This window comes from Anser brachyrhynchus (assembly GCF_964034855.1).
Source record: "Anser brachyrhynchus genome assembly, chromosome: Z".
Classification (NCBI taxonomy): domain Eukaryota; kingdom Metazoa; phylum Chordata; class Aves; order Anseriformes; family Anatidae; genus Anser; species Anser brachyrhynchus.
In genome coordinates this window covers 11,207,653-11,351,831 of record NC_137697.1, presented here as the reverse complement: position 1 = coordinate 11,351,831, position 144,179 = coordinate 11,207,653, and the positions used below count along the sequence as shown (strand labels likewise).

Genomic DNA, 144,179 nt, shown 5'->3' with positions numbered 1-144,179 from the left:
AATGACTGTCTTTAAAACCTTTTTCTGGGTCAAAAGAATAATTCCTTCCAGATCATTTTAACAGCAAGAGAAATATACCATTTTAAAACTCAAGTCTTTACATTCACAAAAGTGAAATGTTATGGGCATCATAAATTTTATGACATTACTACATATAAACCTGTTTTCATATTGAGGGCAGACTGTGCCCAAGTGTCAAGTATATATTTTAATGAATATTTTTATAAAATCAGTTATGTCATCAGATATGACTTATCAACATTTGAGAGCTGTGAGTTAATTTTTATTTGTATGCCTACATTCAGTAAAATTCACAGAAATAAGATGTGTTTTACTGCAGGCTGTAGACTGACAGTTTTAAACAACTGCTTTCGTTGCAGAAGTTCCATAAAGAAACTAATCAACAGTTATCTGAAACTTCAAAACCACACATAATTAATTTTAAACTTTTTACAGAAAAGTTGAATTATACATAAAGCAAATAATATATTTAAATTAAAACACTATCTTCAAAACTTCTCAGAACAGACTTCCATTGATTGTTTTTGAAATTAAGTTATCAGGATATTCAGATTAGTATTTATTAATTGTCAAGTGTCTCAACCACCCATTTGACATTATGCAAGTCCATCCAGAATATGTAAGAGTGGCCTTCCAACTTGTCACATGTATAGTGTTTCTCAGTAACTACTTCTGAGTTCAAATCATCTTTGACTTTTAATAAAAATACCAAGAGCTGTGTAAGTGTAATTTTCATGGATTATGGGGAGATCTGTAGGTTCACTACAACAAAAAATAAATTGAATGGCTGTTTGCCATATGGACATGGTCATGGGCAACCAGTTCTAGATGGCCCTGCCTGAGCAGGGGTTTGGACCAGATGACCTCCAGAGGTCTCTTTCAACTTCAGCCATTCTGTGATTCCGTTTATATAAAATAAAAACTTGAAAAAAAAAAACACTCTTTGAAGAGACTTCAGTCAATATTTTGGGTATTCTTATGTTACGTGGATTTTTCCAGGATACTAGATCATCCAAGCAGAAGGCAGCAAATAGCAGTGCTTTACTGATACAATGCATGCAAAATGTTGACTTACCTCCAGAGGATGGACTTCATTTAGGGTTTATAACCACTGAGAGGCAATTGTATGAATTTAAAACTTTCTAACTTGAGCTTTCTGATTTCTAGCAGGATTTTCACTGGAGGCATGAGCACACAACTCAGTTCTACATGCATCCTAAACCTGTACAGTTTATCATCCTAGGACAGCTAAGGCAATCTATAGCTAATAGCACAGATGGGAGCATTGTATTTGCCTGCCTTTGCTTCCAGCATCATCTCTGGCCACTTGCACACCGATGCCTGGCTGTTCACGCCTGTATCTTGAAAAAAAACTGACTTTGGCCATTAAAACTCTGGCTTTCTACCTGAAGAATAAATTAACTGTTGTTCAAAAGAGATTCAATTAAATACTCTTAACATTAGTGTAGGTTCTCATCTAGTCCACTGGAGTAATATGCCAGCTGGCTACTGGAAAGTGATGAGTATCCAGACTGCAACTGCTAGCTGTCTCAACCACTACCAAGGCTTTAGAGAAAACTATTTTTGAAGACAGTCCCAAGAAAGTGGTTTGTTTCATTTAAAAGTTAGTACAGCTTAAACCTTATGACCAAATTAATGTAAACAATTGGTTCCTGTGTCCACATATACACTTAAGATGATACTGTTTTTAACTCATGACAGTAGTTCTGCTGAGGAAGACAGCAATTTTGTACAGAAATCTAATAGCAACATTTTCCTGAACTTAATAAATATGTAATTTAAGTTGTTATTCCAAATTTCTCTATGCCAAAAATACTATAGATAATACAAGAAAAATCCTCAGCTTTTCAGAACCCATGGTTATTTACATTTTTATATACTGCATATGTTTACGTATCTACTTTTTTGGTCTTTTTTCCATTCAATTTCCTTTACTATTCTCTTTCCATTCTCATTTCCCATTCCTTCTCCTTTCTTCTCAGTTTAAATAATCATAGACTATGTCAAGTTAGAAGGGACCCACAAGGATCCAACTCCTGACTCCACACAGAGCAACCTAAGAATTAAACCATGTATCAAAGAGCATTTTCCAGATTCTTCTTGAATACTGGCAGAGTTGGGACCATGACCCAAGCACCCTGGGAGCTTGTTCCAGTGCTTGACTACTCTCCCAGTGAAGAACCTTTTCCTAATATCCAATCTGAATTTCCTCTGATTAAGCCATTCCTTCACCTCCTAGTGAAGACCTTCTTCTCTGCTCCTCCTCATGAGGAAGTTGTAGACAGCAATGAGGTCACTCCTCAGCCTTCTCTAAGCTGAACAAGAGACCTCAGCCACTCCACATAAGTCATGCCCTCAATACCCTTCAACACCTTTGTTGCCCTCTTTTTGACACATTCTAATATTTTCATATCCTCACTGTACAGTCCAACCACTCCTTTACATACAGCACAACCCTTCCACCTAGCCTGCCCTGCCTATCTCTCCTGAAGGTCCTATAACCATCCACAACACCCCAGTCACAGGACTCTTCCCACCAGGGTTTACTTAGGCCAATGGTGCCGTAGCTCTGAGACTGAACCAAAGCTTCTCACTCCTCTTGTTTTCTCCATATCCTGCATGCATTGCTGTACAAACATTTCAAATGTGCTCCAGTGTACCCAGTACATTGTTGAGCAGAGTGAAAGCTCTCATAAGAACACTGTCCCAAAAAAACATCATGTTGTCCTATAGCTTATTACTAGCATGCCTGATTTTATCCCCTTTCCCCCTTCAAACCTAGTTTAAAACCTTTTCAAATCAGCCCTGCTATCTCATGAGCAAAAATACTTTTTCACTTTTTCCCCTTTGAGAAAGGTGGATTTCATCAGACCCCAGTGGGCATGGTGTCACATAGACCATCCTGTGATTAAAAACCCACAAATTTTACTGGTGATACCATCCTTGGAGCCAGGTATTGATAAGTTGGGTCCACGTGTTTCTTTCAATACCATTCCCTACAACGGGAAGAATAGAGGAGAATAGTACCTGTGCTCCTGATTCCTCCACGAGTCCCCCAAAGGCCTTGATGTCTCCTGCGATTTCCCTTGAACTTATCATGACTACGTCACTACTCACACAAACAAGCAAGAGTGGATAATCACCTGAGGGCAGTATCAAGCTAGGAAGTTTCCTGGACATGTCCTTAACCCAGGCCCCTGGGAATTAGCAAACTTCTCTAAAAGGCAGGTCTGGTTGGCCCTCTGCTCCCCTCAGGAAGTCACCTACAGCAATAAACAGCCTTTTTTTTCCTCATGGTGATGGTCATGATGCAGGGGATTGGCTGACCTGACCTTGGTGACTACTCTAGCACAGATGGATCATCAACCACCTCATCATGTCCCTGTCCTTCCAGTTCCAGAGCCTCACAGATGTTTTGTGAGGGCACCTGGGAAGCCCTCACAAGGAGGAAGCTCCGAGGAGGAGCTTCCCATGCTGCCCTGAGCACAGACTCGTCTCCAGTCACCTCTGTTCCTGAAGTCACTTCCTTCTGCCTGGTGGGGAGGGGGTACCGGATCCCCCTTGTCACCTGCTATACACTTAGCTGACATTTCTGCTCCACTGCAGGCAGTGTGGTTCCAGCACTGTCCTTGGGCTCCCAGATGCTCCTCTACCTGTCCACTTCCCCCGAAGCTCAGCAGCCCTTCTGCCTGGGTGCAGCTCCCACAGGCATTCTCACTACTGCCCTCGGACACCAGCAGAAACTGTAGGCCTGGGTGGCTGCACATTCCCTGGGAGTTTTGTCAGGTCCCACGAGTTGCTGACACCAAAGGGGGCACGGAGAACACAGTTTTCTGTCTTGTGATCACCACTGCTTCAGCTCACTGGGGGACAGTTTATGACCAGAACTGAGGGTGGCAGGGCCCAGCACCCCTTCAGACACTCCTGGTCCCTCACAAGCCTCAGGCTCCCCTCACAGGCCCCTCAGTGGGTGGAGCTGTCACTGGTGCCGGTTTCTGGTGGCTGGAACCGGCAGCGGGGCTGCTGGCACTGCCCATTGCCAGACCATCTCTCCCCACACCACCGGGGCTGTTGGCAACCCTTGCAGATGTCTCCAGCGCCTCGCCAGCCTGGTGCTGCTCTCCACACGTGGCAGCCGCTGCTTCTGCAAGGGCAGAGCTGTTTTTTGTGCTGCGCTGCTGTGAGTAAGTGTGTAAGCAGCCTCCTGGTTGTACTTTAAATGAACGTGGTTAACCACTCTCTAAATAGCCAGCATTCAAAACACAAATGAGCTCACTTAATTTAATACCTGTGAGCTAAAGACTTTAGTTCCAACCTCTTGCCATTGTATCACATTCAGCCTCCACAGAGACTTAAGCTTTTGCCTAAGTTGCAAGATGACTCTTGCTGGTTGTTGCATTTCAGTACATATATATATACATATGTAGTATGTATATGTGTATTGCATTCTTCTGAACTGCCTTGAAGAGAGAAATGCCATAAGGATCTGTGATGATCCTGGTAGGGCTTTCTTTGCAGAAATCTCTTCCAAACCTCCTATGTCAATACTTCAGACTTCAGCAATTGTCATCATCCCTGATCATAACCGCGTATACGGGGCTCTCAGCAGGCTGCACAATGTTCCATAAGAGAAGACACAGCTCCATGGCCCCCTTACCCCAGCCAGCCAGTCCTGCTTTCTATCTACCTGACATCCTTTATTTGCATGCACTCTCCTTAATACATTGTTTAAATATACAGTAAGGTTGCTGCTTTTGCAGCAATGTAAATATATAACACTAGAGCAGGTAATCTCAGCCTCGGCTCTTTATTCAGCTGCATATACTGGAATACTGTAGGATTTCAGTTCAGCATCTGAGGAGGCAGGCAGCATTTTACAATGAACTTTTTAGTCTTGCTTTTATGACAATTCATAAATGAAAGAAGAAAATTAATGTCTTTCTTAGGGCTTCATTTTAAGGAGTGTTTTGAGATTGAGTGAATACATAGTTCATTCAAAATGGTAAAATTTTACTCAAAGTGTACTTTTATTTCTAATGTTCCAGTTAAGTTTTAAGGGGTTTTTGGCTTTCTTCCCCTGTCAGGAAGTATTGTTTCCAAATCATCATTTATTAGAGCAGTAAGTCTTTAAAACATACAAAGAGAGGCAAAGAGGTAAGCTCCATATTATTTTTAAAAGTCTTCTACGGAATAAATGAAAGGCAATCCAGTCTCTATCATCATGCCCGGGTCTGCATCCCTTCCATACAAACAGCTTTATTGATCTCCGTGTCATTACTCCCAGGAGAACTACTTGCATGCGTGGGAAGCCCTCCTGTTATGTAACACACTGTGACACACAACACGTAGGGCAATGACAAGCTGCATCGTTATGCAATGTACAGTACTGTCTATGAATCAGGGCTCCCTTACAATGGTCAGTGCTTCACGGCAGTTTGTTTTAGTGTCTGCTGTAGTATCTCTCTGCTGGTAACTAAATATTTTAGAACAGTTTATATTGACTCCAGGGACAGCTGTTGAGGAGAAAATTCCTTTTTTCAAGCCAAATATGGAGTTCATGGCTTAGCTCAGGCATTGGACAGTACCCAAGAATTTGTTAGGTTTTCTTCCCCCATGCTCTGAATTGTCCAACCTCCTCCTGCCGCCCCCTTCACATACACACACACACTCACACACTCACACACACACAAAAAAAAACCCTCTAGAATAATAAAATTTAAAGCATATCCAGAGCACTTACTATATGCTGACATTTTCTTAAAGGGATAGTGTCTGGATAATTTAGGTCTAAATTCTGGACTTAATAAAACCTTTTTAAACAAAATGTAAAGTTAATACAAATTTTAAGATGATTTTAAACTGTCTCAGTGAGATGTTCATATTTTAAGGGGCCCCTAATGTCATTGTATTTCTAAGAAATGTCTCACTCTATAAAAGCTAATAAGTGGAATCAAACAGACATTTAAAAAGACTGATACACTGGTCTGCTCTTACTGCCTAAGCAAAGAAAAATGCAGGGAACTATATATATATATATATATATGTATATATTTGTCATTTTTAATGTTTTGTCTTTATATTATTCACATACCATAGAGATATTAGTTTTCATTACAGCACTTACAAACTGGTAACCAATATCTCTTTAAAGGAAAATACAACAAGTGTTGTCCTAACACTTAAGCTACAATTGGTAATGAAAACAACAATGTATCTTCCATTTCCGCTAGCCAAGTATCTACCTACTTTTCCTATCACCAATCATAACAAATACGTCAAGAGTATTACAAAATATGAAATATTAATCAAACTCTTCTCCAGTAAAAAAAAAAAAAGTCTATAAAATGACACATTTGTTACAGAAAACATCTCAGTTTGAACTTATTTTATAAATCCTGTGTTATACATTTAATTTATGTCTAGTTTTAGCTTGCTTCTAAAATATAGGCCAACATAAGAAAGATAAAAATTCTACATGGTGTTTAGAAAATACTGTTTAGCATACTCTCCCCACATCTAACACTTATAAAAGCCTTTTGGGAATGACATCTCACATCAATAAATAATGTCACAAGTCTTTTGTGAATGATACGTTACATCATTTCCAATAGAAGAGGAATTCACTTGCAAGAAAAAGATAGTTTTTCAATAAAAATGATACTGTCAAGAGGAAGAGCAAATCTGTATCTGATAACCTCTAAGGCATGGGTGAGTCAAAGCAAATAATGCTTAATCCTAGGGATATGTAAAGTATTTTAAAGATTTGGAACTGGGAGTATCTGTGCAGTTATGAGTTTAAGAAATGCTCTTGTTCTTTATTGAGAATTCTTGGTGGAGACGATGCACCTGTGTGATGTTAGTCCAGCAATAACAGCTTTATTGTGACCACTTGTCATGGGCCAGGGAGCTCTGCCTGCTGAAAGGATGGGTAACAGGAGGCCTGAGGTGCTTTCCTTGGTCATGTGCTGCAGCCCCAGAAAGTGCCTTCAGCACCTACTGCAACCATCCTAATTGGCAGGAGGGCTCTGTTCCTCTGGCAGGAAATGAACACTGGCCCTCTAGGCAGGCAGCAGTGATAAACAGATCTTCTGCCTGGAGCTCTGCACAGCAAGGTATTAAAAGAAGGGCAGTTGCAGAGATATAGAGTCCTAGTGCGAGACACCCATGGAGGATACATCCTGTGGAAGCCCTCTTCACTGCTGCACCATACGCTGAGTTACATTGGGTAAATGGCTAAAGCTTAGATCTCCAAGGCACTAAATACATCTTACATCTGGATGGATTTATATTTACAGGTACCTGAGTAGATAGAAAGTACTTAAAAAGTTAGATTCCCAGTTCTAGATTGGTGTTTCTCTAGCCAAGACCCTTAAGAGGCTTTACCTTTCTCAGGGTTAGCCTTATATTTGCTTATTGGGTAGAATCAATTAAGGACATCTCCAGATGCGGTCAGCAGAAGCAATAAATGTGATTACAGCACCACACTCACTAGAGGAGAAGATGCAATTCCTTCCTCTAAATTCCAAGTTCTCCGCCCCTTTTCTAGAAGTTTGTGCCTGTTAAATATTCAGGACTAATTAAAAACAAAACAAAGCAAACAAACAAAAAATGTATGTTATAGAAGACCATGGTTTAGGGAACTCTTTGGAGACATATTTTAGTTCTCTGAGGCAGGTGTCTCCTCACGTCTTACAAGCTTTACTTCCAGAAACTGTGCTCTGGGCACAGAGTAGGCTATTTTATACAGGCTATTTGCTGACATTGTTGTGCTGATTCTGTTTTAAAACAAAGCATCTATACAACTGCATTTCTGTAAGAATCCAGTGCTTTCACTGGGCCCCTAGTGTTAAGCATCCTGGAAGAATTCCCAGTGGACTGGTATCCCAGGGGAGTGAAACTTCACTCAGGCCATGCTGAAGGCCCTCATAAGAAGATAGGTATTGATTTTCACATTAATAAAGAGAATAAAGTCTCACTTTTATATCAAAAAGGCAGTCTTATGAGATAAAATGCTTATAGTACTAGGTAGAAGTCAAGTGAGGTTACTACAGATTTGGCTTTTGATTTTGGTTCCCTGTTGCTAGATCTACATCTCTGAACAAGGGAAAACAGAGGAAAGGCTCCATATCAGATGTTGTAAGAGACTTAGCAATGCTTTTGGCTGTAATGGCAGAGGAAGTTCCATAATTCCGAATGCACCCTTACCTCCAGATCTTCCTGGTAACTGCTGGGTATGCCACCAAGCCAAAAGACTTATAGAACTGTTATAAGCCCCGTTTAGAAGGAGCTGTGGGTTTTTTTATTATTTTTTATTATTATTATTTATTTCCATTGGAGGGGTTTAAAGATTATGTTTAAAGAATTCAGTGGCAGGTTGTAAAAGAATTCTTGATACAACAAATATTAGAAGATTTGCTTTTAGTGTAATATGCTTCTGAACATTGTTAGATGGCTATCCAAAAGAGGAGAAATACAGTTAAGGCTAGACGTGTTTCACAGATCAGATAGTGCTACACTCACTTCAAGCCTGAGCTCCTAATTCCTGTTCTTGTCTGCCCTTCTAACACTGATGTGGTAAAACTTTCTTTTCTCTGACAAAACTTGCACTGCTCCTGTTTAGCTGAGTACTTTTCATAACACCTACGGGTTATCACCTAATAGTGCTTTGGCTTGTGTAAGCAGGGGGCCATGATAAAAAGGTCACATCTTGCACATGAGGGAAAAGAAAAACATGCAAGTGTTACTGCAGTTTTTCTAAAGTGAACTCCTGGAAAAATTCATGTAAACTGTGCAGAGCTGTAATGTGAAAGGGGACATTTGTTTCTTCAGAAGGAATTATTATGGTGCAAGAATTGTCTTGGCAGATACGCAGAACATATTTGCCCAGTATGTAAATAACTTTTTCTTCTGTAAAACTTCAAGTGAATAAGTAACTTTTTGAAAGGAAAAAAAAAAAAAAATCCATCTCTTTACCTTCTATACAGACACACATACCTGTTCCTTAAAAAAATAAATAAAATAAATAAATTAACAAAAAGATAGATTTAGATTTTTAATTCTACCTTTTGACCTCAGTGGTTTTGTTTGGTTTACTGATCAGCACAAGTTTCAAATGTCAAACCAAAGAGTACTGCACATGAAAAGAAATCTGTTGGCAAAGGTAACTCTCCTATTGAGGTCACATTCTAGAATTCTCAGTGTGGGAAAATTGATAGTTTTTTCCCCATTTTCTTAAGAGATTAGTCATATAAATATTTTCTAATTGCAAAAAACACTACACATGACTTTGCCTATTGAAATGTATTCGTTTGAGTGTCTATTACGCAGATTCGCTAGATGGAATGCCTGCCTTTCGCAAATTGCGTGCAAATGGGTCCTTCCCTATTGGCTGACCTAGGGAGGAATGAAACCTCTCCAGATCATTGCAGCTATCCTGACAGAAATTCCTCTTGAGCTCAAACCATGGGAGGTCTGTGCTTTTGGAGATGCTGCATGCAAATCCAGTGTTACATGCCGTTGAGCCATGAACTCTTCATCTATATGCAGTAGCATGTTGGCCATGTTAACATCCTAAATTAATGCCAAGCTGAAGCTCTGAGCTGGACCAGCTCTGTAGAGTCTAGAGTCAATGTTTTCTGCTGGAAAAGGATCATTAAGGCAAACTGCACGTAGCTGATGCTAAAACCTGCCTCACTGGACAGCTGGGGAGAACTGCCCAAATCAAGCAGGAAGACGCCCTTTTACCCTAAGCTACGGTCATCTCACCAACTTTGATATTAGGACTCTAACCGCAAATGCTCTGACTACAGATGCAGATTTTTTCCAATTTAATCACAAATGTGTCAGAACAAAGAACCCAGAGTTTTATCATGGGACACACGTATTCACTGTTACACCACAAGTCATTCAGCTGCTTGCCTGAACTCAGTGAAAAAGTCAAATCTTCTTGCCTATTTTCTTCGGAAAAAAAATTACTTCTATCTACACTATTTCACCTAGTTTTTTTCTCTGTACTTACTTGTGAGTTGTCAGTGGCAAGAGTGTTACATTATTTGATGTACAAGAAAGGAAAAAAGATTTGCATTTTTATCCTCTCAGCAGCTTAAAGTATACAGGCACATAAGTTTTCAAAGGAATTAACAAAACAAAACCTAAATGAATTTCTCTTATTTGTCATTTCTTATCAAAATCCATTTTTTAATGGATTTTGACACTCAACAAGTTGGAACTACTTGTATTTTTTCATGATTCCCAAATAGGTCCATCATATACTTTTAAAGAATTAATGAATATATTGCCCTGCAGAACACTAATGCATGCATTATTCATTTTACCTCAGCTTGTTTGAAATGTTTGCATGAAGAGAAACTCTAGTAGGTACTGTTTCATTTCATCACTTACAGTGCATGCAACCAGAATGCCGTAAAATTTACAACACTGGGCTCTTGTATGATTAATATACTTCTGCCATAAGAATATGCTATAATTTCAGTACCATTACACACATGGGTCTCTGTAGGATACCACTCTTTGTGACTTTACATATCATGAATTTAAAGCTAGCAAATGTTTCTTTAAAGTATGTTTTTAATAGCATATATCAAACATGGGAGACATTCTATGAGATTTGTTAGAAGAGCTCCTTTGGTAGAAGCTGGTAGAATTCTAGGTAAGAAAGCAGCCTAAGACTAACGTGTTCATGTCTACTTATCTGCAATTTAGAGATAGATAGGCTGCTAACACAAAAAGACCCATAGGAATTCTTTGTCTCAGTCTTACCAGCAAGACTGGCCTTCAGGAATCCCAGGACAAACAAAATGGCTGGAGCAAGGAAGATGTGTCATTGGTGGAAGAGGATCAGGTCAGGGAATACTTGAGCAAACTGGAAGTATGTAAGTCCACAGGCCCTGATGGGATGCATCCCTGAGTCCTGAGGAAGCTGGCAGATGCAACTGAGAGGCCTCTATAATCTTTGCTTGACAGTGGCAGCTGGGAGAAGTGCCTGAAGACTGGAGGATACCAAGTGTCATTCCTATCTTCAAAAAAGGCGAGAAGGAGAACACAGGGAACTAAAGGACTCTTAGCCTCACCTCAGTGACTGGGTAGGTAAACCATTTCCAGGCTTCTATATAATGAAACGATCAGCCTGATGAATGAAGGAGAGAGCAGTGGGTATTGTCTTTCTGGACTTCAATAAAGCCTTTGACACTGTCTCCCCTAAGATCCTCACAGAGAAACTGTTGAAGTATGGGCTGGATGAGCAGACAGTGAAGTGGATCAAAAATGGGGTGAATGGCTGGGCCCAGAGGATAGTGGTCAGTGGGGCAAAGTCGAGCTGGACGACAGCAAAGAGGAGTACCCAAGGGTTCAGTAATGGGTACAGTCCTGTTTAACATCTTCATTAATAATCTGGACAACAAGGTAGAGTGTACCCTTTGTAAATCTGCGGATGACACCGAACTGGGGGCGGGGGGGGGGGGGAGTGTCTGACTCACCAGAGGGCTGCACAACCATCCAGAGAGACTTTGACAGGTTGGAGAGGTGGGCTGACAAGAATCTCATGGAGTTCAACAAGAAGTGAACGGTCTTACACCTGGGGAGGAACAGCCCCAGGCACCAGGACATGCTGTGAGCCACCCATCTGTAAAGCAGCTCTTCAGAAACAGGCCTGGGGGTCCTGGCGGACACCAAGTTGAGCATGAGTCAGCAACATGCCCTTGCTGCTAAGAAGGCTAATGGTATTCTTGGCTGCATAAGGCAAAGTATTGCCAACAGATAAAGAGAGGCAACCCTTTCAATCCACTGAGCATTGTTGAGGCCATACCTGGAGTTCTGTGTTCAGTTCTGGGCTCCCCAGTACAAGAGAGATGGGCATACTGGAAAGAGTCCAATGTAGGGCCACAAAGATGGTCAAGGGGTTGGAGCACCTTTCCTGTGAGGAGAGGCTGAGAGAGATGGAACTGTTCAGCCTGGAGAAGAGAAGGCTCGGGGGGGGGGGGGGGGGGGGGTGGAATTTTATTAATAAACATTGATAAATACGTGAAGGAAGGGTGCAAAAGAACCTGCAGCCAGGCTCTTTTCAGCAGTGCTCTGTGCCAGGACAAGAGGCAGTGGGCACAAGCTGGAACACAAGAGGTTCCTTCTGAACACCAGGAAGCACTTCTTTACTGTGTGGGTGATGGAGCACCAGAACAGGTTGCCCAGAGAGGTTGTGCGCCCTCCTTCACAATCTTCACAAGCTGCCTGGACACAGTCCTGAGCAACCTGCAGTAGGTATCCCTGCTTGAGCAGAGTGCTTGAACTCCAGAGGTCCCTTCCATTCTGTGATTCTGAGACTCCTAGACAACTAAATGAGTAAAACACCCAGTTAGATCTCCCTCATTTAGTTATCAGGCATAGAAACTGAGAGGTGGAAACTCCACAGCACACTACCCCTGACACTTTCCCTTTGTTCTTCCTCTTGGAATTCCTCACCATTGGACCATGGGAGTAGAAATTGGCACCACAGACCCAAAAGCAAAAAAAAAAAACCAAAAAACAAAAACAAAAAAAAAAAAAAAAACCTGCTTGGAATGGCTTTCTTGTGGTGGAATCTAAAGTGCTCAGAGTAAAGAAAGTAAATGAGAGAACTGAATGTCTCTGTCTACCTGAAGCAACCCTCTGCCCTTTTCCTCAAATATAAAACACACCAGCCTAATACTTATGGAATAATAATAGAAAGTGATGAACTGTGAATATGGTTTCCTCTGAAAACTGTGATGGAGATCTAGCACATGCACACTCATCTCCATGGAGAGTCAAGGTGAAAACCGCAGTCTCCTTCCTTCTTTAAATTCTGTTGTGAACATTTGAAATGGTATATCTCTTACACAAAGGAAATTTCGCCAAAGGGCCTAACAATAATGATGAATTTTTATTTCTTTGCATTTTTCCATTCGTCTTGTGTGTGATTACAAAAGCTGCATTCATATTTTTAAGTAAAATATTCAAAGCCAGAAAACAGCTACAGTTCCCGAGACAAACTGCTTTAGCTCTTATAACCTGTAGAACAGTCCTTTAGGGCATCATTTACCAAATTTGACCAGTATGTTTAACTAATAAAACAAAATTAGCAAAGGTTTGTCCTATACACTCTTTGAATTGTATGTAATCAAGACTAAGCAAGCTCAGTTGTCTCCATTGGCATCTTATGTTGTTTTACAATAACCAGACAGAGGCAGCCTTTCCTGTTTGGAAATTAATGCTATATACCATAGTGAAAACTGGGACTGAAAACTTTACTGTAGAGTTTTAAGATATAACAGAACTGAAAAACAAACCAACAAACAAAAAAATTACCCCCACAGCATATCGTAAATATAATAATTATATTAAGCTCGTTAACTAGGGGATATTTGATATATATATAGAGAGAGAGATTGTACTGTTCATTTATACAGTTATTTTACATACTTTTATGTATTATTAATATATTTGGAATATTATTTGTATGTTGTTATTTTACTTATTTACTAGAATGATTAAAATTTAGCCAGGAACAGAAAAGAAGCAATGGGACAGTGTGCTCTGGCAGAAAGTTACCTGCAGATATACATTGAGTCATAAATGAGAAAGACTTAATACAGTTCTCTGTGCCTTAGTTGAGAGGAGACTCTTGTTCCTTCATTCTAGGTTTTTGATAATATTATCAGATGCTGTAATTAGGACAGACATAACAGAAGGACTATACAGTTAGGCACAATGTACATGCATAATACATAACTAGAAAAAGCGTAACTATGTATGTTGATCTACAGAAGGACAATTGGAATTTAACCAGTGTAGGTGTTGCCCATACATTTTTTCAAGATTTGACATTCCTTAACCGGATATTCTGCAGTGAATTGTCATTAATTCAAGAAAATAATACTTTCGGGGACAAAGCCCTTTTGAGGTTTGCTCCTTTCTTTGAGTTTTTCCTTTTTTTGTGGGGGTGAGGGGGGCATCTTTCCTTCTTCGGCCTTTGATATGTCTTTATCAATTCCCACGTTTTCATCTCTAAGACATGTCTGCAAATGCACAGACGATCAAAAGTGCTGCTGTGAAAGCAACCATACTTCTGTTGTTTCAAACTCATGGTGCAAGTCAATCCTAACACTACAGTGGGGATGGAGATCAGCATGGTAGTGGCAGAATTAGGACCTTCCTGGTGCCTGTCTCATGGTTATACACTACAAGAAAAGCCAACCTCTAAACCCCACTTAAGCATTATAGGATAACATAAGCAAAAGTCAACTACAGGCTTCTTTCACTCCAAGATAACAAGGTGTCACTACAAAATAGTCCCTCCTAATTTGCAGATGAAAAAGCACAAAGCAGAGAAAGAAAAATTCCTCATCCTGTGCTCACCTAGGCAGCATTTCTGTATACACCAGTTTTTGACACCAGATCAACTTCTTATATATATGTATGTGGAACAAGTGACATCTAGTGGCCGGTGCAGTCAATTACTATTCAACTCTCAAGACTAATTTTTGAGTCAAGTGTTCCAGCATCTGAATTTTTCTCGCTTCCTTCTTCTGCTTACTCCAAGCGTTAAAAGCAAGTCAACCAGCTGATTTAAATTAAAATTCAAAATGCTACACAGATTTATCTCCTTAATACTTTTTTACAGAACACTTCTCAAAATAACACCACATGGTCAAAATTTATCCATCAGGCGAGACCGGACCGGAAGCCCAGCATTCCAACCTGGAAACACTGGAATAATCCCAAGAAAATGGGAGATCTATGACAGTCTCAAGAATAAGGCCCAGAAACAGCAACTGGGCTTGAACATGCCTTGCTGTTCTTAAAATTGATATCAGAACACAAAGGAAAAGAACACAGCACAGAAAAGAAGTGAACGTCCCATCAAAAGGCAGCCACTGACCATCTGTGTCATATGATAACTGTTAGAATCAATATATTACATTATTATCAAACAGCTTTGGGATAGCAAGCATTTATTTTATTTTATACTGTTTTATTACAAGTGAGAAAGACACAAACTGGAAACCAGTTAAGTAATAAGAGAAAAACTATGCTAAGCTATAAACTATGTAATTCTGTAAAAGACTGAAATATTTTAGTTAATTTAAAAGAAATCAGTGATAAAATAGTCAAACCAAGGACTCTGGTCTCAAAGACATCAAAAAACACAAAATAGTATTTGTTTTTAAAATACAAAAAATACTTTGCCTTTCTTTTCTGTCTTGAAATACTGTCTGCACCTGTTCACCACATATGCACAACTTCTATATTTGCTGTAGCCGGCACTTAAATGTAAGATGTTTCAGTTTTGGCTGTGCTAATAGTAACATATCTTTTATCTTAAATTCTTATCTAATGATTTTTCAATATTTTAGGATTTAAAGTGAGAAAGTAACAAACACTGCTGACAGAGAAAAAGAAAAATACGGGACCATATAAGAATAAACTCCAGAGGGGGGCAAAAAAATCATAAAGCTCTAATGCTACATTAATATTTAATAATCTTAGATTCTCTACCATTAAGAAATGTTACAAGGTACATACATAAGGCCTGACATAGCATGGAAAACAAGTTTTGTAAGAAGAAATAAAGTAAGATGAAACAAAATAGCTGGGAAAAGAATCAGACAAGCTTGCAGGCTGAGACACCATTCAAAGCTGAGGACAAGGCCATTTCCGACTAGAAGAAGAAAATGAGGTCTGAAAAACGTGTCTATTCTTTTCTCAGCTACATCAATTGCCTAATAAAAGATGTCAACTCTCCCTTTCATTTTTAGTCTGTTTTGACAGCAACAAGCCACCAAACAATAGCAACAACCAAATCCCCAAGAAGGAAAGATCCTTTTCTATGACTGTGTCATAGCAATTCCATTACACAGTCTACTTAAGGATTATTTCCCAGGGGTAATGAGAACACATGCTAAGCCAGAGATCTAACTGTGACACATCTGGAACAACCTCTCCAAAAAAATCTCTAAATGTGCAGCAAAGCAAGAGTGTACATATACATTGTAGATGTTTGAGCAAAATGTGTTTGTAGAGATAACTATCAGCTGAAACCCATTTTTTGTTAACTCATATTTATACACACAAACGCACATACAAATAGAGCCTTAGCAGCACTGCTTGGTCCTCAACAGCATTTATTGCTACAGGATTTTAATAAATGATGCCAAAATATTAGCTTAAAAAATGGGGGAGTGGAAGGGGGTGGCAACTCATATTACACATCCTCGACACTCATGTGGTGCTTGGGATGGCAAAGATCTTAACTCCTCTTGCAAAATGGAGGTGTTAACTTCACCTGGCAGTCATGAGGCAAACTAGGACTCTCCCTCTCAAAGTATCAAACCACCCCTGGAGTATAAAGCTCTGAATCATGTGGTTCTTCAAGAGGCTTGCTTTTAAACTATCCCCTATTTTAAGCCAAATCTAAATTTATCTTCGCAAGAAACACAATCCAGTAAGAGGATAATGGTTTATTTGTCTATAATCAGAAAATGTGATTTTATTTTTATTTTAAAAAAAATGTGTTATTCATTCCTGTAAATACGTCCACATTTTGACAGCTTGTGAATTCTGACATAAATTATTAATAGTTCTTATTAAGAACATTGAAATTGGTGTATATAACATCAGACACAGGCTGCATAAAATGTCTTGTGTCTTTATTTTGATGGCCCTTTAATATATATATTAAAAAAAAAAATCAGATAAACAACCAAAAAGCTTTTAAATGACCAGCTCCTATTTGTGTCCCATTCCTATTATCTTTGTATTCAAAAAAATTTAATGCCTGCAAACCACAGTAATTTTTTTTTTTTCACGTTTCCATTCCTGTTAATCTTGGCCAACTCCTGCAACACAAAATGCAGACAATTAAGAAAATAAATAAAATTAATTTAGGATAATTCATCCACAAAATGAACTTGATAAAAGTTACTTACACTGCAAGTTTATCAGAGTAATTCCCAAACCAACTGCAGCTATTCTTAAAAGCAAAAGCTGTGTGGGAAGTAATTTTTGGAGCTAAGTAGACAAAAGAGAGCTGATTCTATCTCTGCTTGGAAATGGAAAAATATTAATGAATTTACACTCTGGCAAAATGCTTTGGTATTTCCTGCAAAGAACATAAGTCTTCAGGTATGGTAAACTTAGTGTCAAACTGATCAAAACCTGAGCTACTTCCCTGTCCTAACCTAATATATTATTAGGTGAGTCTGGCTGAAAGTCGAATCAGTACATTTTGAAGATTTAAAAAATAAAGAAATAAAAATAGTGTTTGAAAAATAAGGCTCAAATACTGACTTCTGCACCTCACCAAAACGTTTTTTGTTTTTTGTTTTTTTAATAGAAGCATTGCATGTGGGAACAATTGTAACAAAACATCTCAAAGACACATCTTACAAATACTTGAGCTTCTGAATTAAAAAGAACAGGAGGCTAACATTCTTTTACAGTTATTTTCAGTGAAAACTCATTCATGGAAGGATTTGATGTAAGTTTATTGAAAACTAATTGTAGGATACAGCCTAGCAGAATACAAAACAAACATGGAAGAAGTCTAGAGACTACGTGTTCCAGGTTCTGCTTGGTAAAAGAAACAGCTTTTTTCTTTTTAAGAGCTGACAGTTTTAAAAGCAATTATTTTGAAAAGAATGCACTCATAGGAACAATGCGTTGCTAAGACTACCACTTTAACTTAAAAGATGGTTGCTATCTGTAAGCTATTGTACACTTTCTGAAATGGAACGATATCACACCCATTCAAACACAGAAATTTAACTGTTCAGTCCAAAGCCACAGGGCTGGCCCCTGAATAAGATGCCAGAGAAGTGATCATTAAAAAAGCCAAGCTCACTCCTCTTGAAAATATCCTCACTGCTCCTGTCATCAGCTGAGAATATAAAACTTCAGATGCCTTCTTCTTATCCAGAGGGGTACACTGCAGTTCATCAGGGAGACCAACTCAGCACATCTTCAGGACTACCAGTGCGAGTCTTCTTACCTCAAACATTGCATTATTTCTTACACTGAGCTCTTTGAACCGTGTTCTGGTCTTCACCATTACCTCAGCTTCATCCAAGTGATATTTTCTTCAACCATTTAATAAAATCAATTTTAATAATTCTGGCTTAATCTGAGGAATTACAATGTGTCTAAAACGAGGATGACAGTAATCCAAAAGTAAATATGGGTGTGTTTTCAAACTAAAACTGCAGTTTCTCACTCATATCATCTCCATTCAGCCATGTTCACTGAGATCTGAACATGATCATAAATGAACAATAATGAACATAAAGGACTTACACCTATAAAGGCTCAGGTGAGCAGTTTTATGTTTGAAAAGATATGTTGGATAGAGCAACAGAGTTTAGGAGCAACTGCAATAGTCAGTCTACAGTTGAGATGGAAAGCTGCTTCTCTTTTACAGCTTAAAAGTAGTAAAAGAGGACAGTAAGATGGGTCTACTCTGTGGTTCCCTATAGGACCATCTCCACCAAAACTGCAAAGGTAACCACCTCCTTCAGAGGATAAGAGAAATTAGATCCCTTTAAATGTTAACTCTTGCAAATATCAGATGCCATAATGATTCCACACAAAAAGGAACAAGCAGGTAAAAAAAGTAACTGATCCTCACACTTGCTCCATTGCCCTGCAGAAAAAATGAGGTCTACATATAGAATTCAGCAGCTTCATGGGTAACTTTAACATACTGGTCATGAATCTAACTAACCAAGTAGAAGGAGTGGCTTATGATACCTCTGAAAGTCTAAAAAATAAAAAACTCAATGTTACATTAAGAATTCGCCTCCTGCCAGGTTCACAAAGACCTTTCCCCCAAACCCTCTTCTCACACCAAGACTGAGTTCCATTCTGCAATCACAGAATCAGAAAATGTTAAGCAATGAGGTCAGAGAGGCAGGAAATAACCTGTCTGGGTAACTGTGCCATCTGATCACTTTAATGTAGGTGTTTACAAATCACAGCCTCAATGTTCACTCACTGCTGCAGCTGTAGCTCTATGTCCTGTGCCATCCTCTGAATAGTAAACAGGACCAGCAGAGAAGTCCCACTAACTGCAATTAAAGGCATACATCACTTCTTCAAAAGAAAGATAAGTTCTGAATTCATGTAAGATTAGTTGTAAGCCTAAGAAAGTGCCAGAAACAAAGAAAAAATCCCATCTATGATGAAGCAAACTTCACAGTGCAACATAAAAATTATAGGAATACTTTTAGTTTGCATTATGTGGATTACAGTCCTCTGGTTTTAAAATTCAGGTATAATTAGATCACCTTGTACCTTATCCTTCACTAAGTTAGCATTGAGTGGGTACCTTTGGGGACAGAATGTTGATGACAAATAAGGATTGCAGATGTGTCTGTAAATTAGAGAAGGATCAACTTCCTGTGTTGTGTCCACACATTAACAAATCTACCATAAAACACTTAAAAACTTAAATTCATTGGACTATGGCCTATGACAACAATGAGCTTCTGCAAATGTACAATCAGAAAACCAAATGGTTCTTCCTACTCACATCTGTAATATTTTAATAGGGAGAATGGGCAACTGCTAGTTATTACTGCACAAGACAGTTTTAACATCTGCTTGAGCTTTTTATGTTCACTAGCTGTTAGTTTCCATTCTGCTAGGAATTTTTTTAATTATGGGTTAGACTGACCATTTAACAGAATAACTTAATTTCGTGCTGTGCTAAAGTTCAACCACAATCTTCTTTCAGAAGACAATTCTTACTGGGTGTGAAGCCCCCTTCTATCCTCCAGTTCTTTTACTGATTCCTTCCTTTAACAGGGAAAGGTCTGGATAATAACCAGTTTCATGGGTTTTGTCAGCAAGAGACGGGAAAAGAAGGTCAAGAGACACACACGGGCTTTTCCTGGTCTGATGCCTAATTGTAAAATGTCACTGTTAGTAAATATCATATTCAGCACATCTAACAGAAGTGTTATCATGTATGATTTTATTTTCAAGCTTGTGTTCACATATGAAGAAAAGGTCTGATCTTTGCAGTATGACTACTTCTCTGACATAGAATTTGTCAAAACTTTCCCTACCTTGTCTTGTCAACTTTGACCCCATTTTCAAAACATATAACAGATATATATTTTTTACCCCCTGTTCATGTTACTTTCCAAACCATCTGTAGCTGGCAAACAAGGTTTAATAATTATTTTCTCTATTCTTGACCATCTAAAACTGCTTTGCAGAAATACAACCTAGAGAGTTCTAAAACGTGTCAAGAGGTATGAATTTAAAAACTAGCAATGTAGAATTCAGAGAGCCATTTCCTTAGCAGGTAAGTAAAGTTGTGCAGAAAATTGGGTTGCAGCATGCCAGGTTTCAAAGGGAAGTACAAGTGCTACATGCAGTCTTACAGTGAATGGAGAAAAAATAAAATTTACCAATTATCATTACAGGAAGCACACTTGATATGTCTGCCTATGTTCAGCTGAAGGGTACGATCCCCCTCTTTCCCAGGGTAATCTATCTCCAGGGAAAAGGAAACTAGAGAAAGCAAAATAGTTATGTTTCCTCTAACACTTTTTATCCTTCACTCTCTTCTCATCAGCTTGACTCTGGGGAGTTTGCACCTTGAATACTGTGTTCAGCTAACATTTCTTATTATCTTTACAGAACTGGAGAAAAGGCTCTTACTTTAGAAGTCATAATGATGGTTGGAATAAGGGCTACAAGTTAATGTGTTAATTTGTTAATTTTGTAAATAATACTTTAATATTTTAGGTCTGTTTTTGCTACTTCAAACATCATCTTTGGGGAATTTGGAGTGTGAAGTATTACTAACCCCACTTATGAAAGTGTGCTGCTTGCTTTTAGAAAGAACCACGTATTGTGTTAGTCTAGTGTAGTTGGTGTAATATTATATCCACTAGGTAGCTACACAGCAGCTGGATTATGCAAATCATTATTTTTTTTTAATTAATTTAGTTTTTTTTAAACAGATTTTTTAAACCACCCCACACTAGTGATATTGTTGGAAAAATAATAATTGCAAGTCTCACTAAATGAGTATTTGAGCTGCACTTCTTAGGTACAGAACAGAGTGGCCGGATTCCAGATTTCCCAGTATTCAGATTCCTTCCTGTAAAGTTTTCCTGGGTTTCTTAACAGTTCCTAAACTTCCTAAAGTTTTCTAGGGTTAATTAAACCCTAGAAAAGAAGGAAGTGAATTACACTGTTTAATCTCTCTCATGCCCTAGACATTTTGCAGTCTACCTTAAAAATTATTTTGGTGCAATATAAACACACCTAGCAAACAAAGCACTTGGTGGTGAGGATAAGAAATCCACACCTGTATATCTGAGGGTGTTTCATTGTGGACTACCTCTAATCTGATCTTGCAGACTGGATATTTATTTGTGGCTCTAATGTATTTTCTGGTTTAGTTTCAAAAGAATCCAAGTTTGTGTGTTCCAAGACCACTCTGCAACAGAAACCAAAGCACATCAAGTGAATAAAACTGCAACTCACTCCAAAAGCCAATTTCTGATTCAATCAAAATTAAAAAGTAGGTTCAGATCCCAATCTCCCTTTTTGAATGGACCATAATCACACACTTTCTTTAAGGAACTGACACAATAGGATACGTATTACTCATTACTGTAGGCAGGCTGCTCAGGAGGACTACAAAGATGTCATGAGGCTATGCAGGGAGAATATTAGAAGGGATAAAGCCCAGCTGGACCAATGGCATCCACCCAAGCGTATTGAGGGAGCTGGTGGAAGTTCTCACCAAGCCGCTTTCCATCATTTATCAGCAGTCCTGGCTATCTGGGGAGGTCCCAGTCAACTGGTGACTAGCAAATGTGACACCCATCTCTACAAGAAGGGCAGAAGGAGGACCCAGGAAACTACAGGCCTGTCAGTCTGACCTCAATGCCAGGGAAGCTCATAGAGCAGATCATCTTGAGTGCCATCACACATCACTTACAGGACAACCAGGTGATCAGGCCCAGTCAGCATGGGCTTTTTGAGCAGGTCCTGCTCAACTGACCTGATCCCCTTCTGCAACAAGGTGACCCTCTTACTGGATCAGGGAAAGGCTGTGAATGTCTACCTAGACTTTAGTAAGGCTTTTTATACTGCTTCCTACAGCATATCGTGGAGATATCATATAATTTCCATAGGTGGAATATTGACCAAGTGGAAAATTGGCTGGTCCACCAGACTTAAATGGCTTAGACTGCAGAGCAAAGTCCAGCAACGGGTGAGGTATGAGTATCTCACAAAGGGGTCAGTGCTGAAGTCAATACTCTTTAATGCTTTTATTACCGACCTGAACACTGGGAAGGAAAGCACTCTCAGCAAGCTCACGGATTTTAGCAAACTGCAGGAACAAATGATATACTGGAGCACACAACTGCCATAGGGACTTCAGCAAGATGAAGAAACAAACTGCACGGAAGCTCATTATGTTCAAAGGCAAATGCAAAGTGCGTTATTCAGGACAGAACAGCCCCATACAACAGTGTGGGCTGGGGTCTGCCTAGCTCGAAAACAGCTCTGCAAAAAAGGATGAGATTGTCCCACTGAACAAGTCAAACATGAACCAGCAGCACAACCTTGGAACATAGGCCAGCTGCATATTGGGCTGCAGACTGATAAGCATATAGCCAGGAGATAAAAGAAATGATTGTTTCCCTGTACTTCGTCCTTGTGAAACTGCATCTGGATTAGCATAGCCAGTACAAGAAACTACTGACAAACTGGAGTGAGTCAAACCAGGAACCATCATGCACATGACATACAAGGAGAAACACACAAAAAAAAACATTTTGTCAGTCTTAGAAGGATGAGGGGAGAATGTTTGAGTTGTTTTCAAGAGGAGGGTGGGGAAAGACTGTTCTCAGAGGGGAACAGTAAAAGGATTAGGCTAAGTAATAAACACGATAAAGAAGAAAATACTGGAACAGGGAAACAGGCTGTGGAATCTCCAGAGACCCGTGTGATCTTCAGATCAAAGCCTGGAGCAATCTTATCTAAAACTGGATCTGTTTTGAGAAGAGGGTTGGACCAAATAATCGCTAGAGGATCCTTCCAATCTAAATTCCTCTGAAACTTCAATAATGCAACGATTTCTATTAAAAACAAACATCCAAGGTGTCTCACAGCCATGCACAGACACTATAAACTGGAAAAGTTCTGCCAGGTGAACAGAAATTAGTGCCCTCCATGATCTTCTTTTGTTTTTTTCTCAGTGCTTTGCCATGATCTGATCAGAACAGGTTTTCATATTCTGTTTGATACAGGCTACATACATCTTAGGTGATAATAAGGAGCTGCAGACAGAGGGTAGAATAAAATCTTCAAACTAGCAGTCAGATCAGTGAAAGGACATAGGTCATGGCTTTACTATTTGTCGGACTGCAAAATCTACAGTGTGGGTATGTGCTCCCTAGGTGGGCTACTCAATCAGGGGGAGAGATTACCTCATGAATCAACACTAGACCGCAGCCTCAAAGGCCTCAAGTCTCAGCTTGACCAAAGCTTGAAGAAAGCATCAGAGTTAATGTCAGACCTATGCAACTATACAACTGAACAGACTATCAGCTGGCTAACATTATCCATTTATCACTCACTTTGAAGGTAGATACTTAAATCGCCACAACAACCAGCTTGACCATCTTGTAGAAGTAAGAACTGAATTGTATTAGAGAGATTCATCTTGCACTTTGGCCAATGGAAAATGAGGCACTCAGCCAAGCTAGTTTTTCAGGTTTTCTTTAAGGCAATACAGCAGTTGATGTCAACATCTTGCCTTAAGTTGTCTAAGCCTCTTTGTTTACTAGAATAGGTTACAGACAAGTGTCTAAGGTCAGGTGATGTCATTCATACCTCAGATGTATATTTCAAGAAAAATCCAAATTAAAAAAAAGGCAAAAGCATGTTTCACTATGATTCCTTTCACTATACTTTTCAATCTCAACATCCTTGGGTGGATATTCTAACTCTCAGAAGAACCTCAGATTACATATCTAATCAGGAAATGCAACAGGTGAGAAAAGAGACAGTTATCAATAAAGAAAAATAACTGACTTTTTATTAGCACTTCAACAATTACCTGGTGTTCCATGGTAAAGCACACTTTTAAAGATAACACTGGTACCTCTGATCCAACTGTACATTTTGTTGTCAAATACAAAGAAAAAAAATAGTCTCCCCACCTTTTTTTTGTTTTTTAAAGAAAATCTAAGTCTGATATTAAGTACTTACAAGCAAAGACATGCTGCATACTACAGTTAGATACCTGAAGTTTGACAAAAAAGTTAATGCTTTAGGATGTTAAATCCCTTCAAATCCCTTTTTTACCTAGTTGTGAGGGAGAGAGAGGGGATCATTTCTTAACTCTTCCCCTTTCTCACATTTCACCTCTTTTTTTTTTTTCCAGACCTAAAAGAAAAGTTGAATACAATGAAATCAAAGTGGTCATACATGCTACCTTTACACATAGCTGCCACGATGTTTTAAATTACAATTTAATTTCAAGTATTTTCCTGCAGTGTACAACACGTTAATGCTTATGTGGTAATTTTTGTTTTCAAATTATATACAAGAGATTTGCAAAAAGGGTAGCTTTCATATCCTGTTACATTTCTAATGCATTACCTGTTCAAAGTCTGCATTTTAAGTGATCTTCACATAAAAACAGAGGTAGCTACGTGGAAATACTATATTTTATACGAAGTCTCAATACATGGTGTAATAAAAAAAATAACATTTGTTCTGTCAGTCAAGATGGATTAATTTCAAGACTTACTTGATAGCAGTTTGACTTCCCCAGATATTAATGCTTTTTAACACAAGTACAACTATTTGTTTAGCCTTTGTCACCACGGACAGTTGCTACATCATTATGCAAACATGATAAATTTGTTTTATTAGGCAAATATTTGAGTTCCACTCAAGTACACTTAACATAATAAAAATAAAACAGCAATCTATGTCAGAATTTAATTCTTTGCTGAACTTATTGTGGGAATTTAAACAGTGCTTTCAATTGGATTAGGGAGAAGTCAAATAATCAAAACATTGGATTTTAAGTTTGGTATATTTCTGTGCTGTCCAAACAATAGCTTATTTTAAAAAATTCTAATAAACTCCAGCATCTTAAATATGTTCAAAAGTGCCTTTTCCAGCATCACAAAAATGTTGATTAAGGAAGCATCACTAAATTTTAAAATAGCAAATACATTGAAAAGTCTAAGTGAATAAAAACTGAAACACTGTGGTCCAGATTCTGTGAACAGAACATCTATGCAACATGTTCTGTGCAGAACTGGACCTTTTTTATATAAAATTTAAAAATGCAACAACTGGAAAGATGGATAATCTAGCAGCTGCTGAAAATGGTTAAGCAGTACAGGTGTACATTTCCTTGTCAGGCTTGAAGATCACTTGGTAGGTCCCTGAAATCCCATGTTTCATTTTACATAAGTGGACACTACGAAAATGCGGAACTGTATTTTAAAGGAAAGTAATTTTCCTAAAAGTTCCTCATTCACAGCATCCATATATCCCCAAAAGGAAGAGTTCCATTTTTTATAGAGATTTAATATAGTATTATGTTTAGAGTCTCAAATCATGCAAGCGCTCATTTGCGTCTGTTCACAGCTGTTTGTAATTTTGCTTTATATTTTGAAGAAATAAATAGTTATTTTTGTTCATACTGGCCAAAGAATAGCTTTGATGATAAGACAGAATACAATTTTGGCACAGTACTTTTTAGTGAATTTCCATGACAGAAGTATAGACAGTTGGCAAGAGGAAGCCAATAACCATTTAAAGATGACAAAGAGTAATTACTTCCTGCTTCCAACAACTCAATGTTAACCTTAAAAAGCACACTTCCATATTCTAATGCATTGTCTCATAGGAGGTTTAGTTTGAAGAGCTAATGTGCCCATGCTTTCATAACAACCTAAATCCCTGACTCAACTACATCTCCTAAGAGTCAATGCTGCATTCTGCAAATGCTGACTGAATTTTGACAGTAAGAAATTCTTCTAACTCTTGTTTTCCATGACCTCTGTGACAAAACTGTAGTCGCAATTATGAGTTGAACATAAATCAGTATTTAGCTTTGATATGATTCCCTGACTTTGGCCTGCAGGGCATCACAAGTCTTCTTAGCATCTCCCAACAACATGGCAGTATTGGGTTTGTAGAAGATCGGATTGTCCACAGCTGCATAACCGACGCCCAAAGATCTCTTCATTACAATGACCTGCATATAAAGAGCTCATGTTTGATACAGGAAAAGACAGACATCACCCCCTCTCAAACACAGAAGACAAAACCATTTTACTTTACTCACACTTGTGAGTAAAGTATGTTCGTTAGTTTTTTTTTTGACTGCAGACATCAGTAGTCTCACTAAAGCACTCATCAGGGATTATAAAATTATGAGCACTGCATCATATTTGCAGAGTACTGACTGTTTTGTTGAACATCTTTTAGAAAAGATTCTCATGGAAAATGGAATATTAAGAAAATCTTGTCAGCTTCTCCTATAAACCGTATTTTTAAAAGCACACTCTCTATAGGTAGGTAGATGCCGACACGATCCAGTTAATCTCACCTGTTTGGACTTCCAGACCTCAAGAACTGGCATTCCAGCTATGATCGAGTTTGGATCTTCCTGAGCTGCTGAATTAACTGTATCATTTGCACCAATTACAAGAACCAAGTCAGTATCTGCAGCAAGAGAAAGAAAACAAAAGTGAGAAAAAAATTATGTGAAACCTGAGCACTGAGGCACTGGTGTACGTTTGTGACAAATCTGATCTTTAGAGGCAGAAGAACCCACTGTGGTAAGTACTCTACAAACATTTATGAGGACTTCATTCACAATTATTTTACAAACTTAATCAGGCAAGTTATATGTGAGAGCCCAAGTATGCTACCAACTACCCCCAGCAAGCTTATAAGAATCCAGAAACCCACTCCAACAAGATCATTAGATGATTCTGCCACGGAAAGTTAAATCCTTCAATGTGACTTCATACATACATAGTACCAGCACTTTCAGATTTCTTTGTGCCTGGTTTTTCCTTTAAATGTTCTCCTGAAAAAGCTTTTACCAACAACTTCCTGATTTTTAAATAAAGCTTTAATACATCAAGAAGTTGTCTATACAACACTATTCTGGCTTGCAAGATATGACAGGGTCAAATCATCCGCAGCATCTGACCTAAAAAAGTAGCAGTAGTTTTCCTGTATGGAGCAGTAACACAGGGGGGGCGGGGGGGGGGACAACATTTGTCATTTATCCCACATCTGCAAGCAAGAAAATTAAAATAAAACTATTCTCTTAGTTCTGGATGATACAAGTTCCACAGGCCTATTTATCCCTTCCCCTTCAATGCCTACTCTTTTTCTGTACTCCTCCATTCAATACTTATCTTTGCTTTACCTGTCTGTACTAAGTTTTCTGCTTTTGAGTCAGGCTATTTCTTGTATTCCTCTACACTCACTTGCCATCAGCTGCGAAACCAGACAGGTTGCAAAAAAAAAAAAGACCTCTGCTCACTGACTGACTTTTTTCTATTTTGAAAATCTTTGTGCAACGTAAAAACAATCAAATGAAAATTGGCAAGAACAAATGAAATCTAATAGAAGCTTATAGCTTGCATGGTAACCTGGGAAGTCTTCATTGATCTCGTCCATTTCCAGAACAATATCGTAGGGAACACCAGCTTCTGCTAGGAGAACATTCAGCTGGCCCGGCATACGGCCAGCCACAGGGTGAATACCAAACCTAAAAGAAAAGTCCAGTTCTATTAGTAAGTAGCGACCACTCTTTCTACACAATAAAACTGCCACCTTTGACTTCAAAAGCCAAGAAGTTCTTCAAGTGTAAGTGCGTGTGAATTAAAAAAGGAAATGGTTAAACCTTAAAAATACTAGTTTTCAAGTGTAGCAGGGAACTAAATGGGTGGGAGAGGGAAGAAGGCCCACAGATTTGACTCTTCACCTAGACAACTGTTGTTCCTTTTCAGGAAAATTAGAAGTATAACTTACACAACAGCTATGCAAAAGTATATGCTGAGTTTCAGTAAACCTAAAGAGGCTAGGAGAACATTTTCAACCCTTCCGTCATTAGATTTTAAGAAATTCATTGCACCTGCAAGAACAGTGGCTTTGGAGAGCATGCTGCACTAACAGTGCCACACACACTTCTAGCAACAATGCAGAAGCAACTAGTGGCCACAAATGCTGGCAAACACATCACTGCAGGATGGAACAAGAATGTTAAGTTTTCCACCCAGCAGCAGCTTATAAAAACAAACTTGGTGGTTGTTCTTCAATTACTTTTGAAAATAATAGGTCTATTTTACCTTTTACTAGCTACAGCCACCAGCCTGAGCCACAGCTCACACAACAAGCATTCACATCCACCTTCCAAGCTGTACCATATTTAAAAACTTGTGACTGACCTCTTTGATTCTTTATGAACAACCCTGCTTCGTGTGAAAACAACCCTTAATATGCTTTGCGTGTCCCTTACATTACTGAAAAGTGAAAGCACCACAAAGTGAACAAGCCATGTCTGAAAAGTCATGAAAAGTCTGAAAGACTTTGTAGATTTCCTGAAAAAAAAAAGCACTCCTACACCTAGAAATGTCCTTGGCAAATAACTTAGTGAATCAGGTATCTCTAGAGCATGCACGATTATCAGTAGCCTAACACTGCAGTCCAACAGGAAACTTAGCAGGGACTCCATGCACAAGACAATGCTTTGCTGAATTTGGGTAACATGCCACTTTCTTCTCATGATTCATCTTGGGAAGGGAAAAAAAAAAAGAAGGGGGAACAAGAAGTTAAGCAGCTCTACCAGCTTAAGCATAATGATTTGAGAAATGTTTTCTGAACAGCTTAAAACCAATATATAGGAAATACATTGCTTGTGAGTTACTAAATATTCAGACATGCACAAAGCAGCAGGGGGGACATTAAAGCATGTAAGACTATTAAACTGACAAAACTCAGAACAGAGGTGTTACACTGGTTAAGTTGCAACTCCCACAGACGTTTTTGTTAGTAGCAAATCTATTTCTTGTGGGCAGAGTGCATTCTTCTACTCATCTACTGTCCCTGAATAAACTAGGCAGATCATGTCTACTGTCGCACGCATTTTTTATCTTTCCAGTTCCAGAGCAATCAAGCATAATGCTGACTCAAGCACAGCAGAAATGTCTGGGATGAACGTTGTATATGGATGAAGCTAAATGTTTAATACAGAAGCATACATGTATTCTGGAATAGACAGAAAACACCCAGGAGAAAACTGTAAATTCTTGGATTTCTAAAGAAAAATTTCAGAACAGAAATCCAAGTGAGTCAGGAATGCAATAAAAGGACTGCAGACAGAATTCCTCAGAAAGAAATGAAAGACTGATAAATCAGCTTGCCACGTCTGAGGGATTGCCACATATTTCTATTTTCAACTCCACAGAGATGGAAGTGGATACCACATGACTGAGGGTCCACAAGTCACAGTACAAATACATCCTTAAAAGGGCAACCGAATGCTCCATCAGCAACAGAGCATTAACACAATGCAAAGATGAGACAATTGAAAATCCTGAAACAAAATTAAGGACATATGATTAATCCACATAATGCTAGATACACTGCAGCTTTAAGCTCCAGGTCAAAGAGCAGGATAAAAGTCAGCTTTAAAAGGAACGTTTCAAATAAATTAAAAGAATAGACTGTATTCAGCTAGAAAACATTTGGGATCCTGATGCAAAGGATAATACCTAGAATCAGAGAAAGGATTGCAAATACACAGGACAAAACATTAACAGCTTATGTTTCACACCAATCTGTCAGTAATATAAACCATGCATTAGACATGCAGCTAGTCCTAAACTGTACCAAATTCAAACGCTTACACTACACTAGGAGAACTTTTATTCTGAAGTATACCCTAGAAAAACCATCACTCCTCTGGCAATGAAAATAGATTTTCCAACAAAATTCTCTTTTGTTTCTAATAAAATGATTTGAGCTTCTTTGTGACCAAAGCTGCTTTGGCAAGACACAAAACAAAATACTCGTGAGGTTTCTATTAAGTATTATATACATATACAATCTTATTTCAAGAGCTGGAAAGCCAAAATTTAAGCTGCCAAGAGAATGAATTTCACCTTTGACTTCACCATTCCTGGCAAGAGGCAGAGAAAAACAAGAAAAGAAAGGGACAAATGATCTTCATTCAGGAAGAGTTATGGCATGAACAATCAGCAGTTAAAATCTTCTGACAGACTGTTTGAAACCACACACTGTGTACTCAGAAAGTTTGAGAAAGCTGCTCATACAAAAGCTTTTTGGACAAATATTGAAATTACTCCCAGAAATCTGTTTCTGAGAGCCTGTTAACCAAATATGACAGTAGCAGCCAGTACCTCTTGAAATTCGACATGCAAGCGTGTCAAAAAGAATCATTAAAAATATACGTTTATCTAAAGGCTTCCATAATTTCCCAAGATATACACACATCTGGAGTAAAATAAGCCAGTCCAACTGAAAGTAGACTTCAGGTAAGCATGGAAAAGAGACAGCTAAAATCCTTGATGGCTCACAGCATGCCCAGCAAAAGCCACGTATCTTGCCCCTGACTCAAAACAGCAGCAGTTCTTCAAAGCTATGTGCTCTACAGCAGAAACCATTTGTCACATATGCTCTCCCAGATGTTCAAAATATGAATCACATTCATATTTAAAAATTTAAAACATGAATGACATTAAAAAAAGAGGTATGTTGTAAGGAAAATGTTTTGAGGTGGAAAAATAGCTAAGTTTCTCTGATATGCTTTTAATATAAGTGACATAAAAACTCCGTTAGCTATTTTTTCTTTTAATGAGAGTAGAATCTTACACTCTTGATTTTCTGTTTACCTGGCATTAAGTTTTCCATCTACACGTACTTTACCCAAAACAAAGATGCAAAATCATGTTGTGGCTGACTTGAAACCTTGTTATGGTACTTCATGGAAACACAGATCTTCCAAGAATTTTCTATCTCAACCCTGACTCAGATTGTATAACATGGGGCCTGCTTATCATGCCAGTTGTCAGATACACTGAAGTTAGCACACACATCTATGCTACTGACAGACTTCACACCTAAAAGTATGGGTACTAGGCAAGAATATACAGCTTTTTTTTTTAGCCTCTTTCAGGCAGATTTTTAGCTGCAGGAAAACAACACACCACACTGAAAAAATCAGGACGTACTTTGAAGCTTTTCTTGTAACAGAATGCAACATTTTCTTTTAAATTTAGACTAAATATCTAAAACCTCTCACAAACATATGGCATATCTGGGACAGCTCTTTCTAGCACAGAAAGCATTTAAATTCAGAACTACTGCACTGAAATTACTGAAAAACTCAAGATGGAAATCCCATTTTCTAAGTTAATAAAGTCAGCATCTTTCTGTATTACCAATGGCTAGATAATATTCTTGTCATTAATACTGAAAGAGCTAACACGTACCTAACCCAGTGCAAAAGTATTTCACGATCACTTCATCATGTAAGGAAAGGATTCCTGCCATTATGCCAAGGCTGAAGAGAGTGATTAAAGTATGTAACATCTGGCTGGTGCCTGATTTAGCTTGGTCAACATTTTAGAAGCTGTATACACAGAGAATAATTTGCCCAAGAGTTATGCCTCATCCCCTCTCACCACCCACGAGCTGCCATTCACTTTACTTATCCTTTGACACAGGATTCCTTTATTTCTAGTACAGACAACAATCTGTTATTCAAGGTAACAGGAGACGACAAACAAAAACTAGACGGACAGAGGACTGCACCATTCAGACAGCACCATTCAGAGAGCATGCAGCTTAAATCCTGACGTATTATCATCTGCAGTTCAGCACGGCTTCTAAGTATCACAATATAGTGCTCCAATCACACATTATGGATGACTATGCAGAGCACAGCTAAGCAGCAAAGCAGCACATAGCTAGCTCAGGTCTGATTACATGCCTTGTACAAACAGATGACCCCAGAAACAGTACTTGAAAGAGACAAAGCTCAATGGCTCTGCTGGAGTCAGGTTAGCTAAACTGAAACTGAATTAAATCACTTAAATTAAGCATACTTAAATGAAGGCTGGTACTGGCTCTGTATTTCCAACTACTCCGGTGAGAGGGTTTATCAGAGCAGAGGCAAGATCCAAGTACATGCCATGGACCTGGCTCACTGCAATAGACCTCCCAAGAACCCAGCAGTAGGAAAGTCTCTGAAAAGCATCACCAACTGACATAAGAAGGCCACATGGAGGTGAGCTGATGTATAAGGAACCATTGACATACCAACAATACACCCCGAGAATCGTGCAGCCACACTTGCACATCTTTGCAGAAGCAGATCAGGTACTGTAAGGTTTGATCATTCTTTCTAGCTACACTGATACAGCACTTGAGCTAACAGATCTGTTAGACATCATTTGTCCCTCCATCTGCAGCACTAATGATTCAGAGCCCAACCAGTTAATTTGACTACAAGAAACAGAGAACTGACATACACATACCCACTTAATTTCTTCCTAGTGAGTGTACTTCAGTTTCCTAGAAACTTGCATTAACACGCACAGTGCTGCCATTCAGCATTTTGACAGTAATCTTCCTCTTGTGTACACCTGAGTTACACAATGTCTGAAGGTTGATTAGGACAGCATCTTAACTGTTCATGCTTTACAATTCTAGCAGATTTTCTTGTATTACAAAAAACAATGTTTTTAAATTGAAATAAGTAATTTTAGTAAGTTGATTTTATTCATTAAGTTACAAAGACACATGTAAGTGGTACCCATCCATGTGTTCTATCACAAACATTTAGCACCACTGAGTTAAAAAACTGAACCTTAAATACATTTGATTAGAGCTCAGCCAGAGGTAAAAAGAAGAATTCAAAAATGCAGATCCAACACTAAATCCATCCTGTCACATTTTCAAATATGTAAGAAACCCATAAGTGTTTCCATGTGTTTAAAAATAATCAGGTTCTCCAGCACCAGAAGACAGAAATGAAAGTCCCGGAAGACACCTACCTATACAAATTAGGTTTTAAAAAAATACAGCATTTTAACATCTAATCTAAAAGGCTGTTAAAGAAGTGATCTGTATTTCCCTCAACTATGAGAGGGAAAAGAAAACCATCATACCTTAATTATTAATTAGTTTTTAAAAGTCCATATAAAGCATAATTTTAGAAGCCCTTTCAACCTGGAATTAAATTTTCTTCTCAAGAGTGCTATGCAGGAAATTAAAACGCATTGACTGAAAAGGTCTTAGGAAAGCGATGCTATGGCAAAAGCTCAGCATTTTGGTGTGGACATGAAACTTGTCAATTACCCATCTACATATGAGAATGTATACAATTTTTAACTGTATTATAATACTACAGAAGAATTATATACTTTACATATGGAATTATTATATAATTAAATAAAAGAAATCAGAATTTCACAACTAGGGGCCTACAAGCAACACAGCATGTAGTTGAAGTTTGTTAACATGAGAACTTTTCCACAATTTACTCAGTTGTAACTTTGCAGAAACGCAAAACTAGTTGTAAAGCAAGCACCTTCCCTCCAAGTCCCCCAAGTCCAATGAATTCTGGAGACTGTGGGATTTAGACAATAAAAAGTTTTGTTGTTTTGGCCATCCATAACTAGGTAACGTTATAATTGAGACTCAGCAATATCCAGTTTTGTATGTGATCCTACTAATGCATTAAAGATGTAATTTACTTGCAATACCATCTCAAGTAAGTGATGATGTGATGTTAGCTATATTAGCAATTTAATAACTAAAGAAGTCTAAAGTTTCTAAACTCTGCTGCAATTGTGAATTTAAGCCCTAGTCATAAAAGGTTACGCATCATTTTATACAATCTGTGCTTTTCACTGAGAATGTTAGGGCTATAAGCATAGTTATTTAAAACAACAGTGTCTCTGGATCAGTCATGAGCCATGAAGGGAAAAAAGACCATATGACAGATGCAATTTTTCTTGGCACAGTATGGGCATTACAAATTGATGACAATCGTATGTCCATGCTGGCACTCTTCCACAGTGGATGTGTGAGAGTGTCACTACATCTGGATGGTGAGTGTACTTAGGGTCCCGAGGCGCTCCAGCCCTACTGAAACCAGAGGGACAGCAGCTGTACTCAATGAACACCGTGGGAGCTCCGCAAAGTGAAGAAAGGCCTAAATTACCACAAACTGTAAATACAGATTTATTTCATTAAAATGCTAGGTAACCACTGCAGTGATCCCTTCCTGAAATTAACTCATGTCAAGTATAAGCCCAGTTATTTCAAGGATTCATTCATGTTTCTCCCCTGCAAAGCCACCATAAAAAGGCAAAACCAACAATCTTTTATTAAAAAAAGAGCTCCCCCACACAGAAGCTCTAAAAGGAAAGCTAAAAGCTTATGAAACTGTCATCACTTCAGCCAAGAAGGTTCATCTAGGTTCTTTTGTTGCACAATTAACAGGTCTTCAAAAATTTTAATGCAATTTGGATACACATTCAGCTTTTTGCTAAACATGGAAAAATAAGAAGTGAAGAGAACTGCTCCAGGAAGTAGATACATGAGCACACATCTCACTTCTCACATATCCAAGCAAAAATACCTTGATAAAGCAATTTAATATGCAAAATTGCAACTCTGGATAAACACTAACAAATAGTTGTTGCTAAACCCTACAACAGCACTGCTGTTATCCACCACAGTGCATGCTGTAAAACACTGCAAAGACCTATATGCATCTTTCCAATGAGTTTGAAAAAATAGTGAAAGAAAAAAAGAAAAACAAAATAAAAAAATCCCACTAATTGCTGGAGTATATATTTCAAAGGAGAGTCACCATCTAAATGAAATAAACACATGGAATGCACAGAATGAGTATAGCTAACCAGCATCTGTCCAGATATCTTGTTTCAAACGAAAGCTGACCCTTGACTAATTTTAAGATATTATGTTACCATAATTAGAAAATACTTTCCCAAACAATTAACAAGGGAGGAATGATGCTAGCTTTCCGGTATTTTCAATACCTCTAAGGTCTACAAAAAAAAATGAGGGAGAAAAGGATATGAGGCCAGTACTAGCACCTAAGAATTCTCTCTCAGCACTGCAGCAAAATAAAGTAAAACAAATAAAATCTGACAGTGGCCACATGCTTCTCCAATAATCCTTCCATGCAATACTCAATGGACTCTAATTACGGTGTTACTTGCAATTGCAAAAACTTAACAGGAATCAAAAAAAAATAGGTCTAAGATGCTTAAGGGATTAGAGTATCTGTCATGGGAGAAGGGCTGAGAGAGCTGGAATCTTTAACCTGGAGAAGAAAAGGCTCAGGGTGACGTCACTGTGTAAGCACCTAATAGAGAAGAACAAAGACACCACTGAGAAGAATCTGGTTTTGTTATCCAGTGAAAGGACAAGAGGCAATGGTCAAGAACTGAAATACAAGGAATTCCACTTAAACCTCAGAAAAACAAACTGTTTTACTCTTTCCCAGACAGGCTGTTAAGTCTCCAGCCCTGGAGACTGAACACTCAAACCCAACTGGACAAGACCCTAAGCAACCTGCATCGTAAGCTGACTCTGCCTTGAACAAGTGTACTGGTTGAACTAGATAATCTCCAGAGGTCTATGACTCAATCCTGCTATTCTGTGAAGGTTCAGGTTACATTAAAATATTGATAGAAGTTTATACACCTTCCTGGTTTCATTGACTACCTTCTGAACAAGTGAGACTGTAGAAGCCTTAGAACTGTGGTGTGAGAAAAGATACCACAGCCCTAAGGCTTGAAGGAGGCAAAGGGAAAAAATCAGGCAGCATATCTTACGGAAGTCCTGCTGTAAATTTAAGATCACATGGATTGACCTATGAAGATTTTGGAGGAATCTGGATATCTATGTGTAACTGAGGGACTGTCTGCAGCACATTTTAGTCCAAACACGGGGCTTTGAGCATCTGCAAGACACTTCTTAACAGTACACACTGACCATCTTTAGCTATCCCAGAGCACAGAAAGTATTAGCAGAAGAGCACAGAAGGCAGACTTTCTTTTTTTTTTAAATCTAAGAAGGGCATCTATCTAAACATGCCCATCAGAACTGGATTTTACTGTCGCTATTATTTACTACTGCCGCTGAGTAATTGTAAGCATTGCTACCATTAATGCAAGTCAGTTATCCAATGAAAGAAATACGTCCTGTGTTCTTGGTGCATAGGCCACTCTACCCGATCTATTCTTCCACTTCACATAAGACTAACACAAGCAAAAGCACTTTCTCCATACTGCAGAAGGCCCACATTTCCTTCTGAGGATTCTCCACTATTCCCACTGCAGACCTTCAGCTATTCCCCAACAGTTTCACAAGCAGAGGGATGAATTCCATTAGGAAATCATTTCTTAGAGAGCCCAGCATTAAGAACGATTGCTGAAAGAAAAATTAACCAAAGCATACACTTGCTGCAGATTTTAATGGAATGAAAAGAACTATAATACTTTTCATCAAGAAAAGTCCTTACCTTACATTTTTCCCTTGTTCTCTCAACATCTTCACAAGATCAGCTATAGGGTACTGAGCTTTTGCTGCACACAAACCATAACCTGAAAGAAGAATTCCAATGCTTTAAGCTGTTTTCCTATTTCAGTGTAGATAGAATAGTTACAGGGAGTAAGCATACCTTCCACACAAACAGCAGCTGTCTGCTCATATTATATATTATAAAAAATAATATATATTTTAGTTAATATATAATTAAAATTGTATATTTATACACAAACATATATGTGAATGCATGTATCTCAGATACTCATATAGTGGTCAAGCTGCAACTCCCTAGGAATGTAATTCATCTCATCTCTTTGGTCTCCTGACCACTAATAGCATAGTAGTTTGACCAGCCAAACTACAAAGTAACTTGTTTCACTTTCACTGAAACATGTGTTGCCTGCTCTATCAGAAAAGGACAACTTTGTTTCCTGCATTCTTCCCATTCCATTGCAAATATATGATTTACATGATTTAACACAACAGTGCCATTCAGTTGAAGAGAACATCTTCAGCCACTCCTTGTCTGATCTCTCCTAACAGGAAATATACTGTTGAACCATATGAGCCTATGGCTTGACCCAGAACTCAGGGTTTTGGTTTTCGGGTTTTTTCCTACTTGAATTCCAGTATTTGTTGGATACTAACTTAGATTCAAATGTTTTCCTGCAGGTTTTCCAAAAAAAAAAAAATATGCAGAATTAAGCAAGCATAGAATAAGCACAAATACCCTCAGTAATGTAAGTGACAAATTATTATTAATTTTCTTACTGGTATCAGTGGTACCTTGGAAACTTGCACAACACCTGTACACAAAATTAAATGTAAACATGATTTACAAAAGACAGCCTCTGTCCTTATGAATTTAAAAACTACATAAGTAGGAAAAAGTGGGAAGAGATGCCCACACAGAAAAGTGAAGTGACATACACATGTTTACGCAGAGGAATGACGACTAACCTGGGAACAAAAGCATATCCCACAACTCCAGACAACACTTCAGTTTTTTGTTTTGGGGTGTGTGTTTGTTTTAATAACACATCCTCTGAACATCTTGCTCTGTAAGTCAAGAGTGTCTTACCTGGAGTAATAATGATGCTATTAGCTTCCTTTATCATTTCAATTGCATTGTCCACATTGATTTCTGTGTGGGTTCCAGTAATTTCCATGGGCTTCCCACCAGCTGTTGATGTGGTGCCATAGCCCCCTAGAATCACATTTGCAAGGGAACGGTTCATAGCCTGAAAGACAAGACGTTTTTGATCAGATAAGATGAAATGGAAAAATAAAGCAGAGGAGACGTCCACAAAGGAAACGTCTGGAAATATTAAAACCTTCCTGACAATAGTCTTTATCTGTTGGTTTTGCCTGCTGACTACTCAAAGTTCTTAAAACAGAGACGCAGATTACAATGATAATAGCCAAACAATAGCTTCTAACACGTAATACCACACAGATAATGACAGATAAGCAGCGTTTTCCCAAGGCAAAGAACAAAACAAAACACACAAAAGAAAGCTTCATCAAATATTGGTCTCTTTCTGTCATTAAAGTGAAGATATAAAAGAATACAAATTTGATGACAAATTTTATATACATACATATAATTTTTGTAAGGTATTTTTCTAATTCTTGAGCAATTCAAGATGTAAGCACAGAACTACTGCATGGAAACCACATGGCTCTTACAGGTAGTACAGAAGCAAAGCTCCTACAGGATCACAACAGAAAAGAACAGGACAAAGCTAAGCAGCCACACAAAACTAACCAAATGCTAATTGAAAACAAATTTGAATGTACTAAAGGGGGCCATTAACTTACTGGCAGAGTACCAAGAGAGAACAAGAGATCTTAAACTAGGAGCTTTAAGAGAAGAACACATCCTGAAAATTCGGCTCTGTAGATGCACAGCCAGGAAAAGCCACTGGCTAAATGCTTTCACTGGCATGTCTCCTTGTGAGCATGGTCCCAAAGCAATATCTGGAAGTAGGCAAAACTTGTAATTGCAATAAACAAAACTTCAGAAGCAGGGAAGGAACAGGCATAAATTTCTTTTTTAATTAAACATGTGTGTCATTCACCTGCTGTGCTAGCTCATAAATCACAGCAGATTTTAAGAATGGATCTGGAGAGACACACATACAAGTGAAAGGAAACACCCACACAAAAGTATGCTTCCAAGTCCATTTTCCACTGATACTTAATCTCATGCAACTCCACAGGTTTTTCCTATAGCCTGAGAAGATGTGCCACTCTGTGAAATTCAGTATCTAGCAAATAAGCACAGCAAAGATGTTAGAAGAACTTTTGTTTATTCTGATACAGATACTGTAAGGATGGTGCATAGTAGGGCCCAAATGCAGGTTTTGTGAAATCCGCATTTTTGTACAGACTGCAGTAGTTTTATCCTTTAAGAACACACTGCCTTTGATGTGTATCAAAATACTAAACTTTCAAACGGGAGAAGAGACTAGTAAGTTATAGCAGTTTTATCTGGCAAAAACAGTCTAGGCAGAAGAATACATTTTTTAGATGTTGCACACTGTAAGACTACAAGAAGCTAAGCACTTTCAAGTCTTATTTAAACCAAAAGACAACAGTAAGACCAGGACAAAGTAAAAAAAGGTTCAAGTATTAGAAATCTGAGAAAACACACAAGGCATGCATGAGATTGTAGCACCCTTTCCTGGCTATGAACCAAAGAAGGCTTCAAAATGAGTCAAGACCTCATTAAATAAAATTAACCAAAGCAGCTAAGACCTACCCAGCACAGGGACAGTATGATAAGTCTTCCATAGCCTTCACCTTCTTTACCACCACAAACATATACAAATAAAGAGCAGGCTTCACCACTGCTGTTATTCAAAGATAACCCAATTACCAGAAGAAAACCCTTTCTGCTGCATATATATATATATATATACACACACAAGTGACACTGCCTGAGGCTTCCAGCCCAGGTAAAACCAAGCCCTTGATCCCTGAGAACGCCAAGCTCTTCCACACTCACTGTACCCACATAACCAGCACAGTTAATACACGCGGAGGCAGCATACAATTTGTAAGACTAACACAATCTGTGCCTCCTCTTGCTCTGTTTCATCACTTCAGCTTATGGTTCCTCTCCTACCTGAAGCATCTTCCCCATCCCTAAGCATACTGATTCTAATACTACAATTGCAATCATCAAGTATTCACTCTGAAAAAGACACGGAGAAGGAAATGTTAATACAATCAAATGTTCTGTAAAAAGGCATGTTGCATTAGTGCTTTAAAAGAACCAAAATCCACAAGACAAGTGACCAGTACAGGCCTTTGCTTTTTTGTTTGAAAGTTAAGTTCTTTGTCCTTAACTCACCCTAATCATAGGCACAAAACAGGAATGGTTGGAAAAAATCAGTCAATAAGATATGAGTGCAAAATTTTAAGGGATTACCTGAATACGTGTTGGCCAGTTTTATTAACTTGTGTAAAAGCTGTAAGGGATCACATGGATGCAGTGTTATCACAAAAAGGCAATTGGAAATGTAAAAAGCTTGCAGCCATTATGTTTCCACAAATACCTGAAGGTCTGCACTAGACGAGTTTCAATACATATCCTGTTTTGCATGGAAGTCATATTGGAGGTTAAAAAAAAAAAAAAGGATGTAGGGAGAAACTGCGCTGCTTCATTAGCACAGGTTACAACAGCCTAAAGCAGAGACCTTTATTGGAACCACTGGAACTCAGAAGCATTTTTTCTTCCTGAAACACAGCTTGAAGAAGGCAATGATAATGAATCCCTTGATTATAACAAGGCTTTAGAAGTAATGTTTTCCATTAAAGGAAGCAAAGCACAAAAGAAAAATGCTGGGAGAGACATAAGTTATTCTGTGTATTGTACAGAAATTATACAAACTGATTTTAATTTCACTGGCTGATCAACTTTAATTGTCTAAGCTTAAGTGAAGCAGCACAAGACTTTTAGAATATTATCTGAAAAACTAAGCTTCCTGAATGTTAAGAAATACATAGAGAAAAACCCCTCTGTCACTGCATAACTATTTTGTTAATTAAATCCCTAAGCTTCTTATTTACCTGCATTACCCCAAAAAACACCAGCAAGTATCTCAAAACTCCAAGTACTGAAAGGACAGAAAAAGGGTCAGTAAAAGACAGAAAAGGGTCAGTAAAAGAAAAATTAAGCTGTAGAGTGACTATGCCTGTGGGGAAATATATATCCAATAGATTGTATTTTCACCAAGACTTACAAGAATCTGATATTTACTTTAAAGAACATACTTTGCACAACTATGTTGCCCCATAAGCATCATCTTTCTACTGATACAGCCTAAATTGCTGATTGTATGTATATCAGCAATTTAGGTGAACAGCTTTTTTTTGTTTGTTTGTTTTTTTAAGTCTCTGTCATGGAAAGTACAAAGGAGAGAGATACAGGAAAACAAGAAGAACTTCTGAGTAAATGATCCCCAAAAAAAGGAAGTCAATTACTAATAATACAGTAGGATTACACAAAGAGTTAAAGCTCAAGTTTGCTCTGACACACACATTAGTATCAGCAATAAACTTATGCAAGTTTGCTGCCACCATGTGGTACTTCACAGTAACTATTTTCTGAAGAAACTTCAAGCACACTGTCCCACACAAAAAAATTACTCTAAACAAATCAATTTTTTTTAAAAAAAAGGAAGTCACTATGTAAAGTATCTCCTCCTGCTGATAAACTTAAAATTTAGTTTAAGTTAACAACACTGCAGAGTGACATAACTAAAAAGACAGTTGAGCATGAGCAATCATACCTATTAAGAGCTTAAATTCAAACCCCAATTGCACAAGTCCAATGCAAAGGCTTTCCTTAGTTCTGAAGTGGGTGTCTCTCCAAATTAAGAGGTATGACTTACATCTAGTCCAGGACTTTCAATTAAAAATTCTAGCTTCTAACACCTAGCAGTCTGGTCTTCTGATTGCTAATCTTTCTAGCAAACATTCTGAATAAGGTTTTCCAGCACTTGGAAAACAAGCACAATTTCTGTTCACTTACCACACACATGATGTAAGAGAGGATGGCCCCAGAGGAGCCAATGAGTGCACCAACAATAGTCAGCAAGTTGTTGTTCAGTAGAAAGCCCTCAGCACACAAGGCCCATCCAGAGTAACTGTTCAGGACAGTAATAACTACAGGCATGTCAGCACCTCCAATGGCTGCTGTTAAAGTGACACCCTGAAAAAGGAAAGACAATGCATACTTCCAGTATAAGCTACAACGAAAAAGAACATGCACAAATGACAGTCTGCCTGAAGCATTAAAAAAATAAATATGAAGTTACTTAATAAAGAATCCAAGTATTTTTAATATAGGAGACATCGAGGAGGAGGAGAGGAAGGCACTCCATTGTCCTGATCTGTGTTTATTTACATATCTCTACACATAAAATCAACTGACCAGTTCCATGGATTTTTTTTAGGAACGAACTTTCCAAAAGTCTTTTAAATGTATATGAAAGGCTCCATTAAGTCATAGCTACAAAAAGTAATTAGATATATCAATGCCAGTTCTTCAGAACATTTCTATTTTGCAGCTAAATTTAGGAAAGTCAGTTCAACTTACTACTGAAAAGTCAACATATAGGCACTGTGTATGATGAATGATAGTGACTCAGGATGGTAAAATATAATTGTTAAGAGTAGACTTGAGAAGATGAAAAGCAAACTGGTTATTTGTTTTGCCTTCTGTAATTCCCCAACTTACCATTATGGCTGAGAGAGCTGACACAGAACCTAGGCAAGTAATTCCTGTAGTATAACTAGGATCAATCATGTATGGAACCATTCCACCAATGCTAGCAGCCAGCAACCCTGCATTCAATGCATGTCGACCAGGCAAAAGCAGTGGTGCAGAATTCAGGATACCTGCAATCAAATGCATGTTCAGAAATTGAAACATACATGTAGGACAGTCTGTCTCTAGCCCCAGACAAGACTGAATACCTCAACAAAAGAGAAAAAGAAGGAGGGAGGGGGATTGGGAGAAGAGACAAAAGTTAGTAGAAACTAAGACCTTGTACTGACTCAGTATTGCAATGCATTCAGGTGTATTCTAGATTCTCAAATATTCCTGTTTAAACTCATTTTATTTCCCAATCTTTCTTCAGTGCTTCAGAATAACTTACCTAATCTAAATATCTTTTTCTCTCAAAAAAGCCTTCATTATGTGGTTCGTTTGGTTTTGTTTTTGATTTTTCAACTTACATTCTGGCCCCAAGAGTTCACATGCTGTATGTGAAGTTCTGTAATAGGAAGGCCCTAGCTAGAACTTCTTAGTACAGGTATTATCAGACTCTCAAAAGGTGTGTGCTTACAAAAACATGACTACACAGATAAACCCCAAACATACAATACTCCTGCTTGAAATGCTTTAATTTCACCAGTACTCTCAGTCGCACAGAATTCCCACAGCTTCCTATGTTGGCAGAGACTTCACTGGAAAAAAGGTTCTGTGATTCAGCTGTGTGATTCACAGGTTCTGTGATTCAGGATGTTTGTTCAGACAAACATCCTTATTTTCACCTTAGGGGGTTGGTGATTTTTTGTTTTCTTTTTTCTTTTTTAAAATAACACAGCAAAGAGTGAAAATAATGCAAGCTTATCCATTATGATCCATTAATTTTGATTTACATAATTAGATGCCACGTGTCTCAAATTTATGAGAATTCGGGGGAAAGAATGAACTGATAGTCTCAGGACTTGAAGACAAAGGGTGTGACCTACTACCTCTAGTTCAATAGGATGGTGTAGAAAGGCTTATTATTATGATGCTGATCTGAAAATGGAAGGGGAAAAAAACACAAGTGGGCTGAAATAGGCAGTGAAGCTCACCAAGGACGTGCACACGTATCACTGGGGAGCGTGGAAGTGAGGCCAAAGATGAAGAAGTGGAAGAAAATCGAGAACAAATGACTAACTACTTAGCAGAAATACATACTACTGACAAATCCTTCAAAAGATTATTAGAGAAGACAGCTTTCCATCAATGTCATGCTTCCTCCTTCAATGGTGGTCTGAAACACTGAAGAAAGCAAACAGATGTTTCCCAAAGGAACTACTGCAAGGCTGTAACAGGATTAGTAATAGGAAGTTCTTCTCTTCTCTGGAAGTTCTTAGAATAGATACTATCTGCCTCCCAAAAGCTGTGTGCTTACATAATCAAAAATACGTGTAATAAGGAAACCTTCAGGTGCCTAAGAATCAGGAGTTAGTGTGTGTTTACGCACATTTACTAAAACATCAAGAGGCATGGAGTATGGAATTTGCATGGTAGGTAAATAGTAAATCAGATTGTTTAAAGTAAGACAGTCTTAACTGATACTGCAAAACTGTCTACCTAATGAAGCCTGAATGATGCTAAGAACAAAATTTCACAAATATTTCTGGTGCTCATAAAGTCCAGCAACACAAGGGTTTCAATTAATATATCTGTGCAGGAAGATGAAGTTGCAATCACAAGACTTCAATAAAATAAATGTCAGGTACAGTGTCTTAATAACTCTATGGCAACACTTATTTCTAGACAAGATGAATTGAGAGAAGCTTATTACCACTACTAATTACCAAGTCAGATATCTCCAAGCACTGAAGACAAACCTTTCATAAATAAAGCTGTACACAAGCAGGAACAGAATTAAATAGAAAACAGTACAGCCACAAGAATTAAACATATAAAACTTCACCTGATGCAAAACACAAGGTTTATTTCCAATTACATAGCAGTCTACAGGCAGAGCTAAATCCTGGAGGGGGAGAGGTAGGCAAGCCTTTAATACTTAGTTCTGAACAAAAAGATCTCACCTTGCAGCTTTCCATAAGCAATAAGAGAGCCACTGAAAGTCACTCCTCCAATGTATGTGCCAAGGTATGCCACAACCTTGGTGAGGTTTGCAGCTGGATCAGTAGCAAAGTGAGGATACTCGATCATGTATTCTGCTACACAGGTGAGCACAGCAGCCAAACCAACCAAACTATGGAAAGCAGCCACTAGCTGAGGCAGATCTGTAATCTGGATGCGTTTAGCAATCGTCAAACCTATTAAAGAGTTGAAGACAGAAGGGAAGTCATACAAAAACATAACCAATCTATGCAGCTAGAAATTGATATACCATGGTTTACCGTACAATGAATACATGCAAATACACACCTGCTCTAATGGAAAAATACATTCTGTATTACAAATTGCTGAGTAGCAGAAAGCTGCAAATGTGCAATAAGGATATGATACAAATTAGGGAGATGATTAAAGTACATTTTGTTCTGATAAGCCTAATTAAACATTGAGAAATTCAACATTTTATGTGAAGAAAGCACAGTTTGAAAAAGGGAATTTGGTAGCATTCATTAAGCAACTCAGCTTGGGCAAGTAAGTATGAACTTGGGCAGGTTCACCTGCTTCTTTATACCCAGATTCCACAACATAGATGATATATTCCTGCTTTTCCACCAGTCTCCCCATTCTTTATCATATCTCGATGCATTAATAATAAATGCCCTGGCACTTGTAATTTTTCATTTACATACTTGCAAAATAATATAAGAAAGCCATAAATTAGTCTGTTGACCAGGTTTTAGTAGCAGGGGGACTGCGCAGATGGCCTCTGTGAGCAGAGCCCAGCAGCTGCCCCTTGTTAGATAGGAGGCAGCTCCAGGCAGCTCCAAAAAGGACCCGGCTACTGTCCAGAGCTGAGCCAGCGAGCGATGCTGGTTGCATCTCTGGGAGAGCAGATTTGAGAAAGGAAAATAGGAAAAAATGCAGCCAGGAGAGAGGAGTATGAAAATGTAGGGAGAAACAATCCTGCAGACACCCCCGCCCAGGGGGGGCCTGTGCTGGAGCAGTTTGCTCCTGACAGATGGACCCCGTGGTACGGAGCCATGTGTGAGCAGTTCTTGAAGAGCTGCTGCCTGTGGGCAGCCCCCGCAGGCTCAGTTCGGGAAGGACGGCATCCCGTGGGAGGGACCCCACGGGGAGCAGGGGCAGGGAGTGAGCGTGAAGGAGCAGCAGAAACGAAGTGTTAAGGAACAACCGCAGCCCCCATTTCCCTGCACCACTCGGAGGGAGGAGGTAGAAAAGGGTGAAGAGGGGGGCAAAGGTGTTTCTAGCTTGCTTTTAGTTTATCAGTGCTCTAGTCTGTTAGTAATAAGCAATAAATTACATAAGTCTCCCTATATTGAGTCTATTCTGCCTGCAACAATAACTGGTGAGTGATCTCCTTCTGCTTATCTCAACCTTTGAGCCCTTTTTCATCATATTTCTTCCCCCTGTTCTTTTGTGGAAGGGAAGCGAGAGATCAGAGTGGTGGAATTTATCTAGCCATCAGTGTGAAACCACCACAGTAAGTCAATTCATCTGTGACCTGTACAATATTTTTTATCTACAGCTTGCAAAAATGCACATACGAAGCATATATTCATTAGTTTATAGTAGAATACACATACCTATGGTACCACCGAGTGCCATCGCACCTGACATCTGAGCCAACAATTCAGGTGAGGGTTTAAGGCCTCCAAGGGTTGCTGCTAAACCTCCTGCAACACCAATCATACCCAAAGCATTTCCAAGACGTGCTGTTCCTTGTGTGGACAGACCAGCCAGGGCACCAACACAGCATAAGCCTGAGCCCAGATACATCATCTTTAAAAGAAAAGCATGGATAAGAATATATGAAGTAGAGGTACGTAGTGCACAGCTGATGTCAAAAGCTTTCTGATTACTACACAATACAGTTTTCTCCAGAATGTGTGTAAGTCACAAGGTGACTTGCTCTTAATTGAAGTAAAAATCAAACTCTTGACTGTGAGAAATTGTTTTAAGAGATGTGATTTTGACCAATTAAAATGTGATCTTTATTGAAACTTTTTCCCCATTTTATGAGCTTAGTTTATCTTCACCACGAATATTAAACTCAAGTCAATACAACTTTCCTCATCAATTTAGAAGCAAGTTTTTCTTCAGTACTACTCCATAGCTGAACTGTCCCGTTCATTATAGGAATACTTTCAGACTTTGCTCACAGTGCCCCTGAACTCCTGCTTTCATAAAGAATAAGCAAACTTAAATGAACTGAGCTACACATAACATGTCTAGATAAGTAAAAAATTGTTATGTATTACAAGCACCTGGAATAAAGCTATGCTTGAATTGACTTTTTTCTTCCAAGCATAAAAGGCAATATACATTTATTTTTTTTATTATTGAAACAAACGCAAACAAAAGCCTACCATAAAAGATTCTATAGGTACAATCTCTGCATATCCCTCTGCACTGAAATTTCATTCCTTACAGACATCACACCTCCTTTAATTGTCATTCCAAGTTGAACTTTTAGAAACATTTAAACCAAAGCCTGGTTTCCTACAGTCACTTTAACATTTAAGGTGTAGCTTAGGAAAACTATCCAATAAATAACAAAGTATCTGTGGGCTCTTGAGTAAAAAAAAATAAGCTTTTAGAACTATAGATTCAGTATTTGGGGTATGATTGCAAGCTTAAAGTCAATCAACTCTAGCTTGGCCTTGTGGGAATACAAACCTGATGAAAACACAGTAGCTGATTTGCTATTTACACCTCAACAGACTAAGCAGTAAAGAAGCACACTACATTGTGAATAGTGGGCTGAATGCCACAAGGTTTATCTTCTTACCTGTTCAATGCTATAGCCACCATTGAGAGCGGCTGCATAACCTCCTACAAATACACCACCAGGAAGCAGGTACAAGTAGTTGTACTCAGGAGGATCAGTGGGACGTTTGAACATATCCAGCATTCTCTGTGTAACTAGAAACCCACCTAGCCAAAAAAGAAAGCAACAACTTTACAAAAATAAAGTCTGAAATTAAGCATGTGAGCTTATATAGCTTATTAAGCTATAAGAGATATTTAGCTAAACCATATTACCACACAAAGCTAGTAACTGACACCAACAAACCTTCTGGAAAGCTAGTAAGCTGGAAGACCACCTGGAAACAAAGGTGGAATCAGGGTGAGATCCTGCTGTTTTTGTTTTTGTTTTAACCTTTGAAGTGAATTCATAAAAAGAGGAGTTTGAAAGCCTGGAGGACTTGCTTTTACTCCATACTCTCTGCTGGCTATAAGGTGCAGTCTGGTTTATGATTCTGCTCTTTTCCCTGTCTATTCTAGCAAAAAAAAAATATATATTTATAAGTCACACGCCTTATTTTCACATCTTTTTATTTTGAAGCTGGGACTTCTGAAGATCAAGCAAACAGAATTTCATTCTATTCCAGGGGTATATTTTTCAAGTGGAAAAAGGAATTCAAGTTTAAATGCAATACCATCTGGAGGCATACAGGAAAATATATTTCATACAGCCATCACCCAAAGAATACTGTAAAATGCACATTTAAATACTTAAAAAAAAAAAAGAGAGGTTACTCCACAGGGCATACAAGCCAGATACACTAGCTACCATGAAATTTTGTGTTTTGTTTTGTTTTTCCCTTTATGGATGTTCTTAGACACTATTTCCAGAATAACATTTCTCAAGTCTATCCACTTAAAGATCTAAAAGAAATAAAAGAATTACAAAAGTACTTTAAGTTATCCTTGAAAAAAGGCTAACATTCATACCAGCAATATTGACTGAAGAGATGAAGGCTGAAAGCACTGCTAGACTTTGAGGAGCATTTTCAGGGAGATAGTTTCCTCCCATCAATACCAGCCCACCGACTGCTGTTAGTCCTATTTAAAAAAGAAAAAAAAGTTACTGAACCTTAGAAGGTCCTATATCTATAGAAAGCTTTCTTCCAGCTGTCAAACAGAGTGAAATTTTGACCCCTAATCTAGTCTCTATTAGTATTTAAAAAATTGCCATGATCTTTTTCACTAATACAAACATGTTTCAAATGAAAACAGTTAGTACACAAATGTAGTTTTAACATACGGTGCTTCAAGCACAGAGTCAGCCTTTGAATACTGGTTCAATAAAGAAACTGCTTTTAGTGTCAAAAAAATCAAGCTTGTAGCCTGTCACAAAGGCACAGACAGCCTCTTTCCCTATCTGAAATTTTTATGTTATCAATCTTACAGATCACTGTCAGAATTTTCCCCCCACCTCCAAAGAACATATTTTGAGGAGAGGAAAATAAAAGCAGAAAACATGAAAGACATGTTATATTCAGGTCAATACTTCAGACACAAGGGAGAAAAGGTGTGTTGTATGAAAGAGACTGCAGCACTCCTGAGTGAAACAAACTTTAAAGCAAGGAGTTTAAGAATGGAAAGTTTGTTAAAAATAAAAAATACGCAACACCACATTTGCCTTTCTTTTGGAAAAAAAAAAGGCTCTTGGAAACAGTGTTTTAGTTATCCTTGTAACTGATGAAAGTAGAGATGCTCTTTGCCATTTTAAAAGACAAATCAGACATTTGTCTAAAGCTCACATAAAAGGAGTTGCGCCTCCTTCAAGTAGAAAATAAGCAGCTGTATGACTATTACTTACCTGAGATAGCATTAGTCACTGACATAAGTGGAGAGTGAAGAGCAGGAGTCACACCCCATACTGTATGGTACCCCACTATTCCAGCTAGGCCAAATGTCGTCACCATTTGCGTGAAAGCAGTATTAGGAGCTACAATGCCCAGTCCTAACATGCTAGCTAAGCCTAGAAGAAAAGCACAGGAAAATTATTTTACAACTTTTGAATGGTTTCCTGCATTTAAACTTATGGGTATTTAAGTCTCACATAATACATTAAAGATTGAAGATTAAGTTGGTTCTGCTGCAAAGTATGGACAATTCCTAGCAAGAGTTCTTCAACAATTGAAATGTTTTACAGATAGTTAGAAACAAAAAACAAACACACACACATGCTCACTGTGTGAGTCAGCACTGTTTGAAATGTTAGTATTTTTGGTTAAATTTCTAAAACTTTATTCTCCTCTCAAAAGCAATTATTACACAGCACTGATTTTGTGCTAGGATACACCAGCCAATCAACTGGTCTCTGAGCTAGTTATTAAATTCAATAAGTAAGATGAGGAGTCACTTAGAAGTATTAATTAAATGAGGAGCAGTCTACACTGATTCTCCAACTCTGGAAATTGCTTACCTGCTGTGTATACAGAAGCACTAGTCATAGTTTTTCTAAAAGGTGTAATAGTAGCTGCTTTTTCCGCTTCCAGCTCTGCTACCGTCTTCTGTTTCACAGGAGCTCCTTGAGGAATGTTATTTGGTGGTGGTGCTGGGAAAATCACCTTGCCATCCTGACAAGAGATATTTACAGTTATGCCTAACACAGCAGATGCTTTATAACTAGAAGAGTGTACTATTCTTAATCTTGTAACTCAGTGAAGTCTTAACATCCTAGAGCATCTTCCTTTTTACGCATCAGAAGTTTACAAGGCTGAAGGAACAGTACAGCCTGACTAAATTAACCACACTGGTTCACACATTTATCAGACACAATTTAATGTTGGGGTCCAAGTGTACCAGGTAAAAGCACAGCATGTGGCTTGAAAGCTGGACCCAAAACAAGGAGGGAAGTTTTCTTAGATAGAAAACACTTATCCAAAATAAAATGGGGGCTTGGAAATAGCAAGTTCTACTACAGATCAGAACTCTAATCAGTCTGCCAGACCTCAGAAAGGGTCCAGACATGTGTCTCAGATTTTTGTGTGTTCCCAGGTCTCTGAAGGAGAAACCCCTGGAGCTTTCAGACCTGAAAATTGTACACACCTCCTCAGTGGTCTAGAGATCTGAAGTCAACATAAGCCTCTTCCAAAATAGGTATTTATAAGCATTAAAACATCTTGGTAACATTATCCAACAAAACTCAACAAAAATTAATACCTCTTCTTTCCTACCTAATAGAACTAAAAGTGTTCTGCATACTGTCATTGCACAAGACCATACTAGCCCATGTCCAAAGTTTCTATATTATTTCTCAGTAAAACTTAAACTATCCTGCATATTCTAAATCCACTATTTTTTTCTGAAGTTACTCTTCTATAAACAAAAAATTGTATTTATATATTAAAAAATAGTAGTAATAAAGGAGGAATGTTTTTATGGGCCTGTAATAGTATTTCTAAACTGTTTTAAATAACTACTTTTTATCACATGAGAACAACATGAAAGTTTAATATTTTCCTCTTTTTCAACAGTAGACATAGGTATTTGTTTAACCATGGTAAGAAGACAGAACCAAAGAGGTTTTCCTTCACAAAAAGGGATAGAGGAATATTCAACTGAATACAAACATGATTGCCCACAATGTCCACCAAAACACCTCTGAAGTCTGTCAGCATGCAGTTATCTTTGAATATGTTTTAAGGAGACAGCACTAATAAACATGAAAATATGTACCCGCAAGTCAGAAAGGGAATATTTTACTGACCTACCTTCATTACTACAGTTCCTCTAATTACATGATCCAGAGTGCCATAATCAAACTCATCTTTTGGATCAAAGTAGAAGTTCTCTTTGTCAGGACTAATAGCCTTTAGTAGTTTGATAATGTTATTAGAATATAGAGTACTGGCCTGAGTAGCCATTCTGCTAGGCAGGTCTGTGTAGCCAATGTGTGTAACACCCTGAAAAAGATTCAAGTAAAATATAAGGACTAGTCTTTCAGTGTTCTGAAAAAGCAGCATCTCTTCCAATACATCCTTCTGGAAATATGTATCCAAACAGTCTCATTTTTTTCCTGTTACCTGCATCTCTAACAGAATCAGCTGAGAGAGGGTTATTTACAACAGTTAGAAAATTCAACATGATCAAAGCCAACACATTAAATGCTATTAGCAACTAGCCTACACAGAGACAAGGTCATACTGGTACAAGAGATTGACTTCTCCAAACGCTACTGTTCTCTCAGAACTTAGATTCTCTTAAAGCAACCAGATAAGAGATTATCCTGCTCAGTGCTTGGCACCTTCTCAATCCTTCCAGAGGGCATACACTGGAGGCAATTTTCTATACCACAGATGAGTGAAAGGAGCTTCCTCAGAGCTAGCTAGCTGTCCAAGAAGTATGCTCAGGTTCACACTTATGTAGAAATATAACACAATATCCACACTGCTCACAGAACAAATGTGAGTATACCTGGCTGTCAGGCTCTTGAGCTTTTGGAAGACACTGGAAACCAAGGCTAGCATACACCCCCTCATGCTCAAGCAGATTCACATTAAAACACTGCTCCTGCAGCTTACAGCTAAGACCTGTGCATACTTCTAGGAACTCCAACTTCTTGATACAATGCTGTAGAACACTGCTAATAGTTCCGCACTGCTGCTCAGTTCCACAGCTCAGTTCCAGTACACTATACTCAGGGGTAATATGCCTCTGACTAAAAGCACTCCACATAACTTATTCAAACAAGTATTTGTTTACTTCTGTTCTACACACTCTAAGTTCAGTTTTTAAACAAAGACACCAGAAGTCTTGAAAACCACAAATACAACGTATGACACGCAATATATGTGTACAGCCCTGTTTATATTAACGACAACCATGGTAGCAATATGTTCTAGAGGCTTCCCTAGAGTACAGCACTACTGGCATTATGCCCTTACATTCACAGAATCAGAGGATGGTCTGGGTTGGAAAGGACCTTAAAGATCACCTAATTCCAACCCCCCTGCCATGGGCAGGGACACCTCCCACCAGACCAGGTTGCCCAAAGCCCCATTCCGCCTGGCCTTGAGCACTTCCAGAGATGGGTCATCCACAGCTTCTCTGGGCAACCTGTGCCAGTGCCTCACCACTCTAAGTAAGAATTTCTTCCTAACATCCAATCTAAATCCACACTTTTTTTAGTTTAAAACCATCACTCCTTGTCCTTCCACTCCACTCCCTGACAAAGAGTCCCTCTCCAGCTTTCCTGTAGGCCCCCTTTAGGTACTAGAAGGCCACTATAAGGTCTCCCCGGAGCCTCCTCTTCTCCAGGCTGAACAACCACAGCTCCCTCAGCCTGTCTTCACAAGAGAGGTGCTCCAGCCCTCTGATCATCCTCATGGCCCTCATCTGGACTCATTCTAATAGGTCCATGTCCTTCTTGTGCTGGAGACCACAGAGCTGGACACAGGACTCCACGTGTATGTTACCAAATAACAACATGGGAAATCTGCTACTTTGAACATATTTCAGTAATCACTAATAGATTTCTCACATGTACCAAAAATAAAACCTATGAACTGAAAACAAGCACTCAACTTGAGTCAATGAACACTGGAGCAAACACAAAGTAGTTAGTCCAGCGCAGGTCAAAATTTCTTAATTTAATGCTACTTCTAGTTTGGTTAACAAGTGGTTTGGATACTCTAGGGGAGATACAGTCCTGTTGGCGAGGCTGATGACATATCAAGATGACACCCTTTCGAAGCTTAAATTGCATTGAGCTAAGCCAGAGGTTGCACTAAAATACACACTGATACAGTCTGAACCTATTTAGTTGTACCAGTGACATGGATTATAACCTCCAGTTGTGAGAGGTGATGAGCAAGTCAAAGAATCTCTTGCTACTGATGTCTCCTTAGGTAGACCAAGAAGCTCAGACCACACCCAGCTCAGCAGAGACAAACCACTGAACTGGAAGCCTAAGAAAAAACGCTTCCTTACTTACCAGCCTAACTAATACTACAAAAAGGTATTTGTTTCTTTAAAAATCTTCAAATTATTATACAAAGAGATGACTTTCAACCAAATGCAAATCTAAAGGACTACTTTAGTCCAAACAGACAAAATGGCTACTCGTTTTCAGCATACAATTTATAAAATCCTATCTTCAGATTAAGTATGAATGTGAATTCATGCAAACTGAGAACAACGTGCAGACCAAAATGTTTACCTTATGAACATACAATTCTCCAGGCTTTGTAGTCTCAATGTTTCCTCCTGCTTCTGCAGCTAAATCCACAACAACTGAACCTTCCTTCATCGATTCAATCATATCTTTCTTAAACAAGACTGGAGCTCTTTTACCTGTCAAGACAGGACAAAGCAAGTTAAAAAATACAGCTTTTTTCTGCAGATAGTTTGTGGTGAAAAAAGGTCACTTTAAAGACAGATGTTTATGAGGGATGAGGTACATACACAGAAAGCATCTAACACTTTTGTTTTAACAGAAGACACAGCTCCAAAACATGCAAACTTACACAAGCTAAAAGACAAATTAGCGTATTTCATGTAAAACATACCTGGAATAAGTGCTGTAGTGATGATAATATCAACATCTTGGCACTGTTTGGCAAAGAGCTTCATTTCAGCTTCAATAAATTCTTTGGACATCTCTTTAGCATAACCACCTTGGCCCTCTCCAGCTTCCTTTATGTCTACTTCCAAAGGCTCTGCACCAAGAGACTTGAACTGTTCCAGAGCTGCAGCTCTAGAGAAAGAAAATTGTGGGGGGAAGGAAAATACTGCATTTTCAGAAGTAGCTCAATCCACCATGAATTTTATGATCTTTTTAGTAGCAGTCTTCAGGCACGAAATCTAAAGCTTATCCTAGTACTAAGGAGACTGTAACTGAAGTCCTCAATTTTCTGTGTTTAGTGAAAGAAGTGTTTGCATCAGTAATTTTAGGTCCCTAATGATGACCCTTGGATAAGGAATGTAGGCAGCCTTACAGGCAGGTTTCCTGTACAGTCAGTGGAGTTGCTCCAAGAAGCAGAGCTGGGAACTTAGCTGTTTTGACTACACCTGCTCACCCAATTCTGTTGCCTTGACTAGGTAAGTCTAGAGCCCTAACTTAGATGACTAAGGTAGGTGACAAATAGACACCATAGCTTGTGGCCCTGTCTTTAGCCTGTGAAATGGGAAATACCAGTGAGTCTGACTTTCACAGCGAGAAATGTTTTTAACAATTATTTGTACAGTATTATGTTTTTAACAGTAAAACTGTAATTTATGTTGCATCACATTATATCACAGTAAATAACGTAATTCCAGTGAGGTGAAGATTCACAACGTGCAGAGGATTTACCACATACATTCTCATACAATGAGAAAAATATACGGGATGCTTAAAATTGGAATTAGAAGAAAAAATTGAAATGCTTTAAACAGATTTTGTTCTTTTTATGACATACAGTTTTTCTAACAAACTAGAGTGAAAGTTTTTTTTAATAATGCACATCATAAATCTGGAGCATATTCATTTTTATTCTTCCACGTCAGATACAGCTAAGTAGCACTAGATGCCACTTCTGCATAAAAACAAACAAGTAATTCAATGTAGATACAGTATTAACCACAGACAAATATAAGAAGTCCACTTAAATGAAAAAAATTTAATCACATTTGCATTTCCTGTATCAATAAGAATGTTTGTCTGTAATTTTCCCAGTCTATTACTCTAAAAATGGCCATTGGACAAAATAATACTTCTGAACATAAAAGAGATCCCCCAAGAAATCAGCATCTAAAGCAGCTTCAGATGCAGTTCCTGCTCCTTCACCTTGAGTTTCATAAATAAAATAACTTGATCTCTTTCTTTCCTTCAGCAGACTGAAAGAAGTTTGCCTCAAAAAAGTTCCTAGAGAAGTTCTCTTTGGGATCAGGAGAGTAGACATGAATGACAATACGCAGCTATAAACCTGGATCAAAGCAAGCTATAAACGAGAGCATAGAGATTCTTTCTTTACTCTTCTTCCCTGCAACCCAAAAAACAGACACACACAACTCTGGACAAAGGCCCTGTCTTTATCATTTTCATAAAGTGATTTTTTTTTATATACATATAGTTATGAATGATTTCATGAAAGTTTCAATTTTGGGCAGAATAAAAAATGAAGCTATAATGCAGGAAAAAAACGGTAAGAAGGGAATTGTGATTCAGTGCAGAAAGAGTGCTTTCACTGGACTACTGCTGCAAACAACCTTAGCTGAAAGCCATTTCAGATTGCTATTTCTTTTTTCACACACCCACCTTGTATCAAATCCACGAACCACTGCACCCATCGATTTCGCTGCTCCTGCAGAAGCCAGGCCAGCAACTCCTCCTCCAATTATCAAGACCTAGAACAATACCATTATCCTGCTTTGAGCATAAGCTAAAAGTAGAGCTGATTAGATAAACAGCAACATTGTACCACTTTCACAACAGCAGATAAACCTCATTGTAAACAGTCATTTAAAGGAGTTAACATAGGACACAGAACCCAGAATGACTGAAATTGCCCTATAAAAGTAACAGTTTAAAAGCTCTTAATTTCATTTATCTGAGAGCCAACTCACCTGTAGCTAATAGTTTATGGAAGCAGATATGGGTTTTCCCCTTAATTTCTCTCACTGTTTTTTTTAATCTTTACTTTCATTTTTCTTCATCCTAATCCAACTGCATGCAATTCCTTCAAGCAAAGCAACCCCTTCAAGCACAGCCTTCAACACATCCGAAATCCCTGCATCTCTGACTTTTCCTAACTGCTTCCTCACCTTCCACCCCAGAAAAAAAAAAACATCTATATATATATATATATATATAAATAAACATCCATGTATATCTAGTCTGAAGTTTAAAACTAAGCAAACTTAAAACTCCAATTACTTTATTCTTCCCCCCCCCAAGAAAACACTATAGGTAGTCAACAAAAATCCATATGGGAATACTAATACATATTTCTGAAGTCTATAGAACTAGCCCCAAAGAAGGGAAAAAAGCCTTGAACAGTTTTCAGCAGTGGTTAACTGTGATCAGGAATTCACATATTCCCCTGGCACAGTATCTGCTTAATTGCACTTACCTTGGCTGGAGGAACTTTACCAGCAGCTGTGATCTGACCCGTGAAAAACCGACCAAAGTGATTTGCTGCCAGTACAACAGCCTTGTAGCTGTCAAGCAAGGAAGAAAACATTCAGTATTTTCCCTGGCTCAGCACAATTCCATTCATGACAGCCATCAAAAAGATGCACATTTGACTATAGCATACACAAGATGAAACAAGTTTACTATCTTATTCTTGGGCCCAACAGTCTCTCCATCTTTGCTCATATTTATTGCCCTTTTTAAAAAAAAAAAAAAAGAAAAACAATCATGCATTGCATTTTCAGAGAGGACTTTTGGACTGCAGAATACTGGATGTCGACAACTATTCACTCTCTCAAATAAAATTTTCAATGAATAATAAATACGTAACTTGCCAAAAGTTAAGTGTTGTCTTCGAAGCTACTTTCAAAGGCTACAACCCAAGGTTCATTAGGGAAGGAACCATGTACACACATTTGCAAAACCCAGAGTAATTTTGTAGTAAGCTCACTTAGACAAGCAAGCACACATTCAGGAAAAAAAAATAAAAAAAGATAGCTAACTCTTCAGATTTATATACCTTAGGGCAAGGTGCTCAACTTTATTTCTTTTACCCATCTGCTTTCATAGCCTTCCTGGAACGGATGACTGGACACCATGTTAACATCACAGCAGCTATCTGAAAATGCAGATTACTATGCAATTATGTCTCTTATTAATAAAAAAATAAGTTTCATACCCAGCAATGTTGGCCATAGAGCTAAGTGCATCATATCCCTGAGCAATGGTGACCCGTGGAACCTGATCCATAGCCAGGACAGTAGTTTTTTTTTCTGCAAGTTTTTTCAGAAGGTCTGGATTTTGTGCTGGGTAGATAAAACTAATCAGGGTAGCCGATGTCTTGAAAAGGTCTGCTTCATGTACACCTAGAGCCGGGTTATGTATTGGAGCCCTCACCTGAAGAAAGGAAGAAGTAAGAAAGAAGTTTCCAAACTAATCAGTGGAAATAAATCAGTGCACACTGTTTCCTTTCTACAGCTTGCAGTCTGTTCATTTCCACCCACAAAATACACAAGGAAGGAAGTATATCAAAGGCTGTTTACACAACTAAACTGAGTAAATGCATTTATTAGATGCTGTCCATGTATTAGAATTAGCTCCATGTAGATGGGTGACAGAGCAATAATAGTCAAACTTTCAGAAAGATCTCACAGCTTCTAATCAGCAGTTACTGGCTTTCATGACAGACAGCTGTCTCAAAACCAGCCGTTTGCAAACAAAATGAGTACTGAACATAGGTGCCAGTTAAACTCTACAGGCTAAGAATCGCTAACCAGTTTTGCAATGCACTACCACAAACAAGAAATTACAAGAATGAACCCCAGCAAATACCCATCTTGATCTATACTCAATTTTTCTTTTATTTATAAAAAAACAAAAATGGTTGTTCGCAAACTAACTCACAGAAACTCTGTATTCAATCCTTACAGAATAATTTCAAAAAAAAAAAAAACATTTAAAGGAAGCCTCGACATCAAGATGAAGGCCCATTTTGTCCCTTCAGGACACAGCATAACCTAATAGCTGTCAAGTAACTTCACTTTTAGCAGTCTTCACTGATCAATTACAATTCCTCTAGTTACAAGTACTTTTGAAACACACCGTTGCTGCACAATTTTTGTATGTCTGATTGAGAAAACTTAGAAACTCGCACCTTCAAAATTCCAAGCAACTCTCCCTGAAGAGTAACTTGGAGTTGTGCGTTGCTAATCTTAGAGTAGAAGTTTCTTAGAGCATGGATCTTGTCTGATTAGTGTCCTGAACTAGCCTACCTTTCTTTAGAAAACAAATCCTCCAAGGTAGTTAAAAACTTGACAAGAAATTATCCTCAAATTTTTCAATGCTGTTGTTTGCTAGTTAAGTACTATAGCTGCACACATGAGCTATAAATAAAAAGACTAAATTAAATCAGAACTTAGAATGAAACAAAAAAAATTGAAGGAACTTCTTTACTGAACTTTCAGCAGACTACTGGAAAAATTTGACCTATGTGTTTCTCCAAAAAGACAAATATATAAATAAAGCAATTACTTTGACAACCAAATCAGAAGCCAGGACTTCCTTGGTCCCCTGGATCTTTGCTCCAACTTCTCTGTAATGGTCATCAGAAAATTTGGAGGCTTCTCCAGCACCAGATTCCACCACAACATTGAAGCCTTGCTTAACCAAGGCTTGAACTCCAGCCGGTGATAGAGCCACTCTCTTCTCATTCTCAAATATCTCCTTGGGGACACCTACAGTCAGCTGTTTATAAGGAATTCCTGTAGGAGGGGATAAGGTAAGATAGCATTAGTTGCACTGAAGATTATTGAATTTATATTAATGATACTCCTCAGTGTTGTACAGAGACATGCACATGTCACATTTAATGATTCTCTTCAGGGAAAGGGAAGAATTACTGTTTCTAGCAGTGCAGTTTACATTTCTTCAAATTATGCCATCTTTCTAAATGTCCCTGTTCTCTCAGGTATCAGCAGAGAAGCACAATCATCCATGCAAGCACTAACAAGGGTTTACTGCAGTTCATACACATCTGATTTCATACAACTCTGGTTGTATAAATCAGAATAACAAATATACAATATAAGGTATTCTGGTGATAACACATTCAGTCTGGTATAAGATGAATTTAAATCCCTCTCTTTACTTTAACTTTACTACGAAGAAACTTTACTATGAAGAAATACACAAATGAGTTTTAGTAGCAGAACTGTGTTTTAAATAAACATCAGTTCTAAATGTCTATCAAAACCATATTACAGTTGTCCTAGGTCACTACTAATGAATGTAAAAACCATACCACAAAAGCACACTGAGGGGCACAATTACATTAATGTACATCTCTAAAGGTTGCTACAGAAAATGAAAAAATGACAGTTTTTTGAAGTAGTTGAAGAATAATGAAGTATCGGGCTACTGGTTTATCTAATTACACTTCTCTTTAATTTTATCTCCTTACCTGAAGTTCTTCCAGGTTCTATAAAATAACACCAGGAAACCGCAGAAGCTTCAATTTGCCAGTTTTAGCTTTGAACCATAGAATGGTTTGGGTTAGAAGGGACCTTAAAGATCACCCAGTTCCAACATCCCACACCTTACACTAGCCCAGGCTGCTCACAGCCCCATCCAGCCTGGCCTTGAGCACTTCCAGGGATGGGGCATCCACAGCTTTTCCAGGCAGCCTGTGCCAGAGCCTCACCACTCTCTGAGGAAAGAACTTTTTTCCTAACGCCTAATCTAAATCTATCCTTTTTTAGTTTAAAGCCATTCCCCCGTCCCATCACTCCACTCCCTGACAAAGAGTTCCTCCCAGCTTTCCTGTAGGCCCCCTTTAGGTACTAGAACACCTCTGTAATGACTCCCCAGAGCCTTCTCTTCTCCAGGCTGAACAACCCCAGCTCCCTCAGCCTGTCTACACAGGAGAGGTGCTCCAGCCCTCTGACCATCTTCATGACTCTCTTCTTGACCCGCTCTAACAGCCCCACATCCTTCTTGTGCTGGGGGCCCAGACCAGGACGCAGCACTGCAGGTGGGGCCTCACAAGGGCAGAGCAGAGGGGCACCATCCCCTCCCTCCACCTGCTGCCCACCCCTCTGTTGGTGCAGCCCAGGATGCAGTTGGCCTTCTGGGCTGCAAGAGCACATGGGCTCACATTAAGCTTCTCATCAGCCAACATCCCCAAGTCCTTCTCAGCAGGGCTTCTCTCAAACTTAATGTTTCAAGTTACAAACGTCTAACTTTGTTCTTTGTAGTCCTCCAGTCTGACAGTTAAACTCTGATCCAATCAAGTGTTTAAATACATTTATAAATACAGTCTCAGGCAGAACAATCATAAATCACGCTGCCACGTTGCTAGACAGCATGCACACAGGCCCAGTTCTGCAACACCTTTCACTGATGTGTATGCAGAATTTAAATCTCGATTCTGACATTTATATGAAAGGCCTACACTGCATATGTGATCTTGAAAAATAGCTTGAGCCACCTAAGCAGTTACTCATATTAAAGGTCAAGCAAACAAACAACAACAAAAAGCAAACAAAAGAGGGTGATAGCCTTATTTTAAATCGTAAATCTGATTTTTAATTGGCCACCAATACTCTGCATTTTGCTGTAAAAACTGTGCCAGACTAGGAAAGTGTTGCACATTTTAGGAAGGCCTCCTTTTCACTTTTTGTTTGACTGTGATAGAAACAAGTAAAACAAAACCAAAGTCATATCATACTATGAGAACTTTAAGGAAATTAATTATTTTGATATTTTTAAATCTAAACCTATCTATGAAATAAAACTGGGACTGCACTGTGCTTAAAGCTGAACATCTGAAATTTTTAGATTAACAACTCTCAAGATACTATCAATTTGATAGTAATTTGATTGAAAATACAGTAGAAAGAGTTGCTAAGAGCTGGTACTTAGATATCTACCTGTACTTGTCTCATCCATTAGAAAAAAAACTAAATTAAACACAACCAATAAGAAGGCAGCAAGAAAGATAATCAAAGAACTACTTATTATTATTACTTTTTATTTTAGCTTTCTCTTTAATTTAAACTAATAAAACTGTAAGACAAGTGTTGTGATATTTATTATGTTGGAGAACATCTAAAAAATTTTTAAGGCAAAACTCAATTTAAAAAAATGCTATAAAGGACAAGTAGTAACAAGTACGAGAATGCACATCTAAAACAACAGACTCACAGAGACGACAATGCCTGGCAAAGATTTGCTTCACCAGCGCACGCATCTGAACAGCACTGTGCAACTAAGTGCATCCTTATCACTTATGCTTATGACTTTCATGAAATCAACTCAATGGAAACGAACTCTGTTGTCTTTTAAAAGCATAAATGAAACCAAAATGACTGAAATTTGTTAGAGTGAGAGATGAGCCATAATTTCAGGAAAGAAGTATCTCCAGGACTGGAGGCAAAAAGCTTTTCAAGAAGCAATGAGAAAATAAAAACTAGGGTGCTACACATTTGCATTCTCCTTTTGGAAGTTTTTTGCAGTAGACAAATACAGAGAGAGGAAGGAATGAATTAGAGCACATACAGGGAATAGAACAATGGCTGCAAATTTAAAGGTGCACAGGCGCTCAATGAAAGCTTACACACTTCTCAGAATATATTTCTATCTGCTAAGGCCCAAGTTCTTATGAAAAATGATACTGACTTATTTTTATTCAATTGCTTTTGTGTGGAATGCCAGAGCAGAAGAGCTAAAAGCTACAAAGGACAGGACATGAATATGTACTATGTGCCGAACGTGTTTTCTCATTTCCATCTTTCACATTATTGCATGGCATGCAATAAAAACATGTAAAGTTTTTGTTTGTTTGTTTTAATACAGAAAGGATTTGTACCTCCTCTACTAAGCACAATGACTGGAGACCAACACTGAGGACTATGTCCTCCTCCAATGCTTTGGGAAATCAAATCCAAGAAGAACATTCAGCAAGTCTCGCTGATCTATCCCCTTTTCTCCTCTGTCCCACTGCCAAATATCTCGCAACCAGAATTCAAGTGAAAAGTGAAGCTAACAGGTGTCAGCTTGCCAGCCTTTAACCAGACCAGTTAAAAGACACTTTTTAAGGACAGTACCCTGAGCTATCATATCACTGAACACAAAAACGGAGCAAATGTCTACAACTGCAAAGTAAAGATCTATGTTGAAACTTCAAGAGAGGATATGATGAATACTGGGTTTGAAGGAAGCTAAACTATTAACACAGATTTGGTTTGTTGAATCCAGCAGTTTCAGTTATAAAACTGGAACCCTGATTTAGTTTTTTAACTTGAGAAAGCACATCTGCTAACTTTGTCTTGGGTTTAAAACTGCATGAATGAAGCTTCCAAGTTGCATTTTTAGGCCTCCATGCAAGATAATCTCTTTATGAAGTGCCTGGGCTATGTTTTAGTAACTTACTGCTTTACGACATCAAGAACATTTCTCAAACACAGACCAATTTACACATACCTTGACCACTATGAGTCACGTGAAGACTTCAAATGTGCTGTTCATCCAGTAAGAGATGCACAGTACTTTTTCTGATATAAAGAATCAACACAAAAAGGATTTTGCCACTATCAAAAGTAGAATCATTAAATTTCACAGGCCTTAGAATCTTAGCATTAAACATATGTAAATTCAAATTTAGAAAAAATAATGAGAATACTGTAATTTTAAGTAAGACACTTACTATTATGCTTTCTCACCCCCCTTAATATAAACTGCACGGTGTAAGAAGAAAAGTGGAAAGCACAGTCTTGAACTTCAGGTAAACACAATACATGCAGGTAATCTAGATCTCCAAGCTTCAGAAATCAAACAATTAAGAAGTATTATAAAAGCAATCTTTTCCACTTAACTTCCATTCACAAATTGGGTATTTAAAGAAGATCCGAAATTAAAGCTATCAAGAAAACCCAGAATATTTTATGCAGAAAAAAATGAGAAAAATACATTTATCTGCTTAACCTGATCTCATGAAGTACCCTGTAGCAAAGTAGGATCAGCAAATATCACTGACTGACTGAGACAAAACAGAAGGGAGAAATAAGCTACATTTTCTGGAATGGGAAAACAGGATATGAAACCTGCCTAACTGCTAAATTACTCTAACAATAGCTTTAAACAAACCATCTCACCTGTTCTGAAGATGAGGACAAATTCAGCAGAACAGCAATATGATGTAGGCAAAAAAAAAGAATGATAAAGAAGATTAAACAAACACCTGAGCCTTGCCCTTACATGAGAAGAGAAGAGAGAAGAGGTATACAGTTTATGAATAATGTACAGATTAGCTATAAAATTAATCGTCAATGAACTGTTATAGGCTTAAAGTCTTGCAAGATTTAGAAAAAAATAGGAAAGAACAAAAACAGAAAGAACATTACAAATCCCAAGGTAGAGGGGGGTTGAAAGTCATATATTTGTGGGCAAGCCAATCTGGATGCATAATAAGAAACTTCAGTTGGTCACTCTGCAAGCACCCATTAGCAGGGTCTAGGAAAGTTTTACATCTTTTTCTGAAAAACCTGATGTTGGCAACTGGTTGAAATAGACCATTGGAATACTTGTTTATTCCTGTATGAAAATACCTGTGATTTTAAGAACGAGAAAAAATAGCAGCAACATAAACAGCTGTAAGAAACATATCCATCCTCCAAGTTTACTTTTCAACTGACTCCAGTCTCTCCACTGTGCAGGGAACTGTTATTCCTGTACTTAAGACATCGTGGACTAAATGAAAGCTTATTTGAGATCGTGGAAGTAATAACTACAGGCTTAAGAAGAAACACAGCACCACTAGTCTTTTCCCAAAACTTATTTTTCTTAATCTTACAGTGATTCCACCAAGCATCACTTTAAGCAAACAATTTCCTAAAACTAAATAAAATGTAATTTTATACGCTGTTGAATTTTGATTCAAAAGCACATAAATAAGTATACATAGGCAGCACTACTGTTACTGATTTGTCCCTCAATTACTGCTTTATCCTTGATTTGTCCTCTGCTGAATGACAAATCTCATGTTACCAAAATGAACCATAAGGACAGCTTAATTATCAACCAGAAGACTTATGAAACTTAATAATTCTCAGTATTAAACAACTATATTGCATGAATATAAACACTACTCTCCATTAAACAAGGGCTTCCACATGAGAGTGGAAAGGACAGCACTGAATGCTTAAACATATTATGCTAACAAGACTTATCCCTTCCTATGGAAAAGTTTATGAAAATCAATTCATAAAAACAAGTAAAAAATATATACAGACATACAGATATAGTGATTTTGAAAAAAACAGAAGAGATCCTTCGGTTTCATGATCAAATTTGCAGTCAAAGCCAAACACAAGAACTGATTACAAATCCAAACAACAAGAGCCCTTACCTGGGATATTTGAGAAAGAACTTTGAACCTAGTTTCCTACATCCCAGGTTAACATGCTCAACCAAAGGATAATTTGCAATATCAAGACAGACGGATGTCTCTTTCATTCAGATAATAAATATGGGAGAAAAAATTGGGAAAAAAAAATCATGGGATATCAAAACAATGCCCTGATCAGTTTTCACAGAACCCAGCTCCCTAGGCTGTCAGTCAAAGAAATTCAAAAAAGAAGATTCTGAAATTTAAAGAAATTTCTCCATGCAACTTTGGTAAAAAGTCATGTGATACAGATTATCAGAAGTTGCCAGAATAAACAAACAACGCTCTTCTCCCACCACATTTCTTCAGAATCCCCAAACACCATGTCATTGACTTGAAAGGACCCCAAAACGCACCAGCTACTAATGCAGTTTGGTAGAAATTCCACACGGTAAAGGTGTTTCTAGGTTATATGCCATGCACTGTGTTTTCTCAGACATTTCTGTTCACAAACACTGATGCTTTTCTAGACCTCCAAAAGATCTACTAATGTGGCACCTACCATACATCACACGTACTTTTTTTTTTTTTTTTTACACAGGACAACTACATCCAGATACTATCATGCTTTCAGATACTCTCTTTATGAGGAAAGTATTTTCCACTGCATGCACACAAAGCAAAATTCAGGGGGAACTCAGGCTTTTAGCTAAGAAAAGCATTTAAGTACTACCCTCAAGCAAAATAAGTATCAGCAGCAGTTCTGACCACCTACCTGTAAAGAGTATTTGGATCCATGTTATTCATAAAAAAGACAAATACCTTCTGCATAAGCTCTGTAAACTAGCATAAAATTGCTAGTTTATTATTTGTTTCATCAACTTCAATTTACTAAAGTAAGCTACAGATATGATTTAAGGGTGTTCTTTTTTAAGACTGTAAAATAGACCATATAAGACTGTACTAGCCTATTTGAAAGAAAAAAAAAATCAAGCTATCTTTTTATGTTAAAATAAGAGATTATTTACAACAGTTTAATCAATTTACCTGGCTTTGGAGTTGCCTGAGACCAGAGTACCTGGTGGGTTCTAAACATTCGCAAACACGGCATCTTTGCAGAATGCACCTTAGGTGGTAAGACACTGCCAAAAACAGGAGTGGAGCACCCACTAACAGCAATACGCAGGAGGCTCGTCATTTTGCCCAGACCTCTGAGCAGACTCCTTGCCACGTATGGAATCCCTGCTGCGCGTGTGAAAACAGAGCAACGATTATTAATGATATCAGACAGGAGGTATGTAAACTCGGCAGCCTGGGCCTGTGTGACTGCCGCCAGCCAGGCACGGATCATTTCTCCCTGCCTTTTCACCCCAGCTAGAGGACAAAACCCACTGTTTGTCACAGCGGGGCGGCTGAGCGAAGCTATTAAATTAAACAAAGTAGAGGGACCTGTGGCTCCCCACGAGCAGCTCCAACACCCCGCAGCTCCCCTGGGGACCTGGGGGGCGACCCACGGCCCTGACAGGGCTCCCGGCAGGGGTCGGTGAGGGCACCCCGGCGTGCGGGCAGGGCAGGGCCGGGCCTTCCCCTCCTGCAGGTGGCCAGCGGGGGAAAAGGGCTCCTCGCCCGCCCGTGCGGAGGGAAGGAGGCAGCAAGGTAAGGCGACGAGGTCCGGTCCGGTCCCGTCCCGCCGTGCCGGGGCTGGCAAAGCAGCGGCCCCGCCGCTATTTATAGCCCGCCGCCCCGCTGACCTTGGGCAGGCCGCTCGCCCCCGCCACAACGCCCGGCGGCCATGGCGCCCGGCGGAGCCGCGCTGCCTTCCCCTTCCTTCCCCTTCCTCTCCCCGACTCCCTCAGCCGGGACCGGCCGCCGCCGTCCTCCTTTCCCTTTCCTCCCCGTCCTTTCCCTCCCCTCCCCAGCGGCCGCTCCGCCGCTGTCCAATCCAGCACAACGCGGCTCCCCCGGCTCCCCACCGCGGGTAGGGCAGCTCAGGGCGGGCCCCCCGCTCTCGCCCCGAGCCCCCTTCCCCCGGTCCGGTCCCGTCCCGTCCCCGCCGCACCCACCGGCTGTGCCGCCGGCGCCGGCCCCGCCGCGGCACTGACCGACCTTGGGGCGAGGCGAGGCGGCGGGGCCGGGACGGGGGCGGAGCGGGGAGGGGGCGGGAGGGGGACGCGGGGGGAGGAGGGGGGAGTCCCGGCAGCCGCCGCCATGGCGGAAGGGGAGGCCTGCCGTGAGGGGAACGGTGCGCGGTCGGGTTGGGGAAGGGGAAACCAGGGAAGGGGAGGCCTCTGGGTGCGGTGAATCGTTGAAAAGTACCGGGAGGGCGGCCGGGAGCCTCACGCTCGGCTGCCGGTGCGGAGGTTGTTGGTGCAATTTGTAACTGCAAGGTGTGGAATTAGGCTCGAGTTAATTTACAGCTGTGCGGCTCCGTGCAGAGCGCTCCCCCAGGCCGTCCCGTGGTGTCAGGCGGTGAATTACGGCTGGAAGTGAAGTTAGGCAATGAAAGCTTGAGGCTCCGAGAGTGGATAAGAGGATACCGAGCGCTGGTTGTTCAGGAGACAACCATTTTTAAATGCATTTGTGAGAAGGATTCAGCTCGGAGTTCAGCCCATGTGCTGCTGTGTCCTCTGTGTTTGGGGCTCCGAAAACTGGTGCAGCAACATACCTCATTAATATAAATATATTAAATATAAATTAAATATATTAATATACATTATAAATGTAACAATATAAATTAAATATATGGATATGTTTATGTAAATATAAAGGTAACACTATATTTTTAATTATTAAAGCATATTCAGTTTTAATACACAGCAGCAGTCCCTCCTCCCTTCTCCCCAGGTAGAAACATGTTGTCACCTTTAAAAAAAAATGCTTGCATTCTGAATAGTGATGAAGTTGCATTTTGTGGTTTCCCAGCACCAAGCACTGCAGGTCTGTGCAGGATTGCTTCTGAATTAGGTTTCTGGCTGTTAGGTAACGTGCTTAGGACAAAGCAGGTAACTCCTCTAGCGCATATTTATAAGCGGCCATAACTGCACTTGTTGAAAGTTTTAATCTGGTAGGATATATCTTGCTAGCCTGGGTATGTCAGGTTTTCAGCTTGTTGTTCTCAAGGGTTGAAGTAACCAACAGGACTTCAGTTCCTCAGGCCAGAACATTGTAAGGAGAACTTTAGGCATTGTCTAACAGGATTGAGTATTGCAGGTAATATTTGGGGATTGTGATTTTTTTGATTTAATCACCTGAAAATACTTTTCTTTTTTTTTTTTGGTGTCTACATTGGGAAGGAGAAATTGGTCTCCCAGTCAAAAGCAACTATTCTCGTGCAAACTTCAGTTGTGCATCTGTAGTAAAAAGATGGATCTGGGATCACATTCCACTCCGCACCATAAGTAGTTGCAAACAGTCACTATATTAAAATAATATAGAAGGTCTGCTAATTGGAAAGAACTCACATTTATGACCAAAAATGAAATGTTGTCTGGCATAATAATGATAACCTGAGGCATTTAATTCATCATAGGTATATACATTGAAAAAGAGATATGATTTTTTGAAAGATCAATGTCTCAAAAAGTGGTCGCAGAATATCCTGATGATTTTCTTAGAGCCTCTGCATACTTAACCAATGATTGAGAATCTCTACTTCCTTTTTAATGTTGATTTAAGCTTTTAATTCTCCTCATGGTAAGATAAAGTTTACAAATGCAACCAGAGGTCACAATATAGACTTTAAAACCAGGACTGGAATAATATAAAAATATATTAATTTTTTAATTTTGTTATTTTAGTAGCTTCTTTGTGATCTTCAAAGGTTTGATAATACTGCTCAAATCTAGTTTTAATAATTGCTTACACAAGTGAAGTCTTTTCTGAAAACTCTTTAGTCTCCTATACTTGCTCTCATTTCAGTCGTGCAGTTTAGAGTATTTAGTTTACCAATCTTCACTTTCAGCAGTAGCTGCATAGGAACAGTTTTCCCATGAGTCCAATTAATTCTAACTGTGTCACCTTTATAATCTGGCCAACTTTGTCTTACTAAGAGTCAGTCCATTACATGCCTCAGGAATATAAAAAATCTACACTATATTTTGTATTCTATATCCTCCACTAGTAATTTTAAAATAGTAAAATGTAATAATAAGCAGGAACAGCATTTATAAAGTGTTACAATAGTCATATTAAAAAAAAAATACAGGACAGCACTATTCTGATTTCGTGCAGCGTTTCATACACACTTGCCTATTTTTCATCCTCTCATGAGTCATCAACGGAGTTTGAGCCAACAACACAGAAGCGTTTGGCTTGGGCTTTGGAAATAACAGGTGGAAAGGTCGGCACAGGCCAGGCTGTTCTGGGAGACAAACCACAAATATCACCGGCGCGGTCAGCTGAGGTGCACCCTTCGCGAGTGTGAAAGCAGGTTGGGCTCTGGATTTCACAAAGCAAGGAGAGCAGGACTCTGCCAGGGCAGAACAAAAATGGTGAATTAAGTTGCAAATGGAGGTGTGAGTTGAATCGTTTGAGGCTGATGAGAGATCAGCAAAATGGACAGTCTCCTGTTGTAGATTTATGTTAGTGTGGAGGGCTTTAGAAGTTATATGTGAGCATTTAATAAGAAATTTCGTGTATAGATTGTACGTGAAAATACATTATCACTTGAAAATATGTTATCACTGACCAACCAGTAGGGTTGGTGTTTTTTTTAAGTACGCCTAACTGCAGTAACATTGTCTCAAGGGAGGCTTAACCGTGGGATTACATTTACACCGCAGTTTAGCCCGCAGTTTGGGCCCCTTTCTGGGCGGAGAACAGCCGCCGGCGCGGGGCAGGCACCGCACCGCACCGCACCTGAGGCGGCGGAGCGGCGCGGGGGGAAGGCCGCCCTTGGCACGACGCCGCCGGCGGGGGAGGGCGGCCCGCTGCGGGGCCGGGCCGGGCCGGGCCGAGGCGGGGCTAGGCCGCGGCAGCGCCGGCGTTGCCATGGCGACGGGCGGGCGAGGCGGCCGTCAGGGGGCGCTGCGTGCGGGGCTCAAACTGAAAGTGGAGGCTGGGGCCGCGGCCAGGCGGGACCCGGCCGCCTCCTCCCTCCCTCGTTCCCTGCCTGCCTCCCGGCCTCGCTGCGTCCCGGCCTCCCTCCCGCGACCGCTCGGAGCCGCCCCGGCCGCAGCATGGCGGATCAGTTCGACCGCACTCCGGGCGCTGGTCGGGGCCGCGGAGGCGCGGCGGACGGCGGCGGCGCGGCCTGCCCCGGGAGCGACGGCTCCCCCGGCTCGGAGGCGGCCGAGGCGCCGCAGAACAAAACGGGCGGCCCCCCGCAGCAGGAGGGCCTGCGGCCTCCCAAGACGGCGCCGCCGGGCAGCGGAGGCGCAGGTAACGCAGGTAGGGCTCCCCCCCTCCCTCCCTCCACCCCCCCCCCTCCGGCCGCGGCCCCCCTCGGCTCCGCGGGCGGTGGTCGTGTGTGTGTCTGCGGCCCCGTCGGCGCTCCCCTCCCTCCCGGAGCGTTTTGTCCGTGTGGTAATCCGGCCACGGCTGGGCCCAGCCCTCCCCGTGCTGGAGATCCCCTGGATCCGGCCTAGAGGGTTGCCAGCGCGTAAACACAAGCCTGCGGTAGCGCAGAGCCGTGTTTGTCGGCTGGCTTGTTTTTTTTTCGGGTGCGTGTCGGGGTCCCTTTTCAATAAATTTACGAGCTAATCTATAAAGACTATAATCTATCTTTAGAAAATGCGCAAAAAGTGGTTTAAAAACACGGTTTCGTTGATTTTTTTTTCGGTAAATTATGTACTAGATGGACAATAGCTAGGTGTCTTTGGGGAGTATATTAAAATTAGTGGTGTCTACTATTTATTGACCTTTAAAATATTGCTTTTGCATTTAAAATTATGAAAAACCTTCATGAAAAACAAGCAAGGAAACAATTGATTTACTACTCGGGTTAGCTCACTTAGAAAATGTGTTGGGGGCGGTCTCTCTTTCTCCTCTTTCTCTCCTCTCCTCCTCTCTTCCTCTTTCTCATCTCTTTCTCTCTTCCATCACTTCCACACGAACATTTGTTCACTTTCTATAATGTGGAAAGGAAAGGAGTCTAGAGTTTCCAAAAGTGAAAACTATTCATGTTTAAGAAAATCAACTAAAATGGCGTCTAAATAATACAAGGTATGTTTGAAATTATATACTGTGATTAATGTTGAAAAAATACGTATTCCTTATGTACTCTGTGAGAATGCATACCAATTAAACAATGTCTAAGAAAGGCTGTTAATAAACGCTTTTCAGAGCACCTGCAACAGACAATAATTCCATCTGGATCACAAGATAAAGCTTCAGTTCCTGATTCCGGACCAGAAATGGCTAAACCTCAGGTGGCTGTGGCTCCTGTGGTAGTATCAAAGCTGTCGGTTAAAGCACCTGAGTTCTATCCATCAGGATACAACCAGAACTTCAGTCAGAACTTTGCAGTAAGTGTTTATCTTTTCTTCTTAGTATATTCTAATTTACTTATTCTCGATTTAACAATGTTTTCTCAAGATTTTGTTATCTTAAATTCTTAAATGCTCCCTAAGAAATTCAAAAAATTCAGACAATAACATCTAGAGATAACGCTAGAATATTAAATGATAGTGGGGTGAATATTATGGTGAGAGCATTTAGTGTGGGATGTTTTGCTAAAGCTCGCTACAGATAACCACATTCTTTGTTGATTACTCCAAGCATTGACTTCAGCAACATCCGAATAAGCAATCTTTTTGGAGACTGACTCTGCTGCGTTTACATCTACAATGTATTTTAAGTAAAGGCTTAGCTGCCTTTTTGTGCTGATTTCTCAGGATTTTGAAGTATGTGTGGGAAGAGAAGCTTCAATTTAAGCTTTTACAAATATACTTCCACTTCTACAAATAGAATTAAATGATAATAAACAATTGCACTGAAACAACTAGATTTTGAATAACTAATGCAAAAATAATTGATTTGAATCTTAAGCGTAGTGTTTGATTTAATTTTTTTTTTTTTTCCCCTCCTTGCCAGTAAAATCGTGTTATCTGATGTTAACAGCTTTGCCGGCTTGCTGAATAAAATTACTGTCCTGGATAATGCAAGCCCATGCCAATATAGAACTGTAAAAAAAAAAAAAAAAAGCCAACATGAACATGCTTCATGTTGAATGAATAATTATTACTTTGCCCCAGTACATTACGTGTTCTCTGTAAATACTGGGTTTCAGTTTCAAGATTAAAAAATGCCATTTAGAATGGTATACATTTGCATACATGTAATTACAAACTCCAGAGGCCAGCAATGAATGTTGCTTTTCAGGTGCTTTGCAAAAACACACAAGCATGTGGGAGCTACTCGTTGCTATGTTGTAAGAATATATTATGAATATGTGTGACTCAACTATTAATAAAAATAACTCTAAAGTGCCAGCAAAACCTAGGCTTTCATTTGGATGTATTTGGTATGTTGCAGGGACCTTAATTTAATCGATGCACACTAGGCATGGAATAGTGATATTTTTGATCACGAGTTTTAAATTGGAATCAAAACAAGTTACAGGAAACTTCTGATTCTTCAACTTTGTATTTCTTAGCTTTCATTTGTAACATTCCCTGGAGTTTTTAGATGCAAAAGCTCCCGTTTTTCTTACAAAATACACAGTGCTTTTGCTATTTATCAAACATTTATTATTTTAAAAATAACTTGTTAATTCCTCGTATGATAGTGCATTATTGTAATTACTATATGTGTCCGTATAATATTCAGTTCATCTCCAGTTAGGTCATACTCAAAACTGTCAATTACTAGTCAAGATGCTCCAAGGCCTATTAGAAATTTCAGGAAATTCTGAAGAATTCTGATGAATTTCCCATAGAATGTAGAATTCCTGTGGAATTCTCTGTTTGTATACAGCTGTCAGTAGCATAGGAAGATGTGGATGTCTGCGGTAGAATTGGTGACTAGATTCAGGTTTGGATTGCCGGTAGGAAATGTCAGACTTGTTCTTTGGACAGGGTATATGAAAACAATACATCCTTCCATCAGAAGGGCGTAATGTCCTCATGTCATAGTTCCAGTAGTAAAATTTGTGTTCTCTAGGTTGGAAGCTTTTTTTTTTTTTTTAACCCTTATTTTTGTACTTCAAATAATTTCCAGTTAGAGGCTGAGAAGCCTCAGTGGCTGTTTTATTCATTTAGCCAAGCATAAGAGTGTCACTTAACCTCATATATGAACTAAAATATGCAGCCTTGTACATACAGCATTCTTTGTACTTAAGTTTTTCAGTAATGTTATTGTAAACTTGATGAGTGTATACAATCTGAAGGAGGAAAAGCTTGTTCCTAAGAAGTCTGAAGAGAAATCAAATCAATGATAAATTATTGGTAACTTAAGTTCCTAAGTGGAGATGTTGTGAGTACTTCTCAGGTATAGGAATGTGTTATTTGGCACGTTCGCTGAAAGAGCCTGAGAGCAGCTCATGCATCTTTTCTATAGAGTTTCCGATTTTTACTTTTATGTAAATCAGAGGGTACTACCTATTTAGCCTGTCCATTGTTATGGCTTTAAATTCATGAACCGACTCTTAGTAGAAAAGAGACAAACCAACAACTTTCAAGTTAGCATCTCTTCCTTTTTTGTTGTGCCTAATCCAGGGTCTAGTCCTATAGCTATCAAACGCAAAAGAGAGGGATTAGGCAGTGTTGGCCTGACTGAGAAATCATTGAAATTAATGGAAAATTTCTAGTTGACTTTCGTGGCTTTGAATCATAAATTTGTAATGAATGTGTAAACTTATAGCCTTTTGTTCGCTAACTACTGTTTAAAAATAACCAGGAGGAATTTGCTTTGTTTTCCATTGGTTGGTACAGTGCATGGTGCTGTATTCTCTGTTAAATCTTAAAATCTGCCAATGAGAAATGTAAGTGACTTATGTCTAGAAGTTACCGAACTAAATATAGTTTTTAAAGTATGGAACATTACTAATTTAGCAACAACATACATTAACATTTTAATTACTCATTTTTCCTTCAGTTTATTCTGTTCCCAGCATAGTTACTGAAACTTGGGCTGCCTTTGGAATTGTGTATTTAATATAAGTAGATGAATGTGGTGTTGAGTTTAGCCTCTTAAATTCAGAATGCGAGGAGGAACATGAATACAGGGACACCAATTTACCCTTTCCAAAACAAGGACATTCTTTTCCGAGACTAAATTCTTTACAGTGAGGATGAGAAGATACTTTCTCTGCTGAATGAGAGTGTATTAACAACCTGGTGAATCTCAGAACGAGCAGATGCTTTTTCCAGCTACAGCAATTACTCTCCCTGCAACCTGGCTGCAGAATTTCAAAACAGCTCGTTTGCAGAGTAGGTAGTTTGGCTGTAGGTGACTAAGCTGCAGTAGTTAAAACAATAATGTCATGTTCATGTGGAGCAAAATAGTTTTACTTTGTACTGTACTTTTTTCTGGGCTGTTTGATTTCTTTTAGAGGAACAGAATACTAGCAAGTTATAGAGGCCTATTAGCTTTTGCTCCCTGGCTCTTTAGGCACCAAATTGCTGGAGTCATAAAATACTCAAGGTTGGAAAGGCTCTCCCAAGTTCATCTAGACCAATTGCAAGATTAAAGCAAAGCAAACTTGTGTCAAGTTGTTCAAGGCTTTATCCTTATGTATAGTAACAACTAGCCACCCTTTCCTTAAAAACATACTTTTATACTGTTTCTGGTGTGCAACTTTAAGTAACATTGTCTTCAGTGTTATCCATTGGTCAAGTATTCCACCGAATAAAACATCACAAGAATGTCTTCCTAGTTTCTCTTCTGTTATTTTCACGTGTGCCTCATTAGTTTGTTGTATGCCCTTATGACATGGGGTCTCTGGGTCTGAATAATTTTGGAAATTATGCACTTTTCCCCACACATTCCTCACAGGTCCTGAAATTAATGTCAGTACTTGATTTTTAGCAATGTGTGTCTGTATTTCTCCACAGTTCATATACAGGGCTTTGATTTTTTGCAGGTCCACGTTGCTTCTCAGTCTCTCCTCTACTGTGGCATTTTGAAGCCAGAAAGTAAAGGACATCTGCTCACTAAGGGGGGTGGGGAGAAAGAAAATAGAATGATAAACATAATATATGTAAGTCCACTAAAGAAAGGAAGTCTTACCGCTTTACCTCAAAGTTTCATTATAGTGTATATATATTTTAAATTCTTTTATTGTTAAATAGCAAGCAGTTGAGAACTCTGATGTCCTGACTGTTACCCTCATGTCTTGAATCAGGCTCCTGCTTGGACATCTGAAATGTCATATGAGATGCTCACAATCCCTTGGGTAGTGTGACAAAGTGAATTATTTGTGTGTGTTATTTCTGGTTATGTCATAAAGTATGTTGCCTCATATGCTATTCCTCTCAAGTACTTGCATTGTAATCATCCTAGAACAGTACTGAACTTTAAAGTGTTACATACATTCACTTTTGAATGGGCAAAATTAGCAGTCTTTTCTTCCATCACTGGGAGCATAAACACTGATAAAGTGCTATTGTGCTAGCCCCCCCTTTTCTTTAGGGAACAGGTGTGTTTACTGTCTGCACTTTAACCTCAATAACCGTGAATCAATGCAATACCACTAAAATAATTTTATTTCATGTCATGTAATCTTTCATCTATTGCTAAAAGATGGGCTTTGCTAACTTCAGAAGATCAGTTTTCCTGACGTAATTTTATGCGTGGGAACACTATACTGTATTTGTTACATTTCTGTAATTTCTTTCCCTCCTGCATATTTTGGAGCACTTTAGCACTTTCTGTAAGTGCAAAACATTTTGTTTCCTATTTCCATTTTTTTTCCTTCTACGATTCATTTATCTACAGCCCAGTGTGTGTGCACATGAAGGGTTTTTAATCTCAGTTGAGTAGTTCTATTCGTAACAGGTATACTTACACGTGAGTTAGTTAGTTAATCTTACACTCAGTTTGACAAACTGTTTAATTCTCCTTATTTCAAAAAAATAAATAATTGTCTGGGAGACCCTAATCTCTGTAAAAGTTTGTGACTTAGTTCTTAAAATGATAGGACTGCAGCAGCTTTCTGATGCATTGAGGTTTATGCTCTCTAAAAATGTTTGTAAACCGTGTACTAAAGATCACTATGAAGCATGCATGCAAAACATCAGGAGTTATTCATATTCACATCAGGATGTTATTCATATCTAAGGGCTGTATGATTACTTCTGGAGCTGGTAAGCGTAACAAATTCATCTTAGGTTCTTAAATGTTGGTATGCTTCTTCACTGCTGTAGGATTCTTCCTATGAAGATGGATATGATGGCTATCTGACTTTGGCAGAATATGTACAAGACTTCCTAAACCACCTCACTGAGCAACCAGGTTGTTTTGAAACTGAAATAGAACAGTTTGCTGAAACACTGAATGGCTGGGTTACTACCGATGAAGCATTGCAAGAACTTGTTGAGCTCATCTATCAGCAGGTAGCCTATGTATTCTGTCTTATACCATGGATACCATAACTCTCGTTACCTAGTGTCCAAGAATAGACGTGGTATTATTAGTTGTTATATAATTGCATCTATGTAGCATTTTAATGGTTTAAATTGTCTTTCTCTTTAGACTGAAACATACAGCAAAAGATTATGCTTGACAGATTGAAATGATAGCTCAGTTGTGGGAAGCTTGCCTCATTGACAAGTTTCACCAGTTATCTCAGTGTCCTTTGCTGTGTATTTGAATCTCCCAGGTCATATAGTAGAACTGAAACTGTAGCACTTAATTAAAAGGGTTATATTTGAATTGCTGTATTTATGTAGTACAGATAGAAACGACTCTTAAGCCATGTCTGAGTTCCATGGTTTTGTTTTTCCCTACAAAAAATATTCTTCATAATGCTTAGATGTCTTTTACTCCTTGACATTTAAAAAACATAGCTAGATACCTATTGTACACATCTCCCTTCAGGAAATGTTTCTTCACTGACAGGCTTTGTTCTTCATTGCTGGTCTGATGGTAACTGGGTCCAGTCCCATTGATGGCCAGGGAAATGAGGACAGAGACCTTAAACTGAACTCTGTACTAATTGGGGGAGCTGCTGGAAAGAACAGCTTAATCTGTGTTGCTAAGCAAATGAACTGCTGTTTCTGTCTTTTGGGCTTGCTGCACAGAACAAAGTCACACTTGCACTTGCTATTTATTACATTGGGTGTCTCTCACTTTCCTGGGTTGGTTGCTTTCAAACTCTTCCTTGAAGGATGTGAACAGCTCTTTTATTCACCTTTTAAGTGCAGGTAGTTGCTGAACTTTTTTTTTTTTTTTAATGTGGAAATAATCTGGGGTATGTAGAAGCAGCATGACTGGTTGGTTATCGGTACAGGACTGTAGAGTCCTGAGTTTCTTATTATCATACAGCTGCCAAACCTGTACTGTGTCTGGCAGCATCATTTTCCCTTTATTTGGATACGTGGAGGATAGTGATAAAAGACTACAGCATTCAATATAACTTTACTCAAAGAAAAAACAGGAATTTATCCCACTTTAAAATTTTTGTATACATTAAATAAATTGACTCAACATTTAATGCAAATCTTTAATGTTACCTCTTCCTCTCTCTCCCTGTTTAAAACAGGTCCAGTGTTGGGGTTGGCTGTACCTTCCTTAACTGAGAAGCACTAAGTGTAAACAATCTGAAATACAACAGTTTATGTGGAAAGTGAAACTCAGCTCAATATTTAAAAAAAAAAAAAAAAAGCTGTCCTAGTATCCAAAACATAAGGTTTTAGGTTTTTTAGGAGGTGATAGCATTTGAATGTCAGTCAAGTCTGCTTTATTATTTTTCTGTCTTAAGCTTCTGCTCAAGTGTTTGTGCTTCTTAGTCCTAGCTTATCATAAAACTTTAATTGCAATAGCCACAGTGTGTCTTTAAGCATCTGCCTCAGTGATATTAATTTAACCTAATTGTGCAGATTTACAGATGCTAGACTTGTGAAGGAAAAAGGCTAAAATGAAAGAAAAAAAGACCTGTGCAGTTTTCCCTATTTTTGGGTGTCAGGTATCTCAAGCTGTCTATATAGAGTAATGATCTACTTCCCCCGTTCTTCCTAATCCTTTTATGTAGTTATTTTTCCTTGTCATGTTTTTGTATTCTTTCTCTGGGCATCCGCTACTGCCAAACATAGATTCTAGTATAGATAGCACTCAAACTGAATGAATGTGGGTTTTTTGTTTGTTTTGTTTTAATCACTTACTGCTCTTTGAGAGAGAGTGTGTCCTTGAAAAAGCATCTTAATGCCCTCTATTGACTTCTGTATAAACAGCTTGTAAGTGACTTTCAGACACTCTTTGGTATAGGCTGCAATGGAGAAGTAGAGTTGAGGAGACGTGGTGTAATGGCAGTTGTTTTCTTAAAGCCACATTATCACAGTATAATAAACTTTTATGTGCCGAAATGCACATAGCAAAGTGTTCATGAGATATGAAAGTTAACATGACAAACAGTAGTTATTAATCTTCTACTCTTCAGTGATCTAGTTAACTGTTGTTAAACACCATTTCCTAAAATGCTTTCAAATATATTTCCTGATAACCTAATAATTACTTGTACAAATAATTTATTATTTTCACTTTTATTTTGGAAGGCCACATCTGTCCCAAATTTTTCCTACATGGGAGCACGGTTGTGTAACTACCTATCTCACCATCTAACGATTAGTCCACAAAGTGGGAACTTCCGACAGTTGTTACTTCAAAGGTCAGTATCTGCATGTCACTTTAAACCTATTACTTCCTGAGATTTCCTGTCTTCCTCTTTTGTGTATAACTCTTAAATTACATAGCATAGAGGAAGTATATATTTAAAATGGAAGTTTATATTGAGGGTTATTAAATCCTCAGGTGCATACTGCATATGGAATACATACATATATTTATTTTTTTAATATGAAAATAATGCTCAGTTCAGGTTCTGTAGTCTCTTCTGAACTCAGTATGTTAGGCTGATACCAAATTACAGGGTAAATTTCAAAGCTAGTCAACTTCAAAAGTATCCTAAACATACATATATTCTTGTCCTTTGACTCATGCTAGACTTCATTATTCTGTGTTTTTTTTTTCTTTAATTACTTTTCTGGCTGCAGATCCTGTGGGAAGTTCATTTGTTGATCAGCTAAGTGACTTTACACATGTGAAATAGATACATAAAATGCAGGAGGGTAAATTTCCACAATTTTTAGAATTTTGAGGGCTTGCAGTTTAATGATTAAGGCTTCATAGTTGATAAAAATACAGTGTTTTTTAAATAGATATATTTCCTTTTAAATCTTACTGCATTACATTTGAAGGAGTAGTACACTTTAATTTAGGAGTCAAATGATCCTTTTACCTTTAAGGACTTCTGGCTTTATAAGCTTCAGACTTATTTAAAAGTTTCACTTAGTCCGTGTATGTTTAGGAAAAAACAAAGTTTAAAAGATGATCTAAATGAATTTATGTTAATCAGGAACAGTACTCTACAGAGAAGCTGAAAATACTTATTTTTTAACTTGTTCCAAAGCAGGATGAGCCTTTTCTAACTCCAAATGACACTACAAGTTATCACTTTTTATCTTCTCATGTTATCTACATTTCTTACTTGAACAACAGCATGAAAGAAATCCCTGCTGATATTGGATTACCTGATTCCTGGTTTTAAAGCCAATCCGATAGATAATGTTCTAGCACCCTGAAGCTGTAATATTAAGGTAGTTTATTGTTTTGCTGCTAATATGGATGGAATTGGAGTATAGATAAAAAGGCCAGCCATATGAATACAGGAAACTCCTCTTTCTAAGCCCACATCTTTACTTAAAATTTGGTATTTCAACTCCTTATATTTTTCAGTTTCCTAGGTACTTCTTAATCTGTTGCATAAACATTGAGAATACATGGGAGATTGTCTTGTTCTCCTTTTGTTTTTGAACTGATTTGCAAACCTGCATATTTTTGACACCGTTGTTGAAGACTAAAAATACTACATAACTAGCCTGTTATCTTAAACTATGTTATTAAATGTGTTCACTTTTTTTTAAATGCTGGTTTGTAACTAAATAATGCATAGCTGTTGCTTAAAATTGCTGGATAAAGAATTTATCACATAAGTGTAAAGGCACCTATGGCAATGTGGGAAGCACCCTGAAATGGGAAAATATCATTTATGACTTTATTTCTGTTGACATTTAGCTACCTTTGTTAAACTTATTGCACCCATGTTATAGTATGTGTATTTTTAAATCTCATATATCTCAGTGCTTGAAATCATGTAATCATATTTGTTCACCTAGTGCAAAATCCACAGCCTTTGTAAAGCCCTCTCATTTCCTTCACAAATCATACTTCCCAGAATTCAGCATTTAACAATTTTAACACAGTTCATACGTTCTTAGCATTCTACTAAATAAGTAGCATGTTATATGTGTTGGGATGTCTACAGATGATAACTATACAATTTTGTTTCACTTTTTCAGGTGTCGAACAGAGTTTGAAAACAGAGATGAAGCTGCAAAAGGAGATGAGGCTACTCGAAAACAATTTCATGCCTTTGTGCTGTTCTTAGCTGAACTTTATCTTAACCTAGAGGTAAGAAGAAAGTTGTGTGTCAAGTGGTTCTTTGTTAATTTTTTGTTGTGTTTAACTAAACACTGAAATGGAGTATCATTTGAGGTGTTGCTTTTTTAATGTAGAGGTGAGTAAGTCAAAGAACTTGAGAAAACTTTAATTATAGTTGTGCATTAAAGAAACAAATAAGCAAAAATAGACAAGATCGTTAAAAGAGAAATGTAAAAAGATATTTTTAAAAAATTATAAGAATTCACTAAAAGAACCAACCATAAACCACCTTTTCCAAAATTTGTGTCTGGTCACATATTTTCTCTGTTGGAAAAATTGGAATGATATTTTTAGTATTTTCTTTTGGCTTGCAAAACCATCAGGGTACTTCACTTAACCAATGTAAGAAATGTTACAACTTGCAGAAGCATATCAAAATCAATAAACCATGTAATTCAATATTTAGCCACTAATCAGAGGTATTATAAGATGCTTGAGGAAGGTGTGGGAATCTTCAAGATAAGCAATTAAAAATTGAGACCTTTAATGGGATTTCTTCTTAAAATTGAGTCTTTGGCTTATGCATGAAGCATGTAATCTTGTATTTAGATCAGGTTTTTGTATCTATGATGTATACATACACTTTTTTTGCACATTAAAAAAAAAACTCATACCTGTGAGTTCGATAAATTCAGTAGATTTTGTAGTATCCTTAAAAATAACTTTTTTTGTCTGGAGTATTTAAATGTTGTAATCTATTCGGACACTATAAAAAATTTATGTCACGAGGAGAGAAAATAATTCTCCAACTCTTTCATGTTTGTACATAAGTGAGCCTTGAAATATACTTTTCACTTGCTGAAATAAAAAGGAAGCTTTCTAAAGGGCATGGAAGGAGAGGAGCTTGTCTGGTTTTGTGAAGTATATCCTCTATTTTTAATCCATTTTCTGTAATTCTAAAATATACGTGCCTTACAGAAGTAAGTCACTCTACAGCTGTAGAGAGTGCGTAATGTAATATCACAGTATCACAGATTTCTAGGTTGGAAGAGACCTCAAGATCATCGAGTCCAACCTCCGACCTAACACTAAGTACTCCACTAAACCATATCACTAAGCTCTACATCTAAACGTCTTTTAAAGACCTCCAGGGATGGTGACTCCACCACCTCCCTGGGCAGCCCATTCCAATGCTTAATAACCCTTTCGGTAAAGAAGTACTTCCTAACATCCAACCTAAAACTCCCCTGTCGCAACTTTCGCCCATTCCCCCTCGTCCTGTCACCAGGCACGTGGGAGAACAGACCAACCCCCACCTCTTTACAGCCTCCTTTCAGGTAACTGTAGAGAGCAATAAGGTCGCCCCTGAGCCTCCTCTTCTCCAGGCTGAACAAGCCCAGCTCCCTCAGCCGCTCCTCGTAAGACTTGTACTCCAGACAGCTTGGTCGCCCTTCTAGGCGAATAGGGGAAAAAAAAAAAACAGTTCAGGTTATTTGCCAGGCATTATGCAGCCATTCTCAGCAATTTATTGACAAAGAAACACAATGCTAGAAGTGCATTGTTACGATTTTGTCAGATTTCTAAGAATGTTACTCAGTCTGTGTTCTAAAATAGTTGCAGTACTTGATATGGTCTTCCATCTGAAGAGTTCAACTATGTTAATCACCAACTAAATCATAGAGCATCTAAAAGAGAAAATGTGACTAAATTTCTGAAACTTGAATCTTTTAACTGTTTTTTTGTTGTTTGTTTTGATTCTATGATTTTTTGGTTTTTGATATTTTGCAGATTAAAGGAACAAAGGGTCAGGTAACACGAGCAGAAATTCTTCAAGAAGGCCTTCGAGAATTACTAAATGCACTTTTCTCCAATCCTGTGGACAATAATTTGATATGTGCAGTGAAACTGCTGAAGGTGAGGCAGTTGTTTTAAAAGAAGAAAAAAAATAATCAAGTTCTGTAGTTGAGTTGGAAGATCTGGTACTACTTATTTATGTAATCATATGTCAATCATGGTATAGTTTAAACACAAATAATAAGTTACTTTGCTTTTTCTTCATCTGGGATAACTAAAAACAGTGCATCACATATACTCATGTCATAATGGTTCCTGCTGGTGAATGGGGGGGGGGGTAACAAAAAAAAAAAAACAGGGAGGGGAAAAATCTCATGAAAACCTATTTCTTTGTGCCACATACCACAGTGGTCACAAATATGAGATCCAGGCTGAGAGAGGTAGCCACATCACACAGTTCCTTTTACAGGTTGATGCTATAGTGTGTCGTTATTAGCTGTCCTTAAATAACATGATAAAGAGAGGTTTCTAATTGTGGGTAATTAGAAATTCAGAATTGGTAAGGTAAAAAGAGAGAGGGTAGTTTCCTTTCTTAGTCAGCGTGAACATTATTAGAGTTAAGCAGCTGTCATTCTTGAATGTCCCTGTTATCATATTCTTCCATGCGCTGGGAATGCTTTAACCGAGTGCCTCAAACCAGAAATGAGCAGTGCATAAAGTCAGTGGAATGCGCTTCTGTAACACACAAAGTGCAGGTGACGTCTTCTGGAAGTCTTTCTTGTCAGAACGATAAGAATTTTGGTTATCTAAAATAGAAAAAAAAGTGCTTGAAGGTTGGGCAGAGAAAATGGATATGAAAATAATATTTTTAAAAGCCATACTAGATAAGGAAATGTATGTATAGAGCATTATATGTCTTTTTGAGATGATGGATGTACTGTCTTACTTTTGGTAGTGGTAGGGGAGACAAAGCTGCAACAGAAGAAATGTTTGTGGGATTTTATGCACTACATTATTAGTAACGCACTTTTTTCACTGCGAACTTGAACAAACAAAATGTGAAGTACTACTGCAAAAGTAAAGTGTATGGCCATATACAGTAGCAATGGAACTGAAGCAAAGGAGCAAGTAATCCTTTCAGCTCTCCTTTTTCAACTTCTGTTGTAGGAGAAAACAGTAACCAACTTGAATGAATTGCGAGCTTTGGGGTATATTTTCTGGTTTGAAAGATGCTGAGAAGTTAGGGTGTATCACTTTCAAAAGTCCTTTGCAGCAAAAGGTTCTTTGTATCAATCACTTCCTACTGTATTATTTGCATCATTACCACAGTATAAATAGGTATTTCTCTTTCATGATGAAAAAAAAGTTTCTTTTGTCGTTAGTTTTACTTTTCCTGAAAAGAAAAAAAAAAAAACTATACAGGGAGAAACTTGTTTTCACAAGCCTTAGTAATATTTATACTTGGGAAAACACAGTTTATTTTAGGAATGAAGGTCAAAATATAAACTCCTTTTCCAGAATTTTGTTTCCGTGTTTTTGGTGCTGGTTTGTTTCTTTTTCCTCGTTCCTCCCCTGTTCTCCCACTCTGTTTTTTCAGATTCTTCTCTTAAATTCCAGTTCTTGTGACTTCTTTTAATACGGTGAATAGAGAAGAGAGCTTTTATATCTTCCTTGAAACACAAGTTTGATTGTTGAAAACATTGAAACAAATTTTGGATGTTCAAGCTGGTTGCTTCATAGCAAGTATGAGGCTGTGTTCATTGAGCACATTCACTCCTGCAGCTGATACTTATGTTCTGTGTGTCGCACAGTAATATATTTTTCCTGATATATTTTCTTGATATTTTCCTGATATATTTTCTTCTTCATATAGAATCATTTAGGTTGGAAAATGCCCTTAAGACCATCACATCCAACCATGAATGGAACCCTAAGCGGTAGACACAAAGTCTACCACTAAACCGCGTCGCGAAGTGTCACGTTTGCATGTCTCTTAAATACCTTCAGGGTTTTAAACCACCACTTCACCTCTTCCCTGGAATAGCGGTGGATACCGGAGTTTTTTTACCTGTTTGCTTTGCAATGCGGTGGTTTTTTTATATTAAACCTTCTTGGTACTGTTATCTAGGATCAAGGCAGGACCCTTATAGAAATCTGGGAATATGAAATAAGAGCTAAGACACTTGATTTTCTGTTACATTTTATTCCCTTGTATGATGAGATGCCATTCCAAGCATTTTGGATTATGTGATACTTATACTGAGTAGATCAGAAATTGCTATTAACTTTGACAATAGTAGCAAACTAATTCTGCATGGTTTAACTCATTACTCTTACTGTGCAGTTGTTGGGCAATGATGTGCCAGTTCTTACAGAAAAGTCTTTCATCCACAGCAGTTTTAGATTGTCTGCTGCTAAAGTGCTCTCAGCAGCAGTTTCAGGCCTCACGGATTTTACGTATTAAAATTCAGGTTAGTCTGGTTAGATGATTCTTGCCTCCTCTTATATACATCCAGATGAAACTCTCTGCCATGTTTGATGATAGCTATGTTGATTGAGGTGTTTCGAAAGATTACTAATGTGTTTGTTGTTCTCAGGTAAACTAGCGGTATTACCTGCAAAAATATGGTCTCATTTTTCATAATATACAAAATGTAGTGCAGAGCATGCACTTAGAGCAATTAAGATCTGACAAATGCTGTTAATCCTTTTGAGCAGGATTCAAAATGCTGCCGTATTTCTGTGTTGTGACCCAGGTAACAGTATGGTCACATGCAATCTCCATCTCCTCTGACGTCTGACTTCAGAGAGGTGATGAGATGTAATGATTTTCTACATTAAGTCATTGCAATGTTAATCACAGAATTGTAGGGGCTGGAAGGGATCATCAAGAGATAATCAGGTCCAACTCCCCTGCCAAAGCAGGTTCCTTAGAGCAGGCTGCCCAGGTAGGCGTCCAGACGGGCCTTGAATATATCCAGAGAAGGAGACTCCACAACCTCCCTGGGCAGCCTGTTCCAGTGCTCTGTCACCCTCATCTTGAAGAAGTTCTTTCACATGTTGGTGCGGAACTTCCTGTGCTCCATCTTGTGGCCATTGCCCCTTGTCCTGTCCCCACAAACCACTGAAAAGAGGTTGGCCAAATCCCTCTGTCTCCCACACTTCAGGTATTTGTAAACATGGATAAGATTCCCCGTCTTCTTTTCTCAAGGCTGAACAGACCCAGGTCTCTTGGGAGAAGAGAGTTTTCTCTGTTTGGAGGGAAAAAATGAAAAAAAAAAAATACAGGTGTTTTGCTCTCATATGACTGGTTCGCAGTGTAACTAAATCATTGAAGAGTTATTTCAAATTCTGGTTTAAAGACAGAAAGGAGGGAATTGGCTGTGGACTTCTAGGTAACATAAACATTGGACATAGAGCTACCTTACTGTACCTAGTCTTAAACAGATTATTTAACAAGGTCAATTTTATTCTATTTAGTAAGAAGATTTAGAAGATTGGGCAGGTTCAACCTTCAGATAGTTGGACAATCTTGCATGTTACAAATTGTCAACATAAGAGTTTCTGTAACAACTTGTTAATTTTTTCTGAGGTTTGCTTTTTTTAAAAAAAAAAAAGTGCTCATCCCTTGTCTTTAGTTAACAGGCTCAGTTTTAGAAGATGCCTGGAATGAAAAAGGAAAGGATGACATGAATGAAGTGATTCAGCGAATTGAAAATGTTGTGTTGGACGCAAACTGTAGCAGGTGAGAATATAAATTTGTTCCACGTTTAGAATACTTTAAAAAAATAAAGAATACTGAACATGTCCAAAACACACTTTTACCAGCCTAAAAAACTTATATTCACAAAAAGTGATGTAAGTATCACTTTGCATCTAATAAGTAATATTTTTTCAACTAAGGGTGTTTCTTGTTTATTTTGTTTTGGTTTTGTTTTTTGTCTCAACAGAGGTGATTAATGACCAGTAAGTGCTTTAGGCTCTCAGAGCAAGTGTAAATATAATAGTTGTGATATCTCCTAGTTTTTACTTTTAAATCAGAATTAAACATTCTTAAATATGGTATTTAAATTGCTGTAATTGTAGGGGTGAAATAGAATTCTTTTTTTTCTGAAGAACATGCCGTTTTGGTAGGGTCTTACTACTGGTTGCAAAAAGTAGAGGAAACAACTGATTTTTTTTTTTCGCCTTTCTCAATGAGAACTCTTCTCCATGGACGTCCGTAGAAGAAGAAAACAATTTCTCTTTACTTTAGGGAAAAATAGGAGGTGATATTTAATGTATTGGAGAGATTAGTTTGCTTGTTGACTACAGAAATTCAATGTGATTCAGAGAGCTAAAGTTAGGACTATAAATTAGATGTTTGAATATCACCCCCCTCTTCCCGTATTCCCCACTACTATCCTTTTATAAGAAAAGGATTTGTTCCTCAAGTTGTGCTGCAGACTTGGTATCTTAATAAAAAATAGAGCTGTTTCTATTTCATATGGACTCCCTACATCAACACAGAGGAAGTGAAGTGTGAGTATTTCATAATTGACACATGGAGCATCTAGACTTGCAGAAAAAAGACTCAAAATTAACTCAAAATTATCTGCAGACTGGACCAAGTATTTTGTCACTTTTGGGGCTTTTTCTGTGATGTAACTGTCTAGAATTTGTAGGATAAGAGAAGCCATTTTATTGCTTAGCAGAAAAACATTCTAATTTCTGTACTGCTTCTCTTTATTTCAGAGATGTGAAACGTATGCTTTTGAAACTAGTAGAATTGCGATCAAGTAACTGGGGAAGAGTTCTTGGAACTTCTTCACATACAGAAGCTACCCCTGAAAATGACCCAAACTATTTTATGGTAAGAAAGTACTGACACTTTGGTTCTTTAATGTTAATTTAATTTGATCCGTAGACATCAATATTGCTGAAAACATATTTTGCTGAAAATGTATCTGTAGTATATTTCATATTGCTGAAAACTACAAAAAGCTGCTTCTCTGAATGCATACAATTTACTGTATAACTTTTATTCTTAGAATGAGCCAACATTTTACACTTCTGATGGCATTCCTTTCACTGCTGCTGATCCAGGTACATCACAAGCTTAATATATGTCTCCTTTAAAAAATTATAAAGTTTATGCCCTTCTGAACTATATCTAAAGTTGTTTGTAAAATATCTGAAACTCGTGCAATTTAAAAGACAAAATAACTTATGAATTTCTGGCTTTCAAGTGTGCAACACATGCCTTACTCAGGGTTAAAGAATGTAAATGTTTGAAATGGAGGATATGTATTTGAGTTCATACAGTTCATGTAGAAGAATTTGTGCCATAGTCCTCAGCACTTGGTCTATCCACAAGCCCATAAAACTTCAAGTTGTCTTTTGTCCGTTGTTAGAAACATAGAATCATAATTAGGCTGGAAAAAAACTTCCAGATCATGTCCAACATTCAACCTGGCCTACCAAGTAGCATCACTAAACCATGTTCCTTAGTAACAAGCAGAAGGGTTTGTTTCTTTTTTGGGTTTCTGTCATCTGGGCACAACATGGCATGATGTTTCAAATGAAGATATCTGTGACTACCTTTGCAGTTCTGTGGTATCATAGGTATCTTTCTTATTCTTAAAGGTTGGTTGATGTCCTGAAAAAACACTATAGTAGTAGGTTTTTCTGTATTATGTTTTATGCCTGTTACGGTTTCATTACGTAGGCTACTTTCAGACTGTATAGATCAATGTTAATTTAGAGGACTATCCCTATTATATATACTACTCAGTCTCATTTTTACTATGCCAGATTACCAAGAAAAATACCAAGAGCTGCTTGAAAGAGAAGATTTCTGCCCAGATAATGAAGAAAATGGAACAGATTTACCAGGAGCTGATTATTTGTATGTTTTCTTTCAGAGTGATAAGTTTTTAGATACTAGTTATTTTTTCTGCAAACTTAAGAATGCAATCTTGACAAAAATGAAACCATAATAATATAATTATTGTTTAGCCCTACAGTAGAAATTAAATGTTTAAGGTGTACATTGTTATAACACAAGTTTGTAACAAATTTTTATTCAACTGGTAATGAAATTTTAGCATTTCCACACAGGTACAAACTTTTTTTAATGTAGAAAAGAACATTGCAAGCAGAAAGCAGCAACAGAGCTTCAAGTATCAGAAAATGAGGCAACCTGTATTCAGCTGATTGATGACTATATATCCTACCTAGAGATGACCACAAAATTTTCAAAGGGGAATCTGCTAAATTTTTCTCCTTAGGATAAATAGCATTCCCCCATGAAATGGCTGTTTAATATTTTTGTAGAACAAGAAAAGCAACCTAATAGCAAATGGAGAAATAGTAGATGGGAATACGGTCTGATTTTCTAACACAGGTTTATAAGAATTTAAAATTTAAACCAGTAGGAGGAATGTGGTCTAAAGTAAATTGCTCTGAGTTTTTTTATTCATCTGGTTAAAAGGAGGACTTTCACAATAGGATTTGATATCTAAAAGTATTTTCAGTGTTGTTGTGTGTGCTAACAGTGCTGGCCTGGATCACTGTTTTTGTTAGTAAATTAGAAGACTAAGATGGCAGCTAGCTGAGGGTAGCTGCAGAAGCTGTGGAGGGTAAATTAGAGATGTCATGAGGAATCAACAGGCTCATATTGAGGAAAAAATACCCATTTGAACTGTTGTGCTTAGGAGACCAAGTTAAGTGCAAAATGGAAACAGACAGCATTTAAAAAGAAAAAAAGAGTATTTGAAGAGTGGCCGGTGGAAGACAGAGTCAGCCTTCCTGCAAAGTGACTGTGGAACCTTTGTTGAAAGCTTAAGAAAAGCTTAGCCAAATGTGTCCTGATCCTCTGTCAGCTATTTCTTGTGGCTGTCATCAGGGAAAAGGGTTCTGTGTCAAGTCCCTTTGCAAGTCCACACTCCTGCAAGTAAGGAGGAACAAATAAATATCTTAACTACTTATTTAATGCACAATGCTCAAGAAAAGAATAATTTCCTTAATTATACATTTTTTTTGGCACTTACTGCAGTTTTGTGTGAAACAATTATGGCCTCAGTGCAGATAAATCATGCTAATTCCCTTGTTTGGAACACAGGCACAGAAGACAATTTGGGCACCTGAAACAAAGGCACACTTATTGAGGGTCAATAGCTGCTGACTCTTTCTTTCTTTATAAGGGTGTTTAGAATTACATACCCTATCATGTTCTAGCTACAACTCCATTGTCCTCATTTATAGTGGTGAAGACACCAGTTGGACCTACAGGGAAAAATGTGATGTGCAAGTTACTTCCCAGTAGCTGTGGGAAGGAGCAAAGCTGTTACGTGATCCTCATCACATCTCAGCTTTATTTTGAAACTCTGGTAGTCTCCCCTCTGTGCAGTACTGATTATTGTTAACAGGATCCAGCCTTTTCTCTGGTCTTAAATATAAGAGACCTTTTTTTTTAAATAGACTGGTTGCCATATAATAAGAGGTATTATAATGCAGATGCAAAAGGGGGATGAATTAAGGTTGCCTTCTTCTGAGTATCAACAGATAGGATAATGTATTTTTTTCTGACTCATGTGCGACCAAGACGGTTGATTCTGTATTTGAACTAGGATGATGACTAACCAAAAATTATGCTAATTATGCTTTCTGCAAAAAAAAATAAAAATCAGTGCGAAAACATCATTAAGTTTTGGAAAGAAGTTGTTTTGCATTGCACTGTTGCTTTTTCTGTCATCTAAAAAGCTTTTAACTGCTGGAGAGCATTAGACTGTCTAAAATGGTGACAAACATTATTGTGATTTGTACATGCCTGTGCTTTGCGGTCTTCGGTTCTTTTTGTAGCCATGATTTTGTTTTTCCCTCTTCACCCTCTTCTAGTCAATCGTTAACTACTATTTATAAAGGTCTGCTTTATATTTCTCATCTACATCAATATTTCACCTATTTACTGTTGCTGAAAGTATGTACTTAATCTTATTTTTGTGGGTTTTTTTGTAGGTATTTTGATGACACTGATGATGAGATGGATCCAGAAATTGAAGAAGCATATGAAAAATTCTGTCTAGAATCGGAACATGAGAGAAAACAGTGAGACATTAAACATAATTATTAGTTTATTAAAGCAGTTTAGGCATGGTTAGAATACATGGGGATATAAAACTTGTAACATTTGTACCAAAATAAGGAAGTTGAGTTTCTCCAAGTACTAAAGATACACAATTTCCATTTTGTTAAACAGAATCTGCCAAAAACTGTAAACTTATGTCCTGTATCTTAAAATGTTGTGTATATATCATAGTTTATTTTATGTACAGGTATATGAACAATGTTTTGGCTGCAATAAAAATTGACTTAAAAGGTGTCATAATGGAAATTAAATTTTAACTAAAGGGGATCTGTCCATATTTCCCTTTTTGGAAGAAAGGGGAAGAATAACATGATCTAACTTTAATTGCTTGCTTGCTTGTTCTAGTATACATTAGGAATTATTCATCCTTTTTGCCATATACAAGCTATCTTTTTTTTTTTTTTTGCTAAGGAGAGTACGGTCCAATTATGGCTTACCTGTTCTGTAGATCATGAGAATTGATTTGTTAAGGTTTTGTATTGTGTGGGTTATTTTGTGGTTTGTTTTTTTTTTTTCTTCTTCCTCTCCCCAGACCCGTAGGGGTGAGGTCTGGACATTTTTTCCTGGAATAAACATGTGATATGTTGATATTGTGAAAAAGCAAGCAGTATTTTGAAAGTCAGATGCTTTCAAGACATTTGGTTCAGATAAGCTTATTTTCAACTTTTACATGCAAAACTGATCCTTTTAAATAACTTGCTGTGTTCTTCAAGATTACATGAATATAGTTACAGTTTAACTCATGTTCCTCAAAAGTATGTGCAGTGCTCAATATATTTTTGAATGTATCTAACATGTCTAACCTTCTGACAACCCTTGTAACTTTTTCCATTCTCCTAATTATTTTGTATAATTTGTCCTAATTTTGTAGTTTGAACACATTCATATATTTCACATATGTTAACATTCTGAAGCCAACTACTCTTTTTTGACCCAATATAATCATGTTAGTGTCCCTAGGATATTCCATTGTTGTTGGTGTTGCCAAACTCAGTTGTACTGTTTCCTGTTGTCTGTTACTGGTTAGACTAAGTAGAACACCTTGCAAAAAAAACAAAATAAAAAAATAAAAATCCCAAAAAGTAGCTACTGTAAAGAACATGTTGTAAATATGCATGTAAATAATTCTGTTAATATTTCACTGTAATACGTTTGGTTAAATAACTTGTGTCTGCTAATACAGTGAGCACTGACTGTTTTCTGGATGTTTATTTAACATTCATTCAGGTTGGAGTTTTTGGAAAATAAAATTTAACTAGCTTTTTTTCCTTTGGTATATTTTCATTGTTTTGCCCCCTTTTTTTTTTAAACAGTTTTTGGTCCATTCATCTGCTCATTTTCCTACCCCTAACACTCCTTTTTTCTTTAAAGTATACAGATACAGAGAAGATTATCTTTTAATATAGATTGGACACACAAAATTCATAAAATGACAATACTAGTCATAAGATTTATATTAGCACTTCAAAGCCTGGATGAAAATCCAGAAACAAGAAAAGTATAAATAGTTTTCAGATAGATACTTCACACAGACACATCTCTGACTTTAAGTTGTGCATAATTTTCTTACAAAATTTTTAATTCAAATGTAGGTCAGTCTTCTTCATTACTTCAGAAGTAAATGTCTTGTAGAAAACAGATTGCTGAAAATGGAAAATCTCAATAGTATGACCACGGAACAAGGATTCACCTATGCATGATAGTAAGTTAATAGTGTCTTCAAGGGGCTCTGCCTTTTATGTTTAATTTTACATTTCTTGTTTAGTGTCTTTCTATCAGAAGTAACAGCCTGACTCTGGATGTATCTAGATGATACATCCTGTCAGCTTTTGGGGACAGTTAATCTTAGATGTAGATATAAGAAAGAAATATTGTAAGTCATCCTGTATAAAAATGTTTGAATTAGGAATTGTATATTTTAAGCAATTCAGATCAAGGTTTGCAAAACAGGCTTTTCCTATTTTTCCAGCAAAAATATTGAAAGCTCTGCATTGGGATGTTAATTCAAAACAGCGGAGAAGTTGGTGTTCTGTGCACACGTGAACATTTGTAAGAGCTATAGACGTGTGTTGCAGTAAGGAGAAAATGGTTTTAACTCTCCTCTACTGATTAAGGAAAAACAAGATCATGTTTGCCTTAAACATTTTAACTATCTTTCCTATTTGTCTTAAATCTCACAGGAGACTAATACAAATTAGTGAGGATGGAATGAGATGAGGGAGCAAATGAATGAAGCAGCTTTTGTATTGTAACCATCACTTTTTGCTGCTTGTCTGCCCAATTTTAACTGCCAGTAGCTCTTCTGTGTATCATAGAGGTGCGTCTGTGGGGGTTTAAGGATGATTTCAGCTACACTTAAGCATTTTCAAATTAATAGTGCACTGTGCAATGGTGCTTTTCATTTACTGTTCTGATGAAAAAGCCTTTGAAAAGATATTTTCTTTTTATTTTTTTCTTCATAGTGGCAAGCCAATGAAGTCACAGAAACATGGAAATTAAACTTCAGGGGAGAAGTTAAGCCAACTTTTTAAGCACTAGCTCTGCAAAGAAAGATTCTTTGCATTTGAGTTCGTGCATGTGACTAAGCAGTTAGTTTCACACATCATGAAAAGTATGCACAATATTTGCCACTCTTGACAAACCAATTGTGAGTTAACAAATGTTTAATATGAGAAAATATCACTGCTTGAAGTCACTTCATGCTGGGCTGAAAGATGGGTCACTTTGCATTCTGTTTGCTTTTGAATGAGTTACATATTCAGAAACCTTTACTCAGTAATTTCCTTTCACATCTGCTAACTTTTGCTACTAACCTACTTTTTTATTAGGAAAAACATTATCAGTAGGTTTTTTGAACATTGGTTTTAAGTGTAATTGTAGCACTGTAGCACTACAGACAGAAGTAACTGGCTTAGTTACATCAGGTATCACAGATTATGTGTAGTTGGGATTTTTTTAAGCAGCATCTATTATGGCACTGAGCTTTGGTGACACTTGCTCTGGATTGTAATACTTGTTTTTATTTCTCTCGGGGCCAGTATTTCCATCTCTAAATGTTCTGCCTTTCTCTCCTTTCTACACAGAACTCATTTATGCAATTAGCGATAGCTCAAGTTTGCAACTTTGCTTCTCTTTGACACAATTATAGTTCTAATTATCCATGTCATGTGCGTGGTTCCTACTAGTTGATTTAAGTACAGAAAAATGCCATTCCAGCCAAAAGTTGAGAACAGTACTGTATGTGTATGTAAACATATTCCTGAATTGCTTCTGTCACATCTACTTCAGTCTACTTGACCTGCTTCCACAGCTTCCAAGTTTAGGGTTCCTACCTTACCACAGAAATTGCCAGAAAAAAAATATGCATCTTCCATAGATAAAAAAAAAAATAGCGCAGAGAACTATTATTATTTGTGTTTTAAATGATTGAATACAAATAATTAAAAGCTCAACCAGGACTAGAATCTGCAATTCTGAACCCTAGTCCAGTTCTATCAAGTCTTATACTTGGTTACTTTAAAACCAATTGTCTTTACACTGCTAGATTTTACAATAAAAGGGATAAAAATAATATATAATCTAAAAATATACTCTGAAACTTGCTTCAGGCAAGTATAATGCAGAAAAATAGTAATTAAAAACAGTATTACAAATAGAACCAGATTTATTTCTGTGCATGCTTGTATCTGTAGCCACTTGACTGGAAGCTGACCTTCCCTCTGAGGCTGCTTTTTCAACAGAGGATGGAAATTTGTCCTGTACACAATTCCATGGTCACATATTGATCTAAGAAACCTGTACTTTCAAAGGTAAGGAATGATTTTTACAGCTAGATGAACAATGTGATCTAGAGTGGCATTTTATGGCAAAGGATCTTGAATTACATTTACTTAGTGCTTTAACCAGGCATTGGTAATGAATTGTTCTTTAACTGCAAACTGTCATTCTATTTAAAATAGCTTTGATTAAACTGTAAAGGTGGATGGTGGTGGTGATGTATGTATCTTCCAAAAAGGCAAATTATAAATTGGCCTTTGGGAAATTAATCTGTCAAATCTTTATTCAGCTAGGGCTTCTGAGATTCTGCTACAACTAAGTACATGGATTAGATTTCAGTATATGTATGTAAAACAGCAGTCACAAGAGAAATATTTATTTGTAATCTGTCTTTGGGCTATGTTGTAGATCGGCAATCTGCCTTCTCAATCCTGTCACCCAAGCCGCCTCCTCATTTTCCAGAGATGTTAACGTGGAGGAAATGAATTAACAAATTACTCAACCGCTTACAGGCTGAAGGGGGGAGGGCAAGGACGAACACCAGCAGGTACTGCTGCAACAGTTCTCCAGGCAGCTGCCCTCTGTGCAAACACACGTGTCGAAAGATGCCTGTCTTAAAGTAGCACAGTAACCAGTAAGCAGTCAGGGCATCCATTCTGCAAATTTTCATTTTTGGATTTTAACCCACATAATTCTCTTTCCTCGTTATCGAAAGCCACGACTTCAAACAGCAATAAGCTCTGTTTATAGACCTATCCGTTTCCGTTCTTGTCTTATCCGCCCGCTTTTCTCACAGCCCCCCTGCCAAGCCTGGAGAAACCGGCGCCTCAGAAACGCCGCCACAAACAAACACAGCGGGCGCGGCGGCCGCCTGGCCAGCACCGCAGGCTGGAGCCACATAGAGGGGCTGTTACCGCCAAACAGCCATATTTAAATAAATAAATAAAGAAATAAATAAACAAAGAATTAAAACGGCCGTGTATGCTGAGGGAGCTTGAGCGGCCCGGCCCTGCCTTTCCCGCCTGGCGGGCCGCCCTCCCTCGGTCGCCATGGCGGCGGGGGGCCTGATGGCGCTGCTCGGGGACGGCTCTGTGGAGGTGCGCTGCGCGGGGGGCGCCCGCCTCGTGCTGTCGCCTTGCGGCTCCGAGTACCTGTACGAGGAGGCGCTGCCCGCCGCCGCACACCCCCTGCAGCCGGCAGAGACCTGCCGCCGACGGGTCGCCTTCGTCCTCAGCGCCCACAGGGTACGTGGCGGCCGGGGAGAGAGATGGGACGGGCAGAGGAGCGGGGCGGGGGGCGCCTCCGAGAGGTGCGGGGCATTGCCTCAGCCCTCCTAAGTAAGGGAGGAGGGCTCGGTCTGCTAACGCCTCTAGAAAACCCGTGATAGTACAGTTTGTTTTTGTCTTCTTGTTTAATTAGGAACAAGTTGCACGAGCTCTAAATTTCCGGAACAAGTTTTCCTCTCGGCCGTTCTTACCTTCACGTCTTATATCCCCAGAAAGAAAGACTGTAAGTTTTATACACACAACGCTTCTGTAAACTGAGCTGCCCTGGTAGTCTGACAAAGTGGGCTTACAGAATTGTACGCACGTGTGTATGAGTACAGGCCTTGAAGACCAAGAGCATACTGTTTGGTTCATACATTTCTCAACACACTTAGAATACTGCCATTTCAAATTACAGTTTTAAATTTTGCTTAGTCTTTTAACCTTAGTCCTGCATATCCTTTACAGCTGAACAGTACAGATTTCACCCGGTCTTAGTAAGACTAAAATCCAGATATTTCATGTTCTTTGAAAGACTGATAAATCACCTGGACTGATAAATCACCTGAGATTCCATTAGCAGCACACTTCATGCTAACGTTTGTTTGTTAAACATTGACTATCAGTACATACTTACAGCAGTCAGACCTTAACAGTCATATCATGTATGCACTGTGCAGACCTTAACAGTCATATCATGTATGCACTGTGCATGTACACAGAGCTGATGCTCTGCTGTGTGCAATAGTGGGTAACCTCCCACCTTCTACTGGTTCAGGATCTTCTTCTGTAACATGGCTGAGTTTCTAGGCAGTTCCTAACCATACTTTCCACCTGCACTACCTGCTTCAGGATGCTGAGGCATAACTTTCCAAAGCCACAGTAAGTGGCTTTTTTTGCTGGGCTCTTTTTCTCTTGGTTTAGCCACAACTGCTTTCCTTAAAGCAAGAATGGTAGAAGAAGAATGGTAGCTTCTGATGTTGTACTCCCTTCCTGACCAGTAATTTACAATCAGCTTGTTTTTCTGTGCCCTCTGTTTTTCACCAGTGCCCATATTTTCAAGGCCTTTGCTGTTTGCCACACTTAAGCTGTACAATATAGCAAGAGATACCAGCTATCAAGCTCCAAGTACACACAGCAAGTTCACATAACAAGGTGGTCACGAGCCTAACAAGCCACTCTGGCACCTGGCACGAGTTATCTTAAGGCATAGTTAGCATAAGGTCTGTGACCTGTTACTAGCAGTGATGATACTATTTTTATAGGGCTGCTGCGTACAAAAATGCATCTACAGTTACACTGTGTTACTTCACTTATGCTTAAATTCAAACCAATGCCGTTCACTTAGGCTCTGTTTGGCCATGCTGACCATCTGTGTCTAGGAAGCTTGACAAGGGGGATCCTGTCAGTTAAGTGGATTGCTTAGAGCTGTACATAGTTTTGAACGTGCAGATTAACCATAAATCTATTCAGCAGTAGTTGTATATTTTGTTGTGTTTGTTGTTGTTGATGATAATGATGATGTTGCTTGTTTGTTTTGTTTTTAATATCTAGTTCATTTCCTAGAAATTTGTAGCATGTGATATATTGCTATCAAAGAGTATGTTTTCAGTCAGTCATTACACCAATATCTCATTCCTAGTGGTAATAGTCAGGTCAGAGCCCATCCTTCTGGATGTAAAGTTAGGATTGCTTTTCCTCATTTATATCACATTCCATTTATCTCCACTAAATAGTTATCTGCAGCCTTATTGAGCGGTCCCTTGAATTTTTTAGGGTCCTTTTGCGATTCTTTATGGTCAATTTTCATTTTTAGCTGGTCCTAAATACCTTTGGCAGATGTTTTCACCTTGCTAATACACTCCTGTTTCATTTTTACTGGACTCTGGACAGAAGTATGATCCTGGTTTGATTTAAGATCAGTGCTGTGGTTTAACCTGGCAGGCAGCTCAGCACAATACTGCTGTTTGCTCACTGTCCATGCCCCCAGTGGGATGAGGAAAAGAATCAGGGAGAAAAACAAAGTAAAATCTATGGGTTGATGTAAAGACAGCTTAATAGGAAATAAATGAATGAACGAATACGCAAAATAACTCATGCATAATGCTGTTGCTCACTACCTGCTGACCAATGCCCAGACAGTCCCCAAGCAGTCATGTTGTCCCTGTTCCCCCCGCCCTAGCTGACTCCCCCCTGTCTTATTGTTCAGCATGAAGCCAGACGATGTGGGTCACCCCTTTGGCTAGCCTGGGCCCGCTGTCCTGGTTGTGTCCCCTCCAGCTCCTGGTGTACCCCCAGTCCCCTTGCTGACAGGGCTGCACACAAGGAGCTGAAATATTCTGGGCTCTATGAAAACACGACTCCGCAGCAACTAACACATCGGTGTGCTATCAGCATTATTCTCATCCTAAATCCAAAGCACAGCACCACACCAGCTACAATGAACAAACTAACTCTGTCCCAGCTGAAACAGCAAACAGTCAAGTGAGACAAAGTTGATTAAACTGAATTAATACTCTTTTGCTAAGAGATTTTTTTCAGACCTTATTTGAAGTGGGTTTGCATTTCTTTGTTCATGTAGGATCCAGTACTTTACCTGGAGTCTCCAAAGGAGAGCAGAGTAAGAATATTTCCTGTGCAGTGATCAGGCATAATGACGATGCAAACAAATATATGTCCTTTTAGGGCAGAACTTTGCAGATGCCTAGAAAAACACTCTCTATCTTGACTTTTTTTTTTTTTCTTTCAGAATGTGATTAGTGCATTTTCTAAATTGTATTTAGCTATACCACCTCTTTGGGCAAAGCTATAACCTGGGCATTGAGGTAGATGCAGTGTTTGTTTGGAGCAATTTGTCGAGAATCATCTGCTTCATCTTTACAGAAGAGATTGCACAAGGGTGTACTCTGTGAAAATGTTTCTTATTTATTTTGGACAAAAGTTCTAATTGAAGTAGCAAGCTGCGCTATGAGAAAGTGCAGCTTACTGGAGTAAGATGAGGCTACTCTTTGGAGAATTCTGAAATCCTATATAAGTGTCTAAAACCATTGTCATATTTCAAATTATCCTTCAGAAATACATTCTATCCACATTCCAGCAATAGCTGTGTAACTTTATCTTCAGTACTGTGTGATTAAGTAAGTTTACTGTGCTGCAAATGCTTTCTGTTTTGGTAAGAACAAATACATTTCAGTTTTGGTAAGAGCATGTAAAGGTACATTACATGCCATTTTACAGGCTTAATTTTATAAATAGAATAATTCAGACTATGTGGCATTTCAGTCTACACAATTTTAATATGGACTTTGCATGAACTCCACTGATAACAGATATGATCAGCATAATGATCTTGATCACTTCCTGATCTTGAGCTTTCTCCTCAGTGTTTCTTAAAAAGTTTGAAATAGCTGTCAGTGGGCAGTTATGCCTGGTCAGTTGGCCATGCATCTTTCTGGTTTATGAATGGGTATTAAATTATAAGCATATTGCTAGAAATAATCCTGTTAGAACAGGAGGAAGATGATTTGAATGACAGATATCCTGAGTTCATGGGTACAAATAAATACAGACTAATGTTTCATGCCATACGTCAGCGTGCAGAAGACATGAATTATTTCAAAAAATTCACAATCCCACCATTGTAATTTCTGGCAAGCATGTAAATTTTATTTTGAAGCACATTTCAACCCTTTTTCTTGTATTAGATTCTTTTCAGTGATATCTTAGAAGTTAGATGGCCTGACCCTGTTACTGCTGACCTGACGAGATGTATAAAGAATGGCAATGTGAAGATCTCCTCATTGGATGGTTATGCCCACCTTTACCTGTCAGAATTGCAGCAAGAATTTACTGTGGAGTTCTTATGCAAAGTCAGCCAACCATCTGCAGCGTATTCACATTCCTCTCAGAAGAACAGCAACTATCAAAATGAAGATCAGTATGGAAAATCAAGTAAAAATTCTCTTCCAGAAATGTTATCAAAACAAACGAGAGTAGAAAATAGAAAGAATGAACATGGCAGTGCTGAAGGAAAATACAGAGAACCAACCAAACCAAAAGACCAAAAAGACAGAGATAGAGTTCGTATGTTTTGTACAAATTGTTCTTATGAATACGCATGGGTTACACAGTGTTGGTCTGTTTCCTCGTACCCAGAAGAATGGAAATACCCTTTGTCTTTGGCATTAATGTGCTATAACTTACATACTGTTAAGACTGAAATGAAAAGATGTGAGGGAAATAACCATACATCTATAGGAGCAGATGTTTTAATAGACCCCAAAGCGTGTGAAGCAGTATCTCGTTTGCCTGCAGCTTTGCCACTAAGCTGCAGAGCACCACATTTACACAGGTAATTTATAAACTGTTTGCGTCTTAGTTGTTAACATATGTCTACAATTCTGAACTTCAACCTTTAGCAAAATAACTGAAATCTAACTGTAAGAAATAAAAGAAAAAATACCATCATACCTTATTTTATTAGCAACTTCTTGAAACATGGAATTTGTGAAACCAGCATTCTTTATCCTACTGTCAAGGAATAAAAACTAATTAGTCCAGAGGGAAAAAAAATATTTCTGACATGCTGTGTAAATGAAAAAGAGAGTACTGAAAAAGAACACTGCTGGGGTTTGAGTTTCTGTTTTTGTTTCGGTTCTGAATAGATGATACTTCTGAAGTGGGACAGTGACATATATTCTCTGTCAGCCCTGCTAAAAGTAGTTGAATAAATAATTGTAGATTTGAGAAAATAAATTTGGTAACTAGGAACTAGTTAGTAGTTAGGTATCCTAGGAACTAGAGGACATTGGAAATATGTGGCCTATTTTCTTTTGAATAGTTGTGCATGCATCTGTTTTGGTATAGAAAAATATTTCTGTTTAGGATAAAGAAATGATTACCAGCCTAGAAAAAAAAAAACACATTCAATCTTACTGATTGTATTTTATACAGGTGGAGTTTCTGTGACTTTTTTCTACAAAAAAAGCAAGATTCTGGAAAGTATTCATACCCTCAGCTAATTGAAATTGTATGGTGCGAAGGTATTTTTTATAGGTATGAAGGAAGTCATGCATTTCATTTTTGGAAGACTTCATTTGTATGGGAATTAAACTTCAAGATAAAATGTCTTACTTTGTCCCTTTCCCATTCCTTTAGACATTGTACACAATTTTTATGGAAGATTCTATTAATTGCTGCCATTTGTTTGTTCTTAGAGCTTGAAGACAGAGCTTAAAATTTGCTTCACATTCTCTAATAGAGTGTAGTTCCAGGTCTGAAAGCGGGTATGCCTGAAACAAAGATTTTGAAACCATATTTAAGGCTTTTAAAGAAGTGATCTGATTTCTTAGAGACTTAACTAGACAACTGTAACTTCCACAGATTTCACTGACAACTATAGTGCTTTTTTTTTTTTTGCTTTCTTTTTTTTTTTTTTCAAATTACATCACTTCTGTTGATGCTAAAGATTTCACGTTTTAGAAATGCTTGTCTTGGTGACCTATGTAATTCTGTCTTGGTGACCTATGTAATTCCCATGTTACAGGCAGCTAAACTCTACTGTGGATTTTCCTGGCAAATCAGCATGTCTGTATGTTTTCGTTTGTTTTTAAATAAGATTTTTTGTAAAATAGGCTCTTCAAATCTGTTATACAAACTTTGAAAGTGCCACAGTTGCTATCAGCATTCAAAAGTTTTTGGTAAAAATATAATCATTCTTTAAAGCTTTCATCTTTCTGCCATATGCTCTGTTTTTGTTTTTTTTTTTTCTTTTTTTTTCTCAGTGGAATTTCTGAATTTTTGTCTCATCTGAACAAAGTTTTTGTTAGTGTTTTCAGTACTATAACTTATTTCTTTGGAAGTATGGTGAGTAGGGATACTTAATCTTATAAGACCCAGTAATACTTAGTTTTAAAGTCCCATTACTGAAGTTTTGGCATCTGACCACATAGTACAGAACTGAGTCATTAAATAAGCTTAACACTCCAAGATCACAAGAAAAAGACTGGCAATCTTAGTGAAAACAAACCAAACAAACAAACCAAACCAAAAAAAAAAAAAAAAAAGAAAAGAAAAGAAAACCCCAGGTGCAGCAGAAATGAAGACGTTGGTTATTTAGGAAGCATTCAGTTCTACAGCTTTTTTTTTTTTTTTTTTTTCTGTGTACACCTGTTAGGGCTGGTCCCCTGAAAATAATATCTTTTTCCTTCTTGTGCATTGCTATATTTTGTGTTCAGCGGAATGGGCATTGGACATCTTTTGTGAGATACCTACCTTAACACAAGGCTCTCCTTCTGAACATGCTAATCCCATCCCCACCTCCACCCTGCAAAAACGACTTCGTAATGCTAATCGTCAAAAAAATAATTGGTATGCCCTGATGTTTGTGAAACAGTAGAAAATTTTTCTTGTGAGAGTTGTTGAAAATGTTTGTGTTTAGTGCTTTCTTCTGTACTGTGTATTGATACAGCATTTTAAATACTTGTTAAAAGTCTTGTTATTTCTCTTAGATTTATCCATGGCAAAAGAAACATTGCAGAAATTTATCCTGGTGATGAATCATTTTTCAAGTCTGAAGGAGCTTTTTTGGGAAACTACTTCGTGCATTATGTAATCCAGAAAGGAACAAACAAGGTAGGAATAAAACTGTTTAAAAATATGTTCAGAATTCCTTCAATTTAGCAGCTATGTTTTAAGACATTTGGATATGTAGTCTAAAGTCAAGACCCTACATTGTTGTTCAGGTAATTCTACTTTGTTTTCAAGTGATTAGTTTTTTTAGCATGGCTGTTACTCCACTTCTATTTCTTAACTTTATCCTTTTTAAACAAAAAAAAAAAAGTTTGTTGAGTCGTGTGCGCTAATTTCAATGTTTTTTTTCTTCTGTTCTTAGATTTGGATATTTTTATTTTTAAAGCAGCATAAAGGATCAATGCTGTACCCTTTGAACCTAGCCTCTAACTTGTAGTAAAACTTAGTTACTCAGTAATGAACTATACTCCCTGATAAAATAACCTATTGGTCCATGTTGAGTGTATGAAAACTGTGAATGTGCCTTAGACTTAAGGGATGGATACAACTGCATTTTTTGTTTGTGTGTTTATTTTAACTTTTCAAGGAGATACCTGTCTTCTGGGATGAATTTAAATGTGGTTAGAGTTGTCTGGGAGGTCAGAAATTTCATCTCTTTCAAGATTATAAATAGTTTTGTCATGCTACAGTACCTATAAATAACTCCTGTTTCTTCTGCTCTTTACTGCAGAGAGAAGAAAAGATGTATTCAGTAAACAGTCTTCCTCCTGATGTACCAGGAAGTCCATATTCTATATCCTCCATCATTACTCAGGCAACCAAGTAACTTATTTTTCTCCTTCATTGTTGTTACATTAACTCCTCTAACTGTAAAAGGACAGTAATTAAAATTACATGTGATACTTATTATTAAGTATGAAAATTAAACAAATTTATAATATCACTGGGGACATCTGTAACTTACAGAACAAAGATCACAACTGTGTAGGAGATACTAAAGTAAGGACAAAATGCTTAATATTTAATACTTTTTTTCCTCAGAATCCTTCAGTACTGCTACAAGACTAAACTATCATTAATTCATAACTATCATCTCTGCTGCTGGAAGATGGTATGTAGCTGAAGATTTATAAATCTTCCCATGTTACAAAGATGACTGCATGTGCTATAGGGAGTAGGGCCAGTTCTAGAAGGAAAAATCATGAGCATATCCTGTATGCAAAGATGAAAAGGTATGTAACTGGGAACCATCACCACAGACTGTTAAGGTGAATTGGTGAAGCAGAAAGCAATGAATTGCATGATAAAGAGAGATGCTTGTGGTCTAGAAAAACATGAAAATCTGGGAGAGATACAACCAGTTGTGACATTTCCTCTTTTTTTTTTATGTATTTGTTTGGTTCTAGGTGCCTGAGACAGACGGACGGGAAATGTTGCCTGTTTTGCTGGATGAAAAGGTTATTCCCAGCATTGGAAGACTTCTTGTATACTCAGACTATAAAGTCCATGCTACTTTTAGGGATGGAATCACCTTGAATATGGTCTGGGATTTCAGCTCTGGCTGTAGAAAGATTCAGGTAACTCATGGCTTATAGAAATGACTATTCTTAAAACTCTTCATTAAAAAGTGTTATTAGGAAACTAATGGGGAAAGTAAATCAAGAGTTTTTCTGTCTATAAAATACAAACTGAGCTCTTTTGATAGAGTCATGATTCAAAGCAGTTTTCTGCCATGGCTTACTCTCAAGCTGGTATAATAGACATAGAACTACACAGAACTACATGAAGATAGCACCATGTATTGCAAGTATTTTACCCAGAAACTGAGGAAGAAAAATATTCTAGTGCATAATTCATGCCTAAAAGGTAAATAAAACTGTATCCTTTTAAAAAGTCACTCATATCAGTGTAACATGGGAGTGTTTCTTTGGTGGTGGTGGTGCTGGTGTTATTTCAAAATATCTATAATTGAGCAACTGAGTAGTGACAAATTGCTCAGGAATAACCTTGTGGATATGGTATTACATATTTTTTCGATAATTTTTTTGATCTACTTAACATTGAAGTAAAAAGATTATGTTGACTTTTGCACTACAATGTGGTGAAAATGGCAATGGTGGTAAAATGACACTACAGAGAAAATTATGTCAGAATGGAATTTAAAGTTGACTGCTGAGATTTTTGGCTTCCACTCTTTGCTTTTACCCTATGGTGACTAGACACAAAAAGATGTTCCTGAGGATATGTGTACTATAAACAATTAAAGTGCGATACTTAGTTTCTTAAAAGATACTGTAACTTTATGATGTGAGCCAGCTCAAATCTGTACACTCATTAATGATAAAAGTAGGAAGAAGTGAAAGTACTACAGATTTGGAAACATCCCTACACGTTTTTAGAGATAATTTATTCTCAAATAGCACAAAAACTAGTATTAGTCCATGCCAGGTTTTCCTTTTTTTCCCCCCACATTTGTGATAGCAGACTATAAGAAACTTATAGCAAAAGACAAACTTTAACTGTTTAAAGTGGAGTGTTCACAGATAATTTAATTATTAAATTAGCAAATGTTATTCACTTGCCTTTTTTTTTTCTTTAGACTGCAGCAGAAAATTAATACTAATAATTTTTTTTCCTTCTAAGGTAAATGAAAATGTAGGTTGGTGTAAGCTAACTACTCCTGATGGGGTACAGCAGCTAATAAAAATAAGCCATCCTGGAATCTATGAAAGGTATAAGTAATTTAAACAATTTAAAGTTAAATATTAAAGAATTCTAAGCAAACCCTTTTATACGAAGAAATGCTTTTTACTGGAAATACATTGGAGGAAAGAAAAAAAGCCCAAACACATAATGATAAAAAACACGTAACTGGCTAAGATTCAGGACCTGTATGACTCAGGATCACTGCATACAGTCATTTCAATATAATTGTTATGGAAATGCAATGTCTTTTAAAAAAATAAAATCAACTAACCTCAAACTAGAGCTCCAACTTGGCACTTAAATCATTGGGTAAGCAAAAAAATATCTTTGTGCTGTATAAAGCTGGCATCTAGAGCTGAAAAGCACTTTATCCAATTTTTGCTTTATTACAGATATTGACCTCTGCCTACAGATTGCTTTCTCTAATCTGCTTGCTCTAATTGCAGCCTTATTATGCAAATCATCAGAAGCTTACTCTGCTGCATTTTAGCAAGCAGATATGCACACACAAAAATTAACATTTGTACAGTATTCATTTCAAATCAGATGGCTTTGTTATAATTTTCTGTGACTGTATAGATTTAAATATGAAGGATATTCTTTTAAAAAAGTGTGAATCCAAAAAGGGCAAAGAAACAGGGAAAAGGCTAGACTTTTAGTCATGTTTTTTTTTTTTTTCTGAATCCAGGTTCATTGCTTAATGCCTTTTTTGTTTGTTTGTTTCTATCTTGAATTAACAGTGTATCTCTCATCTAAATAACTTTTTTTTTCATGTTAACAGATATATCGCAACAGTAATAGAATGGTGCAGAAGTTTGAATGAAAGCAAAGAAATTCCTGGATATACCGCACACTCTGTAACTGAAGAAAATTGGTACTCATTTTTATGCTAAATAATGTTGAAAATAAAACTCAAAAAGACTATAAACTCTGAATTTTATAGACAGCATTTCCTAAGGATCCAAAAAGAAAACTGTAAATCCTTTTATTTTGTGTGACTTCATATTTCTCTGTTGGAACTTAAAATGTACAGTAAATTGAATTCTAGATGAAGTTTGTTTCATGTTGCTTCTGCCTGCCTTATTTAAAAAATGGAGTTATGGTGACCTTGCCAAATATTACCATAAGATCAATGTTATAGAAATAACATCTTGCAAAGTGAAAATGAGGAACTAGACTAAGAAAGGCAACTTTTAACAGAACAGCAAGCCGTCCAAAATAGTACTTTGAACTTTTAAATGACATCTGGATCTGTTATGTATTTGTCCTTCTTAATAAATGCTACTGACCAAAGGTCTAGTGATACCGTATGCTTACATAATCAGATATTACAAATGCGATATATGAATCTGATTACAGATTCACTTATCACATTATAGCAGATGCAGTAGATGATGAAACAAAAATTTTATCTATATTTACACACATAAATATACAGCAAGGAGACTATTTTTAGAGCTGAGCCTTGATTTTTATAAACAAATGATTGACAAATGCAGCCATTGATTAGTATTATGAAAAAAAATGTTTTTTTTTTCACTTAGAGTTCTCTTTCTAATTTTCTGTATTTCTGAGAATTGAAATTAAAATGGTGTACAAAAGTATGGTGGAGAAACTTTTTAGATACTATGATAAAAATCGTTATTTTCTTGGACAGGTCTGCTGATGCTGAGCTTGAAAAAATACGGAGATTTAACTGTATCCTTTTGAAAGCCGTGAAGATTTTCACTTTGATATTCAGTTGTTCATCTGTATTCATCTGTATTGTTCATCATGTATTCAGACCTGCATTTTCAGAACTTAAGAAGCTCTCTATTCTGTTCTCATCTGCTTTTCACTGTTTTACCTGCTTCTTAAAAGCACCTTTTTAAGTCACTTACAGTTATCTCATTAATCTTGTTCAATTCCTTTACAACAGCACTGGAAATAAAAACAAAAACAGAGTACAAAACAAAAATAAAATCATTAACAAAGTAGGGAATTCCTATAATGGGTATTGCATTTCACTATTCATTATATGTAATATCTATATTATGAATAGATTATATATTCATTTCACTAAAACCATCTGCTAATCTGTTCTTGAAAGAGGAATGGTACAATTGCCTTTTGGCATGTTGTTGCAATAAGATACTGTCTTGTGTATCACCTACCTCAGGACTGTCCAACCAGCTCAGAAAGTATGCAGTGCTCTATTTTCTTAAAGGCAGTGTAAACCTCTCTTTATGCTAGCTTTTAATTTTATTAGGATGAAAAAACATACATGCTATGAAACTGTGCAACGTAACATCAGTTTTCTTTAAATTAACTATTGGGCAAATAGAAGCCTTAGTTAAAGACATTTTCTAGAAACATTAGCATTTTCTAGTTTTATGTAATTACTGTGGTATGAAATGTGAGCCTCTGTAATGCACAATGATGATTATGATATGGCAAAGCATTTTTCTCATTATTAGGAGGGAGGCTTTGAATTTTTCTTGACAAACTCATGCTAGATTTATTGGATAATAGCAATGTTCCAGAAAGGACATCTGCTGCAAAAACCAATCCATCTACAATTGCCGTTGGAAAAACAGAAAATAGGAGTGATACTGAAGAACTCAATGAAGGGTGCATCCTGAAGGCTTTGGAAAAAACCTCTAAAATAATTCAAGATATTGAATCTCTGCTTGCTGCTTCTGGGAAGTGAAGATCTGTAATACGTTGTATCCTCCTAGGAGCTGTCCCAGCTACATCTGAAGAGGCTTTGAAGTGTAAGAGGGATGAAGGATGAGACGGCAGCAGTTAAATGCCTTGCCAGACCAGCAACATGTGTAATTTGTTATCGTAATACCGCAATTGTATAATGTGGATAGGCAAAAATTAGGGGCCAAACAGTGGGGCACTGCTGGATAAATATCAGGGAGCTGACCTGACAGTGCTACGTCTGAGTGTACGAGTGTCTGAGTTGTGTAGCTTTGTAGAGGTTTGTGTGACCAACCTGATTAAAACTTGTCGGGGTAACTTGGGGGAGGCGTTTTAACGGTAAAAACATGCTTTTGTCCAGAAACTTACACCAAGTAGTTAAGTTTTAAAGTCACCCCAAGAACTCCATATTGGATAAGGTTGCCCAGACGATTTATACCTATTGTTTTCTAATAAAAGGCGTGTTTTTAGTCAGTAGCATTGTGGATTTTTTTTTCGTTGTTTTATGCGTGGTCAGTGACTGGCCTTTCGGCGTTGGGTTTTTGTTTGGTTGTTATTTTGTTGTTGTTGTTTTTACTCAATCTCGTTAAGAATACTCAAAAAACCCGTCGGTAGCGCTCCGGGTTTCTCCACAGCCCCAGTTCCCGCTCCCCTCACCCCAGCGCAGGGCCCGCCGAGGAAGAGGAGGAGGAAGAGGAGAAAGAGAAACAGAAAACGAGGAGGAGAAGGACGAGGAAGAGAAGGCCGGGCACCTCCCTCAGCCGCGCTCCCAGCCTGCTCCGCGCCTGCGCATGCCCGCGGGCCCGGCGGCGGCAGGGCGCCCGCCTCCGCTTGTCTTCATGGGGCGGAGGCGGGACGGGGCGCCGGGGGCTGCCGGCGGCGGCCGCTCCTCAGGTGGGCGCCGGGGACGGCGGGAGGCTCGGGCTGCGCCTCGCCGCCCCGAGGCGGGCTCGGGGGTCCCGGTGGGCCGAGGGGCCCCGCAGGCAGGTGTCGGCATTTCGGAGGGGTGTTCCCGGAGGCAGCTGCGGTGACGGCGGCCGGCGTGGAGTTCCCGCGTGGTGGCTGGCGGGGAGCGCTGCGGGCGTCTCGTCAGGTGTAACCGTCGGAAAAGGGAGCAGGGTGCCGCCCGGCTCTCCCACGTTAGCTTCCGTAAACGCTTCTAATTGCGTTTTTTTTTGTTTGTTTGTTTTTCTTTTTGCCATAAAGGTGACTACGTTTGTGTTCCTTCATGACCGAGGAGAGGTCTGCGGGGGAGCCTTGGCTGCTCTGCCTTGAAACAAAGAGTACCCCCACCTCCAGGCAGAAATTGTGGCTGATCCCCCTAATTTTACATGTCTGCCTGCCGCATGCTCGTCTTTCCTTCATTCCCCAGTTCAGTTACACAGAAGGGCTGTATTTTAATCCTAAATTGGATTAGCTGTTTATGATCCAAACGGTGTAGTAGTAATTAGGGTAATAAATAAAACTTACTTTTTTTTTTTTTTTTTTTTGATGTAGGATGACAAATGGTATTTCCTCCGCTGGCTAGCACTGCAGTTTGTTTCCAGATGCTGCATACTTTTAGGATATTCCTTTCAACTCTTTCTTTCCCCTCAAATTCATCTCAGTTCCAAAGTGCTGCTGAAGGAGTAGGGCTGCATTTTGGTAGCCTGGGAGGGCTCTCTTCGAACACTTTGACTTATGGTCCCTGAAAGAAACAATTTAATTAAAAAGTGCAGATTCCTCATTTTGTGTTTGCTTGCTTGCTTGCTCGCTAGTTTGTTTGTTTGTTTGTTTCCTCCTTTGTTTCTTTGTGGTTTTAATTCAGTTCGTTCCTCAGTATCGTGGTAGAATTCTGCAGATGTCTTGCGAGCTTTTGTCTGCTTTCCTCTTTGACCTCCTTCAACCCTCTGAGCCCCATAATGCATTATAATTATCAGACCCAAAATATTTGTATTATTAGTACTTCACAGATCATTTTGCACTCATACCTGCTTTTCCAGGAGGTAACGCATTAACAGTTGGAGCATGTGTCTTAAAGGATAATAATATTTTATGAACTTTTTCATATAGATTAATATCCACTTTTAAATAATATTCTTGAGGAGATTATGGAATTCTAAGGGATGAATGTGATCTTTTGACTTCTTGTATAAAACAGACAATAGAATTTTAGACATTCAATTCGTATTTGTATTCGTGTATTTTGCTAAATTGTAGCAAAAATTTTGGAGAGCAATAATATTTCTAAATGCTACTTTTAGCCATTGGATTTTTATTTTGCTCTTACACCAGGAGACTGAAGACATCTTAGTGTCAGGTGCTTCCCCAAATGCATATTTGCAGCTTTAATATGAGTATCTTCTTGCGTCAGTAATTTACAAAGACAACTATGCATTTGTTGAAATTATTTTTTCAAATTTACATAAAAGAAATTAATATATCTTTAAATCTTAATTTGTGGAGTATAGACAGAGATTATACCGAATGCTTTATCCCATATAAAAATGTCATGAGCAATGACAGCTCTAAACAGCGGTACTATATCAACTGTCATGTGCATGTGTTTTATGTAGACCCACCCTAAATATTCAGTGTGTTAGCTGGACTGATCACGCATAGACTTTATTTAATTTATTGATTTCTTTGATTTATTTAGGGACAGAAGAAACTGCGTTTCATCTTCCCTGCTCTGGACTGGACTGGATTCAGCAAGCGGAGACGCTCAACTCTAAGGCATAGACCACATTTTCTACTGGAATAAAGCAACTGCAATGGGAAAAAATGTATTCTCCTAGTCCCATGGTGAGTTTGGCTCTGAATATCAATGTGTTTTTTAAGGATATGTTACTACATCAGTTCTCACCAGATTGTATTCTAACACAGATTTTATGATAATTTTAAATAAAATCGAATCTGTCATGGTGGCTATGTAAAAGAAGCATTTTTTTTTTGAGGATATTGTGATTTATTCCTTGAAAAATAGTTTATATTATATTATATAGTTTATATTATAAAATATGCAGTATATCACTCCTCAAAAAATGACAGTTCCAGTGTTTCAGGAAATACTTTGTATATTTATTCAGAAGAGGCACAGTCATGGTTAACAGGCTCTAAACTTGACCCACTTCTTTTCATGTGTATGCAAAGACCATGTATTATTCATGCTTTCTTTTCTTTTTTTAACCTTTTCCAAATAAATGCTTCAGTGATTCTTTTTCTATAAAGATTAACACCAGTAGTCATGTCTTGTGGATAATTCTACAATAAATAGGCATGTAAATAAGCCAGAAAAAAAACATTTTATATTTTCTGGGGTTTATGATTAATAATTATTAAAATCCTAAAATACCGTCTATCGATGTTGTTAGAAGCGTTCATTTCAAAAGAAGATCTGATACATTCTGAAAAAGCATATTTAGAATAAAAATTTACCTGGTATAACTACTAGGAAAGGAATTATCAAGATTTAGTGTATTGCAAAGAAATAGCAGTGTCTTAGGATGCAGGCTTTGAAACTGTGCTCTGTCACAGAACTACAGAGCGGTTTGGGTTGGAAGGGACCTTAAAGATCACCCAGTTCCAACCCCCTGCCATGGGCAGGGACACCTCCCACCACACCAGGTTGCTCAAAGCATCATCCAGCCTGGCCCTGAGCACTTCCAGGGATGGGGCTTCACAGAAGTACATAACATCATAATAGTTGGAGTTAGAATTAATACTGTGCTTTAAAGTCTGCTTTTCAGTGCCTGTTTAACAACATAAAACTAGGGGATACATCGATTATATGTGGATATTTGTTTCTTTTTTTTTTTTTTTAGCGTTATTACAATGAGTATTCTCTCTTTATAACCTAGGTATCTTATAGTTGCTTCTTTGGTGAGGAGGGCCTTTTGGACCTCGGATTCTATTTGAAATTTCTTTTGAGGTGTCAACCAGTTTTTTTAAGGTCAGGGTAATTATTCCCAGAAATAATCTTGTGTAAGAGGGTTTCATAACAAGTACATAAGCATAAATATTGTTTAAAGACTTTTTAAGTGATTATTAATACTTATAGCAATGCCTTTATTTTCAAATTACAGTGGTCAACTTTTGAAAAGTAAAATGACTGGGATTAGTTCTTTTATAAGTTCTGCAGAAAGAGCTGTTCTGAAGGTAATGTGACAAATAGTAGAGGAGTCCTGGAAGTAACGGTAGAGTTTGCTGCTGGAGTGCTATGGAGGTGTAGGAAGAACATACATAGTTTCACTCTGTAAGAAGTTGGTTTTGGTTACCTCTGCTTGATTGAAGGGTGTTGTCTTTGTGTTTATCGTCAAAGGTGAGGATATTACAGTGTTTCTCGTGTTATTAATGCTTATTTTAATTGCGAATCTTATTTACCCTGGAATAAAAAAGGAGTAGCTCAGAGAGTGGTACCATGGCAATAATAAATATATTTACAAACTATGAAAAATATTGAAAATAGAATTATAGATTAGATATTATTTTTTTTTAACTGTTCTGGCATATAAGGATTTGAGACTTTTTGAGCATCAGTCCGAGGAATCCTTAAAACTGATTTTTTTCTTCCTTTTTTTATAGTGGAACGGATTTAATTTGATGAATATCATGAATTTAAGGCCAGGAGGGATCTTGAAATATATTCAGTGTCTTATCATAGACACAACTCAAGTTGTTTTGTGAAACTGCATTTCAAAAAGTGGAGTTAGAGCTTTCTGTGTTACAAAGGTGTGTGTGCTGATTGGAACGGGACAAGAATTTTAATTCAGAGTTGTCACCTAAATGAACTCGACTAAAATCAAAGCTTCTGTAGGAATATTAAATACATTGTTTTCTTATGCTTATTTGTAGCTGTGATGACAAATGCTTTATGGTAATGATTTTTTGCTTCACTACTTTGTTGTTTCTGACGTTTGCAGAACTGAAGACACGTGGGACAATGCACAGTGTATATCCTGATGACATTTTGTGTGCTGTGACGTGGTCTTTGCCATGGCGTCTGAGACTGAAAAGGCCCATGCTCTCCTCCAAACTTTCAGCACAGCTTCAGTTATCTCTAGTCTAGGTTTGGGAATATTCTGCTTTGTTGCAGACAGGCTTCTGCAGTTTTCCTTCATTCAGCAAAACGACTGGCTCCGAGCCTTCTCTGATAATGCAGTGCACGGTATACTAGGAATGTGGTCCTGGGCAATAGTGATCGGACTCAGGAAGAAAAGCGACTTCACAGAAGTCACCCTGGCTGGCTTCCTTGCCTCTGTCATCGACGTGGACCACTTCTTCCTTGCTGGCTCCCTGTCATTAAAGGTAAGTGAATAGATCGGTGGCAGTTAATTTTTGTTGTTCAGCTACCATATCCTAAACAACAACAAAAAATTAAATGATACTTTAGTTAGATGCATTTTAAAAAGATATATGAGAATTCATATTTTTATACAATTGTTATGATTTTAAAATGAAGAAATACCACATCCCCTGTTAAGTTCTACCCCTTACAAGGCTCTGAAAAAAAGAGTTCTGAAAGCTTCTTTCCATGGTATCCTGTGGTTATCCAAATATGGTTGTTTGGCTATCCAAATTAGCATTTAAGTGCTGCCACGCAAGTGGATTATTCCATTTCTCTTCACAGTAAGGAGCAGAAATCTGGAAAACAGATCATCCAGCTGATGTTTTGTTTCATTCAACCAGTCATACTGAGCAGTAGGAGGTTTGCTTTTAGTCAATGCTATAAACATTTCTCCCACAAACCAGCAATATGTGTATAGCCTGTTCACCTTTAAAAAACCAATCTGAGATTGTCCTTAAATATAGTTGGTTGTAAAAGAAAATCAAGCAAGTGTCAAACTTGTTAATAAAAGGAAAAAAGTGAATTGGCTCCTGCTAAGGAATGTATGTGATCGTCCTCCATTTGCAGAACTGCCTGTTAGGACACAGTTTATCAGCAGAATGAGTTTACCAGCTTGCGGCACTCTTTCTCAGGGGTTCTCCCGTGTTTTCGGTGTGTCCTGTTCCCACTCCCCTGTTGACACACGTACATATATTCTTGTGTGCTCCAACCACCTGTTCTCAGCTTTTCCTGAAACAAGTCTGTTCTGTATGCTCTCCAAAACACTTGGTCTGTCCATAAGCTCTGGCTGTACCAGCTCATGGTCCCCACCCCTAGAGCTATGCCACTCTGCTTGTAACCAGGAATTGCTACGGTGTTGCTAGCATGTGTATGCATACGTGCTACTTTGTACAGAAGGGGAAACTTTTATTTATTCAACCAGAGCAGAAGTGGTTCAGTGGTCTGTCTTGTCTCCTTTCTTCTCCTCCTGCTTGCTCAGAGTAGCATTAAACTGCTCGCATGGATGACAGAGGACATAATTCTTAGGACACAGAGGCAGGAGAGGAAGGAGAGGTGGGGAGGAAATTGCTGTTCTTTGCAATCCCTTATTTAAAGAACAACAATCCAAAATGTTTTACCTTTTTTAAAAAAATATGTAAGAGAGATATATATGTAAGGAACATTATTGTTTATAGTTGAGATGTAAAAATCAGACTTCCAGTGGGAAAACAGTTTTTTTTATTTGTGTACAGTATTGGTATTTATTGTAAATAAAAGATGTTTTCCTATTGGTAAGTTTGATGGACCTTCTAATATGATCAGTTTTATTCCTCTTTGACAAAGAGGATGTTTTCACAGCATCACAGGATGGCTGAGGTTGGAAGGAGCCTCTGGAGGCCACCCGGTCTGACCCCTGCTCAGGCAGGGACACCACCAGCAGGGTGCCCAGGTCCACGTCCAGGTGAATTTTTAAGATCTTCCAAGGAAGGAGACTCCACAACTTCTCTGGGCAACCTGTGCCCAGGGTCCGTCACCCGCACAGCACAGAGGTGCTTCCTGACGTTCAGAGGGAACCTCCTGTGCTCCACTTTGTGCCTGTTGCCTCTGTTTTTGTTGTCGTGGTGCTGAGCCCACTGATAGAGGCTGGCTCTGTCCTCTCTGCACCCTTCTTTCAGATATTTTTAGACCTTGATGAGTGAGATCTGCCCCCTTCAGCCATTTCTTCTCCAGGCAGAACAGTCTCAGCTCTCTCAGCCTTTCCTCCAACGGTAGCTCCTTCAGCCGCTTAGTTATCATAGTAGCCCTTCATCGGATGCAGTTTTCCACAGGTCCACCTCTGACGTGTGCTGGGGGGCCCAGAACTGGGCACAGTACTCCGGAGATGGCCTTACCAGTGCTGAGGAGAGGGGGAGAATCGCCTCCCTCCGCCTGCTGGCCGCGCTCCTCAGTGCAGCCCACGACACCCAGGGCCTTCTCTGCGGCATGGGCACGCTGCTGGCTGCTGTTCAGCTCGCTTCCAAAAGGACACCCGCGGCCTTCTCTGCAAAGCTGCTTTCTGCACCGTTGGTCCCCAGCATGTACTGGTGCCTGGGGTGGTTCTTCCCTAGGTACCCCCTGGTTCTCCCCTCTTACGTACTTTTTGCATGTGGTAATGCCATAAAATTAGAAAACTAGATAAAGAAAAGTAAAGTTTGTTTAATGAGTCATGTAATATTGACACCTTAGTACAACATGTAAACCTAATTATTCTCACATTTATTCCTTATTTTGAAATCAGTAAGCACGAGTAATGAATGACTAAAAAGTTATAAAAAATATTAAAGTGTTCTTGCTACTTTTTCTGGTACTTACCACGGGTATTTTTTCTTAATAATGACGACTAGATGGCGCTCTTCATCAGTGCTAGTTCAGAAAATTGGGCATTGTATGGTAGAACTGGGAGGTGACCTGCCTCCTTACTGCCTCCAGTGAGGCAAGGTTAAATACGCTTACACTTTCCATGATGGAGAATGTTTGTGTAGCCTGCCCCTTGTCTCCCAAACAAAGTTAATTATTAGAATTATATCAGTCAATTTCTTCCTGTGTTTTTTCAGTTTCCAAGCAGTTATATATATTTTTTTCTAGTATTGAGCCTAAATTAACAACGTTGACAGTTAGATTTCGTTAATGCCTGTCTGGAAAAGATGTCTGGTTGCTGTGCTCTCTCCATTTTTTTTATTTTTTTATTTTTTGACAAATTAGGAATACAAGCGCAGCATACAGAAGAGTAGCCCTTGAGTAGCCACACATACATACCTGAAATAAGGAGAAGGCAAGATGCCCAAAGGCCCTGTCAAAGTCCCTTGCCTACCTAACTCCACTCTCCTCCATATGTTAATCGGGTTAATAAAAGATACTTAGCTGTAAACTGTGTCCTGTGTAGGTTTCTAAATCAGGGATGTAGATCTGTAACAGTGTTACTTTTGCAACTTGAATAGACATTATGCTTTACAATAAGTCGCTTAACTAAGTAACTCTATGAGTAAAGGCTGAAGAGCCTGGATTTGTGATTTCTAAACGTCCTGCTATTTTCCTGGTCTCCTCTGGATTGCCTTTTGCTTAAATTGTCTTTGAAGGGCCCTGTCTCAAACCACATACAGTATTTTAGCAAAAATACCCTAAATTTGAGCTAAGTTCTTAGTTTAGTTCTTTTTTTGCTAACAAATGCATACAAGAATTTTGTCTTTTTTAAAACAACATAAAAATCCTGCTGTGTGTTTTGTCTTCTTGCAGTGCCAGCAGTCTTTTTAGTTTGTGATCTAACCTAATACCCATAAACTTTTCTGCTGTGTTGTTGCCTGGCTAGCTAGACCTGATTTTAATGTGTGATTTTTCTTTCCTCAGCTTAATATGATGCGACTTTTGGCTTCATGTCGTAATTTCAGACTGTTGCCTGTATGATTTATTACTTACTACCTTTTACTGCTTATTTGTTAGTCCCAGTCTCGTTCTCCCTTACCAGATTGCAGGACTGAGAGTAACTGTTTTACGAGACTACAGCGTTTGTTGCTTATGCAACACATTACTGAGAAACTAATAAATTAAGAAATCTAATTAACTAACCACTCCACTGTTACTAATTTATAACAGCAGTACTTTTTACATTGCTATACACAATTAATTATCATGCTCTTAATCACAACTATTAAATCTGATGATAGGCTACTTTATTGAAGTATCTCTTCAGTGCAGCACAAGGCAGTATTGCCATCTACTGCAGGTTGCTACCTACAGACTCCTCCACTTGTTCCTGCTGACACTGCTCGTTGCTTGGACTATTTGGCTAGTGGGCTGCTTTTCACAATTTCGTCATTATTTTTTCTGGAGTATTCAGGGTAAATAGTCACCTGCGGTACTCACGTTTACTCTGACAAATACTTGTGTACCGAGCAGCATGTGATCTAACCTTTTGCCCACATTATTTTTGGCAATAAATATGAAGTCTACAAAGAATTTTCTGGTTAGAATTTGTACCTCTGTGTATTCCAGATAGTTTATATAGTTGCACACAAACGTATAAAGTCTAAGAACCAGTGCTCAGTCTCACTGACTAGCTCTAAATGAGGAAGTTACTGCAGCCTGCCATTGCATTCAGCTTTGCTGATAAACTAGAGTGGTGTGATGGGTTGAAGGTGGTACAGGCGTGACTTCAATGACAAGAGCCCCCCCAGGCCTGTGGTCCAAACACTCATGTTGCAGAACAAAAAAGTGGAAATTGCTAGCTTGCTACTTAAGATTTACCAGTTCGTGAAAGTGTAGAGAATGCTACTGATGGCAAACAAGATTGTACCAGCAAACATACATAACAGAGCTGTTAAATGTGCCACTGCTGACCTAACCTGGGCTGCATAGGAGCATTTCTGGAATTGGAGAATAAGGTTTTCACAGACAGTGAATTTACAGATGTAGACTCAGCCTCAAAACTAAGGATGTACTTTTCGTGGGGTGGGTGGATGTTGTAAGGCAGGAAAGGAATATACTTTTTTTTTTTTTTTTTAAGATCTTATCATGATTTCTAAAGGGCGAGTAATTTGACTGGTAGGAGAAAGAATATAATAGCTTATATTGCCAAACAGAACTGCATCTCCCTCTCTTGGGCTTGGCAACCTAAGGATGTAAATGTTGATCTAGTTACAGAATGTAAAAGAGAAAACAGACTGTCCTCTCAGAACTTGGGCAACAGCATTTTGGAAGCCTGATGACAGTACTGCAATTACAAAAATATATATATTTTAGCTTCTTGCTGACAGTAACACAAATCTAATTGTAAGGTAGGTGATAAACAGTTTCACCATCACAAGATTTTCTACTCTGATCCCTGAACAATCTGCTTGTATGAAACAGAAATAGATTTGCTGAAAATGTACCCATTGCAGCAACTTAAAGGAGTTGGGTCTATACCTTTAAAAGTTGTTGAGATTTTTTGTTATTGTTGTTTTTATTTGTGAGCTCTTTAGTCCTGTCACCTAAACAGGACTAAGCTTAGTCACTACCTTGTGAGAGTCACTACCTTGTAAGAGTGTCACAAACAAGCATGTGGGAAGCTAATGGAGCAAAGCTTAGGCAAGTGAAATATATGTAACTTTGGTATTTTTTGCTGAATTGGAAATTTCTGGCATGACAGTATTTAATAGAGAACAATACAACTTCACAGATATTAACTAAAGTATAATTTTTGAGAGTAAATGCCAATAAGGCACATTAAATGTTCCAAGCATATCGTATGGTTGGTGTCCTTTTCATTGTTGTGAAATTAAATATATATAATCGGTGCAGCATACTGTGCAGGTTCCTGTTTGCAGTGTGACTAGATGACAAACAGCATACCTTATCCCTCTCCCTTCCTCTCCTGCTGCTAGTACGGCTCAGTAGGATGCGTGATTCATATCATAAAATAGAGAAAAACCTGTCCCAGCACCCTCAGCCCTGGTACTGACAGGACAGTACACAGCCCTGACACATCTGGCTGTTCGTATTGCTGGCTTTGAATAGCCATGGTGGAAAGGAATGGTATGTTTTTCTTTGAGCTTCCTCTTAGCCCGTTGGCAATACACCTATAATCATCCATGAAACCTTTTTTTGCTTGTCATGGTTTCTAGCCATTGCCAATTATATTTTTCTTTTCTGCAGGCTGCTCTCAATCTTCCCCAGAGACCACTTCTCCACTGTTCTACTGTGATTCCTGTTGTGGCTCTGACATTAAAGTTTATTATGCACCTTTTCAGGCTTAAAGACTCATGGTGCTTTCTTCCTTGGATGTTGTTCATATCCTGGACTTCTCATCATGTTCGTGATGGGATTCGCCATGGCCTCTGGATCTGCCCGTTTGGAAAAACTCCTCCTTTGCCGTATTGGCTGTATGTGGCAATAACAGCATCTTTACCTCATCTATGTTCATTTATTATGTATTTGACAGGCACTAGAGAATTAATGTCTATAAAACACGGAATTCACATTGATGTATAAGGATGATAGGTCTGAATTTTTTCGTATTAGCAGTTGAAATGAGCTGTGTTCGTCACTGATATGGTTTCCTTATGTTCCCTGTTAATTCCAAGTTAGGCGTTTGAAGCCTGTGGAGCCAGTTACAGCTCCTGTGTCAATTCATTGTGGTCACAGAAACCTATTCCATAAATGGTAATAATTTCATATTTATACATTCCCCTTGAAAACTGTGTGGTCATTATCATTCATGTATAGCTAACTAATTTGTGAAACACTTAGTCTCTCTGTAGTAACTATGTTACACTTTGGTGTCATCATGCCATTCATCTGATCACCATTCACTCTGGATTTGAATTCTGGCTACGTTTCATCTAGATAGCATTTGTATAGCACTTTAAAAACATGAAGTACTATATAGATGCTAAGTATTATAACCTAGTAGTGTGTGCCACTTCTGAAAAACATCAGTTATCCTCTTGAAGTGATTTATTTGTTTTTCTGCTGGACTCTTGTATTCAATTGTTTTTTTAAAAATGCTTTTTTTTATTTCAAAAAGTGAAGCTGTGAATCTGCACCTCGTTCAACACGAATTGCCATAATACAGTGTTTACACTAAATTCTGTTATTCTGTAGTTGCTTGATACTCAGTTTGCAGACAATTAGACAATGGAAAGAAGACAGTTTGATTACAATATTATGTGTGTCAACAAAATGCTTGATTTAAAATACATTAATTATGAGTATTTAATTTGGCACTAAGGAATTCTAGTAAATATTTAGGGACTGTTTAAAGGCAAACTTGTTTATTACAATAATGTGTAAGCTTTACAGAAGATTCTGGAAGGTATAAGAAAATAAAAATTGCTTAAAATGTGAGTTTGATCTTACTACTGTACATACATAGCATTCTTCCTGAAGTGCAACATCATCCTTACTGCAAAATAAAATGCATTATTATTACACTGAAATAGAAATTTCAGAAAAAAAGAAAAAGTCTCAGAAAAAGTCACAAAGTAAATGTTTAGCTCTTGTCTAGTTTACGGTGTACATCCTCAGCAAGTTCGCCGATGACACCAAGCTGTGTGGTGTGGCTGACAAGCTGGAGGGAAGGGATGCCATCCAGAGGGACCTGCGCAGGCTTGAGAGGTGGGGCTGTGCAAACCTCATGAGGTTCAACAAGGCCAAGTGCAAGGTCCTGCACCTGGGCTGGGGCAATCCCAAGCACCAATACAGGCTGGGTGGAGAATGGATTGAGGGCAGCTCTGAGGAGAAGGACCTGGGGGGGTTGGTTGAAGAAAAGCTCGGCACGAGCTGGCAATGTGCATTGCAGCCCAGAAAGCCAGCCCTGTCCTGGACTGCATCAAGAGCAGTAAGGATAGAAGGTTGAGCCAGGTGATTCACCATCTCTTTGTTCTCATGAGGCCCCACCTGGAGTCCTGTGTTCAGCTCTGGGGCCCCAGCACAAGAAGGACATGGAGCTGTTGGAGCGAGTCCTGGGGGCCACGAGGACGATCAGGGGGCTGGAGCACCTCTCTTGTGAGGACAGGCTGAGGGGGGGCTGCTTTTGGTTTTGTTTCATTGAGCTCCATTGTCTACTGAGGAGATGGGGCATTAATTTCCTCAGTTGTTGATGAATAGCTGACAAAAGGGAGTAATTCTGTGGAAAAGCATAGATAGGCTAGCAGGTGCTGAACTTATCAAAGGGTGCAAAGATCAGGTGACGTGTTTATGTTTAGCATTACTTAAAATTATACTACATTTACATTAGTAAATACATACTGGTAAAAAGTACTAAAAATAAGAAAATATGAACTGTGATGACTGGCTTAATGGGTACCAGGGACCTTCTATGCAAAGTTCTAAAGGTTCTCTGGAGCACACTCAGTTACGTATGGAAAACGTTACACCACCTCAAAATGTGCCTTTCCTCAACAAGAATAGTCTGCCTGTTTGTTCTGTGTTTTAAACTACAGGCTGTAAAATGCCAGTAATAAATACCTTTTTGTGCAAGAGTGAGTACAAGTCACTGTAAAAAAATTATATATTCTTGTTTCATAATATATGCGTAGAGTTTTGTGCTTTATCCAGATTTGTTTCAAAGTTAAATGTGCATAGAGACAACATGGAAAATTAACACTTTCTCATTTTTAGATTATCGTTTAACATTTTTGGTAATTCTATATCCTCCATCAGTCCTTCAGACTGGTACTGTACCATAAGATGCTTGATTCTCACTTGAAATGATTTCTCTTTCTAGCTGTGTTTAAAGATCGGATGATGGGGTACTTCTTAGGTAGTTTAAAAATGCATGTGTTCATTTTCTGCATTTCTAGCAGTTCTACCAAAGCAACACATAAGCACCATGCAGGAATAAATATATTGAGGAAAGTAGCAAGCACCTGTCACGTGTGACTTCTTTCTGTCCCTCTCCAGACAGACATGTTAATCTTGTGCCTCTTCCTGACATTTAGACAACATTATCTCAGGCCGTGGACAGATTTTTAAGGTAAAGTGGCACCGAGTTTGTGGGTAGCCAGGTTAAAGAAAAAAAGAAGTTAGATATTTGTTTCAGCCCACGTCACCTAGGAGGTGCACCTCCCTATTACAAATGAACTTCCTAACATTTTCTTACCAGTGCATTTCAACTGCATTGATTGTTCCAGCTATGCAGTGATATTTGCCTTGTGTAGAAAAACCATAGCAAAAATAAACCAACCCTAAAAATATATCTTAATGAATTTGTGCTTTACTGCATCGTCACAATTGAATTAATATGAAATACAAAAAGTATGTGAATTACACAAAAGAATTGTTTACTCAAGTTAGTAGCTTCATGCACAGTGTGCAATACATATCACTAAAATATTACTGTTAATTCATACATTTCTTATGCCAACTGAAACTATTTCCACATATTTTCAAGTTGTACTTTTAAAGTTAAAGGAAGAGGTTGTGCTGATTTTAATGGATTGCTATCTTAAAAAGTAGGTTCTCATAACTGCCAAGTTAAAAATGTTTGAATGTATGAGTCCACAGCCCCCCCAAAAAAGCAAGATAAAATTTCTCTTAATTCCATGTTGACCTTAACAGAAAGAATGAACGCATTTCCTATCATTTTATATTCTAGTTTAGAATATAATCTGTATTTTCACATAACTACAGATACCATTTTTTCTGCAATGAAGTACATTGTATTAATGGTGTGTGCCTTTAACCAGTTATTGATAAGTGAATTATTCATAACTGATGCCATTCTCCAAGGAAAATGTTGGTGAGTTTGAATTAAATTGAAATAATTTTAATTTTAGTGGTCAGCCTATTGGTAGTGGCTTATTACATTTCCTCTGCTAATGGAAATAAAGTTCCAGAAAGAGACTTAGAGGGAGGGGTTAAAATTTAATCTGAGGAATCGTTAGTACAATGCTCATTTTGAGTACAGATATATGTATTTACTCCACCAGCTCCTCTCAGAATGAAACAAAGTGATGAAATGCACCAGAAGAGCACATTTCAGTTTAACTATTTGAGCTGATCTAAATTCTGTCACTTATGCAAATTTATTCACAGCAGTAGAAATTTGTATTGTAAGCGTTGCATAGCGTGGGCTTTGATAAACTGGCAATTTGAGTCCACCAGTTAGGATTTGTTTCCCTGCTGTGGGCAGACCTTGCTTTGAAGCAAAGGAAGTGCTGTCAGGGTGAAGTACCCTTTGCATTCATTACAGAAACAGTAGTAAGATTTTCCTCAGAACACTAAATTGGTACCCCCAATTCTGTGTTCTTTACATTGAATTGTAAATTTGAATGTTGCACGGTAGAACTGCTTTCTTTTGTTTATAATGGAAGAGTAACATTAAAGGTAAATAGTACTTGTATTTATGTGTATCACACATCTTTTCTTTGATGCTTATATAATCACTTCCTATTTCTGTAACCTAAATTTGTATTTAATTTCCCTGAGGGAAGGAGGAGTGTTTGAATGAATAGGAGATCCAGACATATTACTACTTAGCAAAAAAAGCTTTTACAGCAACGTTAAGGAAATCTTCAGAATATTGAGAACCAATTAAGAGAAATTATACTGTATTCCTTTTGACAGAAGTGTTAAACAGATTTCATTTTGTGAAAACATGTTTAATCAAAACCAGCTGACTGAAAACATTTGCACTGAGCAATCTGTGAAAGTGAATTTGTATACTGCAGCTATGGCAGGGGTAACCCCCCACGTCAGACTATATGCTGTGTTGCCACATCCACTACAGAGACAACTCCTTCGCCCAAGGAATGTTATCATTCTCCTTGGAGCCTTCCTCATGCTGCCAAGTAAACCTGATCTTACTTTGATCATAGACGTTCTTCGCCTTAAAAACTGCATGGCATTCGGTAAGGATTCCTGAACAGGTGCGGGGTAGTTTCCTTAATCTGCTCTTGCTCATTCATAACAAGTATTTCGATGGCCTAAGTTGGCAGCTGTGAGTTTTAGTACAGGAGCTGTGGTAAAGAAACAAAACCAAAGATGCCAGACATAACAATGGCATAAGGAATTTTCAACATCCATGATGTTCAGGGTCACTTTGTTAGCACATTTACGTTAGCAGACTCTTCAGTCCTACAAGGACACTTCGAAAGTTTGTAATGCTGCTGGTTTCACACTTACGTTTCAATTTAAATTGCTGATAGCCAAAACTAGCTTCTTTTCATGTATTGCTGCCAACAATTTAGAAGGAAATCTTGTGAGGACCCCTCTAAACATGCGAAATGTTCCGGGACAGATGTGTACTGTAAGATTCAAGTAATAAGGCTTTATCAGTGTAACTTCCACAAAATAATCTATTTGTTTGTTTAACTCTTTATAATAGATAGAGCCAGGCATTCAGTTATACCCTTGGTCTTACTGTGGATTCATGGATAGGGTTTGGTGGGGTTCTGGTACAGAATACCCTAGCTAACAAAACCTTTTAACATTAGCTGTTTTTTTTTCATTAGTCCCCACAGAGACAGGTTTTCCCTTCTTCTAGATGCATGTCGAGGTGAAAGTTTGAATGATTTGCAAGAATATTGTGGGTGAATGCTTTATATGTCTTGTGCATAAAACGCGAATAAGCAACTAAATGCATGTTACAACTTCATACCATAAAAATGTATGCACATAATTTATTTGTACATTACTTCCCCAAAGTAAGAACAATTCGACATGCTGTTACATCCTAGGCATCTGTTGGCCAGTAACGTAGATCCATCTCACAGCAAACCGTCGTAGACTGCCATTATATCCGTGTGTGGCCAGCCAGTCCGTGCAGTGGTGCGCAGATCACCGTGTAGCTCTTCCCACAAGAGACATCTACTGGTGTACAGGATTGCATTCTTCTTGCCGTGGTTTGCCCCAACCCAGGGGCAGCTGACTAAAATGGGAGCTGAGGCAGGTAGCTCTGATGCAGACAAGGTGAGATGAATCCCACATTTCCCTTTAGGTATCTTCTAACTCTTCTACGATGCCAACACGGAAGTCGCAGTAGGTCTGAAGACTGTTTGTCTCAGCAGTGGGCAGAAGGGCAGGTGTGTACTTGTCTAGAAAGTTATGTTCAACACTTGAGAGTGGGAAGTGAGGATGGTGGAGGAGGATAAAGGCCAGATTTTTTTTTGTTCGTGGTTTGAACAGGAAAACATCGATGAAAAGACAAAACACAAAACACCAATGGCAGAGTTGCTTTGCATTATTTTTTTCTCCATCCAGTTGTTCTACCCCTCCAGCTTGTGGAAGGACTGTCCTTTCAGTGAGCTTGTTTGCATTACCACACAGTGTACACATGCCCTGTGCTTCCATGAAGGATCGCAAAATCACAAAAACATTTATGTTGGAAAAGACCTCCAGGACCATCTAGCCCAACCTTTAACCTAGCACTGACCAGTCCAGCACTAAACCATGTCCCTGAGAAACGAACAGGTGAGAGGTTTCAAGTGCAGAGGTGAAGGCGAGTTATATGATCGCAGCTGAACGCTCTGCTACTGAGCTGCTGATGGTACCTGCCACCGACGGTGCGGGGGAAGCATCTCTCAAAAGCAGCAGTATTGATTGAGGTAGAGATCAGGCTATTTCCCTGGCACTGGTGATGTTTCCTTACGCAAGAATATCATGCCTGCCAGAAGTTACTTTACTGATGGAGATAAAAGCTTTAGTTTTCAGCTCAGATTCCAACCAGCTTGGCAAACTGCCATAATTACATCTAGAGAGGTAACAAGCACAGATTTTCTCTGTATACTGAGAACAACTTCTACTAAAATCTTTGAAATATATATTATATCCAGACTTGAAACAATGTGGCAGAATAATCTGTACGTAAGACATTGTTTGAAAACACTCTCCTATCACATTTGCAAAGGGAATTTGTTATTTCTGCTGACTTTCTATCACAAAGAAACCCATACTTGCTGGCATTTGGGGAATAAATTAATAGCCTACTTAAAGGAGAAGGAGATGACTTGCAGAGGTGCGTAGAGAAGAAAGTGTTTTACCAAGCTGTTTGTTTATCTCCTGCCTGACCTGTTTTTTTGTTGTGCCATGAGAGTGGCTGTAAGGTTTGTTGTGTTACTCAGGCCTTCTGGAGGAGGTAACTGCTAGGCTTTCAGAATCAAAACAATGGACAGAAGTGTCCCGTGACATGCACGAAATACATTTTAATGCTATTAGGTGTTACATCCCTTCGCAACTTATCAAAGCAAAACTTCTTGCCTGACACTTGTTTTCTTCCCTCTACTGTTCCTATCTCCAGAAGTCACCTGCTGGTAACGTTTAGCACAGATACTTTTATCTCCCAAGAGCTTTATAAACATTACTTAATCTCACTAGGTCCTTAATTAAGCCTAAATATATATATATATATATATACGTATATAAAACATATACATATATAAAACAAACACAAACAACAACAACAAAAACCAGAACAAAACAAACAAACAAAAACAAACAGGGAAGCTGGGCCAGATAAGTATGTTCAAAGAGAAATTCTTCAAAGCTGAAGAAGTAGAGCTGATTGGGGAATGCTGGGATGAAATGTAGTTTTTCAAGAAAAAGACAGCTCCAGAGAGGAGCTTGTTTCAAACCTGGCAATTTCTAGCAGGGAATTTCATGGTTAAAAGATATACCAGTCACATCCTGCTAGCTGGCCTGAAATGATGAAACAGTTTGGGTTTTAGATCTACAGAAAGAGAACAGGTTATTGCAAACCACTTTCCAATGCCAGCAAACAGGCTTTGGAATAGCGACGAGGAACTAAGGCAATAAATTCACTTGCCAAAGTAAACCTCCTTCCTGCCCCAAGTCCGTAAATACAAACGTACAACAGCATTGTTCCATTCAAGTGTCTGATGGACTGGAAACCATCAGGTAATGGGAGAAGAGGGAGCAAAGGGATTATGGTGGCGAGCGTGTGTGAGGCTTTTTGGGGAGCAGGGCTCACGGCAGGGCGGGCAGCCCCTACCTGCTGCACGGCCCCATCCTTGCCCCGGCGTTACGCCAGGGGCTGGCAGCCCGCAGCTGGGGGTGCCTGAGGACAGAGACGCAGCACGGGGCAATGTTTGCTTGCCTGACTTTCAGTGGTCAGCGGAACCTGGGAGGGGTTTCAGTGCAAAGTTGATCGTGTGTCTTTCCAGTTTGCGGGTCAAATTGTATTCTGCCAGCCCTGTGCAGCCTCAGTTAGTTAGCTGGGAGAGGGGTTTGCTTCACTGTGCAAATTTAACAGCATCACCATTGTAGCAAGTGAGGAATATGTGGTGGCCACGTTTCTTTAAGTGGGACTCAAAAAGAAAAAAGAAAAAAAGAAAAAAGAAAAAGAAAGCCAAATCCAGCAAACAAAACACAAAACTCTTCCTGGTATTAGTGAGTGAGGACTGCAGAAGCAGGCATATCATTAACAACATCCTTATTAATAATGTATTTGTTCTGGGTAGTGCAGGAAGGTTTCAATCACTCATTATGTTGTTTGTTGAGTAACAATGACACAGTCCCTTACCAAGTAGTCTCCAATCTAAATAGTCTGTTTTACATGTTCTAGGTAACATTTAACTATAAAAATGTAAATGAAAAGAGAGGAAATGATCCTGGTCTTGTTTAGCTTCAAGTAATAGACTTGCAAATCATAAATTATATATATATTTTTCAAAATGTTGGCATTTTCCACGCCCCTTGGACTTGTGAAACTCATGCACCTGGTCTTGCAGAAAGAGAGCTGCCAAACTTGCCCCACACAGTTGATTTTTTTTCTTAATTTCTCTTAAAAAAAAATCTTCAGTAGATTTTTGCACCAAAGTTCTTTTGTGCCCTTCTATAAGAAGGGGGAATTAAAATCAAAGCAGGCAGGGCAAGCAGGTGTTTTGGATGAAGGCTCCTGATGCAGTGAGTTTTCCCCATTTACACCAACTCCTGATGCAGGACGAGCATTAGGAGGAAATCCACACACGGACCTGGGGTAAAAACACAGCACTCTGGCTTGTGCTCTGCACAAAGCCACGATCAGGGGCCCGGGCACCCTTCAGAAAGGGAAGATCCTTCACCAAAGCTCCCTTCTCCTGTCTGCGCTCCGTCTGTGAGAAGCATAAACGAAGTTGTGAAGCTCTTTTTCCTTTTCCCCAGCTTCCAAACTTATGCTGAGCATAGGAAAAGTGTGAATTTGATCCTGTGAATGAATAACCAAGCGCACTACGCCAGACTAAAGAGCACACCACGGCCTCAGAGCTGCGAGGGACTCTGTTACCTGGCAGGAGGGAGACCATGAGAGGCAGCCCGAAAGCTGTGGTGCCAGCTCAGTAACGAAGATGTAACGTGGGCGTGATGGCTTACAAGGCAAAATTTAATTTCCCGGTACAAACAAAGGCTGCAAGAGAACATAGTTCAGGGTTAATAGTGACTTCACAAGCCACACTAACAGTCGGTGAATTTGGGTTAGGAAAGAGGGAGAATCACATTTATTCCCCGTAAAATTGTGTGTTGCAAGTCTGTTGATCCTCACGTTTTGATGTAACGTCTGTCATGTACTCCTCACAGCCCTGTGTTAGTATAACCTCGTGCAGTGGTTATGTTTGCGTTTGCCCCTGCGTAAGTCTCTTGTGACCATAAACATGTTTTAGCCAAAACATAAGACCAGAACATCTGTATTTATTTATGTTTGTGGAAAAGAACACCAACTATTTTTTTTTAAACTTGGTTTGATTAGTTTCCATTGAACATTTGTCACTTGTGTTATGCCTCTATGCAGACAATGCTGGGGTTTAAAAGATAGGGAAATCCAGGTAGATGTTCAGAATCTATGCTCTGAAAACCAGTCTCAAGCTCTTTTGGGCTCAGGAGAAGCAGGTTAGAAAAAAAGCATCATGCTGAACCAGACCACTGGTCAGATACTGGCCCTACAGGCGTGCATTTTCACCCATGGTGTGTTTGTGAGTTTTTCCATGTGTTTGTCTGGTTTTTGCATTTCAGAATCCAAATTAACAGACTCTGTCTCGTCCAAAAGTCAGTTAAGGCCTAAGACGGAAAAAATGCCAACAAAACTTAGGAGCACCTGGTCTTTGGTACTCAGCCTTGTCATGAGAAGTCTTTTGAGAGACAGAGTTGAGAAAAGAGTATGTGGACAACTGATGTAAACTTCATATTTTGGGTTTGGTTTGAGAGAATTATTAAGCTATGCAGCCAATAAAATCTCTTAAAATAAGGATCTTTAATAGGAAATGTGGTTTAACCCGGCCGGCAGCTAAACACCACACAGCCCTTTGCTCACCCTCCCCTCTCCCTCTCTGGGATGGGGGAGAGAAACGGGAAAGTGAAGCCTGTGAGTTGAGATAAAGACAGTTTATTAAGACAGGAAAAATAATAATAATAATAGTGATAATTATAATAGTATTAATAATAATAATGTGTAAGAAACAAGTGATGCACAATGCAATTGCTCACCACCCGCTGACCGATGCCCAGCCTATCCCCGAGCAGCCGGCCCCCCACCCCGGCCAGCCACCCCTATATATTGTTTAGCATGACGTCAGATGGTATGGAATACCCCTTTGGCCAGTTTGGGTCAGCTGTCCTGGGTCTGTCCCCTCCCAGCTCCTGCTGCACCCCCAGCCTGCTCGCTGGCAGGACAGAGCGAGAAGCCGAAAAGTCCTTGGCCTGGTGTAAGCACTGCTCTGCAACAATTAAAACATCAGCATGTTATCAGTGCTCTTCTCATCCTAATCCAAAACATAGCACCCTACCAGCTACTAGGAGGAAAATTAACTCTGTCCTAACTGGAACCAGGACAGGAAAGCATGCAGAATTGTTGGTCTTTGTTCTATTAAGAAACACAAATTCCAATATTCTTATTTCCTGTTTTATATCTCAGCATCGGGTTATCACCTGAATAAAGCAGCAGCCAGCCATGGAAAACCTCCACTCTCCTTTCTTTTTAGTGCATGCAGGTCCTCTCAGAGCCTCTCTCACATGGTCTTCCTCTGCAGTAAAACTGGCTTGTAAAGGGTGGAGAGGTTGAGAGGGGAAGTGTTATAGCTGTTAGCCTGAGAAAGGGACTTCACAACTTCCACAACTTCCTAAGGGCTTACTTTGCACTTCCCCGCCCCCCCCCCCCCGCCCCGACCTGGGAGATTAATAACATCTTCTGTTTCTCCCTCTGTCCATTTTCCCAGTGAAATAGGTTCTTTTTCTCAACCTCCATAACGGTATGGCAACTTTTAACGTCACATTGGAGATATGGAAAGGGCTTTAATTTGGACATCCCAGATGATGGAAACACTCTGCTGGCAGCCAAGCCATCCAGTCCACTGGCAATGATGCACTCTGGCAGTTCTAAAGAAAGTTTGTGAGGTGAATCCTGGACTCTGCTCATGCTTTCTCTGTGCTATTTCCATTGGGGAAGAGAGATGTTACCACAGTAAGAGCTAAAATCCAGTAAAGCCACCTGCAGGTAAGTGCCTGGCTGTTGCATAGTGTCTGTGGGGGTCAGCTGCTGCAGATGCAATACCTGTAAAGGACATCTTATTGAAGCAGACAGTAGAAAAAAGGAGGTGTTTCTCTGCACTTTTGGCACTGGAGACAGAGCTGGCACCACACCTTCGTCTTCCTGGTGCGGAGAGCCTGAAGCCTCCTCCCCAGCACAAAAGCCTGCATTATTCCGCTGAGCTCCGCTTCCACCCCAGTCTGTAGCAACCTAACGGTCAGGAGGCCCGCTGAGGGGGCAGGAGATCCAGGCTCAGGCCCTCACCCCTAGGTGCCAGGCAATAGCAGAGGCTGGGACAAGTGCCCTCATCTCCCCCCCGCCGGGGCTGCAACTGCTGCACGGGGTCCTGAGCCCCAGCTGGGCAGTGAAGAGGGAGCCACGGCAGCATCGTCTGCCTGCGGGGACATCGGCCAGCAGGAAGGGACGTGGGTGCTCCAGTGCCTCCTCAAGGTGCCTCTCTTCCTTCCGCCTGTGTAAGGTGTTGTCTAGAATAGGGGATGTCTGAAGAGATCATGGCTTGGGGTTTTGTTACCCACACAAACAATTGGAGACATCTCTAGAAAGTGCAAAGTATAATTGTAAATTATACCCACTGTTCATTCATGATTTAGGCCATTCAAGGAAAAAAAAATAGAATAGTTATTGCAAGTTGATTATTGTGTGCCTTAGCAGAGTAATGGGAAGCGAAGTAACAGAGAAGTCCGTTACATCTACCAGTAAGCCAAGAGCAAAGGCTCAAATTAAGTCTTGCTGAAGACAGCAATGATCCAAAGTTGTTTTAACACGATTTATCCTGACTTAACAAGCGGAATTGGTGGTTTTGTTCTTCACCAGTAATCAGCACTTCTGTTGGAAGTTTGGCTCCAGAGACTTGAAGGCTCTCAAGCCTCGGTTTCCTCATGTGTGCTGCACAGAACTTCTTGGTTTGGGGTGCAGGTACACGGGCAGGGCAGAAGCATGTGGCTACTGTTCCCCGTGCCGTACCTTTCACTGCAGAAAGCTGTTCAAGGGCAAGGAGGGGGTTAAAGAAGGGCAGTTTACGCCTTCCTGTGCTTGTGTAATTGGAGAAAGGTGTGAGACACAGTGCATTTACAGTGCCTTTTAGCATAGAGAAAGTCACAGTCCTCTGCTCAAAAAATTAAAGGCTTTGCTCTCAGATGTAGCTTTTCCATCAGTTAAAGTAGAAAAAAATCAAGACAGAACTTTAAAAATGGCTAAAGGAAGAATTTGCCTTGTTTCTCAGGGCAGAGGAATGACTACCTTCTCACTTGCAATATTTCTGCCTGCAGGTTAGAGCTTTCATTTGAGGTTTGAATTCAGTCCAGGCCAATATGTCAATAAAAGCCTTCACGTTCCTCCAGCCATAATTGCAACTAATGCCATTGTCAACTATGTCAGTGCAATTCTGGGAAAAGAATTTCTGGCTAACTTGTTCTTTCTTTGTATGTTGGACGGCTGCCTGTATGTTTAAGCGGAGTCATAGCACAATATTTGCTATTGTTTCCTGGCTTTACTTTTTATTTTGAATTTCTCAATGTCATAAAATGGAGTTATTTTCTCAGTTTACATTTTGCCCTGTTCTAATAGGTTTGACATTCTAAATTATTGGCACATTACACAGCCTCCATAAAGTGGAAATCATGTTCCGGGTCTGCCATAATAATCATTTCCTTGCTGTACTTTCCCATTGAAGTGAACATGCATTTATTTTGTTCTGGAGCTGTGAATGTCACTGTGAACTCCGAAGGCACAGAAGATGTTAAACTTGAGCTAAAATCGAGTAATCTGACTGAAGAAGTGAGTTGTATTCAGCATGCCACAGCATTTTGTCAGCAGCAGAGAAATGAATGCCTGCAGGTATCCGTGTTTGTTCTGTGTTTGTGTGACACAGGATATGTGTGTGTGTGTGTCTGAGCAGCCACCTGGGAACACTCTGCATTTCTTGTGCAGGGTGCTTTGGTTCCTTCTCCCACCCCATCACTGCTACAGCTTGGCACACTCCTTACTCTTACTGGACTGAAACTTTTGCAATCTGTACCAGGTGTTTAAAACTGCATCTGGAGATCCCATGCGAAGCATTTGTCAGAGCAAACTACTTAGTGTCAGTATCCTCCGGGACACAAAGCACCCAGTTCTGCAGTGTCGAGGAGACAAAACCCAATTAGTACTGACGGAAGCCATTTCTTTAGCACGTTACTTCAGTAACACTTTTTTTATTTAGACTATTCCTCTTTGTGCTACGTTGAAGTACATTAATGCTGCTAATAGTCTTGTCCTTACCTAAGTTCATATTAATTAAGGCACTGAGAGCTGTCTTAGCTTTGGTAGTGGCAGTTTAGACTTTTTAACAGATTTTTCACTGTAATTAAATGCCAGCAATGAGTCAGCTTGTTGATTTCAACACAAACGACTTCCCCGAAATCATACGTGAAGTGGCACACATTATCTTCTCCTCTTAACACAGTAGAGCCTCATTTGAATGTGTAGTACTCTGCAGGTGCCTTATTCTCTTATCCTGGTAGATAACAGTGTCAAGCAGGAACCAAGAGCTACGAAGTAAAGCTGTAATAGCCGGTCAGTTTGATCGCACGATAGTAATTTATTATGAGGCTGAACTGTAAAACTGGTGTTGGGACAGTGCAAGCATAGATTAAAGTCACTGAGGTTAGCAATTTCTTATATCTTGTGCTCTGGAAATTTAGGAATGGTAAGAACTGTTGTAATGAGCCAGAGCAAAGGTGAGCCTGGCTGAAGAGTCATGGACTTCCTGAGCTGATTTTTCTAGTTCGGTCTTAGAAAAGGTCCCAGCAGACAGCCTGCATGGCACTGGCAGTGGTGGAGGGTGGCAAAATATGGAAACCACCTGCTGCTGTTGCTGTGCTCAGTTCAGGCAGATACCACGCGGTAATATTTCCAGGCATTAGAAAATGTGAACCTGTGACCTATGTCATGTGTAGCAGGAAATTTCAGGTGTTATTTTCCCCAGAGTTTTCCCCTGCATGAGTCAGGAAAACCCTTTTTGATGCCACTCACAGAAGAATTACAGATATTATCAGCCTCCAAATACACAACTTTTTTTTTTTTTTCTCATGGAAAGCCATGCATTTGTTCAGACTGAGTGTTCCTCTAATATCACAGAAAATTATCGACATGGCTGCAGAAATGAGAGTTATGAGAAAATGGAGGGGTATATACCAGGGATATACCATTCCCAGCTGTCTTTTGCCAAAAAACGTTCCAGTCTCTTTCACGAACAGCATGGCTGCTGCCCTACCAGCAGGTCAGAAAGGGGCTAAGGCGTGCTAAATAACACAGCCCTTGTTTAGGGTCTTTCACCAGCTGAAAACACGACACTCGAACACAAAGCTGGTGCACGGCAAGTGGCTCTTTGGGGCTGAGCCTGTTTACAGTGCAGCGGGTTTGGCCTGTGTGGTCGCATGTTTAGCTTTCACACAGAGGCAATATCTAATAACAAAGATGCTTGGTTTGTTTTTGTCCTCCTGACTTAATCCTGCAAATGTTTGTTTCCGAGGCATTTCTATATGCAGCACTTCTACTGCTGAAAAGCCTCCTCAGCGAGGAGGGCTCGGAGGATGCAACGGTGAGGCAGAGCGGCCTTGGTGCTGCCGCATAAGCAGAGCCTCCTCTCCCACCGGGCCGAGACTTCCCCGTGTGCACGTACGAAGATAAGAAGAGGTAAGAAGGGGAGTCCTGCTGAAGCCCGCCGTGCCGTACAGGACAGAGCCGACTTCGAGCTGCTGCCCAGGGTGGGGCTGGCAATCACGTTCTTCCCCAGCAGCCGGGAGGTCGGGCCACACGATATTTCCTGTAACTCACAGCCGGCTCCCTCAGCGCACCTCGGCTCCTGGGAGGAATGGATGTGAACTTAGTCACTGTTCTTGCTCTCCTAACAGTCGCGGTCAGTCAGACGTCTGAGAGTAAGTACAACTGCAGTTTATCTGTTTCTATGTTTTAATTTCCTAAAAGTAGAAGGAAAAAAAATGAAAAGAAAAAAAAAAATCACAAGGCGTGTCTACCTGGAATTGTGTCTCCTTAAGCCTCTGCAGCTCTGCAAGGGATCAAAGATGATAGCTTAAAGGTCTGTGCTGTAGCATAGGAAGGTTTTAAAACTGAAAGCTGGCTCTCCTAACCCGTGTAGAACAACTGGAGTTTGTTTCAGTGGAATTAGTTTCACCTGAGCATTCCTTCGTGTTACCCTTAACTGATGTGGGGACTTTGTCGTTCTGCAAAATGGCTTAAACAAGGAAAAGCCGTGTGGGTAATTTATCATAGCAAATATTGTCAGGAACACTGTAGCTGAGAAATTTTCATTGCTGAAGGTGTAAGACCGTTAAAGCAGTAATTTCCGACAGAACACGTAATAAAATTTTACTGTTTGTTTAAAGGGATCTCTCTAGTTCAGCTGTGCTTTCGTACTTTCTGAGCTTCTTGAGAGGCAATATGCTAGAAAATCACTTGTTCTTTTTCGTTTTATGTTCACATGTCCTGGATGGCAAAGATTTCAAAATGCTTATAAGGACATACTTCACGTAACCAATTTCTCATACGCAGCGAAGGGGTTTTCACAGCTTTGCTTCGCATTCACTGTGCATCTCAAGGCTCCATGAGATCTCCTAATGCTTGCTTTTTTCCTCCTGTATTCCCATCAAAATAACTTTCATAACAGATTAGCCAGTGCTGTGCTTGAATTCAAAGTGTTTTTTTGTAATTTGCTAGTGTAAAATAAGTCGTGTTCTCAGAGAAGATGACTCAAATTATGGAAAACATCAATCTTTGCAATTTCTTGCAAATATCACTTGCACTTTCCCCATTTTCCACTGGTTACAGTAGGAGTAGGAAATGCAGAGTTCCCTGGTGATTTAGAGAACACATGGACAAAATGTGCCTTAACGTTTTGTCCCATTAAAATGGCCACTGCAACTGCTGGCCTGAGAAGATTGTGTGAGTTCCTTTCCATTAGATTTATGATCTGGCCAGTCAGCAAGGTCTTGCACAACAGCTATGGCATGTACACACAGACACAGGTCAAAGTAAAGGTTTTCTTAACGCTCATTCTTTCATACTGAACTACCTGGCACAGGGGAAATACCTTCATCGCCTAATTTTCCTTACACAAACATGTTCCACATTTAACAACAACATTCAAACAGCAGAGCCCGCAATAAAAAAGGCAGAACTGCATCTGGTTGTATGGGCACGGGCACACCCTACCCTCATCTGAACCAGCACTCGCGTTAGGCTGCTTAGTTAGGCTGGCCATTATGCATCTGTTCATTTCAGTGGCACGGTACAGAGACATGAATAAATTTTGGGCTGCTACATACCGAATTACAAAAGTTTCCTTTGCTCGTAGCTGTGGATTGGCAGCTGTTGAACTGACGCCAGGTAAGCCATCTGGTGGCCAAACTACACCCAGCCACAGGCAGGAACGTTTCTGCCAGGCAGTGCCAGAAAATAAGCAGAGCAAGGCTGTTTTGAAGTGTGGCAGGAAGGGTTTCCAGGAAGGTGTTTTATTATTATTATTATTATTATTATTATTTATATTTTATTTTTTCCCTTAAAGTAATTAAAAGAAAAAAAAAAGGTCAAATTTGCTTTGAAAACAAACAAACAAACAAAAAAACAAACAGGATATTCTTCTATCCACTCATTGCTTTCAGCATCATGGTTTTACAGTGCCAGACACTGTCACACCTGCTGTGGCAGTGCATGAGGGGCTAAGCAGCAGGTTGGACAAGGAAACTTATTTCAAAGGTGGTTGATCCGAATTTCAATTTGAGAAGACAGTTCTCTTTTGAAAACTCCTACATATATTTAATTTTGAAGACATGAAGACAGAAACTTGATAATTCTTGCATAATAAAAGCATCCAGAACAAGTGCTAAATGCTAAGTGCTAAATAAATGTTGGAATAACACGTAAATAAGACTGTCTGGGTATTCCTGATGCAGTTAGCTGTAGTTATCCCAGTCAAGTTATTCTAGTAACGCCAGTCCGGTCAGCATGAGGGTCATCTGTGCAGTGTGGGAGATGGGTTTCTTCTTATTAAACTGCATTGCTTCATAGAAAAATAAGAGATATGTGTTAATATGACAACTTCTTGTTGCATTGCAATGTGCAAGACATTACATGTTTTTTTTTTATTTGCTAAGAAAAGTAGAAATTTCACCTTCTGGTTAGGCACTGGATAATAGTGTTTGTTTGACCACACCAGTATCTGGTCAGAAACATACTGCTTGCCAATTTTCAGAGTGCACTTTGCCAATTTTCAGCCTGCATCAAGGATGCTGCATGGGAATAGAAAGCTTGCAAACTGATGGTGATTTGACGGACCAAGACACATCTGCAAATCATGGCCTGTATGGCACACCCATCTGTCAGTCTCCAGTTAGCCCTCCTGGCTTGAAACTGTCTGTATCAACAGCGGTCCTCATAGCAGAGCAGAAAAGGCATCACTAAATAACTTCATTTATATTTATTCTAGGCCAGAAAATTATATATTATGATTTATATTTTATTAAACGTTATTTTCACCACTTTAGCAGATATAGCTTAGAATCCCTTCTAAATCTTTTCTTTGTCTCTTTTTCAGTTCTATGCTTCAGGTTTGTGTATTCTCATACAACCTAGATGAAGGAAAGGTTTAATAAGGCACAGTTCAGCATCTGAGTTCCCCTCTCAACTCCAGCTGTTGAGCAACCTCCGTGTTTTAACAGAGTACAACTACGCTGTGTTTGCCAAGGATTCTAGCAACCTGCTTTGTTCACCTGCCAAGCAGGCTCAGAGCCTTCTTCATAATGAAATAGTTACTGACCTACTTTGTGTCAAGCTAAAAAGACATGCTTTAAGGTACTGAACTCTTAAAGCAGCCCCAAGTTTGTTTTAGATGAAAGAAACGTTTTCTGGCAGCTTCATTAGCAAACGGGTACTAAATGATCTGCCTTACAGCAGTTAGTATAAAGTGTACGTGTTCTGAGATAAATCTTCCTTCCAAGGGCAGAGCCTGGATTCGATGGTCATAAATCAACAGCACTGGATTAAGGTGGGAAATTTATCTACGGGAATCGCTGTACTGAGACTAGAGTGTTTTAATACTTATCATAGTCTGACTAATCAAGACATTAATCCAGTTAATCAATGCAAGGGCTTTTTGTGCATATGTACAAAGCCTACTTTGTAACCACAAAAGAATTCCATTAGGAAACACTGATGACTGCTGCTGATAATCCCAGCAGTGCCGAAGTTGTGCAATCAGTGCAGGGCTGCATCAACGCACGATGAATTTGAGACACTTTAGCAGCAGATCTCACATTTCAGTTTAGACACAGAAAGAGCCCCAGGTTCCCGGATTTCACCATGCAAGATAAGCTGTCTGTCTGAACACAGGGTTTGTTGGGAGAGCCCATTCTGCTTAATAACTGTGTGCATCTTTGCTGGACTCCCTTGATCTGTGTAAATGCAAGACCTACCTATCGGGTATTTGAGACGGGGACCAAAAATGTCTTTCCCACTGTTCCCACCTACAGCCCAGTATTTCTATTGTGCTTGGTTAAAAGGAGCAAAAAGGTGCAGGGGTGGGGAATGCCATGGCTCCATCACTCGCTATCTATTTCTGTGTGCCTTCATCTCCTTAACAGGCTGCCCGGGGAGGTTGTGGAGTCTCCTTCTCTGGAGATATTCAAGGCCCGCCTGGACGCCTATCCGGGCAGCCTGCTCTAGGGAACCTGCTTTGGCCGGGGGGTTGGACCCGATGATCTCTTGAGGTCCCTTCCAACCCCTACAGTCCTGTGATTCTGTGATTCCTCTTTTTTCTCCACCTGGTCCCCTTCAGCTAAAATATGAGACAATGACCTGTCCTGCTGTGATAAATTTCCTACAGAAGAGCCTGGCTGAGCCAGTGGCTGCTGTGTTTCTCCCAGTGTCTACCCACAGGGGAATATTTATCTAGCCCTGTCTGCCTAAAAACGGCAGTCAGAGACCAGCAGAATAGCTATCTGCTACTGCTGCTGTATTCCACAGGAGGTCCCTTCACCAGGCACTACAGTTCCTGTAAATGGGAAAGAAAATCTAGGGTAATCAACCCAAAACTGGAGAAAGAGTGAAGTGTTCATGGCTGCTCCAGAAACTGAGCAGGAAGCAGTAACTGCTTTTAACATTTCTTGCCTGAACTCTAGATGACATGGCCTTCTTCAACTGCTAATCATGTGGCTCTCGAATTTGAGAATGATGACCAAAGAAAGCAAAGCAGAAATGATGAAAAACTTTTCTACATACTGAGTTTGGCTGGGTAGAGGATAAGATATGGAAGCCAATGCAAGGCTGTCCTTTCTCTCCACTTCTTCTGAAGTTGGTAAAGCTATACATAGCATGTTAAATAAATCCAGCATAATAAAAAGAATAGTAATAGTGTATTCCACAAGCCGCAAAGGCAAAGCATGCATCCAAAAAGGAGGTCCTTTCTAGGCATCCTTGAGAGAGAAGGTTGGGTGAGTGAGGGTGTTTTCCAGTTACTCTTGTTCGCCCTCTGCAAGAGTGCTTAACTTGCACCAGTGGAATTTCCTGCAAGATTTGAAGTAGTAGAGGCCACCCAAAAATAGGACACAAAACATTTAAATAGCAGTGGATCTTTCCCAGGTGATTGTTCCCAAGGAATAAATACCAAAGCAAGTAATACCACCTGCTGAAATTACAGCAGAGCAATCCCTGAGTGGACCTGTCTTGAGATGATTGCTAAGCTCGTTGATCCTGTCAGCTGCTCCTTTAGTGTCCTCATTAAAGAGGCTCACTGTCACACAACAGGTCTAAACAGTTTTTGGTAAGCAGCCGTGGATTTCTCATTGTGTCACTGGGCCACAGAGACAAGTGAAATGGCCAGCACTGGAAAAATCTCTTAGAGTGACAAAGGGCAATAAAAGGCCAGGCCAACATCCGTGTGTAAAACCGCAGTTCTTTTCTTTTAACCACTGTGTGGACCAGTGATTACAACTAATGAGCCTGACCTAATTGCTGAAACCCAAACATATTTCTGGTATTGGGTTGGGCTGAATTCATTAGCTTTGCTTATTACCACCTAGTTCCTTCCCACTTATGGGATCAGAGCACAGTTATGTTAATAACTCATCCCAGTGCTCCAGGACAACAGGTCCCTTCTTCTGGGGCTCGGGGGAAATACAGAAGTTCCTTGACTCACTGCCCTGACTGTTCTTTAATTTCTATTAAATTTAATTTCTATTAAATTCTAATTAATTTCTATTTGCCATATTGTAACTGTACATGCATGTACAGAACAACAACAAAAAATCAAATTTTATTTAAAAGCGATAGCTTATTTTTTGTTGAAAAGCAGTGAAGTTAGTGCAGACTGGAGTTCCTCAGGGTCAACACCCATACACGCCTATGAAAGCAAGACTGCCTCTCTAAGCACACGCCTCCAACAAAAAGTTACTAATAGGTTCTCAGTCTCTGTAAGAAAGGGAAATAAGCACCACCTCATTCACACTCTACTACAAAATTTCAGTCTGTTTTCTGTCAGTGTATTCACCAGTTTCATTGGAGTCTGTTGTGTGTTCTCATATGTAGAGGCATACTTTTTTGCATAGCTGCATGATTTAGAGAGGATTAATGCTCCAGTTCAAAGATCGACTGAGCATCAGGTAACTGAATTCATTCTAAAATTGCTAATTTTAATTAGCAATTAATTTTGCTAATTTTGCTTTAATTTCCTCGTATATTTATACAGCTTATACAGCTATTAAAGTACATCAAAAATAATTTATTAATTTTCAGTTATAAAGTGTGCAAAGGACAGTTCAATACAATCCAGATCAAGGGAACAAAGCAAGTGACAGCCGAGTACAAGTTCAGGAGACAGCTGCCTCACGCTAAAACCTTCTGTAGTATCTGGTGATTCTGCCTGAGGCTGGCGGTGCTGGCCTTGCAAGTCTTTTAGTTTACTAGACCCCAGAGAAGCACAGGACTAGACCTCAGATAACGTTCAAGATACAATTACCCTTCCCTGAGCTTTTTTTCCTGTGTAATTTTTCTGCAAGGAGCCGACTGGCAACAATGAACGTTCATACTTCAGTCACTAACAGTCATAAACCCTCAGAAAAAATTAAACTTAGTGGTGCTCTGTGAGTTGAATTCCCTTTTGCAAACATGAATTAATTGGCTTCATGAACAGTATGCTGTTTTCTCTCTTCTCAAGAGAGAAAAGAAAAGGACATCAGGGAAATAATACATGTAACATACAATACTTAATTAATCCTTTTGCACCATACAATTATTTATAGCCTTCCTCTCTGGGTTGCCGAGGAGGCAACTACCAGAGCAGCTGGTGCCTTTCACCCTCCTTTATGACTGTGCAGTCCCAGGGCTCTGTCAGCTACCCCACTGGGTACAAAAACCTCCTGCAAGCTGTAGCAGGTAGCGTGACTGGCCTTTGGTCAATTTTGCTATACTGCTAGCTGCTTTAGCTCACTGCTGCAGCTCTGCCAGCATGCTCTGTTATTCTAGCTCTCAGAGAGATTTCTTGTGAGAACCAGGTCACACAGTCTTCTTAGGGGAAATTTTGTAAAGAGACTTCTATTTTCTTGTTTACAGCAACCATTGAAAATGGATTCTCTCGCTTATTCTTATTTCTATCTTTTTTGCTCTTTGACTCCTGCACTCCAAGGCTGAATGGTTACTTAAGAAACAGCATGACTCTTTTCATGGCCAGGAAAAAAATAAAATCAAATAGGAAGATTCCTTCCCTACCGTACACAGATTGATTCACTGGCTGGGACAGAGAAGTCCTTGTTGTGCTCACTTTGAAGCATGGTTTTGATCCCAAGACTCTCACATCCGAGATAAATCCCTCAACCACATAGCTCGCCTTGTCCTTGAACTCTCAAAGGGAATCCCTTTTAGAAGGTGTATTTCTGTGTTAGTGATGAAGAAAAACAAACATTAAAGTGTTACTATTTGTTACCAAAAATTCTTGGGTTAGGATCTGATTTTTAACCTCTAATCACTTTTTTTTTTTTTTTTTAATTTTAAGATGGTGTTTATCAAGCAGGAAAAAATCTGCAGGAGATCATTCCCTAGCAGAGACATATTCAGTCATGAACCCACAAGCCCCAGGGGAAAAAGAAAACACAAAATCCATCAATAGCATTAATAATTTCAAAGACAAACGATAATGAGGCTGATTCAAGATCTTAGGACGAGAGAGGAGGGTAAAAAGCAAGAATGCAAGAAAACATTTTTTGCTGTGAGGGTGGTCAGACACTGGAAGAGGTTTCCCAGAGAGGTTGTGGAGTCTCCATTTGTGGAGATGCTGAGAGCTCAACTGAACACAGTCCTGGGCAACCTGCTCTAGATGATGCTGCTTCAGCAGGGAAGCTGGGCTAGATGATCTCAGGAAGTCCCTCTCAACCTCAACCAGTCTGTGATTCTGTGAAGTTAAGCTATGGGTTGTCCCCTCATGTCTAAGCCATTTCTAACTTTGTTATTACTCTTTTTAGCTTTGTTTCCTGGGGCCTTTAACTGTTGCACGAAAATTTCAGATGAAATTCCCAAAGGAATTCTCCCAAGAGTGGAGAGGTTTGAAATCCAGAAAGCTGATGGCCTGTGTCACCTAGAAGCTGTTATGTAAGAAATGTTTTGGGTGCTTCACTGTGAGAGGGGTACTGTCAAATTGAAACATATTAGGCATCATTTTAACAAGTAGAATCTTAGTTTGCTTACAGAAATTCATTGAAACATAAGATTGTGTGTGATCTAAGAATTGTCCTTTGTTGTGCTGTTTGAACTTAAGGCTGCTAAAATTGAATTTCCTTTCAATAAAAATATTGATCTTTATTCAGCCTGCACTAACTTTGACACGTGCTTTATTTTCACCATTGAAAAAGGACTTAGGCACCTCAGGGTTCTCTGATTTATTATTTTTTTATTCCAATTCTTGATCCCCTGCAAACCCTGCCTAAACTCACTAGTTGGCTTTACTTTTGCACATAAGCAATTTAGCAATTTCAATTATTTTAATTTTTTATTATTATTATTTTGGCTGGTACAATATTACAATGTTTGGCTTAAACTGACAAATTTGTATGTAATACTGGAAATTTTTCATTTCTAGACCATTTCCATGATGACCACAACAATAGTAATAATAATCTACTTACTTTTTTGGCAATAGAAATGTAGAGTTTTGCACTGTGGTTCTCTTCAGAATGACTGAAGCAGGAAAGTTTTTTCAGACTTTGGAGGAAAGTGTATTCATGTAAACCTTCGGTATTAGCAGTTACCATATCTGAAAACAGACAAAAGGAAATGGACATGCTACGAAATATAAGATTAAACATATTTCTTGATGCTTTTGTAGGTGAATGATAAGTATGATATTTATTTATTTATTTATTTATTTATTCATTCTTCATTTTTTTCTTTGACAACTGATTTCTGCTCTGGCAGTCTCTACGTAGGAGACAGAAAGTTCTGTGTGAGCCCACAGATTAGAAGAGTTAAAAAATGGATGAAGAAGAAGCACAAGATTGCTGGGAAAAAAGCTCATGGTAGAAAACACAGAAGAAGCAAAAGCAATAAAAAAAGAGAGAAGCAGCAGTAACATGATGAAGCAAGTCCCATGATGAAGATACCTGTGGCATACAGCACTCTGAACAGACACCAAACTACACCAATGAAGGATGACTATAGCATTAAAATAACCTTCCAAATATCTATGTTCTAGAGACAGCAGTGGCAAAAATCATCACCTGTATACAACGATGATGCTGGGCCAATTACCAACAAAATGACTCGATGTTCCTGACAATGTCTTGTAGCATGTGCTCTGCTGTACCTCCTTGATTTATGGATATACTTAAATCCCCCTGTTTCTCACACTGCTTTCACAGCTACCTCCCTGTGATTTCTATTTAACATGCCAACAATCCTTCTCATTGTTCTATTTATCCCACTCCCAATCTTTGCTCCATTTCTTCCCTCTTTGCAATCATTTTTGTGCAATAACATTGTGCTGCTGCCTTTTTTTTCTACTCTTCTAGTCACAAACCTGGACTTTTTTCTATTTTTTTTCCTATGTGATTTTACAGATACATTTCTAGATCCTAGTTTAGTGTTGGCCAAAACCATGGATCTTTTGCCTACTCCAAACACTCTGCTCTCAGCCATTATTATCGCTGGAAATACCAGAATACCATTGAACCAAGCCTGGTCATCGGACTCGGCATGCGGCATCCAAAGCTATGCAGAAAAGATAATCTCGATTGACGTTGTGCATTTAATTCCCCCTTCTTCATGGCATTTGATGAATTAGCTCCTCAGAGTTATCTCCTGTATTTGTTCTGTAATTCTTATGTCTAACTATACTGCAGACATGGGAGGATGCAAGGCAGATGACAGTAGATAGAAGCAGCCTCTTCTGAGTTCCCTAAAGAAGAAGAGGAACATCTATAGCAAGGCCACTAGAGAACAGGTAGCACACTCCCACAGACACATCAGTGATGAAAGAAACTCCTTCCGAAGCAGATAAGAGAAAACAAGAAACATAATTATCATCTCTGATAAGCCAACGGTGCCCTAACAGGGATGAGGCAACGCTTCCTGCAGTTTCTAGGGAATACTGTGTACACTGCTTATACTGGCACAGCTCCATCCTCTGCCTGCCATGATGACATGTAGGAAGCAGGCTGCCAGGAGCAGGAGTTGCAGTTTTTTTTTCTGGCTGGGCATGCACAGGAGCTCTTCCTGCCGACTGCCTTGTACAGCAGTGTGTTGGTGTCTTGTGTATTAAACGGAATCCAAACCTCATGGGCCCAGGCTAGCAGAGCACCAAGAACACTGAAATATATTACACTGTGTTATCGATTCCCAGCAGCTCTGTTCCCTTTATTCCTTGTGCTCTGCTATTGATTCCAGATTTTATCTTCATGCTTCCCTCTTGAGTCCCCATCCAGGTGGGTCTGTGATGGCATCTTAGCTCCTCGTAGCTTTCTCACCGATGCAACCAGTAGCTTTTGAGCCTATGGAGTGTACCCTAAATATTGAGACTGGTATAACACTGACTGTACTCTAATTTCCATGTCTGTTTTATCGGGGATATTCAACATATTCAGAAAAGCAGCAAAGTGGAGTCTAAATGTATTTTTGTAGTTTTTAATAACTGCAATTACTACAATGTCACGAGTGTTGTAAGACCCAGCCGGATCTGCAACTCGAATGCTATTAAAATATTTGCCTTTACTGGACCTATTTTAAAAGACAGTGTGTGATATTTTTGTTTATGGCTTCCAGCTCTTCATACTGTATGTTATCTCCTATTAGTTTCTCCTGGATCCAGCAGATTAAATTGAAAGATTAGGAGAAGATAGAGGCCATCTATCTCCAGCTGCCAAATGTGTTTTGATTTTGTGTTCCTGTGCATTCTTTTGGGAATTGAATTAGGAATAACGTCTAGCAGTCAATCCAAAAAAATGTCTTCTCCAGTATTGGTATATCAAGTATCAAAACAGCACTTTGAAGACCTGCTCTCTGGTACAGCTTCATTTATCCCTGAACCCTGACACACAAACACCAAATACAAAAAGGAACATTCTTCCAGTTTCCAAACCTTCACTTAGGTGACCTCACACTCTCTGTACCTGAGCATTATTTTTGACCTTTACTATTTTGTACTTGGCAACAATATGAAATCAATATTTTTTTCTGTAGTTATCTCAACATCTTGTTTTGCAGAAGGGCTTATTACAGCACATGACTTTGTTTTCCAAAAAAATGATAGCAATGGGTTTAGGCAACTAAAGATGCAGTCGGCTGCTTCTGATAACCTCACTGAGCATTTTAGTGACTTAGAAGCCTAGTTTCCATTGAATTCCATCCCAATTTGGCCAATGATTCATTTAATATTCTTGAAAATTCCAATAAATTTACTCCGTTTCAAGAAACAGTTTTAACGTTTGGTTGTTTAATTTATTTTAAGAGTCATCAAATCTTAAAATATTAACTTAATAT

General features: G+C 38.8%; 4 protein-coding genes and 1 long non-coding RNA gene across 18 annotated transcripts; 4 read left to right on the top strand and 1 right to left on the bottom strand.

Annotated features, from left to right (window-relative positions):
- Positions 1–24,113: 24,113 nt before the first annotated feature.
- NNT (nicotinamide nucleotide transhydrogenase) lies at positions 24,114–66,753 on the bottom strand. 4 transcript variants are annotated; one of them, XM_080575058.1, is made up of 22 exons: positions 66,706–66,753; positions 65,437–65,634; positions 58,539–58,768; positions 57,187–57,404; positions 56,446–56,533; positions 55,632–55,720; positions 53,902–54,089; positions 53,553–53,686; positions 51,106–51,297; positions 49,815–49,968; positions 49,206–49,367; positions 48,335–48,445; positions 47,388–47,533; positions 46,183–46,378; positions 44,545–44,778; positions 42,449–42,609; positions 41,741–41,920; positions 37,781–37,940; positions 36,674–36,755; positions 27,738–27,856; positions 26,678–26,793; positions 24,114–26,323 (listed from the first exon to the last, which is right to left on the bottom strand). In XM_080575058.1, exons 2-22 carry the CDS (start codon positions 65,585–65,587, stop codon positions 26,174–26,176), a joined length of 3,261 nt encoding a protein of 1,086 aa, XP_080431184.1. In that variant the 5' UTR covers positions 65,588–65,634; positions 66,706–66,753; the 3' UTR covers positions 24,114–26,173. The 4 variants fall into 4 exon arrangements, with proteins under 4 accessions (XP_080431184.1, XP_080431181.1, XP_080431182.1 ...); XM_080575055.1 differs by lacking the exon at positions 66,706–66,753 and adding an exon at positions 66,453–66,572; XM_080575056.1 differs by lacking the exon at positions 66,706–66,753 and adding an exon at positions 66,453–66,524 and having other exon boundaries at positions 65,437–65,631.
- PAIP1 (poly(A) binding protein interacting protein 1) lies at positions 66,023–91,181 on the top strand. Of its 4 annotated transcripts, none has more exons than XM_080575081.1 (11): positions 66,023–66,045; positions 70,672–70,853; positions 75,693–75,881; positions 78,039–78,151; positions 79,902–80,013; positions 81,772–81,897; positions 85,416–85,522; positions 86,512–86,629; positions 86,808–86,862; positions 87,571–87,664; positions 89,776–91,181. In XM_080575081.1, the coding sequence occupies exons 2-11, from the start codon at positions 70,743–70,745 to the stop codon at positions 89,867–89,869; spliced, it is 1,119 nt and encodes a 372-aa protein (XP_080431207.1). In that variant the 5' UTR covers positions 66,023–66,045; positions 70,672–70,742; the 3' UTR covers positions 89,870–91,181. The 4 variants fall into 4 exon arrangements, with proteins under 4 accessions (XP_080431207.1, XP_080431205.1, XP_080431204.1 ...); XM_080575079.1 differs by lacking the exon at positions 66,023–66,045 and adding an exon at positions 69,427–69,768; XM_080575078.1 differs by lacking the exon at positions 66,023–66,045 and adding an exon at positions 69,427–69,777.
- Positions 91,182–91,327: 146 nt separating this feature from the next.
- LOC308186119 (uncharacterized protein C5orf34 homolog) lies at positions 91,328–107,346 on the top strand. 4 transcript variants are annotated; one of them, XM_080575076.1, is made up of 14 exons: positions 91,328–91,607; positions 93,598–93,714; positions 94,091–94,926; positions 95,102–95,191; positions 98,652–99,298; positions 99,901–100,002; positions 101,457–101,580; positions 102,209–102,300; positions 102,520–102,589; positions 102,885–103,055; positions 104,122–104,210; positions 104,966–105,058; positions 105,842–105,882; positions 106,680–107,346. In XM_080575076.1, exons 3-14 carry the CDS (start codon positions 94,732–94,734, stop codon positions 106,871–106,873), a joined length of 1,908 nt encoding a protein of 635 aa, XP_080431202.1. In that variant the 5' UTR covers positions 91,328–91,607; positions 93,598–93,714; positions 94,091–94,731; the 3' UTR covers positions 106,874–107,346. The 4 variants fall into 4 exon arrangements, with proteins under 4 accessions (XP_080431202.1, XP_080431201.1, XP_080431200.1 ...); XM_080575075.1 differs by having other exon boundaries at positions 91,328–93,714; XM_080575074.1 differs by having other exon boundaries at positions 91,328–94,926.
- Positions 107,347–107,769: 423 nt separating this feature from the next.
- On the top strand, positions 107,770–119,035 carry TMEM267 (transmembrane protein 267). Of its 5 annotated transcripts, XM_080575085.1 has the most exons (6): positions 107,770–108,018; positions 109,508–109,653; positions 110,934–111,006; positions 111,433–111,579; positions 111,771–112,155; positions 117,845–119,035. In XM_080575085.1, exons 5-6 carry the CDS (start codon positions 111,844–111,846, stop codon positions 118,178–118,180), a joined length of 648 nt encoding a protein of 215 aa, XP_080431211.1. In that variant the 5' UTR covers positions 107,770–108,018; positions 109,508–109,653; positions 110,934–111,006; positions 111,433–111,579; positions 111,771–111,843; the 3' UTR covers positions 118,181–119,035. The 5 variants fall into 5 exon arrangements, with proteins under 5 accessions (XP_080431211.1, XP_080431209.1, XP_080431212.1 ...); XM_080575083.1 differs by lacking the exons at positions 110,934–111,006; positions 111,433–111,579 and adding an exon at positions 108,076–108,321 and having other exon boundaries at positions 107,770–107,962; XM_080575086.1 differs by lacking the exon at positions 111,433–111,579.
- A 6,486-nt stretch (positions 119,036–125,521) lies between these two features.
- On the top strand, positions 125,522–141,761 carry LOC308186122. Its single transcript, XR_013943917.1, has 3 exons — positions 125,522–125,545; positions 132,676–133,081; positions 141,621–141,761. It is a non-coding gene; the product is annotated as an uncharacterized lncRNA (long non-coding RNA).
- Positions 141,762–144,179: the final 2,418 nt, after the last annotated feature.

Excerpts from the sequence above, each read along its gene's own strand:
- NNT (XM_080575058.1), bottom strand. The coding sequence starts at position 65,587 with ATGACGAGCCTCCTGCGTATTGCTGTTAGTGGGTGCTCCACTCCTGTT. Across the intron at positions 48,446-49,205 it reads AGTGACTAATGCTATCTCAG|GACTAACAGCAGTCGGTGGG; the intron begins GTAAGTAATAGT and ends TTTTTTAAATAG. Across the intron at positions 26,324-26,677 it reads AGGTCTGGAAGTCCAAACAG|GTCATTGTAATGAAGAGATC; the intron begins GTGAGATTAACT and ends CTTTATATGCAG.
- PAIP1 (XM_080575078.1), top strand. The coding sequence starts at position 69,567 with ATGGCGGATCAGTTCGACCGCACTCCGGGCGCTGGTCGGGGCCGCGGA. Across the intron at positions 78,152-79,901 it reads CGACAGTTGTTACTTCAAAG|GTGTCGAACAGAGTTTGAAA; the intron begins GTCAGTATCTGC and ends TCACTTTTTCAG. Across the intron at positions 86,863-87,570 it reads TTTCACTGCTGCTGATCCAG|ATTACCAAGAAAAATACCAA; the intron begins GTACATCACAAG and ends TTACTATGCCAG.
- LOC308186119 (XM_080575076.1), top strand. The coding sequence starts at position 94,732 with ATGGCGGCGGGGGGCCTGATGGCGCTGCTCGGGGACGGCTCTGTGGAG. Across the intron at positions 95,192-98,651 it reads TATCCCCAGAAAGAAAGACT|ATTCTTTTCAGTGATATCTT; the intron begins GTAAGTTTTATA and ends TTCTTGTATTAG. Across the intron at positions 103,056-104,121 it reads CTGGCTGTAGAAAGATTCAG|GTAAATGAAAATGTAGGTTG; the intron begins GTAACTCATGGC and ends TTTCCTTCTAAG.
- TMEM267 (XM_080575084.1), top strand. The coding sequence starts at position 111,844 with ATGGCGTCTGAGACTGAAAAGGCCCATGCTCTCCTCCAAACTTTCAGC. Across the intron at positions 112,156-117,844 it reads CTGGCTCCCTGTCATTAAAG|GCTGCTCTCAATCTTCCCCA; the intron begins GTAAGTGAATAG and ends TCTTTTCTGCAG.